Below are 121,896 nucleotides of genomic sequence, written 5' to 3' on the forward strand. Positions count from 1 at the left end.
GCCGGTATACTGGCCCCCTCTTCCTGCTGATGGTGCGGAGTGTCCACCTCCGCCCAGGCACGCCGCCAAGAGCGATGCCGGGTCCAAGGCTCCTTAGGGAAAATAATAATACTTTTACAGCGTTGCAAAGCTGCGGCGCTGTGAGCTCCCTGAGCCTAGCGCATAGCCAGTGGTGGCGTTATCAGTGCGATTGCTCCCCCCACAGACAGCCACGAGCTGGGCTTCTGCAATGAAAGAGGGAGGGTGCGGGGCAGCGCTGGTCCCGGGCCCCTCCAGGAAGTCAGGGCAATTATTATCCCACCCCCCCTCTTGGCGCCCCTGCCTCTGCCTAGAACTATACATGAGGAGGATGAGTTGATGTGTTGCCCTAAGTCGTGGACAGTGATAAAGCACCAACCAGTCAGCTCCTAACTGTCAATTTACAGGTTGTGTTTGAACAAATTATAGTTAGGGGCTGATTGGTTGGTACTTTATCTGTCTCCACTCCCGATCACAGTTTAGCTACTATTTATATGGTACATACTAGACAATGATAGCTAGAACCTTTTTGATTGCTATGGACAAAACCTAAATGTTGCCTTTTTAGACAATGTAGCAAATATTTCCCTAAATTTTGTATCTTTATTTTCCCTTTATTTAATAATGAAAATCTGCAGTAATATCAATCCAAATTAGGAGTGTGTAACGAGATGTGCACTTATCCCCGTGTTTTGGTTTTGGATCTGGATTCATTTTGGTTTTGCTTTGCAAAACCACCCTCAAGTGTTTTGGATCTGGGTTTTTTTTTTTTTTAATTATAAAAAGTTTTTAAAAACAGCTAAAAAAATTTAATTTTTGCAATCCAAAACCAGAAGTTTGGATTTAAAATCCAAATTCCGAACCGCGGGAAGATCCAAAGCGTGATCTCTGGAAAACTGAACTGCTCATCCCTATGTGTAACAATACCTTCAAATGGCGCAACACGCAAAAAGCAGTTTTCCATTAAACATAATTTTTTACTCTATTTACACATATAATGTACAGTATACACACACACAATCTGGTAAACATGCTATACAAAATTCATATTTCATACAAAAGATGTGACTCCTATATGCTAGTTTGCTGTAAAGATCTGGTTATAAATAACTGATGAACGCATATTGTTAGCCTGGTCTATTTGTTTGATGCTGAACATTAAATCCGGAATGTGTTTATATTCCTAACAGTATGTAGCAATCTCAGTTCCTATCCAGATCCGACTTGGCTGCTTGTGAAATTGTGCCACCTACTGTAATGACTCCCCTAATGTAGCCAGCAAAGTGTAACCCTTTTTCTCCTCTAATGCAGAGACATGACTGTTATCACCGATAGATATCACAAGACGTGTCTGGCTTGCTTATTACTGTGCCCTGCAAATGTTCATTGCCTTGTAAATTCCAGAGTGCAATCTGCTCCCAAATATTTGCTTTACAAACCGACTTCACGTTTCAATGTCAACACAATTGTTTTGTCCGTTCTCTAAAAAAACAACAACAACTGGACCTTAGTAATTGTGCTCTCTGATCTATAGCAATAAAATAATGTGTAGTTGCCTGTTTAAAGCGATATTGTGTAGAAGAATTTCTCGATGTGACATTTTTACGCTTTTTTTGCTACTGTATATAAAACAAAATGGTTTCTGGTTTTTAACGACGAATGTTGCATATTTTGTTTTCTCTGAAAATTGTTAATGCTGTCTATGACTGGGGTTCATATTTTAGACAGACCCCCAATGTGGCAGCGTTACCACTTTCAGATGGTATATAAGCTGCAGATCATTTTTGTCGTGGAGAAAGGGTTTTGTCATGGAGAAATGAAATATATGCTATGTATTAATAAAAGTTTGAAATGGAACACAAGTGTCTGGGGTCCCATTTTTGATGCACTAAATAATGCCAGTCCAGATTATATGCCAAAAACAATTAGGGCCTGATCCGGAGGCGCAGGCTGCTCCGACTGCTTTAGTGTCTATTGCCAAAGTCGCATCCGCAAGTTTATGCTAATGACAGTATCATCCCTTCCCCTGGTGTACAACCAGTGCGTCTGACTGTGCAAGAACTGAGGTAGGGCAACTATAGACACTGTATACCGCTTGGTGCGTCTGCAGACGCCATTATTGGCTGCACCATCGCAAATTGCGCCAGCCCTATGGGAGGTGCAGATTTCCCTCTGAGTGTGGCCACCAATATGAGCGTCTGTGTGTACAACCAATCCAGCGGTGCGCCTGCACTACTCCCATGACACGCCCACAAGATGGAGCATCTACGTACATCTGAATATTTACCACTTAGGGCCGTATTCAATTTAGAGCGAAAAGCCGTTCTTTTCGCCAATGACGTCATTATCGACGATTTCACTTATCCCCCCGTATTCCATTTTAGCAACTTTTTGCAGATTGAAAACACACTGTAGTAATATGTGTAAAAGAAAAAGTTTCGCCTATGAATACCCGGTGGAAAAAAAGTGCTGAATTGTGGTTTTGGGGTGCAGAGGTGCGGAAACCACTCTGAACCCTTTGTACACCCCCAGGGGGGGACTGCCGGGCCTCGAGTCCCGGGCCCGGAGAGACCAGAGACAGAGGGGGGCCCGGCTGGCTGCGGTGCTGCACCGGCAGCCATAGACTCAGGAGCGGAACTAACGCCGATGCCAGCAAACCTGTTCCCGGCTCCCCATTACTTAAATGGTTTGAGCCAGAGCGGGCCCGCTTTGGGCGCTCCGGCTCCTACAAGACAGACACCCAGCCCGGCCCCCTGTTATGACACAGCGCACGTGACGTCATCACGTCACGTGCGCTGTGTCATAATAAGGGGCCGGGCTGCTGGAAGGGATCGAGAGGAGCCGAAGAGGAAGTTGCAAATAAGGTAAGTAAGTAGTAGTAGTGGTGGTGGTTTGGGGGGGAGAGAAAGAGGCTGAAACACATGCTGGGGGTGATAGGGGCTGACACACATGCTGGGGGGGGGGAGAGGCTGCCATGCTGACACGCTGGGGCTGGGACACGCTGGGGATGGAGGGAAAGTGAGACAGAGACGCTGGGGCTGGGGGGGGGAAGAAGCAGAGACATGCTGGAGATGGAATGAGAATGAGGCTGATGGGCTACCCTCTCCTCCCCTCTCTGCGCTGAGACTCTCCAGCTAGTTCAGCCAGCCTTCCCTGTCCCTCTCTTAGTCTAGACAGCATTCCCTGCCATGCCCCACTTCCCAGTCCAAACAGCCCCCCTGGCCCTGTGCGTCTCCCCCTAGTCCTGCCAGCCGTCATTGTCCTGCCCCCCCTCTCAGCCCTGAGCCTATCACCCCCACCTCCCCAGTCCAGTCAGACTTTCCTGGGTTTTTTTTATGTGGGTCTAGCTTTTTCAACATATTTTATATGGTTACGGCTTAGTTATATATATATAAATCCATCCCCTCCCTCCCCCCGGGGGGGGGTCCTGTGTACTTTGTCAGTACCGGGCCCCACAATTTCTGATGGCAGCCCTGTACACCCCCCTTGACACTAACTGCGTCAAAAAACGCTGAAAAAAGGACATCCCAAAAAAGCACTTTGAAAAAGTGAGCGAACAATTCCAAAGTGGGGGTACAACTTCAAAAACTAGCGAAATGGCCTTTGGGGGGGTCTGTAAGTATGGGGGAGGTGTTTTTTTGATTGCAGGTGCTTGCTGAAGTTGCATTTTTTGGTGCACTTTAAAGCTCTATTTTAGTGATTTTGAACTATGCTTGCACCCATTTTCATGTACCCCAAATTTGATGGGAATACTTATTTCTCTCTCAAAAAAATTGCAAAAAGCTAATCTTCACCACTTGCTCAAAGATGCTAAATATCACCTATTGAGACCATTTAAAGACCCCAAATACCTTTTGCAGGGCTATTCAGGGGTACCCATAGTGAAACCCCATGTCAGAGCATCTTTTGGGGAGTGTGAGGCTGATTTCCCCATAAATTACATGAGTTCTCGCTGTTTTCGTTTCGCCGGGTCCCGTTTTCGCCGATTTGAAATTGATACGGGGATACACGGGGACGTGCGCGATAAGTTTGACAGCAAAACCTCCGATGGCGAAAAGTCCAGCAACAGACTTTTCACTCCAAGTTGAATACGGCCCTTAGTCACCTCTCAGAGACCCCCAGCACATTTCCAGTACATTTCTTATACCGTGTGTCTCAATTGCAACTGCGTAACGCATGCGCCGTACAAGCTGTAGGAATACTAGCGCACGTGCATTAGCAAAATATCGCTCGACTCGCGAATTTGCCTGCAACTCCGAATCAGGCCCTTAAAGTGAGTCTGCCAACTTTTCAGCTGAACCCATATTCACGAGAATGCATCTTATTAATTCACTAGAAACCAGGGATATCACTGAGGCATGAAACACTATATGCCTCGTGCATTACTAATGTTATTAGGCTCCTAGTGAAGTGATAGGCTGCGCATTTTAACAGTTGGACAGTTATTTTCAACAAGCAACTAATAGAATGGAAAGACATGATGAGCTCTCGATGACGTCATTCGCTGTCAGTCAGTGAGTTCTGTAATCTCACGATTTTCTGACTACGTGCTTTAAAAGCAAAGGAAATGTTATGATAATTCCAGTTATTCGCGTCAGTATTTTATTAAGTGGCATAGTTCTCTCAGCAGCTCACTGTAACCATACAGCACCGCCTGCTGCAGCAGGGAACACATGTCCTCCTCAACAGCTGAACCAGGCACTCCAACAAGTCCAGGTAAACAGGGTAAACAGTAACCACTCCACCCCCCTTTCTATCGGGTGCCACTGGGCAGTAGGTGTGGGTGTTGGGAGAGATGAAATAGAGCAGTAACTAATATAAGAATCTGTGAGCTCTCAGGACAGGTGACATGAAAGGACTGAAAAAATAACAATAAAATAAAGTAAAAACCCTGTTTATATGTAGAAACTGCTATAAATGAATAAAAGTGAGATGTGTGAAAACAAAGAGTAAAAATAATAGAGGTTACAAAAGGTAAGCATGCAGATTAAAGAGCATAGGATGTAAACACATAATAAGGATGTAAACACATAATAAAGATGTAAACACATAATAAGCCAGCTACATGTGAAACGTTTGCCTCCATGACAAAACTTGTGGAGAAATGAATGAACTGCCTACTGTTCATTTAATAACTCCGACACCACTAAATGCATTCAATAAAAATAATATAAATAATATTTTTTTCATGAAGGCTGTAAAATAAAAAGCTTCTTTCGAGGGCTGGAGGAGATACTGAAGGACATAATATCCCCTATCTCTAGTTCTCTCATCTTCACTAGCACAGCAGTTTCCAGGATTAAAGGATCAATATTTTATTGCAGACTAAACCAAGGGCTCTTGTTACTAAGAAACACTAATTAGCCACATAGTGCATTAAAAATTACTTGGATTAGAAGATAGTTAAGAACTGTAATGAATGTATTTTGCCGTAATGAGGGACTGGTGAATAACGAACTCATGCAGGGTGTTATTTCAGGGCAAGGCACCATACAGTTTTCTCTACAGTCTGAATGATGTACAGTCCAAAACAGCCGTACAGTAGTTCTCCAGTTGTGGGACTACAAGTGTCAGCATAGCGTGCTGAGCCTTCTACTTTCTCAACTGCTGAAAAGCCACAGTAGAACTAAGCATGTTCTACAGAACAGCAACCTTCATGCCATAAATATGGATGTAATAGCTCTCTTACATGTAAGTAATGTGAGATAAATGGAACCACTACTGGGGAGAATCATTAGTATAATGTGTAGACTGGAGCATTGGAATAATCACAGGTGTCCTGTGAAAAAAAACTCGGGTTTCAAATCTTGTGTTTCAGTCTAAGGAGCCTACTCATCATCCTAAATAGGCCTGATACACATGTGGAAATGCGAGTGGGCTCGTTTATTATTAGAGCCCGATGGGGCCACCTAGTATTCAGCAAATTCTGAAAACTAAAAAAGGGAGTATATTTACTAAAGATCAGTTTTTAAGTTCATTTTTATGTCGGATTTAAATCGACTGAAATCGACTGTATAAATCACTGGCCAAAATTCTAATTCAAAGTCAAATGTTATGTGGTTAGATTTTCAATAGTGTAAAAATGGTCGATTTGGAATGTGCACTTCAAAATCACCTACAAAATCAACAAACACTTCCTTATGTACTCCTATTGGGCAAAACATACTGTACCACATACACTGTTAACTACGGAAACTCATAATAACACTGGCACACACCCAGGCAAATTGAAAGGGTGTTTTGTGGAGAGAGACATAGGAGGAGTGTTTAGCAAGAAAGTGGTGATTTCATATAGGTGCTTAAAAAGTGATTTGTGAGAGTTTTGTCTGGTTAGGTTCTGTATTGTTGTCATTTTGAAGTTTGTCTTATCTTTTGTCTAATTTTTGTTGGTCTTTGTCAGTGTTTTTGTGTGTTTGCCTGTGGAGTGTGTGTGTGTGTATATATATATATATATATATATATATATACTTTACATTTTCTTCTACTCTTTACTCCCCATTAGGGCACCTAACACGTGACTGCCAACTCCCGGCAGCTTATTGTGAGTGCTTTAATCACTATTTCAGCAATGTATATAAGTCGTGTCCTGGTCCTGCACTGTAATGTACTGTAAGTTACTTGTTTCTTGTTCACCTATTAGTTCTATGTACTATGTAAGGCACTGCGGAACACTTGTGGCACCATATAAATAAAGGATAATAATAATAATTATATATATATATATATATATATATATATATCTTTTTGTGTCAAAATCAAACATTTTAACAATATACTTACATCTGAAATAGTTGGTGGTAAGGGTAAGTATAGCCCTAATCTGCCTCACAGAGTCACTCATTGGTAACGAAACCCCTGCCTGCTCACTGTCTACTGCATAATCTGAGGGGAGCGGTTGATTAAATGCCAGAGCACAAGACAAGACAGTTTGGCTGGGTTATGTAATAATATGGCACCCGATTTATCAATACACCTGAACCTAGATTTTAATAGCCCAAAGGTGCATCCTATCACGGATCCAGTGGCTATTTGTGCCTCATTATACTCAGCAGGAGTCTGCAGATGCATCAATGGAGTCAGAAGCCGGGAACAACAGCCATAGCCTAAATTACCTGTTGCAAAAAGGAAATCACATATATTAGCAAGTGCAATTAGCTGATTAGTTGACCTATCCAGTTGAACCACCCAGCAACCATCCCTCCTTTAGCTGACAGCTGAATTGCTGAAGATGTAGGCATTGTGAAACAAACCAGGATAGCCAGTTACAACACATTATTTTTTGTGTTGCATCACTGACCACCTGCAAATTCACAGCATATGCATGTTGACAATTGATATATATAGATGGGCAGTATTACTGGGTGGTCTCAGCCCTATGTGTGTGCAAACTATAGCTCCCAGAACATTAGGCATGCCTGTGAGACTACAGAAAGCTACCCTAACTTCATACCGCTGTGACTGCTGGCTAGAAAACCTATGTATGTGTTGCAGAGGGGAATCAGTGCAGCCATAACTTGGGTCAGGTGGTGGCTAAAAGCTGACAGATTCCGAACACTCTCCCAGACAACACTCTCCCAGACACTGAATGAATAAAGCCATTGGCAAAAAAATGCAGAGCACACAGCAGCTTGTGCAGGATTGATCCAGCATGTGACTATGCTGTGTCTGCCTCAAGCTGAGTCTGAGGTCTTACAGCATCACAAGGTTTGAACATATGAGGCGGAACATCTGTATGACCTCGCCATCAGCCAATGCATTGAGGTTTAGCCTACATAGGCTCTGGGATACCTCAAGAAGCTGCTGTGGTTCCTCTAATTCTGCCTCCTGGGCCTCTTCATTCATGTGGTGATTTGCATACTGCAGGAAAGTGGACATCATTTCCTGCAGTAAATGAAGAGATCCTGTAGTGGAATTTTGTGAAAGTACCAAAAATTGGTTGATGGTGGATTTTGGTCGGGATTTGATTTTATATTTGATTTTTTTGCCTTTAGCACATCCTTGATTTGCAAAATTCACTTATCCTTAGCCTATGCCCGGTAATACCTAGAGGTTTATTTACTAAAGATGGATTTTGACTTTTTGTGTTTTTATGGGTTATTTTAAGTAAATTTTGCAAATCAAGGATGTACTAAAGGCAAAAAAATCAAATGCAAGTTTGTTTCATAAAACTCATACTCTTCGCACTAATGAGTGCTCCAGAGAAATTGGAGATTTAATTCGAAATGACAATTTGCACTACTCGTAGTAAGTTTGCACAAATTTTGTGCAAAAAGCGAACTAGGAGAAGAGCATGTAAAAGTTGGGAAACCATCCTGGATCCCAAAAATGGGCAACTGAGATAGAAGGCTGTTACCTTAACAAAACTACTGCAGGCTCTTAAATGGTGTCAAATATCTGTTGTATGCACTATTAATAACGGTTGAAAAATGATAGGAAGCAAGTGTTATTGCATCAAATTAAAGCCTAACATCTTGTGGTACGGGAAAATGCTTGTACTGTACAGTGAGTTTCCAGTGTTTTTATAAAAGTTTGTAAAAAAGTCAGAGAAAACACTTTTAGCTCTCATCTGCAAATACAAAAACCCCTCTCCCATCAATGAAACATCTCCACATACCTGTCCCACATAATTTACACATCCACATCATGTACACCACCACATCCCTGTCTCACAACATTTACACCTCCACATCCCTGTCCCACATCATGTACACCACCACCACATCCCTGTCCCAAATCATGTACACCACCTCCACATCCCTGTCCCAAATAATGTACACCACCACCACATCTCTGTCCCGCATAATTTACACCTCTACATCCCCGTCCCACATCATGTACACCTCCACATATCTGTGCCACATCATTTAGACCCCCACGTACCTGTCCCTCATCATTTAGACCACCACTTACCTGTCCCTCATCATTTAGACCACCACGTACCTGTCCCTAATCATTTACACCTCCAGGTACTTGTCCCACATCATGTACACCTCCACAAACCTGTCTCACATCATTTACACCACCACATGTCTATCACACATCATTTACACCACCACATACCTGTCCCACATGATTTAGACCACCATGTACCTGTCCCACATCATGTACACCTCCACGTACCTGTCCCACATCATGTACACCACCACATGCCTAGCACACATAATTTACACCACCACATAACTATCTCACATAATTTACACCTCCACATACCTGTCCCACATCATTTACACCACCACATGCCTATCACACATCATTTACACCTCCACATACCTGTCACACCATTTACACCTCCACATACCTGTCCCTCGTCATTTACACCACCTCATAACTATCGCACATCATTTACACCACCTCATAACTATCACACATCATTTACACCTCCACATACCGGTCACACCATTTACACCTCCACATACCTGTCCCTCATCATTTACACCTCCACATACCTGTCCCTCGTCATTTACACCACCTCATAACTATCGCACATCATTTACACCTCCACATACCTGTCCCACATCATTTACACCTCCATATACCTGTCACACATGATTTACACATCCATATACCTGTCACATATCATTTACACCTCCATATAATTTTCACCAGGGCCGGCTCTAGGGGTGTTTGACCAGTGCAGTCGCACAGGGGCACCACCCATAGAGGGCGCACTCCTCCCCAACATCCCGATTTCAGCTGGACAGTACTGAAGTGGCCCGCCGGTGGTCAAATTGGGAGGTTGGGGACCCCACTGCCGCAGCTGTGTGACGGTGCCGGACCCCGAATGGATGCTGTGCGCATGCTTGTGAAACTTTCCGCCATCACTATTAGTGCAGATTTGGTCCAGCCATATCCTTGGTGCAAGAGATCTGTCTGAAATCACCTCTCGTCCACCATTACACCTACACGCCCATGACTCTCTTATACTACGTGCCCCATTGCTGTCCAGCTACACCCACTCAGGGACAACCCAAGATGACATGTCTACAACTCTGATTTGTCCATAGTTGCTCAAAGCTACATATGCAACAGGTGCATTTCTATGATGGACAACCATCGGATGGCCACACATGCGCATTAGGAATCCTGGGTCAGAAACGCATAAGTCTCTTCTACGCCGGGACTGCTCTTTATCGGATCAACTGTCCCGGCAGGTAAGTATTCATGCGTGCTAACTATAAATAAATGCCAGTATACATGCAAATTTGCAGCCAAATTGTGATACTGGATACATGCAGCCTATAACCAGTTAATGATTGTAATCATTCCAAGGCAAAACCTGTCACAACCATCAGTGATGGAAGCATAGAGCAGAACACAACTGTTAGTAACAGTAACCTGACACTTACCACAAATTATAGCTTTAGAAATTATGCCTTTCAAGTTTATTTAATGTGCATCGTTTCTGGAAATAATGGTGGGATAGAATGGGAGTACTCTGACACTGTCAGGTACCGGTCTACATTAGGTTATGCTTTGAGTCAAAGACATGATGTACACCAACCACTTACTGACCGTATCAACTGAGCACAAACATGGAAGTGTTGCTACAACCACCTCCAACACTAGCACTAGGCGGTATATTTACTAAAGTGCTGGTTTACAAAAGTGGAGGTGTTGCCTATAGCAACCAATCAGATTCTACTTATTATTTATCTAGTACCTTCTAGAAAATGATAGCTAGAAGCTGATTGGTTGCTATGTGTCATTTGCAGTCATTAGATTTTATTGCTAAAGGACCATACCGTTCACAGCTTGGCCTCCTTGTGCGTGGTCAAATAATTCACACGTCTAATTTTTTTTCTTTTAGGTTAACCGGCAAGGATTAATACATTCCATCCAGCATCTGAAATACCGTTAAACTTTTTCCATGGGGGTAAAACAAATGGAAATTAAATCTGCACGTTATACACTGCAATAAGATTTCTGTTTCCGAATAATCTTTTATTTGTGTATTGTGTAAATCTGATATATTTTACACCAACCAATCCAGTTATTATCCGTCACATCCAACGTATAAAACAATGGAATTAAGGTTACTTATGAAACGGTCTGCGACAAATGAGAGGTCAGCCTGCATCAGGTCTGCCAAACAGCTGCTCCAGGCGTAGACAAATGACAGCAAGACTACAATCTGGCTCTTGTTTATGGAGAACAGCCAGAACGTTACCATTTACAAATCTCTGCAAACAAGATGGGAATTCCCAAAGCAGCATCTGTATCAGTTACATATATATATAACCAAAATAAAAAAAACATAAGGTATGGCATCTGTTATCGTTAAAAGTATTACAGACTGCCTCCTAATAGGGACAAAACCTTAAAGCAGTCTTTAGGCAATCCTGTGGCTCTCTAGTTGTTGTGGATTCGCAAGAAGGCATGCTGGGAGTTATAGTTCCACAATAGTTTCAGATCCAGATGACCTTACTCCGCATTATTTAATGTTCAATAAAGAACAAATATATTTTTCTTTATAGATGGAGAAAACACTGCTTTATGCTTTTTAAACAAAAATTTAACTATTAGGAAGTCGTCCTCCAACAAAACTGTTAAAATGAAAATTAGAGTAGGGGCTTTATTTACGAAGCGAGCCTTTCGGTGGGTTGCAGGTGAAAATGTAAAACGGCACCTGCAATCAGTGTAATGTACACCAGGCCTTACACCGACTGTGGGTGCAGTTATATATTTTCAATTGCAACCCGCCGGGAAGCAATGGCTTACAATTCCACTGCTTCTTAAATAAAGCCCTAAATATCAATATTTCTTTATATATTGTGGTTATTACAATTTATTATTTCTAGAAACTCTCTCTAAAAGGAGCCTGTTTATCAAGCTGAATGGAGCAGGGGTACAGTAGTTTTTGCATGTTTTTAGTAACGGACCCATTCAGCATTGCTGTAATGCAAGTGGTATCATTGATATACACAGTGCCAGATTAAGGTCCACATGGGCCTGGAGCTGAAATTTATGAAGGGCCTATTGTGTGCCGCTGCAGGGGAGTATGACAAGCACTGTGGAGATGTGACTAGTGATGTGGGTTCATGCATGCCTAGTGTGTGGGTATCTCCATGGAGGGCATGGGTGACATCTACCTTCAACCACCTTATAATGGAGCTATAACAAGAAAATAAAATTGTGAGTGAGAACTGTATGGTCTGCCTTTCCTTTACATTAGTAAGATCAGAAAAAAATCAAAAACTGTTCACTGATTTTGGCATATTTTTATAAGTGTACAACCCACATCCCTAACCACTGCAGTAAATTAATAAATGAACGGTCTTTTTTGCTGTTGTTTAAAAAAAATAAAAAAATGGCAATGCTGGACCATGACGGCAACAGTTAACTTTTACCGCGCCTGTAGCAAGGTAACAACCTGGTAGATTCGAGGTTGTTACCTTGTTACGGACAGTGTCAAAATATTGGTGATGTGGTGGTCAATGAAAATCTCTCTCCCCGGAAGGTGTTGGAAAATACTAATACTACTAGGATGTGTGAGGTGTCTCGGATGCCAAAAAATATATATCTGTGAGACTGATAGCGCTCAGACTTGATAGATGTATAGTGTGTTATACCACACAATATATACCACCTTGGAATCACACAATAGGTATCTCAATAAACAGGTGTATTTATTAAATAGACATCAAATATAAAAATGGAATAAAAATAGAATAAAAAACAATTACATATAGTGTGCAAAATTAAGCAATAATCCTCCTGGTAGGTTACCGTTTTGGGTGGGTGGTGTGAGAACACGATAGGTATAGTCCTGATGAATCGGGCTGGTATTTCTTCACACCACCAGGTATTAAGCCCAAATCTAAGATTCTCTGAAATTCTCCAAAGTCCTTTCCCAGGAGGTACAGCAAAATTAGCAGCACAGCAGGCACAACGCGTTTCGGATAGTCCTGATCCTTTATCAAGTGCAAGAAGGTGTCTCGGATGAACAACGTGTGGCGCAGCTTTGTAACACGCTCCCATTGTAAGGTTATGTACAAATTCCTCAAATCCCAAAAGAGACTTCAGTGCTGAACAAGAGGAGAGAGAGAGAGAGAGAGAGAAATCTTACAAATATATACACACACATATATACAGTGCATCTGGAAAGTATTCACAGCGCTTCACTTTTTCCACATTTTGTTATGTTACAGCCTTATTCCTAAATGGAATAAATTAATTTTTGTCCTCAAAATTCTACACACAATACCCCATAATGATAACGTGTAAAGTTTTTTTTAGGTTTTTGCAAATTTAATAAAAAAAACTAAGAAATCACATGTACATAAGTATTCACAGCCTTTGCCATGAACCTCAAAATTGAGTTCAGGTGCATCCTGTGTCCACTGATCATCCTTGAGATGTTCCTACAGCTTAATTGGAGTCCACCTGTGGTAAATTCACTAGATTGGAAATGATTTTGAAAGGCATACACCTGCCTATATAAGGTCTCACATTTGACAGTGCATGTCATAGCACAAACCAAGCATGAAGTCCAAGGAATTGTCTGTAGACCTCCAAGACAGGATTGTCTTGAAGCACAAATCTGGGAAGGGTACAGAAAAATATCTGCTGCTTTGAAGATCCCAATGAGCACAGTGGCCTCCATCATCTGTAAATGGAAGAAGTTCGGAACCACCAGGACTCTTCCTAGAGTTGGCCAGCCATCTAAACTGAGCGATTGGGGGAGAAGGGCCCTAGTCAGGGAGGTGACCAAGAACCCGATGGTCACTCTGTCAGAGCTACAGCATTCCTCTGTGGAGAGAGGAGAACCTTCCAGAAGGACAACCATCTCTGCAGCAATCCACCAATCAGGCCTGTATGGTAGACTGGCCAGAAGGAAGCCACTCCTTAGTAAAAAGCACATGGCAGCCAGCCTGGAGGTTGCCAAAATGCACCTGAAGGACTCTCAGACCATGAGAAACAAAATTCTCTGGTCTGATGAGACAAAGATTGAACTCTTTGGCGTGAATGCCAGGCGTTATTTTTGGAGGAAACCAGGCACTGCTCATCCCCAGGCCAATACCATCCCTACAGTGAAGCATGGTGGTGGCAGCATCATGCTGTGGGGATGTTTTTCAGCAGCAGGAACTGGGAGACTAGTCAGGATAGAGGGTTAGATGAATGCAGTAATGTACATAGACATCCTGGATGAAAATCTGCTCCAGAGCACTCTTGACCTCAGACTGGGGTGACGGTTCATCTTTCAGCAGGACAACGACCCTAAGCACACAGCCAAGATATCAAAGGAGTGACTTCAGGACAACTCTGTGAATGTCCTTGAGTGGCCCAGCCAGAGCCCAGACTTGAATACGATTGAACATCTCTGGAGAGATCTGAAAATGGCTGAGCACCAACGCTTCCCATCCAATCTGATGGAACTTGAGAGGTGCTGCAAAGAGGAATGGGCGAAACTTCCCAAAGATAGGTGTGCCAAGCTTGCGGCATCATATTCAAAAAGACTTGAGGTTGTAATTGCTGCCAAAGGTCCATCAACAAAGTATTGAGCAAAGGCTGTGAATTATTATGTACATATGATTTTTTTAGTTTTTTTTTTTTATTATATATTAAATTTGCAAAAATCTCAAACTTTTTACACGTTGTTATTATGGGGTATTGTGTATAGAATTTTGAGAACAAAAATGAATTTGTTCCATTTTGGAATAAGGCTGTAACATAACAAAATGTGGGAAAAGTGAAGCGCTGTGAATACTTTCCAGATGCACTGTATATAGTCAGGTGCATAAATATTGGCACATTGACAGAATTTTCATATTTTGGCCTCTATTCACCACCATAATGGCTTTGAAATGAAACAAACAAGATGTGATTTAACTGCAGACTTTCAGAATTAGATTGCAACCTGCTGGTAGATCTATGGGCCTGATTCATGGTCAGACCGTATTGCACAGCTGCAAGGAAGCGGCTGTGCAATACTGTATAGCAAATATTTAAATACTGCAGGAGGCATCTATAGGAAGCAGACGCCTCCTGACAGCAATAGCATCCGAGTACAGCGTCAGTAGATGCTGCCTCAGATCACCATTGCGACTATAGGTCTTGATGGTGGCAGCACCAGCCAGTAAGCTCCAGCTTATTCAGGCTTGCAGCCTGAGGCCAGAAATCTGCGTCCACAGGCACAGACCCTGGCCTCGGTACTCCCAGAAAATGGGGGCGACACACCTCCGCCTCCGGCAATGTTGCCCAGGCATGCCCACGCTCCACCCATCCAAACACCACAGCATGTCAATCATGCTGCGTCTTGGAGTATCTCAGAGTAATATTGCAGAATCCATTCAGCACATGTATAGCATGGGTCCTGAGAATGCAGTGTTTTCCAATAATTGGGAAACTGTGTGGCATCTCTCACCTGTGTCTGACCATCTATCAGGCCCTATATCTATAATACAGCACAGCCCTGCGCCCTCTTAACTCCCCCACCCTTCACTCCCTCCATAATGTGTGCACCGCAGCCAGCGTGCCAAGAGACACATTGAGACTGCGGTTGTACTTTAGGGAAGTATATATATATATATATATATATATATATATATATACATACATACATACAGCGGGTAAAATAAGTACTGAACATATCAACATTTTTCTCAGTAAATATATTGTAATGGGACTATTGTAATGAAATTTCACCAAATGTCAGCAACAACCCATGCAAATAAATCAAACCATCGATATCCATAAATTAAGTTATGTGTAATAATGTGAAATGACACAGGGAAAAAGTATTGAACACATTAAAAAAAGGGAGGTGCAAAAAGGCATGGAATTCCAAGATACCAGCTCAAATCTATCAGTAATTAGAAAGCAATCCTGCCTCTTTTCAGTGCAAATTAATAGAAGCTGATTCAGTTCCAACTGATGGCCTATAAAAAGGTGTCTCATTACCAAAGTGTCACACAAGAAACATCTCATAATGGGTAAAAATATAGAGCTCTGCAACCTTATTGTTTCCAAACATACTGATGGCATTGGTTACAGAAGGATTTCTAAACTTGTGAATGTTCCAGTGAGCACTGTTGGGGCCATAATCCGGAAGTGGAAAGAACATCATTTCACCATAAACTGGCCACTACCAGGTGCTCCTTGCAAGATTTACAAGGTACAATTGTTTCAAAGAAAACAATAAGTAATGCACTCAACCGCCATGGCCTGTATGCATGCTCACCACGCAAGACTCCATTGCTAAAGAAAAAGCATGTTGAAGCTCGTTTAAAGTTTGCTGCACAACATTTGGACAAGCTGCTGAAATACTGGGAGAATATAGTCTGGTCAGATGAGACCAAAATTTAACTCTTTGGTTGCCATAATACACACCATGTTTGGAGGAGGAATGGCACTGCACATCACCCCAAAAACACCATACCAACAGTGAAGTTTGGAGGTGGGAACATCATGGTGTGGGGCTGTTTTTCAGCATACGGTACTGGCATACTTCATCTGATTGAAGGAAGGATGAATGGAAAAATGTACAGAGACATTCTTGATAAAAAATCTGCTGCCATCTACCAGGATGCTGAAGATGAACTGAGGGTGGACATTTCAGCAAGACAATGACCCCAACACACAGCCAAGGACACTCTCAATTGGTTTCAGAGAAAGAAAATAAAGCTGCTAGAATGGCCCAGCCAATCACCTGACTTGAATTCAATTGAAAATCTGTGGAAAGAACTAAAGATCAGAGTTCATAGAAGAGGCCCACGGGACCTTCAAGACTTGAAGACTGTTTGTGTGGAAGAATGGGCCAAAATCACACCTGAGCAATGCATGCGACTAGTTTCTCCATACAGGAGGTGTCTTGCAGCTGTCATTACCAACAAAGGCTTTTGTACAAAGTAATAAATACATTTCTGTAAGCGTGTTCAATACTTTTTCCCTGAGTCATTTCACATTATTACACACAACTTAATTTATGGACATCTATGGTTTGATCTCTTTGCATGTGTGGATTGCATGGGTTGTTGGTGACATTTGGTTAAAAGTTCATTACAATAACCCCATTACAAATATATTTACAGAGAAAAATGTTGATGTGTTCAATACTAATTTTACCCACTGTACGTATGTATATATATATATATATATACACACATACACACACACACATACTATATATATATACACATCATTAGGCCCCGTTATGGCAAAATGCCATGATTCGCTGGTCCATGAGGAGGGATTGGGCTAAATGACATGATTTGCGTTATTTTAGCCCCGCCCCTCCGTATAAACCAGTGACTACCCCGTATAATCTCCCCATCTTGCCCACTTCACTAGAAGTTGGATGAGATGCACGTGATCTGCTTACTTTTCCGGGGGTATTGAGGTGGGGGGGTTGGGGGAGTCTACCCTAAAAATCGTGAGCCTCCAACAACTTCCAGGACAGTAGGCAAGTATACTTTTGATGGCGATAGTCCTTGAAGCCGCACTTCTCCCTATGAGGAGATCCAGGTTGCAAAGAGGGATCCATCTGTGCTCTGGATTTGAACCCTAGTATGTTAGGGACCTACCGTAAAGAGGTTACCTGGATATGGTTGGTAGGCCCATAACCTTGGCCATGATTATGCTAAAAACCTCTATTGATTGCTACATGTTATTGCATTTATATATTATCAGTAATTTGGAGTTGTGCACCTGAAATCTGTCTGTTCATAGTCTAGATTGTGTTAGCTGGAAATGAAATTGATTCTGACTGCAACTTTTTCAACACAGGTATAATGGATCTCTGTCCTCTTTTTAATATCTATATATCTCTGAGGTCACAGATAACTTCAAATTGTAAGATATCACTAAATGTCTGTACTCCGTAAATAAAAACTTAAGCATTGCTGCATTGTATGAAAGTGTCAGTGACTTGGGAGTCGTTTGATTTATATATACAGTATATATATCAATTTCTGTACATGTCATATGTTGTATCACAAAAGAATATATCAAAGTGTTTTTAAAATTTACACAATGGACAAGATATAAATGTTATATTTTGCATGGTTTCTTTAATACTCAAGTCTGAAGTTGTGCTGGGCCAACCCCTTTTCATAGTATTTTCCCATTGCTTCTAATGCTAAATCAGACTGGTTACAGGAACGGACGTGCTTTGTAGAATGTGGTTTGAATCAGCCGCATAAGCATACAACACCCTCAACGTATTTATACAAAAATACACCAATACCATTATCCATATCATGGGGTACATAGGAATGGACGTCCTTTGTGTATACTTGTACGTTGAGGGTGTTGTATGCTTTTAAGGGTGATTCAATTACTGTACATGCTTTTGCACTGCGCACATTATGGTAAGAAGTTTTGCGCTCATTACCGCTCACACCTCCTTGGGCTGTCAGTAGAAATGAGCGACAGACACATCGCAAATACATTCAAGTGTAATTGCTTCTGTGTGTCTGTGTGATGTGCACTATGTATATGGAACAGTATGGGGTGTATTTTTCCTTTGTATGAGCAGCTTGTGCTTACCTCAGTATTGTCCATGCCCCAGCCCTGCTAGACTCTGTGTCTCTCACCAAACACGTTCCTACACCTGTACCGGTAGCAGGCTGAGAGTAGACGCCAGAGAATACAGCTCACTTATTATGACGCAGGATAGTATAACAGACCCTGCAACATGACCCCTTCCACCAGGTACAAAATACTCTGCTCCTGGACTTCCCACCTAATGTATGATTGCAGACACCTGTGTTGAAACACCTCTCTCTTCAATTACCTAGTTCAACACAGGTGGCTGCAATCTTACATTAGGTGGGAAGTCAAGGAGCAGAGCCTGGTGTACCTGGTGGAAGGGGTCACGTTGCAGGGTCGGGGAATGCTGTGCTGGATGAGGCCAGGGGTGCTATATTGTATAGGTAGGTGGTATTTGTATTGCCGTTTGGTTCCTTTTATATTTATACTGTAGTTGTATAATTTGTGAGTTTAACACGTGTTTCTTTAACAATAAAAAATTGGTCATGAACCAATGTGTTATTTTTTGCCATCCAATTATTAACACAAAGCTTGGTGGTGGGATTATCTGCTAGGGAGCACCAGCCAAAATCTTGCCTAGGGCACCAAACTGGTTATGGCCGGCTCTGGATATCTGCTCCGGTAGTTTGGTATCCACCTACACAACTCTCGTCAAGTCAGATACCAAAGTAACGAGGGCCCATCTGGGTACAATGATGAATATGCTAGTAAATCCTATAAATATTTTTTTTGCACAACAGTAACCTTATTTCTGTTCATATTCACACTCTGCACGGGGCTTGTGCTGTAGCAGAGGGATGCGGTCATCATAACAACAGTCAGAATGGCAGCGCCGGAATCCCAACACCTGTCAGAATCACAGCGCCAGCATCCCAGCGGTAATTGGTGGGGTTTGGGGTTAGTGTTATGCACTTGGGGGAGGGTTGGAGTTAGGCACATGCTGCAGGGGGGATGGTAGGTTTAGGCACAAGGGGAGGGAGGGGTAGGGAGAGATTAGGATACTGACCGATAGGTGTCGGTATCCTAACCCTGTAGCATACCCTCCAACATTTCACAGGTAAAAACCGGTACATGGGCGTGGCCACATATATCAAGGGCGTGGTCACTGAAAAAGGGGCCGTGTCCACGGGTACTGTACACTGGAGGCAGCTGGTGCACTGCTGGCTGTTTTTTTTTTTCTAGTGCCTATGAATATGTATATACACATACATATATAAATATATATTTTTACATGATTGATTTCACTTGGGGTGTTTATAATTAATTTACTATGTAAATAGTGGGCGGACTACCTACCTCTCTAGGGGAATAACTGTACTGTGATTGTGCACTTGTTCCCCTACAGCCGCAGAGGTGTTGCAGCAGCCAAAGCTCTCAGCCTCACAGTGACAGTCATTGTCTTGCGGGATGATGACATCATCATCTCGCGAGACTTTGACTGGAGAAGCTCCGCGGCAGCCTGCTGTAAGTAGCAGCTGAGCTGACTGAGATAACGTAGAGGTAGGAGCCGCCCTGTCACTTAGCAGCGCTGCTATTGATATCGGGTGTTTGTACTAACCACGTACAAACGGTACAGCCAGTTTGCCGGTACAGCCCGTTAAAAAAACAGTACTGTACAGGCTAATTCTGTATAGTTGGAGGGTCTGCTGTAGGGATGCCGGCATCAGGATTGTGACCGCCGGGATCCCAAGAGCCTGCATCCCGCACCCAGGGTTGCCTACCCTCCCAATTCGGCCGGGAGCCTCCCGATAAACGGGTGCAGCTCCCGGCCTCCCAACGGCCGCAGATCCCCCCCCCCAATGAATACCTGTTAAACCCCTGCAGCGGGGGGCGGTGACCCGATTCACGCCGAATCGCGTAATTTTGGCCCAGCCCCGTTTCACAATGACTTATCGGCATTGTGTAGTGGGGGTGTGGCCAAAATTACTCGAATGTGTGCGCCCCCCCACAAATGACATCTGCCCGCCCAGGCACGTCCCCTTTTGCTGGCCATGCCCCCTGCCAATCTGTCTGCTACCTCCCAGAAGGCGCAGCCAGATAGTCGCCCGTAGCAGGTATTTCCTGTATTAGCGTGTGCTTTTTGCCCATGGATTGCAATGAAGATTCAGCCATAAACTCTAATGGAACAGCGTTTTCTAAAAGCCAAATTATTTAAATAAGTTTGTTTGAAAAATAACATTTTATTTTTGTGTTTCCCTGGAGCACTGTTTCTTGTTTTAAATGTATGAATACAGTAACTTGTTTTCCCCATATGCCACCAGCTACTTGTTTTGATTGTGCTTTGATAGATGTGAAAATAACAACTTTGCGGATGAAGTGATAGAATAGAAATGGGGGCCTATTCATCAAAACATAATTATCACTTAAAATATAATTATGGTTTGAACTCTCTGTACGTTCAAACACAGTTTAGGAGGCATTGATCACGCTTCCTGCCCTAAACTAAAACTGCCGATTCTACGAAACAGAAGAGAGACTGAACTAGCTAACAGCAGCCTGTGAAGGTTACCGGGGGCTGTATGCCATCTGAAAGTGACGCTCAAGTAACACCATCAAATTCCGAAAAAAATGCTTTTTCGGAACTTGATGAATAACCCTGACACATTTTTTTTTTTTTACAAAAGTATGAAAATGTTAATTGTCACATGCTTTTGTGAAAAATAAGGGATGATGGATAGGCCCTATAGAACTATGAGAAAGTGATGCTTGGGTTGGGTACAATACAAAAATAGCATGTTTTACTAGAACACACACTTATTGGCCAATTTATTAGCTACACCTCTCTAGTACTGGGCAGGATCACCCTCTGCTCCCAGAACAGCCTGAATTGTTTGTGACATATATACCACAAGGTGCTGGAGAGTTATCTGCTCCATGGTGACATGATAACTTATCATCACTCAGTTGCTGCAGATTCACGCAGCTGATCTCCTGTTTCACCACAACCCATAGGTGCTCTATTGTACTGAGATTTGGAGTACACTGATCTCATTGCATTGTCCATGGAACCAGCTTGAGATGACGTGTGCTCTATCCTGCTGGAGGTAGCCAATAGAAGATGAGTAGACTGTAGCCATAAAAGGTCACACATGGTCAGCGACAATTCTTGGTATGCTGGCATTTAAACATTGCTCAGTTGGTATTAAGAAGATTAATGTGCACCAAGAAAACATTACACCCCCCACTACCAGTCTGAGTCATTGACATAAGGTAAGATTGATCCAGGGATTCATGTTCTTTCCTGCAAATTTTGATACTTGCATGTTGTCAGTGGCAGGTCCAGAGGGAGCTATTTGCCAATCCGTTCCACCAATCTGTGCATTTGCATGCTGCATGCCTCTGGTTTAAAACACAATCTGAGTGGGCAGGCAGAATCCTCTGTCTGACTCTCAGGCACCTGCCCACCCCGGGAACCATCGCTGTACGTCACAGAAGAAAGAGCCTAATGTCAATTTTTGATGCGGTTAGCGGTCAGGTATTTAACCTAAAATGGTTTTCTGTTGCTGAAGCCCATACCCTTCTGCGTTCACAGATACACTCCTGTATATCACTGTACCACATGGCTATTTGGGTCACTTGCCTATCACGTTAAACCAGGCTGGCAGTTTCGCCCACAGAACTACCACTCACTGGATGTTTTTGTTTTGCACTCCATTTTCTGTACACACTAGAGACTGCTGTGTGTGTACCTGGGAGTTTAGCACAGTGGACACACACACGCAAATATGCACCCATACAGATATCTGTACTTCTGTCGCTTATGGTGGAAGAGATGTTCTAACGTGTGCCTAGTATAGTACATTCACATAATTAGGTATAGATTTAGACCACAAAAGAGAGACATAAACGTATAGGAGATCTGTATTTGCCAGTGATCAGCAGCGGGTGCAAATAATGGGTGACAATCACCAGCATTTGTGATTGGCTGTTTGTGTACTCCCCCCCCTGAGAATGATTGGCACATTCTTCATAACTCAGCAATGTATTATGATTTCATGATTGTCTTTACGTATGTATATGCTATATGTTTTTGCGTACATGAGGTGGGAGTGGTTTCTGCAAATCTGACTAAATATAAAACATCTGGTGCCCATTAATAAATGTTTTACAGCATGGGCACAAGTTGGACATTAGTGTCGGTGACGTGTGCCTGGCATAAACCAGAGTCATAACTGCCCTAGAATCTTAACTAGGTGGTACACAAGTGAAGATCTGCATATGGGCAAAAAGACAATCATTTTGCAGTCAACTTTTTCTTTCGAAATGACTTTCATCTTGTGCCCGGCTCTCTATCAGCCGCCAAAAGTAGCAAAAATACTTAAATTACAATTGCTTTTTTCTCTGTTTGAAGTGATATTTTCTTCTATGCATTTTTGGGGGGGATTTCTACAAAGCAGTAGGACACATTTCTCTTAATAGTAGGAAGGTCATGTACAAGCAGGACTCCCTTTTCAATGCTGAAAAATCAGTTGAAAAGCACTTTAAAAAGCATCTTCTCTTTGAAGAGGATTCTCAGGGCTCCACTTATTGGAATAGAATCCTTCTCAACTTAAGAAAGGCGGCCTCCACACACTCATTGCTTTCAAAAGTAGTGACACACAGGTATCAACAGAGAAGAGAATGATGATAATAATAATAGGAACTTACACCTTAGTGCAGAGATTCCTGAACAGCCCGGCCAGGCGTACGTGTGCAACACGGGGAAGCTGGCTTTATCAACTAAAATCTAGCAGACATACAGGAGGTGGAAATATATATATTTTTTTAAAAATGAAAAATATGGAAAATTTAATTGATAAAAAAAAAATATTACTCACTTGGATTCAGATATTTTCGGTTTTATTTACTGTAGCATAATACTTAAAGGGAGAACTCCAGGCAAACAATTAGGGACAAATCCAGAACCATACAAGCCAAATGAAAGAGGCAATTCCTGGTGGCTAAAGCAGACACAGGTTTCTATCCAGTAAATAGTAACTTAGAAAAGTTCATCATGCATCAATAAATCAGGGATTGCATTAGGTTACAAAGATATTGCATAATTTCAATGGTTTGTGTTGGAAGTGTCTTTTCTGTACCAGAACTGCTGGAATGCATGAAGTCACCATTCAAAATAAAGTGGATTTATTTTAAATATGTATCTGTCAGGCAGATAGGTTAATATTGTGCTAACAGCCTTTAAAGCAAGAGTTAAGAGCTGATTGCTTGGTACTTTATCTTATAAGGCTTAGTACATCTCCCTTTAATTGCTAGGAACATTGAAATCTCTTTTTATGTCTGGTGAAGTAGATTCTAAGTCTATAAAGTCAGACAAACCAGACGGAGCCCTTCCCACCCCAACAGTGCCAATGATTATTTGCTTAATAGAAATGCAGGATATTGCCAACTGTATTGAGCAGGTAGTAATGTCACCTTCCCCAACTCTGCCCCTCAACCTCGATTCCAACATCATTGAATGATAAGTTTTTTTGTGTAATGGACTGCTCATCAAACAAAAAATAAATTGAGCTGTTTGGACAACGATATTGCAATAGTCGTCTCCTTCCGTCACCAGGCCTCAGCTGCAACAACACTGGTCAAAAAGTGTCTGGTACAAAATTATAGGTAAGCCCAGATGGAATTGAATAGGTTCATACAATATATAGGTTGCACATTTAAGATATGCCCCTATGGTTTCAGAGATTGATGTTCCAGAATAATTTAAAGTAAGGAGTGATAAGAATTATGGTAGACTTACCTTGATAACTCCTTTTCTTCAAGGTCCATAGGGTCCACAGGGATACCATGGGGTAATGTGGTTGGAGAGATCCAGGCACCAAACAGTTAAAGCTTTCAGCTCCCTGGATGCCTCAGGTCCTCCTCCATATTAACCCCACCCCCAGCCACAGGCCTTCAGTTTTGTAAACAAGCCTCAAGGCAGGAGAAGGAAAGAGAAGGAAGAACACTCGTACACCAGAAACACACTCACATAAGATGAGGGAATCTGTGACCAAAAGAAAAGAAAATGTACCTAATGCAGCTAGTATGTGTCAGGGTGGGTGCCTGTGGACCCTATGTACCTCAAAGAAAAATGAGTTATCAAGGTAACTCTACCATAACTCTAATTTTCATCTGCAGGGTCCACTGGGATACCATGGGGATTTGCTAAAGCAGTTCCCCTAAGGGAGGGGGACGCTCCAGAGCAGAGCACTCATTGCTCAAAGGAAGAATCCTGAGAGGCAAAAGTATCAATGGTGTACATCCTAAGAAAAGTGTGCACAGAAGACCACGTGGCTGCCTTGCACATTTGTTCAGCAGAGGCAACGCGACTAAAAGCCCACAATGGCCCTACAGACCGAGTAGAATGCGCTGTCACCTTGTTTGGGACAGGGCGATCAGCCTGTGTGTACGCCTGAGAGATAGTCATAAGTAACCATTGAGCCAGGGTCTGCTTATTAGCCATTCCACATAGGCTTCTCCTACAGAGAGGTCTGGAGCCTGAAAAGCTGGAACTACAATTATTTCATTTACATGAAAACAGGACACTACCTTAGGAATGTAACCCTCCCTTGTTCGAAGAACAGCTCTATCCTGGCAAAAAAACCAAAAATGGGGAGCGACAAGAGAGCGCTGCCAAATCAGACACTCTGCATGCAGAAGAGATAGCGAGAACAAAAAGTCTCTTTGCTGTCAACCATTTCAAATTCACAGAAAGGATCAAATGGGGGAGCTTGTAGCGCCTTAAGAACCAAAAGACAGATTCCACGGTGCTACCGGTGGGACAAAAGGAGTCTGAACTCGCAGAACTCCCTGAAAAAAAAATTCTAACGTCTGATAATGAAGCACTCTTTCTCTGGAAACAGACTGAAAATGCAGAAACCTGCACTCTTAAAGTGGCCAGGTGGAGACCAGGGTCTAAACCAGCCTGGAGAAAAGCCAGTACCCGGGAAAACCCTAAACACCTTAGGGTCATACTTTCTGCGGCAATACCACTGACCAAAAGAATGCGAAACCCTGTAATGGATACGGGCAGAGGCAGGCTTCCGTGCCTTAAGCATCGTTTGAATCACACAGCTGGAGAAACCTTTGGCTCTTAAGATGAAAGATTCAAGAGCCACGCCATCAAAGCCAGACGAGGGACCCTGCGTTAATAGATCCTGCCATAGAGGAAGAGGATATGTCGGTGAACCAATGACGTCTGGGCCAAGCCGGAGCCACTAGTATTATTGTTCCGCCTTCCTGCTTGAATTTCCAGAGGACTCTTGGGAGGAAAATTGGAGGAAATAGATACATCAGCTTGAAGTCCCATCTTACTGCCAGTGCGTCCATGAATGCTGCTGATGGGTCTTTGGATATGGACCCGTACCTGGGAACCTTGTGGTAGTGACGTGATGCCATGAGCTCTATGTCTGGTAGACCCCATTTGTTCACCAATAGCTGAAAACACTCCCGGGTGGAGAGACCACTGTCCGGTGTGTGTATCCCGACGACTTAGGGAGTCTGCTTCCCAATTGAGGACTCCCGGTAAGAATATTGCCAAGATGGCCGGAAGATGACCTTCTGCCCAAATCAGAACCATTGTCATTTATTTCATTGCTGCATGTCTTCATGTGCCTCCCTGATGATTGAGATAGGCCACTGTAGTCTCGTTATCGGGCTGGATCTGGACCAGCCTGCCCTGGAGCAGGTCCTGTGCCATTAGTGCTTTGTATACTGCTCGCAGTTCCAGAATATTTATTGGCAGATGGTGAGATGACTAGTCACTGCCCCCCATCCGCAAAGACTGGAGTCTGTGGTGAGAAGCACCCAAATTGGAATCCTGAATGATCCTTTCTTAGCCACCACAGGAGGGAGAGACAAACCTTTGGAGTGAGAAGGATCCTCTGGGACTTTATTAAATGATATTGTCGGTTCCACCTGGAGAGAATTTTGCAGAGGCCTGGAATCAAACTGAGCACATCCTTCCATGTTGAAGGTGGATACCATTGATCCCAGGACCTGCATCGCTGATAGAACGGATATCCTTCACTTGCATACTCTCAATGAGACAGCCACAATCTTGTCCTCTGGTAGAAAGACCCTTTGTGCCGGAGAGTCCAGAAGTGCACCCATATGTACCATCTGCTGTGTTGGAGAAAGAGAGGATTTCTTGTAATTGATGATCCAGCCATGCTTCTATAGGCAGGTATGGTGAGCTGAAAATGTTGTTGTAAAACAACTGGAGTTTGTGCCAATATCAGAAGGTCATCCAGATATGGTCGTATTCTGACTGCCTGATGCCTGAGATAGGCCATCATGACTGCCATTATCTTGGTCAATACCCGAGGGGCTATTGCTAGGCCAAAAGGCAGCGCTTGGAATAGATATTGTTGCTGTAGGACAGCAAACCGTAGAAATTGTTGGTGGGATGGCGTAATAGGAACATGCAGATACGAATCCTGAATGTCCAGGGAAACCATAAAATCCCCAGGTTCCATTGCCAAAATAATTGATCGGAGAGTTTCCATACGGAACTTGATTGGAATAATAACCCCTACGTTGTAACACAGAAATCGGACTTACCACCCCTTGCCTGCAGCAGGGAATGAATGGCCTCCTGAAGGGCCAGTTTTACCACACCTGATGGTGAAATTATACAAAAAAAACTCACTGAGCTTATGGAAGAGGCATGGGGTAACTGAATCCTGCCGCACCAAACGATCAACTGAAGGCCTGTGGCTGGGGTATATATGGAGAAGGACCTGGGAGCTAAAAGCTTTAACTGTTTGATGCCTGGATCTCTCCAACCACATTACCCCATGGTATCCTTGTGGATCACTATGGACCCTGAAGAAGAAATTAACAATATAATGCATGTAAAGAATGAAGAGCATTTTTTTTTTTTTTTGCTGGCCTGAATCATTTTGTCAAGATGTAAAAAAAAAAAAAAAAAAAAAAAGACCATTTGTTGGATATGTAAAATTGTCATAATACATCAATTTGCTGTAGGATCTGGTCTGGAAAATCTTTTCTTTTCCAAAGCTGGCTTTAGTGGTAGAGTCTCTTCGGTGATAGAAGCTGACCAGTCAACATCTGAAATAAGAGTGTTACAATTCCAATGCTCTTAAATCAATGCTTACAGGTCATATCTGGCCTCTTTATCAGTCACTTGCTTGCAGCAGTTTTATTGGCTGAAACCACTGTCATATACTTGACAGGAAGCCCAATGCTGAAGATATTGAGTACTGCAGAAGTCATTACAGCCACATACAGGGAATTTTGGACTATGACCGCAGATCACTCAGGTTATTACCTACCCAACTGCATTAGTTTCAGCAGCATGCAGAGAGTACAATGGCCTGGAACGCAGCACACAACGCACCTTGAGAGTTGTGACACTATTATAATTTTTAAGGCCAATGTCATTCAAAGACTAAGGATTGCACATTTTCAGTTTTCTTCCATCATGCACCACATAACAAAAAGGATATTTAGGAACAATTACTATAGTTCATATAGTATGTCAACATGCAGCAATCCAGGTTACTGTGCAGTGTGAAAGGGCCAGGTTAAAATAAGCAGGGTCAAGCCCTGTAAACGAGCAGGGTTGAACCCGGCTTGCGTTGCAGTGTAAACAGGTAACCCTGGTCGATGCGACCCGGGTCCCGTTCACAGCATAGGAAGCGCCAGCTCAGTACGTGATGGTTATGACATCGACCCAGCAATAAGCTGGGTCAGCCACCAGTCTGAAAGGGATCTCAGCCGTGTCGCATCCGGGATCGATGTGTGAACAAAATCCCGGGGGCGACTCGGCCTTCAGATGTGAAAGGGGTATAAATGACCTACATAAAGGATTTCCCTTTCTCCAGAAATAGTAGGCAAACAACTCTCCCTTCTCAGAACTTGGTTTTAATTGTGTCCTCCCATGGAGCTGTTGGTAACAGTAGAGAACCACATGGTGTAAGTATCTATCAGAAATACCACGTCCTGCCAAACTACTTAGTCCTGAGAGAATGGGTTGGAGAAGGCAAAATAAAGAGGGATGAAGATGAAGGCCAACAAACAATATTACAAAAGCTTACATGGGACGTTGTGTTCCTCTGTACCACAAAAACACATCAACATGCTTCAGATGTATAGGATCACTTGCTTAGTGGCCACCGTACTATAGTCAGATAGGGTAAGTCCGTTTTTGGTGATGGAAATGGGGCAAAGCCTATTCCAGAATTCCAAACATGCACTCGTTATGCGGTTTCAGTAGATTAATACATTTTTATTGAAATTTATGTTTCCCCACAAGATGGAATGTGGGACGTACACCATCCTCAGTGATTGAGGAGGACATGACTGGCAGGAAACCAAGGATCCTGATCCAGAAAGTTGTCATTTTAACAATTTAAGCTAAAGAAAATGATCAGACATTTTGAGAACAGAGGCTCAGATTTACCAATGAGTGATATTCTTGTTATCTCTCGTTACTAATCTTAAATGGTGCTCCAACCAATCAGTTCCTGTCATGTGTTTGAATAATGCCAGTTAGGAGCTGATTGATTGGAGCACCATTTAAGATTAGTAACAACTAACAAGTGATAACAAGAATACCAGTCGTTGAATAAATCTGGACCAGAGAGACAAATGCTCCTGGTTTCATCTGACTATCACTTACAGCAAAACTTCTGCTAAATGTAGAGAGGGCCTGATTCTTAGACGCAGCTGCGCTCACTTTTGCATCTGTTGCTGTAATCGCAGCTTTTGATCGTGGTGGCCAATGCTCTAATACAAAGCATCATCAGATATAGTGATCAACCATAGCCTTCTACATCTCACTCCACATTGACAAGGAGAGAGAGAACAGAATTATGAGAACATTGGCAGAGGGAAATTAGCACATCAAACTTGGAGATGATGCCTTGTTCATCTCTGGGGACTCTTCTGGTATTAAACTACTCGTTCTGACTTCAGGCTGGTGCGAGTCTGATAAGGCATGGTGGGAGAAGCCATAGCTTGGCAGAAGCATTGTAGGCAGAAGTGGTTATTGAAGAGGAGACATTGGTCGGAGGCAGATATGAGGGCATGAGGAAGACTACTTTAAGGCAAGATTGGATATGTATGAAGGCGTGTTCTTGTTTAGGGCTTTATAGGTGAATAAAAAATAAATAAATGTAATTTGAGAGAATATTGAAAGTCATTGAACTTGCAGAGTTGTGTGGTGTGGATTGGCAAGAGAGAAAGGACAGACTGAAGTGGTTGCAAATTGGGAAGGGGAGGTTGCAGCAGCCAAAGTGGGAGATGATGAGAGAATGGTTCAGCATTTTGGTTGCATCTTGTGTCAGACAAAGGCATATTCTAGCAATAGTTTGAAGGTGGAGCCAGCAAGATTAATGCACAGGGAAAAAGCCTAAATAAGCAGATGGCTTGGGAGATAAAGGACAGCAGATGAAGGTGAGGGGTATTTGAAGGGTGAAGTTGACTCTGGGAGGGGGAAAGGTGATGATCTTTGCATTGGACATGTTATTTCACATGCTGAGCGATATTATGGAGATAAATGGCTTTGATTGAAACTACTGGATAATGCACCACACAGTAGTGGAGTTTATTGAGAATGTGGTATGTTATTAGTGTTTGTGTATGATCCCCCAGTGGCGAGATGTGTCTTTTGACGGGTTGGGTATGGGATGCCATCGTCCAGGATCCCAATGCCGCCATCCCTACAGGGTTAGGATACTGACACCTGTCGGTAAGTATCCTAACCCTAACACACTCTCCTGGCAGCCTATACATAACACCCCCTCCCCCCCAATACTTAGCCGGGATGCCAGCGTTCGGGATTCTGACTAGTGTCCGGATTCCGGTACCGGTATTCTGACAAACTACATCCCCTTTTGACCAGCACCATAAGAACTGGTACTAACTGGCCAATGTTTTACAGCTGCCCAGTGAATAACCCATATTCCTTAGGTCTGTCTTTAGAGACAGCACATTCTTTTTAGTGACCTATGACCCACTGCTCATAGATCTCAGGCGTAAGGAAATATCTTGCATAATGGTGCTGCTTTAAGCTGGGTACACACTGGCAGATATATTGGCCAATCAACTGATTGGCTAATATATTGGCTGCCCGTCAACCAGGGTGTACCAGCGATATCTCGGTGCTGACCGCCCGTACACTTGCAGCAGAAGCAGCGGGGAGGGGGGCGAGACGCCCCGCAGCCAGCAGTACCCGCGGCAGAATATAGCTGATGGTTGTTCAGTGTATGAACCACCATCATCTGCAGATCACTCTATCTGCAGATATATCTATTCAGTGTGTACCCAGCTTTAGAGATCAGTCGTACAATAAATCTTTTTGTTGCAGATGGGAATGATATATCGTACAGCTCATGCAGTGTGTACGCCCAATCAGTTGTTCTTGATGGTCATTCCCGTCTGCTGTGCTGCGCGATGGCGTGTTGTATCGTTAAATTGCGCATGTAGCAGCATGGTGTCGTTCATTGCATCGTCCTGACTACTGTGCAGAACAGCAGATGGGTTAATGCAATAGACGCCATGCTGCTACATGCACAATGTAACGATACAACACGCCGTCGTACACCGGATCATGCAGTGTGTACGGAGAGCGATGTATCTTTACATCGCGTTGTGGCGTTGCTGGGTACACATTGTATAGTGTGTACCCAGCTTTTGTCTTAGAAGTAGGTGGCAATGTCATGGGTAGTGAAGGAGGGAGGAAGAGGTGATACAAAAGGTGCCAGGGTTAGGTAATTGCTGACTATAAGAGGCTTAGGTGACAAGTGAAAGGACAGTGCTGTAAGAGTACAGAATGAATGAATAGTACAGAAGTTAGCAGTGAGGTAAGATTTCCTTCAGTGGTGGAAGCTATATTGCAGGTAGCAGGTTTGTATGGTATCGTCATCGTTCAGGCCTGGCTCGTCAGAAAACGTGGGCCCGAGTCGCACGCTCTAAAAACTAGTGTGCCGCATGCGTTACACCGTGTGTAGGCTCAGCGGAGCGTTTGCCAGTGAGATGCACGACATCATAACTGTATTGAAAATGTGCCGAGTGTACCTGGTTGATGGCTATTCCGACGCATAAAAATGGTCCACGCGATGGGCGTGTCATGTGTTGTGGGCGTGACGCTGAAGTGTTTGCGTACACAAAAGCTTCATCGTTCATATACTCAGACGGAAAATCTGCAGCATCGTTTGCATAAAGTCGCAAGCCATGCGACCGCCAACAGAAGTAGACGGGCTGCTTCCGGCTGAGAATCAGGCCCTGCATGTGGCTGCTGGAGCCGCTTTATTTAGGCCTAAATGGTGTGTACTGTTATAGAAAGCATCAGACAGAGCAGGAAAAGGCAGCAGTGAATCTGGTCAACTTTTAGGCCCCTTGGTGTGCCGTTTTATTATACTCTCCTCTACCATTCTTTGTCAGATCTTACAGATAAGCTGCTATTTTTTTTTATAAACTGTAAGTTAGAGTTGTATCCCTTGGTGTCTACAGCACCTGTAATGTTTCTATTACTAAGTATTATTAAGCATGATTACATTTGTGTAAAATGACCACTACAGTACCCTCTTCAAATGTTAAAGAGGCAACTGAATTCTGCGCGATGCTCCTGACGATTTTCATGCACACCTCTATGAGGTGAGAGGTAAAGTCAGTCATGTTTACGGTTGCGATGTGCCGTTCCAGAACGCACAAAGCACCCATTGCACAGAATAACCTCTGGGTTTCAAATGCAGGGAGATACTGTATTTTATCAGGTAATATACACACCAAGTTATATTGCAGGAGGCTGCCGGTTGCCAGCCATGTGTGCGATACTAGACAGAACACGAGAGGAGATGCTAACCCTAACTCAAGCCACCTCCTGTTACCACTGTACAAGATGGTAGCAGTTAAGTTTGGTAGACACCTTCCCTTAATAATTCTGATTGCAATAACAAAAGCACCAGCAAACACCTTACTTTATACTACGGAATGAGAAGTAAACCCATTTATAATAACATAATATGACATTTATACAAGTAAAATGGAAAACAGTTTATTTTGGATTCACAAAAACAAAAAAAAATTAAAGAAACCGGTCTTCTGCAGAAGGTTCTGATTCTGGCTCTTTATTTTCCTTCTCTGTGACCTGAGGGAAAGAAAATATAATTGTAATCCGACAGATATGATAATGTTGTAATTACACATTCATGCTGTAAAATACGATCAAACTCTGTGCCAAAGAATTTGTACAGGGGTGAAGAGGACACAAGGGGATGATAGTTATGTAATGGCAACAGAAACAAGTATACATGGAAACGTTACTATAAACACTGCAATTAGGATCTAATAATGTTTCTTGGTTCAGCCAGTCTCTGAATATTCTTTCTGTAAATCGAAAATACGTTTGCTTCTGTACTACATGCAACGTTAGGTGAAAATCCTTATGATGTCTAGGGCAGGGGTTCTCATCTCTAACCCCAAAGTACCCCCAACAGGTCATTATTTAAGGATATCTTTCATCATGCACAGGATGCACAGACGAGAATCTATTTTGCTGGGTCAGTAATTATCCCACCTGCTCCACAGACCTGTTGGGGGTTACTTGAGGATAGTGGTGAAGGAACCCCTGATGTAGGGTAATTTTGAAGCCTGTGAAAAATCACGTTGCCCACCGCCGCAATAACCAATTCACGGTCTTCATCAATAAGAAAGGCTTCATGCCCTTCCACATGTTAAACACATTTGTATCAGGAGACCACACAAACATTGTCATTTGCAGTTACTCTCCTTATGTTTGATAATGAAAATATACGCTGCCGAACACTTTTCCAAGTATAGGTTAGTTATGAACAAAGCTTTTGGGGATGGAGGATGGAAGAAAAAATTTCCTATCATGTGTCTCCTAGGGAACGTAACTTATTCTTGCCCCACTGAGGTTGACCTGTGTGTACTTTTCACTGCATTAAAACAAGAGATATGGTCAGAACTTACCTTTGTTATCTCTGTTTCTACGACGTCCATAGGGTCCACAGGGTTGACCTTGGGGTATAGGTTGGGAACCAAATCCGGGCACCACGCAGTTAAAGCTTTTAGCTCCCAGGATGCACTGGGTCCACTCTCCCTATAACTCTACCCCCAAGCCAGAGGCACCTCAGTTTGTAAGTAGCCAAAGGCCGGAGGAGGAGAGAAAAAGAGAGAGAAAACTGGAACACTCAATAACCATACTCACAGAAATGGGAGACGGAAAACCGGTGACCAGCCACACAGCCCATATGAAGCCAGGTGCGTCAGGGCGGGCGCCCTGTGGACCCTATGGACTTTGTAGAAACAGAGATAACAAAGGTAAGTTCTTACCATATCTCTTGTTTTCTACTTCAGGGTCCATAGGGGGTCCACAGGGTTGACCTTGGGGATGTCCCAAAGCAGTTCAACCAAGGGTTGGGACGCTCTTGTACTGAGAGGAGAATCCGTCGCCAAAAAGGAAGCATCCTGAGAGGCAAAGGAAACCAATGCCTAGAACCTTAAAAAGGTGTGGACAGAAGACCACGTGGTCACCTAGTAAGGCAAAACAGCCGAGGCGCCACAGCGAGCCGCCCACGAGGGTTACATGGCCCGAGAAAAAACAAGCATCAACAACAGAAAGGCCTACCCATGGGTAGGCCCCTGAGGAAAACATACGAGGCCATCCAGCCAACATTTAGTTATAGGCCGGCCATCCTTTCCTGTGAAAACCAGAAATCTCAGACCACCAATAAGGAATCCGATTTCCGTAAGGAACTTGAATGGATCCCATAAATCCAAAGAGGCCGGACCACAGTCAATGAGGCCACACCAGCCAAGAGGACTGGGGACTGAATGGCCGTACCATAAATTCCAGAATAATATGGAACCTAAAAACCACTAAGAAGAAACACAGGGCGAGAGCAACTCACACCCTTACATGATGCCCTCCAGAAGAGGGAGCTACATGAGAACGCTCCCAATTCAGACACTCTCCTGGTTGATATAAACACCCTGAGAGAAAGAGAGCCTAAGCAATAGACCATGTAATGGCTATCACAACCAGCGGTTCCATTGACTGTCCCCGGAGGGAACGAAGAACCACTACTAACTCCCAAGGAGTCCCTAGGGAGGACAAATGGATGCATAATCCAGAAAACACTCCAAAGGATGAACTGGATACCAGAGTGGAGCAATTCCATATCTTAACCATACTGACAGTGTAGAGAGCCGCACTGTCAGGAAGGCCAGGCCGAGGGAAGGAATGCCAGAATATCTGGAAATCCTGGACACTGGAGGATCGTATCGACAGGTACAATACCAAAAGAATTATGGCTGCCACAGTTTGTGGTAGGTCCCAGCAAAAGCTGATCTACGTGCTCTAATCATTCCAACGATGACAAAGCCAGGGAAGCCGTAAGACCACTCTAGGGACGCAGTCAAAGACAAACGACCCAGGTCCTAGGCAAAACCAAGGACCCTGAGACAACAGGTCCGGGCAGTGAAGCATCAGGAATGGAGTATCGATGGAGAGACTCCGAAAATCCAAGTACCCCTGACATCTGGGACAATCAGGAGCCACCAGCAGGAAAGCATCTCCGTCTCGATTGAAACACTTCCAAAGACCTCGAGGAAGAAGGGAGACCGGAGAACACAGCTACACAAAGTGGAAGGACCACTTCACCGACAAAGAGTCACTGAAGGTCGCTTCAGAATCCCCAGAGCTGGACCGTAACCCCATAGTGTGATAAAGTCAGAAGGCCATGAGGGTCACCTCAGGGGAGCCCCCCCTGCTCACCAGGAGATGAAACCACTCTTGGGAAAGAGACTAGTCCCCCCCTGCACGTCGTGACGGCTGAGGACTCCCGCTTCCCAATGGAGAGCTCCTGAAAAGAATGCTGCCGAGATGGTAGGGAGGAAACCCTCCGACTATGTCCGAATGTGTGACATACCTGTCATTGCCACCCAACGAACAGTGTTGCTAAAAAGGAAGCCACTGTCCTGACCCTGTCGGACTGAACCTTTTCAGGTTCACCGGGAAACAAGAGTTATGCCAGAGTAAGTTAATTGACAGGGTGGAATCGACAGACGTCCAACTGCACTGAAATGGATGCGAACCAGACACTGTCCATAGCAAAGAATACCCTGAACGAGATGGCCATAGCCAGCCGGACAGGGACCGACTTGCGTCCAGGGAGAGCATCATCGTTTGAACAGTGATCCGACAGAAAAAACTCGTTCCATCTGGAGATGAGCCAATTATGAAAAGGCCTGGAATGGAACTGACCCCATTCCACCCTTCCAAAGGCAGACACTGAATATTTGACCATGCATCCAAGAGTGTAAAGACATAGGTCGACTGCGTAGACAACCACGTACTCCTAATGGAAGAGTGGAGATTCCATCTTACGCCAGAAGAATTCTCAGATTCTGAGAATCCAGCCGGGCTCCTAGATGAAGAATACCCAGAAAAGGATGCAGGGAGGACTTTTTCCCCGTTGATTAAACGTCTGCACCCTGAAGAAGCCACGGTCATACTGACCTGGCTGTAAAGTACCCCGGTGATCCCGCTAAGAGCAGGAGGCCATCCAGGTACAGGAGCATTGGGATATACTGAACAGGAGAACTGTCAGATTATCCAAAACGCTGGTAAACCCCTGTGGGGCTGAGGACAGTCCCAGCAGGCAGAGCCCGAAAAATTGTAAGAGTTGCTGTGATACAGCAAACCTCAGCCCATGCTGATGAAAGGCCTCTGTAAGTACCCGTAGGCACGCGTCCTGTATATCCAGTGATACCATAAAGTCCCCAGGTTCCAAACATCGTATGATGGAGCATAGGGATTTCCTCCTGAGCCCAGGTAGCTTTAGGAACTGGTTCAGGGAATTGAGACAGAGAATAGGCCAAAGAGGACCATTCAGCCACCGCACCAAAAAGAAAGCAGAACAACCAGTCCCTCGCTGAGATAGTGGGGATGGCCTAATTAGCTCCGCTTACCGCAACAACTGTATAGCTTTCTGGATTTGTAAGGCCCCGTTTGGGTCTGAATAAGGGCCCGCGTACCATCACATTTAAAGAGGCCGCCTGAGCAAAGAGAGGGCGTACCCTCCTACCCACATAGCGGCGGCAACTTGACACTAGTACTGGGTGAACTGAGAAAATCGGTATCTCCCAGTTGTAGGCCTGTCCCGTCAGGCTGAAGATATATCCGTAGGTTCAGAAGCAGGATCGGCTGGCAGTCCAGGCCTGCTCGGTACTGGATATGTCGGCCCTTGTAGAGGCAGACAGTCTACGAAGAAACAGACCTTTAGGCTGACCCAGAGGACAAAAAGACTTGTAGTGGGCATAGCTGAAGGCGGTAAACTTTTCGCTAGTAATACTGCCAATGTTACTACAATCTTGTCAAGGGCAGGACCAAACAAGATCTACCCTATAGATGGAATCTGCACCTCTGCATTCCCAGTATTACGGAGGATACAGTCGCAGCCGGAACTCTGAAAGTTAGGAGACTGGTATCCAATATAGGTATTTCCACCTATGACAACTGCATATAGTACGTGAACGACCAAATACATTTGAACCCCAGACGTGTTGGAGGGGAAAAAACGTTACAAATGCATCAGCCCAGTATGCAATAGTATTAACCAACCATGCTATAGCCATGGTAGGATTGGTAACAATCCCTGAAAGCGAGTATACTGATTTCAGACAGAGTTACCACCTAAGGATCCGAAGAATCCGACCACGCAGGAATGGGAGGCGTAGTAACGTCTGTAATCAGACGAGGAACACGCCCATCCACCCCAGGAGGGGGTCGTGATGACCCTCCGGGAATTTGGGACAGGAGGCCAAATGCTGTTATAATACCTCGTATCTGGCAACGGCCAGAGTCCCGCCATGCGATCCACCCGCTAGTCAGCAACAGGGAACCCGAAGGCATGTAAGACTGAGGGTGTATGATACAGGTGCAGGTCAACATTCACTCTAAGCAGAATGGACCTGCTACCAGCCCTAAAGCAGGGATAATAATACCTGAAATAGGCTTCCCCCCGTGTAAGAGGGAAAGCGCCCAAAACAGTATCCAGTTCACGGCAGAGCCAACTGGGAAGTAACCACAGGGCGTCAACCATGCCAATTTGCGTTTCGTAGAAAACGACATCCACCCAGGGTGGCTGTTGTGGTAATCCCTGTAAGGGGAATGACAGACTATTGTGGCACCAGGGAGAATTCATATACCGCGAAAAACCCCTGCAGGGAGCGGAAGCCTGTGTCACAGGAGAAGAGTGCAAGAAACTGCGAGATACCCTGAGAGGAAAAGGGCAGTATGGTGAAGTAACCCCAAGTGATGTACAACAATGGGGCCCGCCCGGCGATCCGCAATTGAGAGGATCCCGAGAAAACAAACCGCCCAAGGGGGTCGTGAAAGGGGCCGGCACCCGATGACGCCACATACAGAACCCTTTATGAGTCAAATCCTCCGCACTAACACCTGCAGCACTTGACTTGCAGGATAGTAAAAATGGGTGCAGTATAACGCTCCATCTCCTGGTCAGACATATCTGACCAACCCTCTTGGCGGAAATATCAAGCAGCGCTATACTGGTCCTGACTGATGCCAAAAATTAGCTGCAGGGACCCATGTTCAGCGTATGCAACACACAGTTCCATCTAAAATATGGCAACGTGCAGCACGCAACAGTATGTGACAAACCTCACAAATATTAACAAGTATATAAATGTGAGGTCTCAGAACCACCCTAAGTACAGCTGTATTAGGGCAGATAAAGAAAAGGGATAGATATACACTGACAGGTGAGAGGAAAAATACAGTCAGCACTAGCATAAGTCACATACAATGCAGATATATACATATATACATAAACATGTCACATAATATACTGCACTATGTCACTGCATTCAACTTACCCAGATTCAGTGTCTGGGAAGGCTACAGCGCTGTGTACACTGACCTGATGGTAAGGTACGCAGGGGGACTGGACTCACTGCCATCTCCGGAGCTCTGCTGCTGCACATAGAAAATGGCCGCCTGGAGACCTCAGAAGAAGCGTGGCCCGCGGAGGAAGCAGCTCAGCGACGCCAGACTATAATACTGAAAGGTGCGCTGAGCTGAGGGGAGGAGCCGCTGTAACAGGGAAGGCTTGCTCCCCTGGCCGGCTATTAACCCCCAGGACACCGGCTCCCTGCGCCGATCGTTAAGTCCCTGGTGGTCTAGTGGACACACAGGGTATGGGGGGCCCGCTGCCACTGCCGGCGCCTCCGGTCTGTCCCCTGAGACCGGAGGCACAGGACTGCATTTGAAATGCGCGGATCACCGCAAGCGGTGATCCGCGACCTTACCTGCTCCCCGTGGATTCGGCAGCAGTCCTGGGCGCCCACAGAGTCCGGCTAGTACAGACTCTGGGGTCCCGCTGAGATCCCCAGATCTGTACTGGCGTCTCAGAGCCAGCGGGGTGACGGAGCGGCAGCTTAGACGCCCTATGGACAGTCCGACGCTGCCGCTCTGAAGAGTCCAAAGTCCATTGGAAAAAACTTTGTCCCTAAAAAAAATAAAATAAGCTTAGGGGCTGCTAATCAGCTCCCCCTGCGCTAACGGTGACCAGACTCCGGCCGGGCACCAACTTAAACTGAGGTGCCTCTGGCTTGGGGGTGGGGTTATAGGGAGAGTGGACCCAGTGCATCCTGGGAGCTAAAAGCTTTAACTGCGTGGTGCCTGGATTTGGTTCCCAACCCTGTGGACCCCCATGGACCCTGAAGTAGAAAGAGCCTAGTACCAGACCTGCAGGATTTATGCCCAGCAGTGGTGAAGGGGGAGTCTAGCAGGTGGTATCTGCACCGGTCCCCAAAGCTCTATGGGCCTCATTCAGAGGCGGTCGGAGGATGCAAGCGGTCGCTCAAAAACTGGGCGGCCACTTGCATCCTGACCGCCCGCCTCTGTTGCGGTCGTTAGGCTGTGGGTTAACACCCACAGCTCTAACGACCGCTCCAGTGATGGCCGCGATGGTCAGAGACCATCGCGACCATCGGGGCTTACGACGAGACCCTAGGGTAGGGTCTCCCTTGTCGTAAGCCCCGGAGAGCTTCTGGCTCTGTCTGAGCCGGAAGCTCTCCACTGACATCACTAGTGATGTCAGTGGGGCCTCCCCCAAACGGCAGGCGTTCCCATAGGAACGCCTCCGTTTGGGCTGCCACCCCCCCGGCCCGCCTTCCAAACGGGGCGAGCTGTCAATCAACATCGACAGCTCGCCCCCTTTGGATCGAGACCCGCTACGACCGGCGCTGTCGGTCATAGCGGGTCTCACGCATGCGCACGACGGTGCCGTCGTGCGCATGCTCTGTGGGGGGCCATCGACCCGGTCCGAGCGCATCGGTGCTAACGACCGGGTCTGAATGACCCCCTATGTATCTTATAAAGTCTATCTCTGGGGCGGTACTACATCTATCTACAGTCTCACTCTCTGGGGGGTTTCTACATCTATCTACAGTCTCCTACTCTCTGGGGGGTTTCTACATATTCGCCATTTGGAACTTGTTGGATGTTGCCCTATTGTTGCTGGTTGCAAAGGGGCCTCCATAACAGTTCAAGCTACAGGGCCCCAAAAACGTAGATACGCCACTGGCTGTGCCCCCAGAAAGGCAAAAGTGGGTTATGGGAGCTCAGTAAGAGGACTGCCTGTGGATTATAGATCCCCTCTTGGCCTGGTCTGCCACGACAGGATCATTGAGGTACGATAGATATTGGTCCACAGGTCTTTGCACTGGTGTGTTGCCACATTAAGAACAGTGATGCCAGGGCTGGACTGCGGCCACACTGGCCAGTAGGAGTGTGTGCAATTTGGGACGTCAAAGTGGTTTGAGTGCCTGCATAGAGCCCAGTCACCAGTACTGTTCCCTCTCAGTTTGTCAGATGTATAGGCCTTTATGTTTAGAACACCATGTACAGCAGTAACAGGCAAACTAATACACTACATTTAAAGAAAGAGGCCTATGTGAAAAAACTTAGTAGGAGGCATCTTAAACAAGTATTACATGTCATATCAAGCACATGTGAGAAGGAAGCAGGAAGGGCAGGAGAGGTAAAGGCATGGGAGCTTATTCTGAAACTGTCCTGATAGTTTTTGTGCAACAGATGTATAAATTGTGAGGTCAGTATTGTGAGTTAAAGCTTTAAGGTGGGAAAAAAAGATGGGCTGTAGTAACAAACCTGAGGAACATGGGAGGCAGGGGTTTACAATATTACATCTCAACAACTGTCCACAATATGCACCTTTGTTGTTTTGTGAAACGAAGAGTTGCCAGTAGACAGAATTCTCTGACATTGCAGAACTACAAGTCTCAACATGACCTGCCAGCTGGCGGAATGCTGGGACTTGCTTGTATCATGGCAGCTGGAGAGATGCACCGTTTAGAGGCAGTCTGACTAATGGCAGCAAATCATTGCTATGGGTGACAGCACATATCTGCCAATTTTCAGCAAGTTATTTATTATGCTGTATTACATTTATATAGGATGAAATAAATGTAAACGTGTGTAAACACAGAAACTCATATGTACCATGTGCTGATGTCAGACAGTGAAGGCACAGCGTTTACTCTTAGCAGTGATCTGAATGCATTGCCAGCTAGCAAAGTGCAGGCAGACACACTTTATGCACAAGAGCCCGGCTTCTGGCTCAGGTCCACGGAGAAGCAACTGATGTCTCCTGACGGGTCAGCTCAATCAATTGTTGTTTACGGACACGGTGAAATTCAGACACAGTTATTCCTGTCCATTGTGTTCCTGCCTCCTAGCTATCGCTGCTGCTGTCTTAGCTGTAACCATAACGCACTGGGGAGGATAACGGAGATGGCATGAGAAACCGAAGACTGCAAATCCCCACGTACCTTATTGATCTAGCTCCATTATACAATCTAATGTCAGGTTCTCTGATCCGGAATAATATAAAGATGGAAAAACAAATCCTCTGAAAGATGATCAAGATTACATAGCAAACATTCCTCAGTCTGAAAGGATGCATAGGGGGAGATGTATCAAACCTTCTAAGGAGGACAGGTGGGGAAGTTCCCCATAGCAACCAAACCGATTCTAGCTGTCATTTTATACACTATTAGACTGCACCTGTTTCCATGACATTATCCCACTGAATGGGATCATTATTTCAGAATACCACTTTCTTTTTGCCTGATACCTCCCTAACCATCGTCCCCTTTTGTCACCACCAATAACAGTGTCACTGCAGTCTCTGCAGATTATCTCGCTGAACGTGCCTCTGTGTATTATTATACCGTCTGGCATTTTCCCATTACCTCTCTAACCATCCTCCCCTTCTGCCCGCGCCATTCGCAACTTGACCGCTTTCTCCGATACGGCTTATGCATGTTCTGCATTCTGTTATCCATCCACTGTATTACCGAGTGTTCATTCTCCCCTGCTGTAACCAATATCTACATTATTACAGCTGCATTTCTGGTTGTTAGAACTATTTCCCTTCATTTGATTTAAACTAGGCCTCATTTTATTCCACAAGTCTGCACCACCTCTACTACAGTATATAATCAGTATCCCCTGATATTCCCCAACTAACACATTACAGTAACTCCCCATTATAACCAAGGAAAAAAGAACACGGTGATTTCTACAATAACCACCAATATTTCTCAACAATTAAAAAAACTTGCCAAACAAACAAAGAAAACTCCAACCACATTTTCCCATCTTTCTCCCACCCCCACAGGTGCTGCCCACGTTACAGCAACACAGCACAGCTTCAACACACTAAGGAAAGACAGTACAAAACCCAACCCCCTGTTACTGGTATTCCCTAATACCTGCTGCACCAAGCTCCATTTACACAAATACACCCTTTGATGTACAGAGGGCCTGATTCAGAGCCGCTCGTAAGCGGCCGCTCGTTCGCTCCGAGCGATGTTCGAACAACTGCGCCAACCAGTCAGTGCGATCGGAAATCGAGCGCTCGCCAAATAGCGAGTGCCTGCTAATTTGAGTGACAGGATGAGGCGTTTGTGGGTGGTAACAGGGGAAGGTGCTTGAAAACGGGGAGTGGAGATCCGAACGCAGGCGTGCCAAACGGTCAAAACTGGCATTTTAAGGGTGTGCATATTTAACAAAGCAGCGTCATCGACCACGTCACTTGGTTGTCTCTTAGCCTGAACTGTTCGCATGATTGCGGTAGGATAAACCTACCACAAGCACTGCGAGCAGTTCAGATGCCTTTCGATGTACTCGATTAATCTAATAAATAGCGGAGATGACGTAGGATGCGAGCAGCCAGGGGGCGTCCTTACAAAATAGTGAGCGCATGTTTCGTTCGCTCGCTCAGACATAGAGGCGTCAACAGACCGCAAAGAGCGAGCGCTCAATTTAAATAGCCGGACCTTTTTTCTGACCGAGCGAGCGCAAATAGCGTCCGGCTCTGAAACAGGCCCAGAGCCCCCTCTATATCATCCGTCATACTCTCTAAGCCCCACTCCAGAGTACGATAATACAAAGCCCAATGTCTGTTACATTTCCAATCCATACTATCCCCCCAAATGCCAGCTGTACTGTATTCCATAGCTATATAGCTAAAACAAAGCAATACTAAATTTGGAGTAAGAAAAACAAACAAAACATGAAATAAGGGGCTGGGGGAGTCGTCACTATACCGACAAACCTCACATTTGCAGCCTGTGTCAGAATACACACCTCGGAGCCTGTAGCCTGATGTTTCCCTCAGGAGACCATGTACAAATAGCACAGGAATAGAAAATGACATGAGCATTACAGGATAGCAGACACTTATTCTGTGCTATTTATATAAAGACACAGAGATGGCAATCAGTGCTGTGTGTCCTGGAACACTACACGTTTCTCATACAATGACATCCATCGTACAGTGGATAATGCCTGCTCTTTGCGGCGTGCTCTGTATTTATTAGGTGACGCTCAGGCATTTTCCCTGCTCCTAACTGCGGCTCCGGTCTCACCTATACTTAAAATATTACTCCTTAACTGCACACATTTATTTTTAATTCAAATCCCCCAATTGATAATGCAATGTGCAGTTTATTGTTATGAATGTCTCTGCTGCCTTTAGATGGAGCGGAAGCTTATATTACAGTTGCCTCTAAACTAATATCTTACTGTTACTGCTGGAGACTGCACCTGGCATGTTCTGCAGCAAGTCAGTGGCCAATAGTCATACCTATCCTTTTATGTTATATTGGCGCAATGTGGCAGCACTCTGCATATACGACAAGTTGATGGGCCCAGGGGTAGATGCATCAAACCTTCTGGAGAGAACCTGTGGGGAAAGTGCCCATAGCAACCAATCAGATTGTACCTATAATAGAATGTACTTAGTAAATAATAGAACGAAGCTGATAGGTTGCTATGGGTAGCTTCACCTATTCTCTTTGGAAGGTTTGACACAGCTCTCCCATAGTAACATGGGGATATTTATATGTTCCACAGGATCCCGCATGGAGTGCACGCATATCAAACACAGAGATGGTTATACTCTATGCCAGAGGTTCCCAAAGACAAGAAGATTTAGGGCCTGATTCAGAGCCGCTCGTAAGCGGCCGCTCGTTCGTTCTGAGCGATGTTTGCACAACTGCGCATGCGTACGGATCGTAATACGCATGCGCGAACCAGTCAGTGCGGCCGAAAATTGTTTGTTCGCTAAATAGCGAATATGCCTGCTATTTTGAGTGACATGAGGAGGCGTATGTGGGTGGTAACAGGGGAAGGTGCTTGAAAACGGGGAGTGGAGATCAGAACGCAGGCGTGCTTAAAGGTCAAAACAGGGGTTTTATGGGTGTGCATAATTAATACAGCAGCGTCATTGACCACGTCACTGGGTTATTTTATAGTCAGCACTGCTCGCAAGATTGCGGTAGGAAAAACCAACCACAAGAATAGCGAGCAGTTCATACGCTGGTCGATGTACTCGATTAATCTAATAAATAGCGGACATGACGTAGGATGCGAGCGGCCAGAGGGCGTAGTTTTCCAAAAAACAACCGCATGTTTTCTACGCTCGTTCAGACCTAGAGGCGTGAACAGACCGCAAAGTGCGAATGGTTCATTTGAATAGCCACCCCTTTTTTCTGAACGAGCGAGCGCAAATAGCGTCCGGCTCTGAATCAGGCAGCTAGTCCAGATGATGAAATTAATTTGACTGAAGTACTAATTAAGTCACCTGTGCTCAAGCATGGCTATCCTTAAAACATGGAATGTAATCGCGAAGCTTGGGAACCTCTGCCCTATGCACACATAGTGTCCATCAAAGCCCACCAGCCCCCTCACACTTACCTCATGCCCTCTGTCCTCCCGCCATATCTCTTTACAGTTCACCTCCCAGATATATCCCCCCCCTCATGAGATGTGTAAGTCCTAAGCAGGGCCCTCCACCCTTTTGGTTTTCATCCTGCACTATCGTCGTCTCCAGTACGCCTTCACTCACACTTAGCGGCTCTGATGCTCTGCCCTTCCCAGGGCACAGAGTCACTGGTTGCAGATGTTATTTGCAGTCACTCACTTACTGGTATTGAAATCTGTTTGAATTTATTGCATTATTTGTGCAATTTTATTGTCATTTTACCTGTAGGGCGCTCCAGACACTTTTTGGGTAACATAACAATAATAATATGCAAAGTGCATTAGGAAACGGATCGCAGTATTCTCACATCACGGACTTGAAAAAAATGGGGGTTTTTTTGAGCTTGGGATCCAAAATAACCGAAAATGTTATCGCTTTCTCCCATTACTGCCCATACATTGTAAGCCTGCATATTAGGTATTAAATGCATTATATAGGAAATTAGAAAAATAATGTTATCATATTAATCATTTCTTTATTAGGTCACCATTATCAGCAAAGAGAGGAACAGGAACCAGTTTCATCTATTGAAAAACAGGAACACTGGGATACATTTCCATGCTACGAGTAACTGAAATTGAAGGGACACAGTATTTCTTTACAGACCTACTTTCCTGCACATGTCATAGATCAGTGTTTCCCAACCTCGGTCTTCAAGGCACACCAACAGTCCAGGTTTTAGTGCTATCCATGATTGAGCACAGATGGTTAAATCAAAATAATTAAGGTACTAATTAACACACATGTGCTCAAGTATGGTTATCCTTAAAATCTGGACTGTTACTGTGCCTTGAGGAACTTGGTTGCGAACCCCTGTCATAGATAAAAGAAAAATTAGATTAGTGTCTCTTTAAATGTCACTGTGAGAAATGATTATCATCATTATGGCAATTCCTAACCAGCAAAGGCCAATATTTTCCAATGTATTGTCACTAACTATTTCTCATTCATCAGAAATAGCTGCAGGATTAGATCGGTGTCACTAAAATAAAACTGTTATTGTGAAGTGCTTCTAATTCCATTCTAAAATTATAACACCCCGACAGACGGTCTCTGCTGGAAGATTATCTGCTCCGCGAAGTTTTATCAGAACAAATGCCAAAAACCTACGTAAAACATATGCCCCATTCCATTCTACCCCCTTTTTTATAAGGTACTGATGGACTTGAAATTATACCTGAACATGGTAAAAGGCAGCCAATATTCATGTCATATTAATAGCAACTTAAGGTGCCCACACACAGAGCGATCATTTACCCGATCTGGCCGATTCCAACGCATTGGAACGACAGATCGTGTAAAATATGCCAAAATCGTGAGGAAATCGTGAGTCTCCATTCACGATCACGATGCGATGCGCGTCCCTGCAGGTCGCACATCGCATCTTCAGATCTGCCGTGCTGTATGGCAGATCTGACAATCTCAAGTCAGGATGCACTGGAGTAGTTAGGAGGCACGATAATTGTGTCACATAGGCAGCATTTTCATACCAAATCGTGTGCAGGACTGCCAGGGAGCTCCCGGGGAAATCGTACACATCGGCTGATCGGGAACACATCGCTGTGGGGGCACCTTAAGTAGGAACCAGTGCCATGAATGATACAATGCAGAGGCAGCCATTTTGTGATCTGAACCAATGGGCACACCAGCATTTGTGAGCTATAATTCACAAAGATCTAGTGACACTGCTAAGGCATAGGGGTACATGGTCTCTCATGCCTCAGCAACTGTTTGCGAGTGAATGGTCATAAGTACTGGTACAACTCACAAACCGGCTGCCTTCAAAACGGAGTAGGGTCCCCTTCAAATGTCATAATGTAAAAAAAAAAAACCCATAAGCGAACAATAATTTGTTGCTAAGAATGAGTGAGAATAAACAAATCCTACAATTATAGCCCGTACTGTTATTTTTGGTAGCAGAAGAGATTTTATATTTTGCTTTATTGCAAAGTGTCTAATTTTACATACCACGGGCAATAAACATGAGGTATTATCCTTTTACCGCAGTCTGCTTATGCCTATAACAAAATGCACTAAAAAGACATGTTATCTAGTCGGCCATTTTATGACTTGTTTCTTTTTTTTATTCTAATTTCTATCTGTGGTAATTTTTTTTTCCCCTCGTTAGAGCGTTTCATTAATCATAGTACAGCAGACATGTAACAGGTTTCTATTGCAAATGATTTGTGTGTATTATTGCGAATTATATCATCTTACCAGTTTCTGGGCTCTCGATCGTAATTTTTTCCAGACTGTGTGATGAGCCTGCAGCAAAAAAAAAAAAAAAACAGTATGGTAACTTTCGGTCAATGGAAATGATGATAATAATAATTGTGTGTATCTTTTATATAAAAGGAGTTCTTGAGTATGGGTTGGGCACGGGATTCTGGAGGTTAGAATCTCGACAGGGTTAGGATACCGGCACTAAGAATCCTAGTCCTACCCCTAAACCTATCCCCCCCCACCCCGCCCCGCAGCCTATCCCTAACCCTCCCCCTAGTGCCTAACGGGGCCCATCCACTTACAGACATAGAAACGAGTGCATGATTACCACATTGTAGTCGTGCAGTCGTTTATCAGTATGTGATGTGCCTACACTGAACGTTCAGTCGTTCAGTGTAGGCACTTCAATCATACCTTAACATGGGCAACCTGACGTCGTCGTCAGGTTGACCAGCATGTTCGGGCGATGATAGATGTCAAAAACGACCAGCGGGCGCGCGCATCGCTGGCAGTTTTCGACATTTACATGGCCGATTTGCGAACGGCTAACAAGCGATTGAACGATGACGATGTCGTTATCGATCAATCGGCCTGTTTAATCGCCAAGTGGATGAGCACCTTCACCCTAACCCTCCCCCTAACCACAATACTTACCATTGGGATGCCGGCGTCAGGATTCTGACTGGTGTCGGGATTTCGGTGCAGGCATTCTAAGCACCAGGATATAAACCACATTCTCTCTCTCCCCCCCCTCCCCCCCCACCCTCGAGTAATGCGGACCATAACTAGCACTGCCGGACTGAAATTTTTCTCACTATGCATCAAACATTGCAGAGAAATAACGTGAAGAGATATAAAGGGGTTTATGCATCAAGCAGTGAAAAGCATGGAATAGTGAATCAGTGGAGAAGTTGACCACAGCAACCAATCACCTTTGAAGTAGCTTTATCAAGTACAGTCTCTAAAATAATAGGTAGGAGCTGATTGGTTGCTATGGGCAATTTATCCACTTTTTTCACTGCTTGATACATAAACCCCAAATTACCAACCAATCAGCTACTAACTTTACAGACTGTGGATGAAAAATTAGTTTGGAGCTGATTGGTTGGTACTTTATCTCTCTCCAAGGTTTGACACATCTCCCCCAAAGAAGAAAATGTATCAAACCTTCTAAACAGTAGAGAAGTGGACAAGTTAACCAAAGCAACCCATCAGCTTATAGCTAGCATTTATCAAGTACATTCTATAAAGTGGATGGGTAGAATCTAATTGGTTGCTATGGGCAACTTCTCCACTTTCCCACTCTTTACATCTCCCCCCATAAGCAGGAAGAGCTAGGGAGAAGGGGACAGTTTCCTAGTACGAGAGTGAGGCTGTCAGTGCCGCACCTGATTGGATAGGAGCAGCGGTCATCCAATCAGGAGCCATATTCCGCACACACCACCTCATATAGTTGATCAATTGTTTAGAATGGCCGCAGACATCCACAGATGACAGTGATCCATCTTTCATAGTGTAAAACCCCAACGTGGTGGTGGTGGTAGTTGGGATGGTGCAGGGGGCGCTAGTGAGGGTCTTATTTACCCAAAACAAACTCCTTTACATAAGACAATAAGTTCACTTCAGTGCTCCTAACAATTACTGAGATCCTTGGTACAAGTAATACTTTAAAGCAGGGGTCTTCAAACTTGGCCCTCCAGATGCTGTGGAACTACACATCCCAGCATGCACTGCACATAGTTTTAGCATGCTGTTATATCAAAAAGGTGGCAGTGCATGCTGGGATGTGTAGTTCCACAGCAGCTGGAGGGCCAAGTTTGAAGACCCCTGCTTTAAAGCATAAGTGCCTTTACCCTTTGTTTCAGCACTCTATAAACCCTAAATACTGCAGCGGTTTATAGGAACGCTTTTGGTTATAGACGGTTTCTACATAAAACTCGCCGGTCTTGATCCCTGAATAGAGTATTGATAAGGACGACGATCGATAATACAGTAAATGGAACCCACTTGCAGCATGCTCAGAAGACAGCCCGGCACATTTGCACTCACTACAAGCCCTCCTCCCTTGCCCTGACAACAATGTGCCAGCTCAGCATGATCCTACAAAAAGGGACACTGAACAGAACGGCCTTTCAAATCCAACGCACAATTGAATAATTCAGTAGCTCCAGCACCTTATTAGAGAGGGGAGAAATAAAAGCACGCCGTTCTAGTTCAGTATAAAGATGTCATTTTTACTTAACACTCAGCAAGAATGAAGAAGCCAGTGCCCGACCACTTGGGGTTATCAGGAACATTCGTAAAACAATCATCCTTCATAATTCTGCCGACATGACAAAAGAATCCAACAACGCACAACTACTCATACAATAGAAACCTGATCTTGAACCGCAGGACTTCAATGTGATGCCACAAAACTGTATAGACATGGTTAAAAAAGGTATCCGGGTAAGATGGTCACAACGTAGACATCTGAAATGTCACCATGGGAAATGTCGACATTCTGAGGATGCTGATGGTTAGGGGCTGCCAGGAGGGTCAGGTTTAGGCACTAGGATGCAGGCTAGGGATTTGGATTGTACAGCGGGATAGGGGTCAGAATACTTCCCGAGATGCCTCTACTTAGACGTCGCCACCAAAAACTGCTCCTTATGTGACAACTGTGACCCGGAAGACGACGCTGGAACCGCCGGATAAGCAAGACACCACTAGACCACCTGGGACGGTTTGTTGACAGTTTATGATGTCGACATATCATCTGTGCAGGCATGATGACTCTAGACATGGTCATGTTGACCTGACACATGTCGACATACAGATGTGTCCTCATACATCTAGCCTCCTTGCGCGTTAAACCCTTCTAGTAGAGCCATGCCGTAGAGTGACTCGGAAGCTCCGATCGTCTTTTCGTGTGACTTGTTCTCTTGAAATGAGTCTTATTTGCACAGTGATGCGAATGGGACGCACAGGCAGCTTCTGCTGATTAAAATGATATACAGCATGCCTGTATTCTGTGTGCGAATGCGGCTGTATCTACATGTGTAATGCTACGTTACAGTGTCACGGCCGCTGACACTGTAGCATAGCGTTTCTCCTGCGGTAAGTGTAGCGCACGGAGGACAGATGTATGTGGACACACCTGTAACTGTGGACCAAACATACCACACTCGTCAAAAAAACATTCACATAACACAAGTATCTCCTATATAAAATATTATATTGCACAGTCTCCATAAAATACGTATAAGTTTTCTGTGTCATTTTCGCAATCATTCCTCTTATTTGGAACACTTGTCTGCGTGTCCACGGCTGGAAAAACAGTGACCTAAATAATGATAAAATGTCAGCAGCACACAGAAAACACAGGGAAATGCTAAGGGCACAGCTTAGTGATAGGAACATTGCCAAATTGCAATGCAGTATGATGGCTGAAGTCTAAGCAAGTCCTAACGCAACATTTCCTAACTTACACTGTACTCGCCAAGTCCTACAGAAGTGGTGTCAGACTCGGGCCCTCCAGCTGCTGTGGGACTACATAGCCCAGCATTCCCTACTACAGTTTTAGCATGCCCTAATAGCAAAACTGTGGCAGTGCATGCTGGGATGTGTAGTTCCACTGCAGTTGGAGCGCCAGAGTTTGACACCACTGTCCATGTTTCCATATACCTGTATCACCACTAGGGGAGCAGAGGAGATAGAAAAGCTTATTCCTATCTCTGTATGGAATTCATACGATTTACCGCCGGCCGCATGGCCGAGGTTTAAATCCCGACACAGGTGGATATCCCGATCGTCTATTAAGGTAAGTATGCTAACCTAATACCCCCCTCTAACCCTAACCCTCCCTTAGGGGTGCCTAGCCCTAACCTCGCCCCAAGTGCCTAAACCTAAACCCCCCCCTTCCCCTAGCCTAAACCTAAGTCCCCCGGGGTGGTGCCTAACCCTAACCCCCCCCCCCTTCCCCTATCCTAAACCTAACCTCCCGGGGGGTGCCTATCCCTAAGTCCTCCCCGGGAACCCTAAACCTAACCCTCTCCCTGCGGCTGTCCGCGCCCGTCACCCGGCTTACCATCGCTCGATAAGACGGGTGTCGGGCTCCCGACGTAGGTGTAATGACCGGCGGTCATTAGACACCTGCTGGGATTAAACAGTCATGATGCCGGTGGTCGGCATTTAGGCCATCGGCATCCCCTCTGTATCCATGAATGACGCAGAAAATGGGATGAACAACATTAGGAAACTCGTTTCAATCCTGGACATTTATTACAGCAGTTAAGGTGGAATAAATGAGCAAGTAAGCAGAAATTTGCATCTCACCACTCCAGAAAAAGATTCTATATAAAGCTTATTATTCCTATCGGTGACCGTCATCCCCACAGTCACTTATCCAGACATAACAGCCTGCAGGAGTTTCACCATACAGCAGAGTGGCTCCAGTGAGTGGCTGTATCTGACGTCTCCAACCACGACAGTCGTCCAACCCAGCTGCTCCATATGAACATCTGAGTGTACAAGTGCATGTATATGTTTACAAGAAGACCGTGGCTTACCATTAACTGCCCGGGCAAGGAAACCCCCTGGAACCGTCTAACATGTTCAGAGGGGATAGGCAGGGAGTGTGCGGCTGTGACCTCATACTGCGAACAAAAGCTAGTCCTGGGAATGTGAGGTCCTTCCGAGAGATCCACAAACTCACCAAACCTGCAGAAATAACGGCAGGGGAGGTTATAGCTGGCACAGGTCACTCGAATGATCACACAGATTAAAAGCAGCCCACGACTAATATGTTGTACTATAGATATATAGCACAATATGGGCCGTCTTAGTAGTGGTTGTACCAGAAAAGCAAATTGAGCACAACACCTACAGCATGATAATCTGCAATTTGTTGGTGGCATTTCCTCAACCCGTGACCGTGGTATGCAGCCAATCAGGGATGTATCTGTGTGAACACACACTATGGGGAGGATTCTGAGTTGCAGAGATATAGATCTGAGAGAGGAGTGTCCTAGCTCAAATCTAAATTACAGTGTAAAAGTAAAGCTGCGCAGTATTTGTGGGCTACATGCAAAAGCAGCCAGTATTTACACCGCACACAAAAATAACAACTGTATTTGCACCCCTTGCATTGCAGCATGGTTTGTTCCAGATACAAAGTTACCTGCTTTTTTGGCTTTGCTACCAACTCAGAATCAGCTCCTATGACTCTTAAGCTGGGTACACAACACACAACTGGCCGATGTAATCTTACGGTCAGTACTTGCCGAATGCCTTAAGTGATACCCTTAGACTGCTCAGCAGGATACGGGCACGAGTACCAGGAAACACCCCCTGCCTGCCGAACAGTGGCGTAGCGCCGTCGGTTTCAGTAAGTGTAGTGTGGACTGCAGTGAGTACACTCTTACTACCCGGCGGCGGCGGTGTTCGTATTAACAGCCAATGAGAATCAGACAGACTCTCATTGGCTGCTGCATCCACAGAGGGAGCCGGGCTGGAGTTCACTCGTGAGCTCCGCCTTCCGGCTCCCGCAGTGGGTGATGGTACAGATGTCATGATGTCTCTCCCATAGTGGCGAGCGGGAAGACATAGGAGCGGACAGTGGCGGGCACAGGAGCGGGGATTCAGGTAAGTATATTGAGTGTGTCTTGTGTTATATATGTAAGGGACATTGCATAGGGCGGACCACTACTAGGGCCACTGTATAAGGGGCACTGCATAGGGGGACAATTACTAGGGGGGAGGGGGGACACAACTGGGGGCACTACATAGGGCAGACCACTACTGGGGGCACTACATAGGGCAGACCACTACTGGGGGCACTGTATAAGAGGCACTACTGGGAGCACTGCATAAGGGGCACTATATAAAGGGATCACTACTTGGGGCACTGCATAGAGGGACCGCTACTAGGGGCACTACTGGAGGGAGGGGGGGCTTTAATAAATCATGCTGGCTGTATTTATTTGCCTCCTGCATTCATGTTTTTTAATGATAGAGGTGTGTGTGTGTGTGTGTGTCTGTGTGTCTGTAAGTCAGTGTGTGGATACCCCGTCATAGGCTGAGTGATATAATTTACGGTAGTGGTCCTAAATCCTGTGTAAGCTGTTTCTATGTATAATATATATTTATCTATTTGTGGCTAGTTGTTTTTTTCATTGGGAACCCCCCTTTCAAAAGCCTGCGTTTGCCACTGCAGCAGTATATTTCATCTGCTACAGAGCAACCCCCACCTACTGCAATGTGATCTAGGAATGGAAGGACAGCAAAGGCCGGTTTACTAACAGAGGGCCAAGTCACAGTAGTGCTGTCTATTAAACAGTAGGCAGCTCCGTTATCATTAACCAGCTAATACTGTTCTCCGGAGCCTAGATCATTGCGGTAAAATCAGTTCGGACTCTGCTGGTCTTCCTCCATGTAGAATGGATCCGACTAACCTAGTATTCACATAAACACTGACCTGTGTACAGTCACCATTCCTTGGGGATGTTGTGCTGCCTTTTCTTCCAGCATGATCAATTTGTACCTGAGAAAGCAATAAATCAGTCATCACTATGTGGTTGATTAAACATGCATCGTAATAAATGGAAGATGCAGAGGAATATTAGAACAAACTCTCAAACCGTTTATCAGCTCTGCATTGATGTAATGTGGACCAATCAACAGCTACGAAGACTAACATCCCGTCATGTTTCACTTTTAAACTGCTATAAAATGATCCCCTGATAATTTTTTTTATTTCAATACTTGTTAAAAGAGAAGTTAAAGTGTCAGCAGATGCAATTTTTAGAATAAATTGTGGTTAGTGTAGAAAGTACCCTTTCTGTATTACCTTATAGATGCTGCGCTGCATTAATAAAAAACAGGTGGGGGCCAAACTATTTTTACTCCTTCAAAAACACTGCTGTAACCCTGATTAAACGGATTCCCACATGTTTTAGAGGTCCATGGGGGAAGTTTACTTTTTAGAACAACTTCATTTACCCATCTCCACCAATGTAGCAAATAGCAAACCCGCTTCTTCCTTCCCAGTTACCTGAAACCTCTGCTAGATTGTGCTGCTTGCACTACACAAGAGAGGTCTTGTTACCTTACTTATTGAACCACCCTCATATAAAGTTGATCAGCCTTGTAAATAGGTCAGGACCTCTCTATATATAACCTTTATCCAGTACAATACACAACCAGAGATGAAATACAATGAATACATGTACTTTACATATGAAAAATATATTAGCAAGCTATGAACATATTTAAAATCCAGCACAATCATGAGCTTGTAATAGAAGGTAAAAGCAACAGGACCACTGTCTAAAAAGGAAAACATAGTAAGGGCATGCATGAAAAAACCCGAACTTTTTTCCTTAGTAAATTAGATATCACCAGTTTAACATATCAGCTGTTTTCACGTGACTGCTCAGTGCTATTCCAGTGATTAGTAAAGCTGTTGATGCTGTGTATCCCACACAGCCATGATAGACAAGAGAAGAGCTAAATGAAATCACAATATTGTGCAATATGCCACAGAGACGCCAGCTTTATCTGCTAGCACTGGGCACAGGAATGCACTGTGTGAATCCGTGAAACAACATTCAGCCAGCAAATACAGACCAGTGTCACGGCTTTCAAACCAATAATCTGATTGCTCCATCCCCTACAACAGCTTTACAAACAGAAGACAGATCTCCTACCCAGGCCAATATGGTTCTTCAGAGACAAACTCACGGACTGGTTCATTAGTAAGTGGCTACAGTGAGCTGTGAAATATAAGCATTTTAAGCGGTCAATTCAATAAGTTGCAAACTTGCATACATCTTGGCAATGTGCGCACCCGCAAACTGTAAGGCTCAATTAGAAATGCCGATTTGCGGGACTCACAAAGAAGTCCCGTAACTTTTCTACGGGTGTGGGAGAAGTGCATGCAAAAGTGGGAAAATCATCCTGGACTCCCAAAAAGTGACACATGAGATAACAGCCTTCTATATTGTCCTGCTATCGGCCATAAGGAAAGTACTGGAGCTTTTTAAAGGTGTCAAATGGCTGATTTTTGATGATGGAAATATGATAGCAAGCAAGTGCTATCATATTTCCACATCATTGTACACCTCCACATACCTGTCCCACATCATGTACACCTCCGTCCGTACATGCCCCACATCATGTACACCTCCGTCCGTACATGCCCCACATCATGTACACCTCCGTCCGTACATGCCCCACATCATGTACACCTCCACACGTACACGCCCCACATCATGTACACCTCCACACGTACATGCACCACATCATTTACACCTCCACATGCCTGCCCCACATCATTTACACCTCCGCATGCCTGTCCCACATCATTTACACCTCCGCATGCCTGTCCCACATCATTTACACCTCCGCATGCCTGTCCCACATCATTTACACCTCCACATGCCTGTCCCACATCATTTACACCTCCGCATGCCTGTCCCACATCATGCACACCGCCGCATACCTGTCCCACATCATGCACACCTCTGCATACCTGTCCCACATCATGCACACCTCCGCATACCTGTCCCACATCATGCACACCTCCACATACCTGTCCTACGTCATTGACACCACTACATTACTGTCCCACATCATGCACACCTCCACATACCTGTCCCACATCATGTACACCTACACACACCTGTTCCACATCATGTACACCTCCGTCCGTACATGCCCCACATCATGTACACCTCCGTCCGTACATGCCCCACATCATGTACACCTCCGTCCGTACATGCCCCACATCATGTACACCTCCGTCCGTACATGCCCCACATCATGTACACCTCCACACGTACACGCCCCACATCATGTACACCTCCACACGTACATGCACCACATCATTTACACCTCCACATGCCTGCCCCACATCATTTACACCTCCGCATGCCTGCCCCACATCATTTACACCTCCGCATCCCCGCCCCACATCATTTACACCTCCGCATCCCCGCCCCACATCATTTACACCTCCGCATGCCTGTCCCACATCATTTACACCTCCGCATGCCTGTCCCACATCATTTACACCTCCGCATGCCTGTCCCACATCATTTACACCTCCGCATGCCTGTCCCACATCATTTACACCTCCACATGCCTGTCCCACATCATTTACACCTCCGCATGCCTGTCCCACATCATGCACACCGCCGCATACCTGTCCCACATCATGCACACCTCCGCATACCTGTCCCACATCATGCACACCTCCACATACCTGTCCTACGTCATTGACACCACTACATTACTGTCCCACATCATGCACACCTCCGCATACCTGTCCCACATCATGTACACCTACACACACCTGTTCCACATCATGTACACCACCTGGCAAATACGTTTAGGAATCTCTTGCTAAATATATGGCAAGTAAAAAACACCCACTGGGTAATTCAGGTATACCTGTATCCACTTACAAAGTGACTAGCATTCAATATATAACTGGGACACAGAAGTTGTACTATTACATCCTATAGGGGCTGGTCCTGCAGGGATAATGGTACCATAGAGATCTCAGTATTCGCACTGGCTTCACAGGAGGAAAAAAAACAAACGGGCAGCATGTATCCCCAACCTTCCCGCCATAAATGATAACTGGCCTCAAAATGGATAGCACAGAGTAAGTGTGTCTATGAGGTGTGCATCACTCCAGTGATCTGAGGATCTTTCCAACCCCTCCTGACCCCAGCTGTGAAGAGGAGGGTGAATTAAAAAGTTTGGAACACTGGAAGAGCAATTCAATTAGCAGCTGCGCACGTCACCGCCTATGGTGGTACCCCACATTGCACCACTGTGGGTGTGAGGAACATTTGAGATGTTGCTGCTCACGAAATTCCAGCGAAAAAGCTGAAACAGGGCACCTCGCTTGCGGCCATCACAGCTAACTGAATTGCCCCCCTAGAGAGGAAAATGTACTGCCCCACTAGTCCCAGTATAATGTACAGGGGTCCCCAAGACTCTTGTCTTTTATACCACACAGCAGCCAACCCCAACAGTTTTGTCAAGCTGGCCAGTAGAGATTTGTTCCTGGAATTGGGGAATCTGGGGGCAGCTGACCCTGATATCAGGTCGGTCAGGACTAGCCTGCTGGGGGGTATTTTTGTTCCCATGGACAGTGTTTTTCATCCAATTAAAGTTTACATTTGTGTACGTGGTTTTTAAAGGAGATTTATGCGCTAACCTGTTAAATCCTTTTCTTCGATTCCATAGGGGACACAAACTACGCTCGGTATAGGTTGGTGAGTCTGGACACCACATAGTTAAACTTGTCCAACACAGCCCAGGCTCCCCCTTCCCCCTATACCCCGGCCCCAGGTACTTCAGTTTAGTTAACAAGCCTAATGCAAGGAACGAGGAGTAGGAGGAGAAGGAAGACCGGCACGCACTCAGAGCCAAACACACAGGAAATGTGAGCAGGAGAACCAGAAGCAGAGCAAAGTCCCGCAAGCCAGATGATACAGGATGGGAGTACTTTGTCCCCTATGGAATCGAAGAAAAGGATTTAACAGGTAAGCACATAAATATTTTCTTCTTCCTCCATAGGGGACACAGGCTAATCCTAAGGGAGGGGACACTCTTGGGCTGCGCTGAGAACTCTTCGCCCAAAAGACGCATCAGGAAAGGCGAAGGTGTCAAAGTAATAGAACTTAAACGTATTGGCATAGGACCACGTGGCCGCCTTACACAGCTGCGCCGCAGAAGCACCACGTCGCACTGCCCACGCAGTTCCCACCGACCGAGTTGAATGAGCAGTCACCACGGACGGTGCTGGAAAATCCGCTGCAACGTGAGCATGGCGAATAGTCAAACTGATCCATCTGGCCAGCGACTGCTTAATAGTCGGCCAGCCCAGTTTGTGAAAGTCATAAAGGACAAAGAGAGCAACTGTCCTATGCAAGTACTTTGTCCTGTCCACATAAATCCAAAGAGGCCTTCTCCGGTGAAGAATCCGGAACCTGGAAAGAAAGAACTACAAGCTCCTGATTGATGTGGTACCTGGAAACAACTTTAGGAAGGAAGTCTAGTCGTGTTTGAAGGACAGCTCTGTCCTGGTGAAAGCGGAGAGCGTCAGGACAATGTGCTGCAGTCCAACACCCGCTGGGCAGAAGCAATGGCAAGAAGGAAGACAGTCTTCCAGGTAAGCCAACGAATGTCCACCGTGTCTAAAGGCGATGACTGAAGGGCCCTAAGGAACCAAGGACAAATTCCAAGGAGCTACCAGCATTACAATGGAGGCTGTACGTGAAATACACCCTAACAAAAGTCAGAACATCAGGTAACAGCGCAATCTGTCTCTGAAAGAGAACAGAAATGGCTGAAACCTGCACTTTCAGTGAAGCAAGGCGGAGGCCCAAATCCAGCCCCACCTGCAAAGAGGAGAGGACTTGAGAGTGAGTCAGAATGACCTGGGGTTAAGATTCCTAGCTGAACACTAGTCAAAGTAAGTCCTCCAAACCTGATGGTAAATTCTAGCTGAAGAGGGCTTACGGGCATTGAGCATAGTGTTAATGACTGACCTGGAGAATCCCTTAGCTCATAAGACTGATGTCTCAAGAGCCACCCATCAAGGTGAGATGGGCCAGATCCGGATGAAAACATGGGCCCTGAGACAGACTATTTGGCCTCAGTGTAAGACGCAGAGGAGCGTTGACAGAGGACCTGAAGTTCCGCATACCCAATCGCAGCCAATTGGGAGCCACTAGGATCACCATGCCACCCTCCGACTTCAATTTGCAGATGATCTGCGGAATCAGAGAGATTGGAGAGAAGATGTACAAGAGCGGGATGGTCAAGACGCCATCATATTCATGTCCGGCAAGCCCCAGCGAAGAACTAAAAGTTGAAAGATGTCCGAATGTAGGGCCCATTTGCCCGAATGAACGTCCTGACAGCTTAGAAAGTCAGCTTCCCAATTTTGCACTCCGGGAATGTAAACAGCTGACAGGGATGGAAGATGCCTCACGCCCACAGGAGAATGTGACTGACCTCCCTCATGGTGGCACAACTGCGAGTGCCACCTTGATGGTTTATGTAGGCTACAGCAGTCGCGTTGTTGGATTGTACCTGCACAGGGCGACTCCGGAGGAGAGGTAAAGCCAGACAAATAGCTAGGTATACAGCACGGAGTTCCAGAATGTTAAATCGGCAATTGGCTCTCCTGAGCCGACCACTTATCCTGAAAAATCTGCTGACAGGACACCTGTGGAGGATCCAGTCCTGAACCCAGAAGGGACTTCCCCGGTCAGATAGGACCCCCCCTGGAGCCACCACAAGAGGGAGTGACACACTACTTGAGAGAAAGAATTTGTTCCACTGGGCTAGAATCTCCAACTGGAAAGGTCATGAATGAAACTGGGCATACTCCACCATGTCGAAGGTGGAGACCAGAGAGCCCATAATCTGCATGCAAGAGTGAATTGACACCTGACGGTGATTCAGAAACAAATGAATCCTGGACTGCAAGTCCTGAACCTTATTTGCCCCGAGGAACACCCGCTAAAGTTTAGCAAAGCCCCCAAATGCAGTATTTCTTGAGAGGGAGTCCGAGAGGATTTCTTCCACTTCATGAGCCATCCATAAACCTGAAGATCCACCAGGACCCAGAGGTGCGCTTTGAGAACCGCCGGAGGATGGGCCAGGATAAGCAGGTCGTCCAGAAAGAGAAATAATTGGATTCCCCTGCTCCAAAGATGAGCCGCCATGACCTTCGTGAAAACACGAGAAGCCGTGGAAAGACCAAATGGCAAAGCCCGAAACTCGAAAAAATCCTCCAGGACCGCAAACCTGAGGAATCGCTGGTGACTGACACCCCGGATCCCCGCTGCCCTGGTGATCTAGTGGGGATGCGGAGAGGACCTAGGTCCCTACTGCCAGCACCGCCGGTGTCTCCCTGACCGGCGGTGAAAAGCAGGGAGCCGCTATATCTGTCCCCTGCTGCAGTTTCCTGCTGTGTACGGGAGCTCCGGCCGACGATGCTGACCCACTCGCCAGCGCCACGGCTGCCAGGGTGATGCTTACCCAAGAAATATAAAAGTATAAAAAATAAAATAAAGAAGAAAAAACTTATACAGTGTGCCTCATGCTGCAGGCGCCAACATAAAACGGATTCCATAGGGGACAAAGGGCTCCCACCCTGACGCATCTGGCTTGCGGGGTTTTGCTCTGCTTCCGGTTCTCCTGTTTCACATTTCCTGTGTGTTTGGATCTGAGTGTGTGCCGGTCTTACTTCTCCTCCCTCTCGCTCCTTGCATTAGGACGTTAACTTAACTGAAGTGCCTGTGGCTGGGGTATAGAGGGAGAGGGGAGAGTTGGCTGTGTTGGACAAGTTTAACTATGTGGTGCCCAGACTCCAACTCACCAATCTATACCCAGCGTAGAGCCTGTCCCCACTATGGAGGAAGAAGAAAGGATGTTTTTTGATAAGTGTTTCTTTTTTTAGACTGTAACAGTTTATGATTTTTGAAGAGAACATTAATTTATTAAAATGGAATAAAGTAACTCACGGATTATGCTGAAATATTTCCCTTGCAACCTTTTCGTATACTTCCAGAGACTCAAATGGTAGATCTTTGCTTATTAGTCTAAGTGCGTCCTTGGTGAATGAATGAAGATTCTCCTTTAGAAAAGAAACCAAAAACCGTTGAACAGTGAAAGATTTGTATAATTTACTGGTCGCACTTCGAGCCGTATTGAAAGCACTGGTACAGTATTCACATTAACAGCCAGACAAGGGGTGACTGAGTGCTACTCAGAAATGACATAACCAGACGAAAGTACACTTTTTCTTCTTCAAAACATTAAGGGGGCAATTCAATTCTCATTCGCACACACAGCCAACAATTACAGTAGAGTTACAATCACAGATTGTAGAGTTACAATCACAGATTGTCCTGCTGTGGGCTGTAAAGGAAAATCTGACGTTTGTGGTCGCAAGTTGCCAAGGAACGATTTGAAAAAAACAGTAAAGGTGCGTACACACTGGGCGATATTACTGTGGGATTGCAGGATTACGACATCGTAATAGTGCAATCGCTCAGTAATCGTGCACTTTAATAACGGAAACGACCAGCGATGTGCGCTCCTGCTGGTCGTTCCTACCATTGTCCATCACCTGAACATGCAGGTCAGTCTGTCGATAACGACAAATTGGCCATGTTCAGGAATGATGGAGGGTGCCTGCACTGAATGGCACATCATTCGGTGCAGGCACTACAGGGGATCAGGAACGACGGTACGATTACGCTGTCGTAATCGTACTGTCTTTCCTAATCGCCCAGTGTGTACGCACCATAACTTGCGGATATTGCTTTTGAATAAATTAAATTTTAGGATATTGTACAGGTTGAGTCTCCCATATCCAAAATGCTTGGGACCAGGGGTATTTTGGATATCGGAATATTCCGTAATTTGGAATATTTGCATACTATAATGAAATATCTTGGGTATGGGACCCAAATCGAAACACAGGATGCATTTATGTGTTATATACACCTTATACACACAGCCTGTAGGTAATTTTATACAATATTTGTAATAATTTTGAGCATCAAAAAAAGTTTGTGTACATACATGAAATTCATTTATGTTTCATATACACCTTATACACACAGCCTGAAGGTTATTGTATACTGTATTTTAACAATTTTGTGCTTTAAAAAAAGTTTGTGTACATTGAACCATCAGAAAGCAAAGGTTTTACTTTCTCGGTCATACTAAAAATATTCCGTATTTCGGAATATTTGGATATGGGAGACTCAACCTGTAATTACACTTTGTCATGCCTCTTAAAAAGCCATCTGTCTTTTTATGCTACTGGAATTGCTGCGGAGTTGGACTACTTCATATTTGCATCAGGGAAGCCAGTGGCATTCGGGTGGGGGCTGCCGTCAGAAGCATTTTGTTTTGTACTTACATCCTCTCTTGAAAAGCATTGGATGACCGAGAGACCATAAAATATAGTTTAGGGCGGGAGGTGGAAATAACGAATGGGATTAATGTATTTTTTGTTTCTTTGCTAATATTCATGTTTCAAAAATAGCAGCTCAATCAATATAATTTTCTTATGAAAATAGAAAACAATTGCCTATTATCACTCTGTAAATATATTGCTTTCTTAAAACATTGATGATTTGAGTGATTATAGTACTGGTTGCAGTTGATTCTGTACCTAAACAGCAGGTACAGGAGGGGCCCCGCACATTCTGTCGGGATAAGTTCTGGGCTCTCGCCGAAAGAGCGAAAACTACCGAAAACTGACTTTCAATCGTAAATGCAGATACATTCAATACTACTGTAAGTGTAAGCATGTTAAGTGGCTTGTGCCTCCTTTTTCCCTCGCCACTAGATGCCACTGCAATTCTGTACAGTGCTCTACTGGCACCCTTCTCTGACATTCTGCCGTTGGACTGATAGGAACATGTGCCGAAAATAATAAACAAAGCTCGCTGTGTTAACAGAATTCCCGAAAAGCAGCCCCACCCCTCCCCCCCATATATTTTATTTCATTGATATTTTTGTAAGCTTTGTAAAATAAAAAATTATAAAATGTACTTTAAGAGGATCTGTCATGTTTCATTCAAAAGGGCAGCTATGCGCTGCCTTGTGTGTAACACGTTGCATAAAAAAAAAATCAGTTCCCCGATGCTCGATCTGGGTCAGCTCACTCCTTTACCCTGCGACTAGGGAGGAAGCTGCCCGGAAGCAGCGGATATAAATCAGCCACCACACTCTACATTCATTATTTGCATACAAGTGCAAGAGAGCTACTTCATGATCTATACCACATATATACATACATCATGCAGGAGTACATTAAACTTGCTTTACATGTAACCAAAAATGGGAAGAGTTATTATATTTACCAAACAGTTAGGATGCCTTTTCGGCACAGAGACAGATATTGCTGTTACAATGGTATTAAATAGAACACATTTATTGTGTGCTAGGATTGAAAGCGCAATAGCGCCACCCACTGGATACAATAAATCAATATAAATATATTTTCAATTCAATTGCAAACGCTCCAGATATCACCTTACAATATGCATTCAGGGGTGTGGGGCTTTTCTCTCTAGCGTCACTTTGGAGACCAGTAATGCCACGTACCCATGGGTGATGGCACAGAACGTAAGTAGCATGCTGCGACGTGCATGTTACTGTCAGGTTTTGCAAATGAATATTTTACCTTTGGTGGGTCTGAGCTGCCTTTCAAGCTGGTCTTGGAAGTGGATAAATAAAGCAATTACCATTTAAAGCCCGGTCTGTGAATGCATTAACAGGAATATAAGGTGATTATTGAAATGAACTTGTGTTGATGGCATCGGCACCCATCACTGCAGCTGTGATCACAGATAAGTCTCTTTGTGAGCTGTGAAGACTGAGCGCTGGAGCAGAATCCTACACGGCAATGATGGAGAAAAATTCACATCCAATTTAAACTCACCTTTGTCGGCTTCCAGTCATCTAACCTGTTGTCCAAGACCACGTCGTAGCAGAAGGCTCCAGAGATCACTGTACGTGCAGAACACATTGAAATGTAGGATGTTAGAGGGATAACAGCTCAATGTAAGCCGCCAGTGCGACGGGATTAACTAAAGCTTTGGCATGCAGCAATGCGCTGGAACATGTAATATACGTGTAGGACATTTCTAAGTCATGCCAAACTAAGCGTGTCAATATTCTGACTATCCAATGATGAAATCAAGTTCCTGCTGGACTCTAGGCTGGTGGTACTCAGCCTTTTTACACATGGGCGCCCCAAGGTAGCCCAATTGCATTATTGGTACCCCTAACATTTACAAGCAACACATTTGTACAGAACAGATTTCCCCTCTATCCCCCCCTAACCCTCCCTTAGGGGTGCCTAACCCTAACCTCCCCCCATGGGTGCCTAACCCCCACTCCCCACACCCCCTAAACCTAACCCTCCCGGTGGGTGCCTAACCCTAACCTGCCCCTCTAGTGCCTAACTGAATGGGCGCAGGAACTGAGCCGCTGGAGCAGTTTTGACGGTGTACGGGCTCGCAGAGACACGCCCAAGAAACTGTCAAACAAGACACCTGCGTTTGAGTCGCCAACCAGCTCGTTGCCGCCCGCTGTCCCCGTCTGCCAATGAATCCTCACTGCGAATGACAAAAATTGACGCATTCGCAGATTACTGATAACCGCTCAAACTGTGTAAACATCAGCTTTGCGCCCATCTCCGAATCACTCCCCGTCTCTAGAAGAATCTATCCAGAAGAAAGTGGCATTCTTGAGGGTTGAGGAACTTTGTTAAAATAGTCCTCACTTTGCACCTCATGCCTCAATGATGCGGCCATTTCATTGTGAATTGGATGACGTGCAGCCATTACATAAGATGGCTCTAGAATTGCCAAAAGAGAAGAAAGAAAACTGAAAGCAGTCTGATATTTTGGTTTATACACCTCACTAACAAAAGACTAGATAGCTCTGGTTCTCCTGGCTCTATATTTAGGTGAGCACCAGCGTCCTTTACACATCACCTATTAAACCATAGATTAAAACCACAAGAGGGGATATAGAGTCCTTTTTATCGGGTCCAAAAACAATGGCACGCTGGCAACTTGGGGTTCCAGCCAAACAGAACTAGAGAGCCCCGACATAAAACTCACTTCTCGTCATTCACAGACCCCGCACTAAGTAAGCAATAAAACAACGGAATAACGTCACCTACCGTGCACAAAACATAAAATGATGATAAAAGCCACAAGGGACTCTGCAAATATGTTTTATGGCAGATTTACAAGAATGTGCTATTAGGATTACTGCCACCTAATCACCACTGTCACTAAATCTAATTGAGCCCAAATTACTTTTATTCATGCACTAATCTAAATGAGCAGTTCTTAAAAAAAAAATTGGAAATGACTAAATGCAAAATGATATTATTACATTGAAAGGTCTTTCCCGTTGACAAAGGGTGAACTAAGCGACACTGAGGAGTTTAGTTAGAAGTGTAAGCGTTTCCTATCTGAAAAAGCATCCTGTTATAAGTACGGAATCTGTGTAATCCCGGATACTTTAGGTTGTACAGTTGTGATGCAGATGCTATCCAGTGTTTCTGTGTATTTTCAATGTTATTTCAAGAGACAACTGGCTGCTGCGCAGATGTATGTGAGCTTGCCATACGGGCACCATAATCCGGCTCTGATGTATTGAACTTGGTCACAATGTAATTGCTTAGTAGAGCCAATTCTAGGGTGGGCAGAAGACAGGGCGGCTCTCACTGAAGGGCACAACTTGCGGCAAAGGTAATAAAAAAAGGGGCGACCTCAGTAGAAAAGGGGGCATGTCCTTTTCATCACTATGACGGCGTGCCCTGCCCAGCACTCACGGAGACGCTGGGCTGCCCCCAAGCTCCCCCCGTCAGTGTGAATAGATGACATGCGCATGGCATCTATTCACTTGCCGGTGATAGTTTCACCGGTACTTTTCCACCCGCGGGACACTGCGGCCCGCTGGTGTGGACGGCTGTTTCAGCGGGGCGCCGCCATAAGGACAGGGCCCATTTTCAGCTACTTAAAATCAGGCAAGGCTCGGCGCCCCGCTAAAACAACCTACTGGATACACTACTTAGCATTATACATCGTCATGTTGCGTGCTGTAAATATTAACTGAGTAAGTCTAAGTGAGAATTGCATCCAGTATGCAGAATAACAGGAATTGTACTGTGCAGCTGGTCAACACTAAGCAGAAAAGATAAGATCAGGGGTAAATCTAAAACCTGCAACTGTCCCTGGAAACATGGAGAGCGTGTACGTGTATACTGTACAGGTCATTCATCTTCATAGATGATGGTTCAAATATATTTACTAAATGATTTAAAAAGCACTCTTCACCGTAAGGGTAACTTATTAATAATATATCAGGATATACAACGCGGTTTAGTTTTGCACAGATGGGTCCATATGGCCACGTGCTACACATTTAGGTGCCATCCAGGAATTGCACCATTGTTTGTCCACATGTACAAATCTCAAACATATCACTTCCAAGTTCGGTCTACTTCCACTTTAGTATGGCGGCCTCCATTCACAATTATTCTATGTAATCCATTTTATTCTCTTAAAATCCTGCTCGCATTTATGTCTTATTTTACTCAGAAAGAGGGGACATTGAGGCGGTCTCTAAGACGTGCGTCACATATGTGCATTGTACGCATATAAATGCAGTACACACAGTAAAATAACTATGATGGTGTAAAGGAATATATCCTTTTAAAAGATGCTCTGTAACCACACACAAGAGAGTCTGGTTGGCACTGTAACTTTGCACCCACCACCCCTTGCATTTTGTACTGTGGTACAATATGAGGTGCATCAGTGCACAGAACCGCATATAGCTAGAACGCGTAACATTACATTGCTAACATTACCTCCATCCACTGATGCCCCCATGTTGGTACATTGATCCATGCAATATTCCTACAACAGTTGTATTTGCATGTAAAGTAAATGTCCTCACAAATCAGCATATTTTTCTTTTTTCTAGAAATGACCCTTTACATAAATATAAAATGTTTCCATCATTAATAATATTTATTTTTATTATTGTAGTTATTATTATTCTTCTTATTATTATTAATAATAATAAAAATATTATTATTATTAAAATACACCCTTCTGTATGGTTAGCCCCTTTCTACATGCAAAGGATTGGAAGAAGACATTCAGCATTCCAGTACAGTAACAATAAAGTCCCTGTTAATGTGTTTTGGAGTGGTGACATGAAGGTAATTTATATAATCCATTCCTGTAAGTAACATTAGAAGGTGCTGGAACCTATTACAGGAATGACTGATTTTTTATATAGGCGTACTCTATCCTTGCTTACCATTAGATCACCATTAGTAGATTCTTAAACAGAGACAAATATAAGTGGTGTTAATTACCCACCACAAGGCCCTGTAGCAATCACTCATGTCTCATCACCACTTTATACTATAAATGCTTGGAAATAGCTTAGCTCCAAATGTTGTATAGGACATTGTTGGGAGGACAGGGGGACATCAAGTCACTCTCCCTAAACCTTGGCTCACTAGTTGACCGTCTAAGCTCGACTAATGTTGGCGAAGGGTCTGTCCCTGCAGGAACCAGGATTGCAAACCTGGTTGGGCAGATTCTGAAAGGTGCAAGGGCATTTCTCCGCTCCCCTGAAATCCATGCTGGCTGAAGACAAGTGGGACTCATGGGTAATATCTCCAGGATGAGTCTCACTCGTCTTTGGCATTGAAGAAGTTAAAATAAACTATTACCACCACACACACCAATAAAGAAAGCCAACAGTTCTTCATCTATATGACAAATGTCCCAATGACATCAAAAGTTGAAACACTTGTTTTTTTTTAAGCAATTGTACCACCACTGGACCTGTCCCTGACTATTATTCAGCCATCTCCCATCTAGCATTTCTGCTAGACAAGCCTGTCACTCACTCTCTTGTCAGCTGTGTAAGAAAAGCATCTCCCTCAAAACATAGCAACCTGCTTCAGGGAGATTCCAAAGGGGGAATGGTCTTAAAAAGGAGAGAAAAATAGTAGGAGTACTGTGCCCAGGCACCATAGCGACCTGTCCATAAATCATGTCCATGCCACATATGGGCAGTACCGTCATGGCTATTGGTGCAAACTGCAAAATGGCTGCCATCTACTGGGCCTCCTTTACACAGAGCAGAATGACAGGTTCACAGAGCAAAACTGCGGCATTTACCCAGAAGCACACATTTGCATGTGTAATGACCAGTGCCAGGAGATGGGTGAGGTCAGGGTGTTAGCAGAAAATTAGTAAATGCTCCTACCAGTGCAAAAATGAGATTTGCTTTTATGGGGCATGAATACAGAAGATACAGGGGGATAGATGTTAATTTTTAGGGGTGACCTGCACTGTGAAAGGGAACCAGGTTCACGTAATGCTCACAGTTTTTCACAGTACGCACCTTCTGACCTGTCGGTCTATTCGCACGCTTAAGGTGCGTACACACTGGGCGATTAAAGTGGACGACTGAACGATAACGATATCGTTATCGTTCAGTCGTCCACTTTATCGTCCATGTTTAACACAAAAAAGATGAACGATGACGACGACGCGCGTTCCCGCGGGTCGTTCGTCATCCTCGTTCATCGGGCTGACATGCAGGCCAACCTGACGACCTCGTCAGGTTGCTGCATGTCAGGGAATGGGTGAGAGAGCCCGGCGCTGAACGATATCGCTAATGATATCGTTCAGCGGCTGTGCTCAATGTCATGAACGACATTGAGCACAGCCTGCCGGGGACACACTAGACGATATCGCTCAGGGAGCATATCGTCTAGTGTGTATGCACCTTTAGTCCCGTGAGTACTGCGGACAATCCAGGCACACTGCTGCGGAACCAAGGTGATTTGCGCTGCTCATCATTAATGAGGTCCCGTGCATATATACGATACGAGCAGCACACCTAAAACTGTACGGCATTATCAACCTTTCTTGATTAATAGCAGAACTGAAAGGACACAGATACCAAACATAATAATAGAACACACCAACCTAAATTACTGGTGACTTCCGCTTTAATCTCCAAGATTTTCTGTGAAGTTTATTTACAGAAGGGCAATTTGATTAGGGAGTGAAGAATTTGTGCACATTAAATGATTTGAAGCGCCTTGATCATTTCTCACATGTACTTCTACGCCCCAAAGAAAAGAAGAAAAAAAAAGATTCATCTAATTTTCAAAGTACAAGCTTGGGGATGGCAGATGATGTTGGCACTGTCGCATGTTTCTTCTTGTGCTTGTAAATCTGCCATTAATTAATAATGGATGGCATTTCATTCCATAATTCTGCCTTCACGTCGGAGGCTTCATCAATTCTTAATGACATGCTGTTTATTGTTTTCATTATAAAAATACAAAACAGACATGACGGCAACAAGCATCAAAGATTAAACGTGTTCTTGTGTAGACTAAACTAACTTCCTAGGAGGCCCATGTACCTATAAGAGTATATGTTCTCGACTCGTTCATTTAATTTGAGGCAAGCTAACCTATGGTAGTCATCCGGAGCTGAACTACATCTCCCAGCAGTTCTCGCTCAGTAGGAATTATACTTATTGCTTAAAAGGATTAAAGTTACCTTTAAGCGTAAATTCACTAAGCGACGGCTTTTGAAAGCTGCTGCTTCTCGGCGTGATTGACCCAGAAAGAGACACAGCTTAGTACAGGGCTTGACAAAATTTCTAAAATCTAGGAGCCAGGATGACAGTGTAGGAGCCAGACCACCGTCCCCCCCAAAAAAAATTACAGAAGTGAGTGAGGAGCACAGCTGTGTGTGTGTTATGCAACTGTTATACACACTATACTAGTCCACAAAATGGTCACAGTTTAATGGATACAGTAAAATGGTCCTCAGTGCTCTGCACAGCTCCCCTGCTCCACCCCCCACCCTCCAGTAATAACGGACCACGTTTCACATAAAAAATGGTGCCAGAAAGTACAAAACCCCCCTCCCCTCATGGTCACACCATAGACCCTACTACCGGAGAGCTCTGTGCAGCTGGATAGGAGACAGTAGACAGCCAGGACGTACAGGAGGATCAGCGTAGACTGGGACAGACAGCAGGAATCAGAGCAGGTCAGGATGGAGAGAAGTCGTCGGTGCAGACTGGGACGGACAGAGGCACAGCAGTCACCACAGGCGACACTCAGCACATGCACTCTTGTGCATGATAGGAACACCGCAATAATATAGGCATGAATCTCTGCCGGAGCTGATGAGGGTCTGCTTCCTCCCTCGCTGCAAAATCTAGTAGCCAGGCAGCAAAATCTGGTAGCCATGGCAACCTGGCCCCCGGGATTTGTCGAGCGCTGGCTTAGTAAATGTACCCCTTGTAAATGTATAAAATATCCCAGTTAAAGTTTTATTCTATACTGCAGCTAATAAGTAGTGTTTGCGGAGCTCAATCATTAGAGGTACCATTGTTTACCTTCTTCTGGCTCTAATCTGTTTCACTCCCCAAAGGCCACCTGTCTCTTTTACAGAGTTATCTTCCACGCCTGTGAGGCCAGGTTTTCCTCAGTTCTGTGCAGCTCTTTGTCTCACAGGCCTAACCAATAATATAGGACTGCGTGACGCTATGGAGGGGGGCGGGATGGGGTCATGTGAGGGGAAAGACCAAGCAGGAGCCTCATCAAAGTTCACCTACTTTAGGTCAATTTAATGCTGTACTAACTGATCTTAATAAAATGGCAAAATGTTTTGCTATGGGGCGAAAAGATCTAACATCCATTCAAAGGTGCTGTAACATCACCGGCTAGGTCTGGGATCACAGTTTGAAGAGTTTACTCCCGTTACCTAGGAGACCGCAAAGCCAATCCCTCACAACTATAAAGCCCTAGGTTCCAGAGCACTCTTCTCCTGCTGCGTATCCCCATTACAAAGCAATGTAAGAGAGAATGTCATAGATATGTATGGTATAGGACTTTCTAGTACAATAATAATTGGACTATGATGTCTGTTAGAAATGTTCCCTTTTTTTTTTTTTTTAAATAAATGACACTCAGAAATGATGCTGTACTGTGGTGATATCACCTACAGTATATTAGCCAATGTGGTATGAACTAGGCAGCTGCGGCTTTAAAAGTAGGCAGAACAGAGGGACATTGGTAGCATTTAGTTGAGACTCCCATCATCCTTGGCACAGGGCAATATAACATAGGAGCCATCATCTCACCAGCTCGTTCACACAGGCTTCAACTGCTTTCTGCTTGTTCCTGCCTTGCTATCCCCCACCACCCATCAAATAAGTCTTGATTTAGCCCTTAACAGTCAAAGCCATGCCAAGTTAGTATTACCCCACTTTTACTGCCTGCCAGACGATGCTAACATCCAGCAGGCCAGAGAGGGAGCAATTAAATTCAGTTCTGTACATTTTGTTGAAACGCGCTATTTGCAGCCGTACAATGGAAACCCGTCCAACTTTGATTCAGCCCCTTAGGCTGGAGTTGCACAGGTTTAGGGGAAGCTTACCGGTATATAGGCATTAACATAATTCTGGTCTGCACTGCTGGGCATGCTTCTTTATGATAACGAACCTGTACTTGCACTATAAATGCTACTTTTGCCCTTCATGACGTCTAGAAGCAGCATAAGACGAGGCTCGTTGAATATAAGGAGCTTGGTAGGAATGGGGCTTAGCTGGAATATTACCACAGCGCAGGCAATAAAATATAAGCTATTCCTACAGCACTGACTATTGGGACCGATATACAGCTCCTTCCATTCCCCCGGGCTCATCCTGCGCTGAGAAAACCGGTAAAAGCACACGCAATCTAACGCACATTTACTGACTATTGTGTGTTCCATGCGCTTCTCACGTGTTATGCTTCTACCAAAACATTTGCAGCATATTAAATGCAGTGGGAACAATTTATAACACAACAGTGTGAACAGCAAAATTTACTTGTTTGAACGGTTTTTAATAAACACTTTAGATTCCTATTAAGGCGTGAAAAGCACAGACTACACCGATGCATTAAGGGTGATCTCAAACCCTCGCTCTATCTGCCTGATACTTTGTAACCAATATCTTCTTACAGACAGAAACCAGTCATTTTACAGCAAATAGCAGCTCATGTTCCACAAACAATACCACCTATTATTTTGCTTTACGGTACCTTGCGAGATAGGATCCATGTAAGTTGTACATGCCTCTAAGTCTAAATAAAGGGCAGGCTGGCTCGGACGGAAGCAGGACAAGTGTTCCTGTGAGTTCCGTTTCACCAGGAAGTACCGCAGCAAACATTGAGGGGCATATGTATCACAGCTTGATGCGAGATAAAATTGTGAAATATATAATCACCAACCAATCAGCTTTAAACTATCATTTCTTAAACACAGCCTGCAAAATGTAAGTTAGAAGCTGATTGGTTGGCGATGGATATCTCATAATTTTATCTCACATCAAGCTTTGATACATATGCCCCTAAATGCGCTGGATATTTCCTAGCTGCACTCCATGTCCACTGACTAAACAGTTATACGAGTCTTTAGAAATATTCATGAAAAAAAACCCAGCTTATTATGGAAACGGAAAGAATGAGCCGACGACCCCTTTGATCTTATCAACAATATAAAAAGTGACAATTACCGAGAGAGATATCACAACACTGCAAACACACAAAACAACTGGTACGTTTAATTATAAAGCGAGACAGGCCGAGATCTCATTACCACAGATGCTGGGTATAGGCTGTGCCATGAGATCGCAATATGTAATTTCCATTCTCTGGCACTGCCCACCTTACGCTACCCCTCTAATTACCAAGTCATTACATTCCTTATTTTTTCGTTAACGTGCTGTTATAACTACACTAATTACCGCAACGCAAGATCCTCGCATATCACCTCGTGCTCACATCCATTTATTTGTTTTCATCTATTTTTTTTTTCATAGAGTTGTAATTAATATAGTCTAAGACTTTTTAAATATTAAGAAAAATTTTGACATTTTATTATATAACGATCTAAATTAGGATTATAATTTGTGATGCCAACTGCGCTTTAACCAGTCCTGGATGGACACTAACACATTAGAGGGGGGTAACACCAATCAGTCAAGGATCCCTTGGGGGAGGGGGTAGATTACAGAAGCGGAGGAATGTTAAGCATTGACTGATGGACTTCTGGTTATGGTATGTAGCTCTGCTGATCGCACAGGGGGAATCGCTAAACTACAATAAAAATTGTTACTTCGAAACAAATTAGAGTTGTCTGCATCTCAATGCGTGAAAAAAAAATAAAATAATAATAATTAGGTAATACTCCTGCCTTCAAGCAGGCAAGGCTCAATGCAACATGACTTGTAGAAAGCTGCAATGGGGGTAACCCAGGTGGTGCACTACAAATCCCAGTGCCAGCATCCTCTTAAGAAGAAGTCATAGCAAGAGCCATTAAAACAAACAGTGAAGAGTCTCATGCCAGCTCGGGCAGCCACATTTGCTTCCACTGTATACAAGTTAAGGTAACATTTCACTTTAACCTCCATCAAGTTATAGCGAATGAGTGCAGAGTTGGGGAAGCTCTTCTAGGGAATACCTCCCTGTAGAGAAATACGTATTCACTGCAAGATTGGCGGAAACAGACAGACAAAGCCGAGGGCCTCGAAGATGGATCCCGGCGTGATAACCGGAGGCTGGTGAATCTCCATGAGAAATGTAATACGCCCCTCACTTACCAGCTTTAAAAAACTTCCTATTCCGTGTGATCATACTCCGATCCCAATAGAGCACTCATATAGTCTGCAGAAGACATCAGCGATAATAGGGGAGGTTTTTATTCAGATGCCTAAACCAGAGGTTCCCAAATGCTGTCCTCAAGGCAGCCCAACAGTTCAGGTTTTAGAGATATCATGGTTGAGTGAAGGTGGTTAAATCAAATTCACTGTTGTACTAATTATGTCACCTGTGTCAAACATGGATATCTGGAAAACCTGAACTGTTGCCTTGAGGACAGAGTTTGGCAACCTCTGGCCTAAACTATACCCAGACAGTGGCTTTGCCATCAGCATTGAATAAACGGAACACAATCCTTTCAGAGGGTAATAGACTACAGGGTAAATGTAAATCAGCTACGAGTTGCAGGCTTCGGCAATTTACCCACTAGATTAAAAGATGAAGGGTTTTTTTTTTTTTTTAAAAAGGCAAAAACAAGCGTAAATCTAGCGGCTAAATTGCAGAAATCTCACTGCTGGCTATTATATTTACTCCCATTTGTTTCAGGACTTTTGAAATAATAAAAGCAAGGAAAGAACGCTCGCCGATAGGGACAAAGTTTCATTTTAAAATCGGCTGCACATTTACTCTATAGACCTCATGAAGCTTAGGGGCTTCACTACGCGTAGAGATAGGGATTTGTATACAGTCAGATTCAAAACTTCCAGCAACAACATCCGGCGAATACAAGTTCTACTCCTAATTGGGTTCCCAGAGTCTATCTTAAAAAAAATAAAAAAAATAAGGGAATGGCTGGTTATTAACTCGCGATACTATAATATTGACGACTAAGCCTGGCACCATCCTCTCCGTGACGCATAAGAAAGTGTAATAAGGTTTTTTGATTTCATACATTTTAATCATGCTTAAAAATAGGATAGTCGCTAACTTGTACGGGTAACTCATCGGTTAAATATTGTTCATTATGTGCCTGTCTCTCCAAAGAGATACTAAAATTTATACTCCTGATGTCTCTCCATCCTGTTTCCAGAAGGTCTTTTAACAAGCTTGTCTGCTCTACCCTGATGCTCCTTGCCGCATTGCTGCACACAATGTAATTGTAGGGAGAGGATTTTACATTGGATGCGTCACCAACTCCTGACAGAAAAAAAAATATTTTTCTTTAACGTGGGAAAACCTATAGCAGAAGTCACATAGATCTCTAAACCGCTTCATGTAATTAACACACAGAACTAGACACTAATGACCTACAATATACTTATAAATCCTATGCACAACAAGCAATGTCAAGTATAGATTAGTTTCTTACATCTTCAATCAAGGCAGGGAAAGTGGATTGAACATATAGCCCTCTGTGATAAGGCAATTTCACAAATATACAACTTCTCATTCCATAAAGAAGTTAATATATGCTTGGAAGAATGAAACGCCTGTTAGTCAAGCTCACCTTGATTTCCTTTTTTTTTTTTTTTTGGACAGGTGACAAATGTTGCTATGCAGGGTGGGGGGGGATATCTATAATTCCTCTATAACCCGAAATACAGCTTACTTGGCACCGCAATAAGAATTATTGGATACCTTTTCCAAATTTAAACTTTAGATGTCACTGTTATCAGGTTTGTAAGGATTCTGCACTTAGCTGGAACCATCAGCTGGAGCCTTCCAATACAGTAAGAATGTCTCAGTTATTTAAAGTCAGTCAGGTACACATGTTAGCCCTATTACATGATCAGTTGGGACGTAGTTAGGAGACCGGCGGCCGCGATGTCGCCGGTCTAAATCCTGACAGGGGAAGCCCGACAAAGGATCGAAAATAGGCGTAGAAATACCAACACCTATCTTTATCCCGACGCCATAATCCAGAAGGATGTCATCCCAAACGAGGTAAGTCCGGTGCGCCCTTAGCTTTTAGTCACGGGAGGGAGGTAGCATAGCGGGGTTAGCATTCGTTTTTTTTTTTTGGGGGGGGGGAATAGGGTTAGGCACTAAAGGGGGAGGGCTAAGTTTATGCACGAAGGAGGGAGGGATCGGTTTACGCAGAAGCAGGGAGGTTAGGGTGCGGGGTGGGGTTGGATACAAGTAGGTAGGGTTGGGGGGGAGAAGGGCAAGTATAAGTATCCCTGTAGGGATACCAACCATCGGGATGCTGCTGTCGGTATTTTGACAGTAGGCATCCCGACAGCCAGCATTACATACCGATTCCGATCAGTTACTATTTTTCTCACATAGAAATATCTAACAAAAATAGGGCATCCGATTTACTTCCTTTAAAAAAAAAAAAAAAAAAAAAGTTATTTATTATTTTTTTTTTTTTTTTTAAAAGAGAATGGATCTATTACTCCATCACCCCACTACATCTGGCTGTAAATTAGTGCCCAGAGATAGAGTAGGTAGCTATGCACCGGTAAATAAGATGTATAGATTCAACTATGCTCTAAAATTAAATTATATTTACAAAGCACTTTAAAATTTTAAATTCTTGAATTAAAATTTATAATTAGGGCACAATGCAGCCTTTGAAAAAAATTTCCAAGACCAACCAGCCTTGTACAGACGTTAACTATGTGTATATCTATATTAGACATACAAGAGTGCACAAATCAATTATTGCAATTTGTCTTTAAAGAAAAAGTAGAATCGCCTTTTCTACGTGCCAAGGAGAGCGGGGGTCATTGGTTTTCCTAATAGTGCACCCGTCTCCCATAACACTTTATTGAAAGCGGTTATAAATGGATTGCAAAATCAGGAGATTTTTACAAAAGACCCATTTATCTGTAAATATAACATTTGTGTAAACCCTCATTTTGCTCCAGGTTTATGCATTAAACAATTTACTCCATGGTATGCTAATGGTATTGCAGTTATCTTTAGACCAGGAGGCAGTAGAATTTAGAGTTTACACCAACTGAAGGAGAAATACTAACTTTAACTAAATGTTTCATGTGCCTTCCAGCCAAGCACCGCTGATTTCTTCATTTGGGCTAGGCTAGATATGATCGTTCTCCACACATTAGAAAATACAGTACATTTGCAGACTCTACCACTATAAATTTTCACTTCAACAATATTATGAAGATACTGTACCACTTGCTACATGTATCAAGATCAAAGGAGATACTGGAGAGATTTGCTTTTGTTTGAACCGTAAACTACCAAATACTATCGTCCAGATGTTCCCTAACGTCGCCATTAAGGTGCCTACACACGGTACGATTATTTTAAACGATATTGCCGTTTTGGACCAATTGGAACGTCAAATCGTTTAAAAAGTGCCGCATGTAGGCACGATAACGAAGCTGATTCGCGTTCCCGCTGGTCATGGTCTGTAAGCTCTTCAACATAGAGAACGATTACGACCTGTCTTTCACGATTTGCCACACATCGTTCTGCGTGTACGCACGACGAACGATTTGTCGTCACTTTTCCTGTACCCTCCCCTCCACCATTTTGTGCCAGCCGACGGGGAGACAGAAGATGCATCGTGAGTTGGCTTGCTGCCAAACGATATATCGTTAATGATTTGCAGACGTTAACGACCCATCTATATCGTTTGAACAAGCAATCCATGTGTATGCACAATATCATTTGTCCGGGACACTTCAGGAGTTCAAGGGAAATCGTTAACGAGATCAGATTGTTACCTACATCATGTGTAGGGGCCATTACACTCTAGGTTTTAAGGATGTCCATGCTTGAGCCAAGATGGTTAATCAAATTGACTGAGGTGCTAATTAAGTCACTTATGCTCAAGCATAGTAATCCCTATGACGTGTAAAGTCACAGTATGAGAACCTCAGCTATAGTCAGTCATTTTGAAATTGTAGAAAAATAAATTACGTTCCGGGATAGAGCTATTAATCTCACAAATTATTCCTTTAAGACTCATGCGCCGATGAGCTAGGCCGATCTGTTATTCTATGACTGCGCTCATTGGAAATCAAATCTAATATTAAATGATAGTCTTCCATTAAAACAGTCTTGTGGCCAAAAAAATGTGTGTGACAAAAATGGAATCATCCCCCCCCATTTGACTGAATAGAGAAATATACTTGAGAAATTATCCAAACTGACAAAACATTGGCCATTGAATATTTAGAAAAATTTTAGATTTTCTTTAAAAGGGGAAAAATACATGATGCATTGGATGAAGTTCTACTCATTTCTTTAACACATATTTTGAAACACAGCTTGGTATTTAGACAGCTATAAATTATTTACACATAATGTAGTAAATGAATACTTCCCATAACGGTTTGTATTAAATAAATGTATGCATGCAGTAATACTTCTCTGAGACCTATGTGAATTGTAAAGTGCAGGTGTATTCTATTTTTTTTTTTATTCCTTAGTAGTATCGTCTTTATTGTGAACACTAGTAAAGAAGAAATATTTCCTAAATCCAGCAAAATTTTTTCCTTTTTCCCTTAATGGCATCTATATGCTTATATTTGCTTCGTATTTGTATCCTATTCAAAATCCTTTCAAAAAATAAAATCAACTGAATACGGTCATTGGTAGAAACACCATACACACATTTCATTATTATTATTATTATTATTTTTAAATAATAAAATATCTTGGATGCAAAAATGTACATTTTTTTTTAGTGGCTTAAAGTTTATTTCTGTATTATTTTTTTTTTTTTTTTTTTTTTAAGAAAACAATATAATAATCATTTAAAAAAATGCAGAATTCAGGAGCCATATGGAGAAATCCACAAATTTTAAAAATTCAGAATGCTGATCATCTTTAGACCCCAATAAAAATTATTTTCAGGGGATGGGTACCAGCTCCATCTGTGGGCTACGCTAAATGGCACCAAGCAGCCTCTTGAGAAATGGCACCCACCTTTTGAGCATTGTGACCTCAACCCCACTGCTTACTGTACCTAGCAGATGGGAGTGGCATCCTCTGATCCTCAGAGTAGGAGTGTAGTGCGTATGACATCATAGCCAGATGCCACACTCAAAGCCATCGTGGTGCAGCAGCGAACAACTTCACATTTAAGCTGCTGCTGTCCTCTTCTCCTCTATGCCAGCAAAACGAATGGCGATGCCGACATAATGCCACTCATCAGTCAGTATTGTAGGCACCCTAGGCAACCAAGTACGCTTAATGGTAGTGCCAGCCATAGGCAACAGCCGTTGTTTATATATAGGCTACCAGGCACCTGTGATTTAACCAATTTTGAAGTAAAGAAAATAATTTCAACTGTACGTTCCAAAGTGGAAGGCCTTTTCATCCCGTTTTATTATTTTATGTTCTCCTATTGATAAGGTTGTTTTTAGTTTATCTCCTTATTTTTTATAGCACTGTCAATATTTTTGTCCTAAAAACCATATTACAGACATTCCCAGAAAAAAACATAAAAGCACTAGGCGTTTTCTATTTTAAATAAGCAGGTAAATATTAAATTTGTGATCAGAAAAATTAGTACACAATATTCGCTATGTCTCCAATAATTTGTGTAATTTTGTAGGAAAAATGTGACAAAGAGTTATTTCTGACCTGGTATCTCAGGAGCTCTGACGAGATTCACCACATAATCATCTTTGAATGCTTGTTCCAACACATGTCCCAGCATTGCTGCACAGGAACGCCAGTACGCCTGAAACCCAGAAACCCATTAAAAATGCACATACAACATCTATGCAGGTTCTTAATAAAACATTTACGGACAGAAGGCGACTACTGGCAAACATTTGCAGACAGAAAGAGGTGCTTCTTAAACATATAGAATGTTGAAAGAAACCATTGTGGAGAGACCACATTTTATTCCATGACAGGGGGCAATATTTGCTAACCATTATACTCCATGGAAAGCATTTCACAATGACTTGCAGTATCCTAGGTAACAGGGTTACTTTCATTCGCCGTAAATATCTTGTGTTTCTCTAAGATCTTTGCTTCCATGGTTGTCCCAACATACTTAGCACTGAGCGAGTTAAATATATTCAAGGTACAGCTTTATGTCAGACAGGGACCATTTACCAGCATTGTCGTCTAAACCACACTTATTACAAAAATGCAACTGGCGCCAGTGGAAATTATCAGAACGATGATTGGAATTGCTTTAGCTAGTAGCAACTACAAATAGGTTTGTGGTCTATTTTTATTCAAATTTTATAAAGGGATATTGCTCATTAGCTCATTAAAACTTCTCTCTAAAAGTTACTATTTTGGGTGGGGGGGGGGGGGGGGTCTCCAACCGGTATGCAGTCGGGAAGCCGGCGGATCTAATCCCGACAGCCGGCTGCCCGACTGCTTTATCCCAGCGAGGGTTAAATGACAGGTGTCTAAATCTAGACGCCTGTCATTTTAACGACGCCGGGAGACCGGCGTCCGGCATCCCGATCGAAGTGATGCCGAGCGCTGCTGCGGACAGCCGCGGGGGGAAGGGAGGGTTACGTTTAGGGCTCCCAGGGGGGGACTTAGAGTTAGGCACCCCCTGGGAGGTTAGGGGGAGGGAGGGTTAGGCACCCCTGGGGGGGGACTTAGGTATAGGCGGCGGGGAAGGGGGATTAGGGTTAGGCACTGGGGGGGAAGGTTAGGGTTAGGCACCCTAAAGGAGGGTTAGGGGGTTAGAAATAGGCTAGCTAATACTTACATTCGACGATCGGGATTTCCTCCTCTGCCGGCCTCCTGGTGTCGGGATTCCAAATTTAATTTGAAAACATATAGAATACTATACGAAATATCAGATGCACTACTCATACTGAAAAATGACTGATCATTACAATACAAAGAAACATCCGAGGTTTTGTATACAGTCTGACGACCATTTAAACCACAGATAGAGGCTCTGACATCAATGAGTTTGAAGCCAAGCAGCCATAGTTGTCAGTATGTATTAGGATGTTATTCAGCAGCTGTTTCCCCCTTTCATCCTTTAATATGCTCTGACAAACACCTCTTGGGCGTTCATATTCGCTATTCTAGTGCGTCACCAATTTTTTACAAGCCTAGATTGTATCTCTGTAATTAAGCAGCGCACTTGCATTCAAGCACAATTAGTTTAGTGGTAATTGGAAAATAAGGACTATGGGCAAATGGAAGCTTGAGCATTTATTGGAAGCATGAGATTGGCACGGCAATCTCACAACTGATCTGTCGATTTCCCTGTTGTATTGATCATACTAAGGAGTGAAAAGGTTGTGTGTCTTCTTGTATGGATCAGACAATAGTTAGCTGTATTGATGCGGTTAGAATCTTTGTGACTCTAGACCACAAGTAGGTAACATTTTTGCTCTAGAGCGATCAGGACAGGGTGGGACAAAGTTCAAACACCTCTACATATGTTTAAAAATACTGGCAAATGGGGGTTATTTACAGGGAATAAAGAGCTAAACGGCAGTAGCTCACAGCAACCGGATCCATACTCTAATTTTCTAACTTGAACTACAACAGCGCTAACTGATCTTTAGTTGCTGTGGTTTCCTGTGATTGTGTCCTAAGCTCAGCAACAAAACTGAATAAATAAGCAGAGGTATCACAGATGTCATAACTATCATTGGTCGTGATTCAATTCAATGTGGGCTCCTGGAGCAATTCAATTCAGCGCAATGTTTGGTCCAACTAAAGTGCCGGTCGCATGGCTGTTTGCCGGTTTAGCGCGGCGTTAACCGCCTTGTGGCCCAGCACTTTAGTCAGAGAATGCCGGTTCTCGCGACTAAACACCCAGGTTAAGTTGCGAAAACCAGCATTCTCCGACTTAACAGCACGCTGAATTAAATAACTCCGGGAGCTCCCCCCCGGGGCTATTCAGCATCGCATTGAATTGAATTGCGGCCATGGTTTGTCCAAGGACAAAGTTGCCATTTGTTTGGTTTCTTTTTTGTTGCTTGGCTCCTAACCATGAATCAAACCCTGTATTTCTCGTAAAACAATTCATGGAAGGTTTGTTCAAAATGAAAGCTCCCAAAAATTAATTTTCTTTGCACATATTGTTTTTTGGGCTCCCGGAGCAGCTACTGAATTGCTGTACGAGTGCCACGGGCGCCCATTATTTCTATGTACAACCTCCGGAGGTGGCAAGCAGAAACGTTAGAAAAGTCCAGCTATTGGGCGCTCAAATTTGCCCCGTCACTTTAGGATGGAGATCGGGCGTGAGAGGGTGCGAAAAAAACGACTCAACCCCTCTCACTGAGTTTTAGAAGAAGAAATCGCATGTATAGAGTATGCAGTCTGCATTTTGTCATTCATCATGCCGACACGCAGAAGATTGGCGCCAGTTTACCGACACAGGTCAAATGCAGCTTAAAGCATTTTAACAATATTGCTGGTAAAGCAGCATGTTTACAGTTATACCGGCGACACAATTAAAATGCTTTAAGCTGCATATGAACTGTGTCGGTACCCTGTTGCGATATACTACTTGTCGGCATTCTGATTGTCAAACAAATGTATGTATCCCATGTATAGTATAAATGCTTGAGTCCTTCTTCAAATGGATTAAGCACTTCTGTCTCCAATCCTAAGTGATTGCAGCAATATAGTAGGCTTGACTTATATTCCCAGAAACCTCACACTTCAGTGATGTTGGTACTGCATTGCATTCCGCTGTGTTTAAGTAATGGGAGCACTTTAATTTCAAGGCCTATGCCTATAGTACTCCAAAACTGCTTTTAAATTTATATACTAGTTACTGTAACAGCCTTGTTATGGGAAGGTAAGGGTAAGCCAGGCGATCAGTACACCAGCTAGGTAAAGTGTAAATAAATGCACAGTATAGAAGTGTACTGACCTTATTAACCTCCTCTGGATCTTCGTCTTTAAACGCAAGAAACTGTATATTACAGGATTTAGCCAGAGGTTTGTACATGTCCCAAAGCTCCCCATCCACAAGGGCCAGCACGGATTTTGTGCAGTACCACTCACTGAGATCTGGAAACAAAATAATCACAAACGGAAAAAAAAAAATTAAAAATTAAAATCATAAAAATGTCCATCTGCGTTTCATATACTCTCTCATGTACCGAAGCTGCCAATGATCTAATAGAGCAGGGGTCTTCAAACTTGGCCCTCCAGATGCTGTGGAACTACACATCCCAGCATGCACTGCACATAGTTTTAGCATGCTATTATATCAAAAAGGTGGCAGTGCATGCTGGGATGTGTAGTTCCACAGCAGCTGGAGGGCCAAGTTTGAAGACCCCTGTAATAGAGGCTCAATATCAGCAAAGGGTGATTCCTACTTATCCAAAGAAGTCACTGTTTTCATTGGCCTGTTTGTTTGTCCGTCCAGTTGTGCATTGGGACACCCCTGCACCGATTGGGATGAAACAAACACGAGGTGATCTAGTTGGATCCTGGCCAGGTTTTAAAGGGGTCAGGGTCCCGGTCAAACGTTGACTAGGAGATCCTGTCCTGGGCCTTCCACTGGATGGATTTGGAAGAAAACTTCACAGAGTGGTAACACTGGATCCCAGAAGACATACTAGGGGGTTGAGGTCCTGCAACCCACCACGAAGCATAGCATACAAAAGCCGCAGCTTTGTAAATGAAGCCCTGAAGCTGGGTACACACTAGACGATATATGGGACGATTTGTTGCTTTGGGACGAATCAGAAAGAGAAATCGTCTACATCATCCAGTGTGTACGCACTATTGCACGCTCCTGTGCGTCGTATCTTCAGATCTGCCTGCTGGTAGATCTGAAGATTCAAGGAACGACACCTTTTTTCTGGATGCATTGGGGGAACATCATATTGGGTAGTCGTACACCAGATGGTGCAGTGTCTACGGACCAACCGATACATTGTACCATCGCTAGGTACACACATCGTCTAGTGTGTACCCAGCTTTAGGGTCAGATCCAAATAAGCTGCAGTCCTGTAGGAGTTCTTGCAGGACATAGCTGGTATAAAACCTATTTTTTATTTATATTTAAAAAAAAAAAGGGAACAATGTTTTCTGTACCGTAATACCCGGAAGTGTGCGCTAAGGACCTCACAATTATTTCATACAGTACTTCATGTCAAAATATTCTCTGACAATAGAAAATTATTAAAACAGGAAAAATGTATACAGCTAATCTAATCAAAAGTAAAGAGGTAAGGGATACAAACATTAAACAACATATTTTGAAAGCATATTAAAATATTCCAAGGGATCCAATAGTGGAACTGTAGGGATCTTTTCATTTCTATCACTGTTGCCTCTGAAGGTTTATTTAAGTTTATATGTGCAAACTCGATCAACTGCATATTACAGACGTTCAACAAGCCATAAACTCCAGCTTGCATTACGAATGTATTCTGCAGGCCTTTTCCTAATTTATGTTTTTAATTCAAAATAATTATATATATATATATATATATTTATTAGTTATTTCTACACATTCTATATTTAACAAATAAAACAAAAAACAGCTCACTTAAAGTCTTCACAGCTCTACAGCTTAGTCTGCTCCGATGAGAGCTTGCACAAGGTCAGCACCTATGAACCAAGAAGTGCCACGTAGACAGGTATGGAACAATAGGAAATCTGTACATTAACAACGAAACAATCAATTCTAATTATGTTTGGAGACTTGGTTAAACAAGATTAATTGTATCCATCAATATGCAGGCTGGCCCACCTGGGGCCCCTTCTAGGACACAAATGTAGATTTTAAATAACTGCACAGTATCCTGTTAATCACTCATCGGAGCTCGCTGCTTCTCAATAAGCTCCCCGTTACGTGACACAAGCCCCTTATACTGCAATACTGGGTCAAAAGACAACAAAACGCTAAAAAATAAAAATAAAAAAAGGTAAAGAAATACTGGGGTCTGGTTCTGAATCCGAATTTGGCCATAGCTAGCGATTCTTTAGCAAACTGCAAATGCATAGCAGTGATGCATATACATCTTTAACTAAGTCGTGCGCATCTCAGCCTTTTCCCTGTGACCGTTCAATGGATGTTACTGGGTGGTTGCGCCATACAGAACACCCGGAAAGTATTCACAGCGCTTCACATTTTGTTATGTTACAGCCTTATTCCAAAATGGAATAAATTAATTTTTGTCCTCGAAATTCTACACACAATAACGAGTAAAAAGTTTAGATTTTTGAAAATTTTATAAAAAATAAAAAAAAGAGAAGAAATCACATGTACATGAGTATTCACAGCCTTTGCTCAATACTTTGTTGATGCACCTTTGGCAGCAATTACAGCCTCAAGTCTTTTTGAATATGATGCCACATAACTCTGGCTGGGCCACTCAAGGACATTCCCAGAGTTGTCCTGAAGCCATTCCTTTGATATCTTGGCTGAGTGCTTAGGGTCGTTGTCCTGCTGAAAGATGAACTGTCACCCCAGCCTGAGGCAGGAGCAAGTTTTCATCCAGGATGTCTCTGTACATTGCTGCATTAATCTTTCCCTCTATCCTGACTAGTCTCCCAGTTCCTGCCGCTGAAAAACATCCCCACAGCATGATGCTGCCACCACCATGCTTCACTGTAGGGATGGTATTGGCATGTTGATGAGCTGTGCCTGGTTTCCTTCAAACATAACGCCTGGCATTCACACCAAAGAGTTCAATCCTTGTCTCATTAGACCAGATAATTTTGTTTCTCATGGTCAGAGTCCTTCAGGTGCATTTTGGTAAACTCCAGGCAGACTGCCATGCGCTTTTTATTAAGGAGTGGCTTCCGTCTGGCCACTCTACCATACAGGCCTGATTGGTGGATTGCTGCAGAGATGGTTCTCCTTCTGGAAGGTTCTCCTCTCTCCACAGAGGAATGCTGTAGCTCTGACAGAGTGACCATCGGGTTCTTGGTCACCTCCCTGACTAGGGGCCTTCTCCCCCGATCGCTCAGTTTAGACGGCCGGCCAACTCTAGGAAGAGTCCTGGTGGTTCCAAACTTCTTCCATTTAAGGATGATGGAGGTCACGGTGCTCATTGAGGCCTTCAAAGCAGCAAATATTTTTCTGTACCCTTCCTCAGATTTGTGCCTCGAGACAATCCTGTCTCGGAGGTCTACAGACAATTCCTTGGACTTCATGCTTGGTTTGTGCTCTGACATGAACTTTCAAGTGTGAGACCTTATATAGACAGGTGTATGCCTTTCAAAATCATGTCCAATCAACTGAATTTACCACAGGTGGACTCCAATTAAGTTGTAGGAACATCTCAAGGATGATCTGTGGAAACAGGATGCACCTGAGCTGGATTTTGAACATCATGGCAAAGACTGTGAATACTTATGTACATGTGATTTCTTTGGGGTTTTTTTTTTTAGTTCAATTTGCAAAAATCTCAAAAAAAAACTTTTTACACGTTGTCATTATGGGGTATTGTGTGTAGAATTTTGAGGACAAAAATGAATTTATTCCATTTTGGCATAAGGCTGTAACATAACAAATTATGGAAAAAGTGAAGCGCTAAGAATACTTTCTGGATGCACTGTACATGCCATTTTCAGCTGCATCTTCAGCACCTAGCATGGTTTGTCGATAGTGACGACAGCAACTCTCGCCGACGGAGTACTGAGGGAGCTGCGATCGCACAGAGGCGTACGACTCAGAATACGAGTGTATAGGCGCATTAGCATCCATTCTTGGTAGTAGTCCAGAAATGTGCTCACATTACATACGATGCAAAACCAGGCCTCTCAAAGTTGACCCCTCCTCACACAGTGAAGGCAGCATGTCATGTGCTGAACAAGTTTTATAAGAATGGAACCTCTCTTTTCAATTCTTTCATATAGTCATTGATGTACGTGATCGCAAACATAAAAAATTCTGCAGAAAAATTTTCTACATTGCGCAAAGCAAATAAGCTTCTAATGTGTTACATAGCATTGGAAACGTTGATAGGAACAGTACACACTAGACGATTTCAAGGACGATATGGCGAATTGGACATCGTATAGTGTGAATATTATACGCGCTCCCGCTTATCGACATCGGGGCGTTCCATCTGCCATGCAATCGCAGCTGATGAAACTACCCAGTTGCTGACACCAGGAAGTTGAATGGTGCAGGTGAACGATGTATCGGGAAGTCAGACACCGGATCGTGTATTGTGTACAGCCCGCTCGGGCGTCAGATTGGCGAATCATCATGTGTGTACCCATCTTAAACCTCCCGATTCATGGTGGTGTAATGTTTTTATATCACGGCTGTACAAATGCAGGTCTGTAACAGTCGTTCCTGCAGAGTGAAAGCATTTAATAGTTTTTTTTTTTTATATCAAATCCTCCCATCACAAAACCCCCAAGGGGCAAGATGATTTTAGACAAACATAATTGATTGAAGTGATTTCATTAAAAAGAAATAATAAAATACAATGGAAAAAGAATTAGGAAAGAACAGGAAATTGTAAAGCAGGTTTGGGTATAACAACTGCTAACAAAACTTAAATTAGAAATTGAATTGCATTTTTTCTGCTACTGTTCATTTAATTAACTGCTGCTATCTAATTAATTTGGAATTATTAACAAAAAGGCCAGCTCATTGAAGTATGATAATTTAAAAAGGAGTCGACATCCATATGTGATATATTCGGCTGCTCCTAGGTCACTGAAAGCGGTATTAACACACTAACTGTATTACACTTTTCTCCTCCGTTTTATGAATATACGCCGAGACTACATATTATTCAATGCATTGCAATAAAAAGGGGATTTTATTCAAAAAAATTTTAAAAAGCTTTTTTTCACCAAGTAGGTCAAATACATTGAGCAGAAAAGTACCTAATCACCAGGCTATTGATTTTATACTACAGGATACTTAAAATACAATACTCTCTGGAGTATTTGCATAGAACTCATTTGTACAAAAAAAAATAAAAAATGGTGTTTACACAATGAATGCTTAACTTTCGTTAAATAGGGGTTCTCTGTAAATGAATGAAAGAGCAGCGGTGGTAGTTAGAAGAAAAGTGCATAATGCTTTAAAAATAAAATACTATAGATATCCATGGTCTGTAAAATACCAGTAGACACTCAAGTTCTCTGAGCCTCGCTACACCATAGCATTACAAAGGCGTTCTGTTTTCAGGAGAAAAATATCAAAAAGGATCTATAGTAGATGCCTTTTTATTGGCAGAATTAGGAAGAGATGAGAACCTAAAATCAGACAATAGAACATGGCATAACTCAAGAGTTGTATGCATAAAATTGGATTTAAAAAAAAACAAAAAAAAAAACACTAATTTGATTTAAATAGGTTTATTAAAAAAATAATTAAATAAAAAATCCTATTTAAATCCCAAAAATCTGATTAAAATCAACTAAATCAGTTATTTTAAAAAAATTAAATTTTTATGCAAACCTGACGCAAACCCAATAGTTTGTGTACAACTCCGATGGTTTGTGGGCTGCGCATGTGCAGAACAAGTCCAGCAACATCGCACACGGTGCCCCAAAGCCCCTCCATGATAGATATGCTGCTGCCGTTTGTCGGTACCGTTTCCTGGGAGTTCAGAGGCCAGTGTCAGTCTTCCGACTGCTTGTCGCAATGTTGTTCCGATTCTGGGTCTACGGACGGAGGCATTGGATCAGAGATGCTGGCAGGAGGCGTCTGAAGGAGAAAAAGACGCCTCCTGCCGCCATCTCAGCTACGATGCCCGCGCCTGAAGACGCATGATTGCAACCAGGTATTAGCACACTTTTGCACCGCACTGCGTCCAAAGACGCAGAGTAGTAAGGTAGTGAGGAACGAATCGCAGAGATAATTTTCCTGATGTAGAAAACAAAAATAGTGGTGATCTTGTTGGTAGGTAGGTGTATTAATTATGAAAGTGATCATCCTGAATTGCACTGTAAATTAAGGAATACTTACAGTGGTTAAAATTTTCATATGTGGAGTAATTCTGTAATTCTTACCACAGACAAAAATATAAAATTGAAAAAAAAAAAAACTCTTAAGGGGCGATTCAATTGTTTTATCGCGCACTCCTGTTTAAAGTAAAGAGAGATTGGGGAGCGATAGTTTTGGGCGCCGATGCTTTTTAACGCATGTCGCTCTGAAATAGTATAGGTTTAACCGCGTAAAAATGCTAAACCCGTCTAAAATCCTGGTTAGTGCACCCCCATATAGCAGTCTGGATGTCCCAAACCAGGGCTTTTTGCACATTTCTGCTCACCACTTTAGGAGGGTGTGAGTAAAATTGCCAACGTCGGCGGCTCTCGTGCCCGAACGAAGCAAAATTTGAATTGCTCTGTTGGGTGCCCATTATTTTGACTGGGTCATTCCATAACAAAATATTATTTTTATTTATGTAGTCCCGGTATTTAATGCACTGTAATGTGCCATTTGCTCCTTGCTTTGAGTCATTACTCTCCTGGAATATTAATCTTCCTTCAAATTCTAGGTGCAAAGCTTCCTCCTGCACTATAGCCCATATCCTTCCCCTTATTGTACAGCGTCTTACTGTGAATATAGCGCTACACTCCTAACCCCACCAAATTGTTTGGCCACATTGATCGTGACATGGAGAACTCTATATAATCAATAATCCAGACTACCACTCCCCAACCTCTGTTCCTTCAAACCCTCCCTCAAAATTCACCTATTTCCTTAAGTTTATCAGACCATCCCATGTGATCCCTACACACCCCTACTATTCATCTCACTTGTACCACTGCCCCCCCTCCTGTCCACCTACTATGCATCTCACTAGTACCACTGCTTCCACCGCTTCTCCTGCCCACCTACTGTGCATCTCACTAGTACCACTGCTTCCACAGCTTCTCCTGCCCACCTACTATGCATTTCACTAGTACCACCGCTTCCCCCGCTCCTCCTGTCCACCTACTATGCATCTCACTAGTACCACCGCTTCCCCCACTCCTCCTGCCCACCTACTATGCATCTCACCAGTACCACTGCTTCCCCCGCTCCTCCTGCCCACCTACTATGCATCTCACTAGTACCACCGCTTCCCCCACTCCTCCTGCCCACCTACTGTGCATCTCACTAGTACCACTGCTTCCCCAGCTTCTCCTGCCCACCTACTATGCATCTCACTAGTACCACTGCTTCCACCACTCCTCCTGCCCACCTACTAAGCATCTCACTAGTACCACTGATTCCCCAGCTTCTCCTGCCCACCTACTATGTGTCTCACTAGTACCACTGCTTCCCCCGATTCTGCCCTTAGAATGTAAACTACCCCTAGTGGGGCCTTCCCTCCTTGACAAATCCCTCCCACTATAGTTCAGGTAACCATGTCATTACATACAATGCATGTAGTAATGAATTATGTCTACCCTGTTTGTATCACCGCTCTGTACATCACTGCAGAAGTTTGTGGCGTCCTATTAATAATTGCTAATTCCTTCACATTGTATGTGGGTCTCCCACTTTATTATCTATACTAATATAAGAATGTTGTGTCTTTCATCCAAGTTGGCGCACAAACTACTGAACCGATTTTCCTGAAAGCTGCATCATTTTGTAGTGGAAATGCCTAGAAATAACCTGCACTTTGTTTCATCTCGATACATCAAGTTAAAGTTCAGCAATAACAAAAACACAATTGATTGACACCATAAATGCAAGAGATAGGTGTGGCACCATGCGCGCAGCCGGTAAGGGTTAGGGGGAGAGATGCTTTGGGCCTACGTTCACTTGAATAGGATAGGCTACATAGCAGTCTGTGCGCAGGGCACACAGTGACATTGGTGTGAGTGGTGGGTGAATAGGATAGGCTACATAGCAGTCTGTGCGCAGGGCACACAGTGACATTGGTGTGAGTGGTGGGTGAATAGGATAGGCTACATAGCAGTCTGTGCACAGGGCACACAGTGACATTGGTGTGAGTGGTGGGTGAATAGGATAGGCTACATAGTAGTCTGTGCGCAGGGCACACAGTGACATTGGTGTGAGTGGTGGGTGAATAGGATAGGCTACATAGCAGTCTGTGCACAGGGCACACAGTGACATTGGTGTGAGTGGTGGGTGAATAGGATAGGCTACATAGCAGTCTGTGCACAGGGCACACAGTGACATTGGTGTGAGTGGTGGGTGAATAGGATAGGCTACATAGTAGTCTGTGCGCAGGGCACACAGTGACATTGGTGTGAGTGATGGGTGAATAGGAGAGGTTACATAGCAGTCTGTGCACAAGACACACAGTCACATTGGTGTGAGTGGTGGGTGAATAGGATAGGCTACATAGTAGTCTGTGCGCAGGGCACACAGTGACATTGGTGTGAGTGGTGGGTGAATAGGATAGGCTACATAGTAGTCTGTGCGCAGGGCACACAGTGACATTGGTGTGAGTGATGGGTGAATAGGATAGGCACCATTTAGTCCAGAGAATTATTACAAAAACAATAAACTTTACAAAAAAAAAAATATACAGTAACTGACAACACCACTACTTCTGAAGATGCCAACGTAAAACTCAAATAAAGAAAGTCCAATACAAATGGCAGTCTAGCTGAATGACCTTGTGTGATTCCCTAAAGATGCGCACACACAGTGATATTTTACCCGATCTGGCCGATTCCGACACATTGGAACGACAGATCATGTAAAATATGGCCAAATCGTGAGGAAATCGTGAGTCTCCACTCACGATCACGATGCGATGTGCGTCCCCGCTGGTCGCACATCGCATCTTCAGATCTGCCGTGCAGTAGGGCAGATCTGACAATCTAGGACACGATGCACTGTGAAAGTCTGACTGCAGGAGAGATCGTTTGAAGATTGGACACCAAATTGTGTGCAGATCGTGTGGAGATCGTGTGTATGGCTGCCAGGGGAGCGTTTCAAGGGAAATCGTACACATCGGCTGATCGTGGGCAGATCGGTATGTGTGTGGGCACCTTGCTATTTGCATTCTCTTCAGCACATCTTTCCCCTCTCTGGTTTTAGTTTAATAGAGGACAGATGTAGCATTCATGTAACCACAGTTCTGCAGTAAAACCTGACAAGTCATTAGGGTGGTAAGGCAGCGAGAATCTTATTAGTCCAGAGCGGAGGAAACTTAGGCAGCTACTGCAGCTAAGATATCACTATCAATAAAGACATGAGGCCGGTCTTTCATGTGCTCGTTGGTGCTCAACTGACACCTCAAATTCCTGCCCTCTACATATCCTCCCCAGAGTCTCACATAATCTGCACCCCGCAAAACCAATACATGCTGCTACACACACAAATGGCTCATATGTAAGGTTCCAATCCCGAAATCATTTTGCAATCCCAGGATTACCAGGCACCAATCTCTGGATCTCAGGATCATCCTCAGGATTGGGATTAAGGGAACAAAAGGGTTATAACATATTTTTTTTATTCTTTATTCCTTCTACACCAGTCTTCCCTGCCATCCAACTCCCCTCAACTATCCTCTCCGTCATCCATCTCCCCCTCCTGCCCTCCATGCGATCCTTCCCCCTCTGTGCCACTTTAAATCCTTCCCCCCTAGTGCTATCCTTGTCTCTCTTCACCTTCTGCTCTCCTTCTCCCTTGTCGTCCCCCCTAGAATCCCTCTCCCTCCTCCACTATCACTTACCCTAGTCACATTATGGCACTCAGAAGGGCGCTCTCTTGTCGGCGGGCGCGTTGTCAGTCCTCTCTTAGGCCAAGCTGCAGTATAATAGCTGGTCCCATTACGCAGCTGTTCTCAGTCACTGATTGGCTGGGAACATGCCACGCAGTGATGATGTCAGCACGCTCCCAGCCTATTAGTGACTGAGAGCAGCTGCATAATGAGACTCCATCTATTATTCTACAGGAGCTGGAGAATCGGATGTTGTGACCGAATCTGAGAAGGCAAGTATTATCCCACTGCCCCCTGCCCAATCCACAGTCTCTTTTGAATCCCGTAATACCCAGGAAATAAAGATTATAATCCTGGGTATTTTTGGGACTCAAAAACGTCCAGGAATCGCAGAATTGGAATCCCTATTCATAATACACACTGTGTAAACACCACTAAAACACGCAACAATAAATGGCCTGATTCAGCGTGGAGCTAAATGCTAATACACACGCCATCGGCCTATGGTTGCGTTCTGCAAATGCACCGCAGTGCGCGAGCTAGCTATTGCAGAACCTTTGCAGAGTGATTGACAGAAAGCACACAGTTTGTGGGTGGTGACGGGGGATGGTCGGGGAAATGCAGGCGTGCCAGTGTTTTCACACGGCGTTGCATAAATTAGCCGCTGCGATGCCGTCCGCAGCCTGAGGTCTCATAGCGTGCGATTGTTAGCAATCTCTGGGTGAGGTCAGGGCTTGTGCAAAGTGTGCGTGAGGCTGCGATGGTACCGATGGTTCCACTACTCTACTAAGCATTACGGATGTGTGCAAGGTAAAGTGGGCGTCCTTATGTTGTGCTGAGTTTGCATTGCGATCGCAGCGGTTTGGCTTGCCATCGCAGTTGATCTGCGTGCGTATGCAATATTGCGATCTGTAGTGAATCAGGCCCAAAGTGCACATTACACAAAGGTTACACAGACTAGTGAACGTGTTAAATAACATTAGCATATTAAATGTTCCACTGACAATAAGTTTGGCCCTGCGAGGAGGAAAGAGAAATTAGGCCTGCTGGCATTACTTCACATCTTGTATAAAATACAATCTCTAAAAGCAACCAGCACAAAAACACTGCAGGACATCTCCCAACTTCATGAAGTCTCCAATGATACGGTATGAACAAATCAATGCATGACATTGTTGAAACAAAATGACACCAGACATACCAATAAAGATTTATAATTTGTACTTCGGTCAATTTGGTTGAAAATAGGGGCAGAATACAAAGCTTTGTCCGTTCTGCAAAATACTAATGCAAAGAGCCCCAACCGACCCAAATCACTGGAGTCGTCTCCGATGATTGTTTCACGTATAAGATTCCTTATGCTATTTGTACAATGGACCTGTGATGGAAAGATGGCTGTTGAATAGTGCAGACCCATACAACATAAATGCAGCATATTTTCTCAATCAATGACAGGAATCTATCTCAAGGACAAATGCTGTATGAAAAGACATCTGCTAATGGAATGACCGACCCAGCTGGAGACAACTAGTTACTTCCCATCTTTCCGACGCAAAGATATATATAAATAGGATAATAAAAGCGCTCTTAGAGCTAAATAAATATCATATAAATATATCTTGTATAAATCAGCCAAAAAAAAAATTACATTTAAAGTATATCTGTCATTACGGGCGAAATATTTCTTTGTGTACTATGCGCCTCAGACTCTTTCCATAAAGGAATATTTTCTACCTACAGTTACATTTGGGCCGGTATCCAATTAGCAGCAGTAAATTACCAAGGCTAATGATCCTCTGGGGGCTATCCAATTAGCACCGAAGTCCGGCCCCACGCCGGCATTTATCAGGGATTTTTTTGGGTGGGGGACTTGATGCGCCCCAAAAAATTAATGCCAGAAAAGTGCTGTATTTGCACCGCCACAGAAATTTCCTGCGGAAGGCTAATTAGCGCTGCAGAATGCAGTCTCCATCATCATCAATGGGGACTACGGCCAGAGCCCTATGTACCAAACTCATTTGGCCCCAATGGCTTACGCCATCCTCAGATGGTAAAAAAACGCTTTATGCCTAGGCAGGCATTCTCACAGGAGTGGGATAGAATGATCTCTCTACCACAGTCTGTATCCTGGCCTGGAAACAGACAGTGTGCACATGCGTGGTGTCAGATTATAAGGTGGTAGCGTTCGCAAAATAGGCGCTATAGCGCGTTTTTACACGCTGTAGGGAGTTGCGGACCCGATTTTAAGAACTCAGGGGGTCCTCAGTCACCGCCGTGTGGCGCCCCCTCTCCCAATCTGACCAGTCAGTCACCGGCCGGCCCACCACGCTCTGACCCAAGACTGTCTGGCCACGCCCACGAGCAGCAGCAGCGAGCCAGCGTCTCATTCCTGCATTCCCCCTGTAACCAGGTCTGACTCACAGAGCGGCTGCACAAAAGTGCAATAGCGGGTGCTGCGTGGCGGCGGCCGCCGGGAGACGCACCCAGGGCCGCCAAGTGTGTTTGGGCAGCCTGCACCTGGGGAGGGGGAGTGCCGGGCGGCTGTCCATACACGCCGGCCCGGCAGCATGGAGTGTCTTCTGTGACAGGCAGCCTGTGACCATCAGATTGGCTGCCTGTCACTACAGTGCCCCAGCCCCTCAATGTGTGCCTCTGCCTCAGCCTCAATGTGTGCCTCTGTCCAGTGCCCCAGTCCCCAAAGTGTATCTGTACAGTTACCCAGTCCCCATGTGTGCCTCTGCATCATCCTCCAATGCGCGTCTCTCTCCAGTGCCCCAGCCCCCATGTGCGCCTCTGTCCAGTGCCCCAGCCCCCATGTGCGCCTCTGTCCAGTGCCCCAGCCCCCATGTGCGCCTCTGCCCAGTGCCCCAGTCCCCATGTGCGCCTCTGCCCAGTGCCCCAGCCCCCATGTGCGCCTCTGCCCCAGCCCCCATGTGCGCCTCTGCCCCAGCCCCCATGTGCGCCTCTGCCCCAGCCCCCATGTGCGCCTCTGCCCCAGCCCCCATGTGCGCCTCTGCCCCAGCCCCCATGTGCGCCTCTGCCCCAGCCCCCATGTGCGCCTCTGCCCCAGCCCCCATGTGCGCCTCTGCCCCAGCCCCCATGTGCGCCTCTGCCCCAGTCCCCATGTGCGCCTCTGCCCCAGTCCCCATGTGCGCCTCTGCCCCAGTCCCCATGTGCGCCTCTGCCCCAGTCCCCATGTGCGCCTCTGCCCCAGTCCCCATGTGCGCCTCTGCCAGCTTCCCCCTATCTGTGTGCCTCCGATTGGGGAGCCCTACTTGTTTAATTTATACTGGTCCCACATATTCTGATGTAAGCCTGTGTGCACCCACAGTGCTGCATCCTTTGTAGTTTGGCAGTGCTGGACTTTTCCATGTGATTCGGATGCAGCCCGATCCTGGCATGACCCAGAGACGGTGATGAGGTGACATGACGTCGTGTACCTGCATTCCGCCTCCAGCTACAGTGATGCAGTGACACAGCACTACAGGCGGCAGTGCAATGAAGTTGAATCAATGTGTTTATATTTTTCCTGTGGGGGCCAATGTGTTTGTGGTTTTTTAATCCTATCGGGGCCAATGTGTGTGTTTTTTCTTCATGTCGGGCCAATGTGTGTGTTTTTTCTTCATGTCGGGCAAATGTGTTGTTTTTTTCCTACCGGGGCCAATGTCATCTGCTACATGCTTCATGGGATTTAGATGGGACCCAGAAAATGTCAGGTTGGACTCCGATTTTAGAAAGTGAGGTTATTTTTTTTAAAGATGCCTTAAGAAATCATTTGGTGCAGACTGGGCAGCTCTGACCTACAGGGGCATCCGGCAGAAAGCATTTGATGAAAGATTTTTATTTTTTTTTTTAATAAATTGAGGAAAAGTAATTTTGATTAAAACAGAATTTCTTAGCAGCCTCCTGTGGTTATAACATAAGTTAACATGTATATTGGCTATCAAATACAATTTCCTTCCCTGCCCTGTGCTACGTTTCCCAATGCTCGGCAACCCTGTTCATAAACTGAGGCATTACATTGCGCTGGACACAGGTCTCTACAATGTTAATAACTTGTTACTAAAGGCATCAGGCGGATCCAGCGATTGGATCAGAAACGCCGATCCGCCAGTCGTGGACATCGATGTTCCGCCATCAATCGCAGGATCGGTGAAGTTCTACATAATAAATTTCACCAATGTGCCAATCACGATCATTTTTTGATCGTGATCGGCATCTCTGTGAAATCTAACATGTTGGATTTCACCAATCCTGTGATGACGGGTTGCAGGAACACAGCAAACCGTCGCTGAAGTATGGGGGCCTTAAAGCAGGATACCTGATAAAGGGCTCTGCGTGCAATTTAATGAACACAATGGAACCATAACCTATCATAATAGTAGTTTGCAGACTTAAAAGGCCCAAATACATCAGCGAAGGATCGCTGAGTTCCTGCCATCCTGCATCGCAGAAAAGTGTGGATTTCACAGATATGCCGATCATGATAAAAAGAAATTATCGTGATTGGCACATCGGTGTAATTTCACAGGTAAAGTTTCACCGATTGCGGAACATCGATGTACGCCGGTCTGCATTTATATATATATTTATTATAATAGGGATGTGCAGGCTCGGTTCTACTCGGTTCCGTTCGTTTTTTTTTACCGAATCTTATTGGCTATCCAAAACTCGTGACAGCTGAAACCCGATAAGATTCGAGGAAAAAAACCGAACAGAACCGAGTAGAACCGAGCCTGCACATCCCTAATTATAAATGATCCATATATTATCACTCCAATCCGGATAATACATGGGGAAAAGAAAGTCACATGCCTTGTTGTGGGGTCAGCTCTGAGATAAAAAGCCTAGTGCACAGCGGAGGTTATGGTACTGAGGACACACTCCATTAACAGGTTATAGCAATTCCAGCAGATGGAACCTTAAGGCGGCTGTAATGGTACCTGGCGAATAAATGGAATTCTGTCCTGTGAACTGACCATGACTGCAATCACTTAATATCCTGTAAAAGCTTAAGGTTATTTTCTTCTTGTGTGTTTAGGTTGTGAAAATAAAATATACCTTGGAGAATAGCATATAACATAAGTCATTGTACATTAATCAATGAGCTTCAACTCAAAAGCTGTTTAAATAGCTTTTCTGAGGATACACTGTATTTGCTTTGCGCAGAACAAAATAATGCAATGTTGCACGGTAACACATACGGAGCATAATAGTCTAAACACTAAGCAACAGATTATTATGGTGCATACACACGTAGAGCTTTAAATGATCGATTTGAACAAAACCGATATCGTTAAAATCAGTCATTTAAATGGTCCCTACCAACTTACCATCGACCAGCGATGTGCGGCCACGTATAGACAATAGCGATATCGTCCATCGGCCGTGCATGCCAGTCAACTCGCTCAAAATCAAGCAGATTACTATAGGGCGGGTCGCTATAGTTGTCGGTAAGTATGTGGTGTGCTGGTTGATCGATATCGATCATCCAGCACACCAGGGAGGGTGCATGACGATCAGCCAGCGATATCGTATGCATTATATTTCTCTTTTATCTATAGACAGTCATGGCTGTCCCAAAATCCATTTCAAATGGGGCTATTAACATGGGTGGCCAAACTGGGGGTCCAGTCTACCCATTCATAGCATGCACAAGCAAAATGATCACAACAGGGTCCAATCTGACAGTAATTACTGCAAAAATTACAGTATGTACAGGCTCAGTCAGTTTTACATTGCATATCGGGGTTAATCCTAGGTATGACAATGGAAAGCTGCAGAAGTATTCAGACCCATAGCAAATGCTTTTAATTTTACAGATTAACAAATGCTTTCTGAGAAGTAAACTAATTATACTCACTAGGGTAGGCCTGGCAAACCTGCGTCTCTCCAGCTGTTGTGCAACTACAAGTCCCAGCATGCCCTGCTACAGTTTTGCTATTACAGAATGCTAATACTTTGGCAAGGCATGCTGGGACATGTAGTTTCAAAACAGCTGGACAGCCGCACCTGCATTAAGGGTTACAAACGCCAAGATATTGTCTTATTCCCTTTTCTGCACCCTACTTTTCAGTTACTTTGCAATTATGAAAGACTTGTGGTACAGCACAAGGTCGTATTGCTCTTTTTGTTTTGTTTTTTGCTAAAATGAGCTTATTGTACTTCAGCTTCCCTACCCAGCCAACTTGTGTCAGCGACTCTACCCAGCCAACTTGTGTCAGCGACTCTACCCAGCCAACTTGTGTCAGCGACTCTACCCAGCCAACTTGTGTCAGCGACTCTACCCAGCCAACTTGTGTCAGCGACTCTACCCAGCCAACTTGTGTCAGCGACTCTACCCAGCCAACTTGTGTCAGCGACTCTACCCAGCCAACTTGTGTCAGCGACTCTACCCAGCCAACTTGTGTCAGCGACTCTACCCAGCCAACTTGTGTCAGCGACTCTACCCAGCCAACTTGTGTCAGCGACTCTACCCAGCCAACTTGTGTCAGCGACTCTACCCAGCCAACTTGTGTCAGCGACTCTACCCAGCCAACTTGTGTCAGCGACTCTACCCAGCCAACTTGTGTCAGCGACTCTACCCAGCCAACTTGTGTCAGCGACTCTACCCAGCCAACTTGTGTCAGCGACTATTGCTTGGGAAACTCTTACCTTTGAAAGCTGTGAGAGAGCATCGCATAAGGCCCCCACACATCAGAGATGGACCGCCGTGATGCAGAGATGCCGGATCGGTGAAATCAAACATGTTGGATTTCAGAGATTTGCAGGCCACGATCAAAAAATTATCATGATTGGCAGATGGGTGAAATTTAACATGTAGAATTTCACCGATCCTGCGACGGATAGCGGAACATCGATGTCGGCCCATCGTGGTTTCCGATCCGATCGCAGTGATCCAATCTCTGATATATGGGGGCCTATAGCCTAGTTAAAAAGAACAGCAATGATCCTGTTAGAAATGTAGAGTGAATTCATTTTTATGTTTAGAGTGTAGGGCTGGTCATAAGAGGGTTTGCGTTGCTCAGCACAACGTGTATTGGAATATGTGGGGTACACATTGTAGCATCTGGAATTGCATTAAATGTCTTTAAAGAGTGTAGAGGTTCCAGTGACTGATTACAACATTTGGTCCCTAGTTTTATTATTACCAGTTATTTATATAGCGCACACATATTCCACAGCGCTTTACAGAGCATATTTTGCCCATTCACATCAGTCCCTGCCCCAGTGGAGCTTGTACTCTATATTCCCTACCACATGCGTACAAACATACACACTATGGTTCATTTTAGTTGGGAGCCAATTAACCTACCTGTATATTTTTGGAGTGTGGGAGGAAACCAGGGAACCCAGAGGAAACCCACGCAGCACAGGGAGAATATACAAACTCCACACAGTTAGGGCGGTGTTGGGAAACGAACCCACAACGTGAGGCAGTAATGCTAACCATTACACCGTCTGTGCTGCCCCACAGCACAAAGTTTTAAAGTCTTTGCATGTATTAAATAGATGTGGTAGAGCAGAACACTTTATAGCCCATCTTCCAAAAACTACAACAGGTTATAAAAAGAACTGATCTCGAGTCAAAGATAAACAAACACAAGCAAAGTGCCAACCTCAGATAATACATGTTTTGGTGCTCAGTAATAAGCAATGGCTTGCAGCTACATCAAAGTGTGGGAGACATACACCATCTAGTGGCGACTTTCTATTTTTACCTATACAGGGCTAGACAACTTCTTAAAACGAACTAAAGATTGATCTAAATGGCTTTAAAAAAAAAAAAATAAAAAAAATGGGGACTGGTTACAGACCATGGACCCAATTCTGCGTCGGCCTTATCCGCAGGTAGCGATGCATCTCGCGGATTTCGGCATACTGCACATGTGCCTAAGAAAGAAATAGGCAATTGCTCGTGCGCATACGCTTACTGGCGGACATCGCTACCGCAAATGGATTGACCGGACCACACTATACGAAAAATGGACATTTCTGGTTTGTAAACCAGGGGGCGACTTAGTGAACGCACGGAACTGCTCCATCTCATGGGAGGGTCCTGGGCATTTAGGCAAGCATGGGATGGGCGCAAGCCGAGATACGGAGTAATTCCACGGCGACTGGACCAGGGATCCCACCTGACCATCTTCAATTTTGATAAAATATTACATGATGGTTGGCATACAGTATATGTCGGACTAACTTTGGGAAAGTTATAGTTCATGATATGCAATAGTAGCAAAATTATAGCCCTCAAAGTAGGGGTGGAGGATGAAACTATCCCCGACTCCGCAGTGCACAATTGGCAGGTGGGGTCGTTCTTCAAAATTGGTCCACCTGGCATGGAATGACCCTAATGATGAGGGCAGCGGACATAAATAGTGTGCGGGACCAGCTTCCACATGCAGTCGTACGAATTTTCAGTGTACATGGGCAGATTCTTGAGAATGGTATTGAAATACCGACTGCCGATGCTTAGCAGGATGAAGATCCCGAATGGGGCAGTTAAGTACTATTCCCCTACCCACCCCCCTTAACCATCCCTTAGTGGTGCCTAACCCTAACCCCCCTTCCCGCACCCTAAACCTCCTGGGTGCGGGGCTAAGCCTAAGTCCCCCCAGGGGTACCTAAAGCATCTTAAGAGCATGTGCTGTCCACACGCACGATTAACATTGTCCCCTATGGACAGTGGGGAGTGGTCACTCCCCTGTGCCTGAGCCCACCTTGTGTTTTAGTCGCCGCCCAGGAGTCTGCTCGGCTAGGGCTTGGGGGGGTGGGGGGTTTCCCTCCAACACGTACTTCCAGGAATCTGCTAAGGGACCAAGCCTGCCACCTCTGCAACAATCTGGACAAGTAAGGTGGACAAGTAAGGTCCCTGGGCAGGGTTTCCTGGCCATGGAAGGGAAGCTCTATGGAGTTACATAAAAATATTTAGCTGGCTGCCTTATGCAGCCTTACCTCTACCTTCCCATGCCACTTTCAGGCATGAGGCCATAGAGGAGGGCATTTAATTAATTCCCCTAGGAGAGGTAGTGGGGCCCAGCAGCCCACAGAGAGCTCCGGATCCCCATGGAATGCCACAGACCAAAGGTAAGTGGAGTGCATTTTACTTTCAAATTATACATTTAAAACACATACAATCCCATTTTAAATACGTTGATGCTTATACATAGCAGCACTGCAGCTCAGGACTGCTCTCCCGGCTCAGTGCTGCACACACCTTTTATAATACATTTAATAAATACACTAACTGTTATTACACCGTGCCCAGCGCTGGGCTCTATCTATTCCAGGGATGGGGGTGCTGGGAGCTAGACTCCCTGTCCCCAGTGTTCAACACTTAGCCCGGCAGTGTGGATCTGCTGGGGCTCTCTCCTGATGCAGTGCAGCACATCAGGGGGTTTACGGCTCGGATTGCTGCAGCCGCTGGTCCCGGCTGCAGTGTCCAGCCAAGGTTAACTCTCAGTGTGAGGGTCCTTGCTGCACCGGGAGCCGGCTTTCCCGACATCGCAGCACATGGCCACTCAACCCTGCCGCCCCTTGCCTTGCCGCATCGGGAGCTCCCAGCCCGACATAGCCCTGCAGTACAGGACAAGTGCCCCTGCTGCAGAGTCTCCCGGTCCCCCAGTGAATGGGCCACATACAGTCCTACTGCCCCGGGTCCTGGCTGCAGTGACTGCTTGCACACAGCCCCGCAGCCCGCTGTGTAGCTGGGGCGCCGGGAGCTAAGCTCCCGATCTCCAGCAAGGAGCACTCAGTGGTTCCTTGCAACCCGTCCCCCGAGGGGATTATCACATTGCTGTGGCCGCTGAAGAGGGTCCAGGCCGCGGAAGTATTCAAATAAAAAAAAAATAATAAAAAAAAATACTTTTAACACCCGGCGCCTAGCACCGTTAATACATTTTAAACCAGGGCGCCTAGCGCCTCTTTAAAAATGCCACCGCAGCACGGGGGGGGTTAACCCCTTCAGTGCCTCCGCCGCCATTAGCCACGTTTGGCCGGCATCTAGCCACAGTAGAAAAAAGAAAAGCTGTCTGCATCTTTATTTAATAGAGGACATATACATATCCTCTACAAATCAGAGGGGTTGTGTTGCCATATAAAACGAGTCAATTATTCTACCACTAAGCCTGTTCAAGAACAAGGTGAGTAGGTCCAATCTTCGCCCTTCGTTATAACAGATAGGTCTCTTGGGTTATAGATAGTGGGGAAGGCAGGGACAACAAATCAGGGAGGTCTGATGTCTGCTGTGCGATTGAGTGGGACTGTTTTGTGAAGGCCTTATATAACTTGTGCACTTTGCAGTAGTAACAGGATGATTTTCTGGGAGAATTCAGTGTCTCTCAAACCTAAAGCTCTAGAGAGGCCAAGGATACAATGACAACATCAATAAAAATTCATAGGCATGTCCACAGGGCGACCTCTCAGTGGAAACCTAGCATGACTTTCACATAACCATCCATGGCCACTGTATACATTCTGTATGCTAGAATCAAAACACCAACCCTGCAGCAATCCAGAGGCAGAAAGACAATTATTCTGCTAAGGTCAGGTGGTAAATGAGAATTCTAATCAGAGAGATCCTGTGAATATCCAATCAGACGCTGGTAGGAGAGAACTCTAATTTTACAGATCCTACGGACATCCAATCAGCTGCTGCTAACACCTCACAAACCCACCAGTGGTAAAGTCTTATGCTGGCCACACACAGCGATATTTTACCCGATCTGGGCGATTCCGACACATTGGAACGACAGATCGTGTAAAATATGGCTAAATCCTGAGTAAATCGTGAGTCTCCACTCACGATGCGATGCGCGTCCCCGCTGGTCGCACATCGCATCGTCAGATCTGCCATGACAATCTAGGACACAATGCACTGTGAAAGTCTGGATGAAGGAGAGATCGTATGAAGATTGGACACCAAATCGTGCGCAGACCGTGTGGAGATCGTGTGCAGAGCTGCCGGGGAGAGTTTCAAGGAAAATCGTACACATCAGCTCATCGTGTGCAGATCGCCATGTGTGCGGCCAGCTTTACTGCATCTGTTACACTTTATAACCAGTACCTAAAGCATTTCTGTGCGGGAAGCATTCATTTTCATTACAAGGTAAGCAAAAATACAGAGAACAACTCATCTGGCCCATGGCGACATCGATTACAAGTGAAAGATGTGACTTGTAGAGGGCTCTGGAGATGGGGCATGTGAGCGGGGCCATGTAGGGGAATAAACAACCAAGTTTATTCCCCACAAGCACGGATAGTGTAAAATACTGAACAAACATAAAAGTGCTGAGGTTATCCTAGAGTATATATGGCAACCCCCCAAATCATGGTCTCCACAAGCTGGTTCTATACACCATCAGGACCAGGCAAAATGATGTCACTCTTGTACAGGCTTCAGGATATTCTTCAGATACCACTGTGGAATCGACTGCCCCACCCAACTAATTGCAATTAGTAGTTTTCCTGTCAATGATTAACAACTGCCAGGTGATCTCCCCCTTTCAAAATGTGCAGGGGGGAATTTGCAAAGATAGAGCATGAAATTCTTAAGTTCAGAGACTGCACTACTGAAGCTAGAAGGCGCATTGCTGCACCTCTCCAGTGAAAGAGATAGCAATGCTTAAACCTGTTGACATAAGAAGTGATGGAACAGGCACAGAAGGCGTCCTTGGGAGTATAGCTGACCCACTACATATGGAGCAGACATATTTCATGCTGTAGAAAGTGCGGAGAGTCACACAAACTAACCATACACCTGTACATTTCTTTGGACAAAAATGCAAAGTCAAATAATTATTCAGGGAAAGAACAGACTCGAGCTTCAAATAGCCTCAAAGTCAACATTAACTATGACACATTATACCCTGTAAAACTTATCTGACACACAATGTCGTCTCCTGGCACCAGATGTCATTGCAGGGCTGTTTGCCTGGGCTAATCCAGAAGTGGATTCCCGACGAGAAAGAAGCTGCCAGAGCATCCTGATGATCAGAGCCCGTACCACAGATCATAGTGAAGAGGACAGACACCACAGGGGGCTACATATTAGTTCGTAATCTAACCCCATTTCTAGACCCGATGGAGGGGGGGGGGGGGGTAGTAAAGCCCCATACTCTTGTGAGTGTATATGTATATGGTACAGGATACTTGTATTTTAGATTGTGGGAGAACCAGGGTATGGGAGGAGGGGACTGGTTAAGGTCAACGTTTTTGGTTTAATTTAATTCACACCCATTAATGCAGTGGTTCTCAAACTCGGTCCTCAGGACCCCAAACAGTTCACGTTTTTCTGGTCACGGTGCTGGGCACAGGTGTATTCATTACTCACTTACACATTTTAAAACATCCAGTGAGGAGGTAATTATTTTGGTTGTGATTCTGAGAAGAGACCTGGAAAACATGGACTGTTTGGGGTCCAGGTTTGAGAACCTGTGCACTAATGTAACAGCTACTGCCGTTACATCATACAGTACTGTAATATGGAGGGTGAGAATGTTCCTACCTAAGGGTACGCCGAGTTTATCTAAATCATTCCATCTATGTCCTCAAATATTTTCAGCCATGATAAACTCCTGCAGATTTGACATATATGCGAGTTATTTATTATCAAGCAATCGCATATGTCAGTGCTCCTTTATTATGTTTGTAGGTAACATCTTCCATGCCCCAAATGAACAGAACCATATGGGTTCCATGTCACAGTTCCTAGCAGTGTGAAGTCAGGTTATAACACAGGAGCTGATTGACCAGCTACGAAGGTCTCCGGGAAGGGTCCCCAGTAGGGGAATTTTACTTAAAAACCTTTATTAGTCAAAATTATCTGTTAAGGCAAACAAGACGGAAGGTTGGTTTTTATGTTTTGTTCTTTTTAAACCATAAAATAACATACATAAAATTAGGAATGCTGGCGCAAAGAACATTTTTGCTAATGAGATGAAATTTAAAACTGATGCAGCTCTACCTTGTTTAATTTTTGGCATTTTATGGACATAATAATGAGAAAAAAAAAATCAAATATAACTTGGGTGCATGCAAGGGATCACCACCAGGGACCTTCATAGGAGCCCAGACCCATCAGCTATCTGTGCAATAACAATGATTGAAACTGTATCGGTCAAAAATGAAAGCCTCCAAGTGTACCACCAAGTTGCAGCACGCATTCTACACTTGAAGTGAGAACATAGTGGTCTACAATAAATTGACCTCACTATATATTAGAGCAGTTAAATGCATTATTGACTTACTTCAGACTGCGAATTGCAGAGCTGGATAATATACATCAAATAACTGCATTACACATTATGGAACTACATAACCCAGCATGCACTGCTACAGTTTTGCTATTAGGGCATGCTAAAACTGTGGCAGGGCATGCTGGGATATATAGTTCCACAACAGCTGGAGTGTCAAGGTTAGCCAACACTGTTCTAGAAGGTGCTAGATAAATGTTAAGTAGAATCTGATTGGTTGCTATGGGCAACATCTCCAATTCTAAAAACTCTCACTTTAGTAAATATATCCCTAAAGGTGCGTATCCATTAGGCGATTAAAATGAGCGATTGCGACATCGTTATCGTTCAATCGCTCATTATTCGTTCACAAATCGTGCATTAAAATGTTGAAAATGACCAGCGATGCGCGCTCCTGCTGCCCGTTTTTGACATTTATCATCGTCTGAACATGCAGGACAATCTCCCGATAACGACAGGTTGTGCATGTTCGGGGATGAGGGAGGGTGCCTGCACTGAACGACATATCGTTCAGTGTGGGTACATTATCCACTGCACAGGATGATGAACGATTGCAATGTTGTAATCGTGCAGTCGTTCCACACTAGTGCAGTGGATACACGCCTTTAGTCTCTGTGGTGTCACAAGTGTCATGGTGGATGAGCCAAAAAAAAAGCAATTGAAAAAAAGTTAACCCTAATATCTTTCCCATTATTGAATAACTTCTGACTGTTCAAGTATCTTCAGCTAGTGTAGAAACAATTTTTTTCTTCTTTCGGTCTAGTGCACAGGTTCTCAAACTCGGTCCTCAGGACCCCTAAAACAGTGCATGTTTTTCTTGTCTCCTCACAGAACCACAAGTAAAATTATTAGCTCCATCTGTGGATCTTTTAAAATGTGTCAGTGAGTAATGAATACACCTGTGCACCTGCTGGGTGACCTAGAAAATGTGACCTGTGTGGGGTCCTGAGAACAGAGTTTGAGGACCACTGGTCTAGTTCAATCGAAGCTTCGAACTGGGAACTGAAAAAGCCTCTAACCTAGTGTTTTTATTTAAAATGTTTAATGCCAGTGATATTTCCAGTTCTAATGCTTAACTCCTTTTTTAGTGTTGGTGTGTTTCTCTGAAAAGTGCTTTTGCATGTATTAATTATGTTTAAGATTGGTTTTATGGAAAGATGTCAAATAAATCATATCAAACAGTAAAAACTTTGGATTGTTATGTTAGAAAGTATTAACACGTAACTGATCAAGGTTTCTAATACATAGCAATGTTTCACAATATTAATATAACAAGCAGGATTCAGTTCTCATTCATTTAAACATTGATGCAAAAAAAAATGGCTTAAACAAAAAAAAAAAGAAATAATAATAATTTTTTTTTAAAACCTGTTTTTTTTCCCATTCCTGATGACTTGCTTTGTGTGGATTACCGTATATACTCGAGTATAATTCGACCCGAATATAAGCCGAGGTACCTAATTTTACCCCAAAAAATGGAAAAACTTATTGACTCGAGTATAAGCCTAGGGTGGGAAATGTAGCAGCTGGTAGGGCCCCCAGAACTAATCCCCCCCCCCCCGGTAGGGCCCCCAGAACTAATCCCCCCCCCCCGGTAGGGCCCCCAGAACTAATCCCCCCCCCCCCCGGTAGGGCCCCCAGAACTAATCCCCCCCCCCCTGGTAGGGCCCCCAGAACTAATCCCCCCCCCCCTGGTAGGGCCCCCAGAACTAATCCCCCCCCCCCTGGTAGGGCCCCCAGAACTAATCCCCCCCCCCCTGGTAGGGCCCCCAGAACTAATCCCCCCCCCCCCTGGTAGGGCCCCCAGAACTAATCCCCCCCCCCTGGTAGGGCCCCCAGAACTAATCCCCCCCCCCTGGTAGGGCCCCCAGAACTAATCCCCCCCCCCCCCTGGTAGGGCCCCCAGAACTAATCCCCCCCCCCCCTGGTAGGGCCCCCAGAACTAATCCCCCCCCCCCTGTAGGGCCCCCAGAACTAATCCCCCCCCCCCCTGTAGGGCCCCCAGAACTAATCCCCCCCCCCCCCTGTAGGGCCCCCAGAACTAATCCCCCCCCCCCCCTGTAGGGCCCCCAGAACTAATCCCCCCCCCCCCCCTGTAGGGCCCCCAGAACTAATCCCCCCCCCCCCTGTAGGGCCCCCAGAACTAATCCCCCCCCCCCCCTGTAGGGCCCCCAGAACTAATCCCCCCCCCCCCTGTAGGGCCCCCAGAACTAATCCCCCCCCCCCCTGTAGGGCCCCCAGAACTAATCCCCCCCCCCCTGTAGGGCCCCCAGAACTAATCCCCCCCCCCCCTGTAGGGCCCCCAGAACTAATCCCCCCCCCCCCCTGTAGGGCCCCCAGAACTAATCCCCCCCCCCCCCTGTAGGGCCCCCAGAACTAATCCCCCCCCCCCCCCTGGTAGGGCCCCCAGAACTAACCCCCCCCCCCTGGTAGGGCCCCCAGAACTAATCCCCCCCCCCCGGTAGGGCCCCCAGAACTAATCCCCCCCCCCTGGTAGTGCCCCCAGAACTAATCCCCCCCTGGTAGTGCCCCCAGTAGTCCTAATAAAAATAAAAAAAACACTTACCTGAAACCCCGCTACTGGTCCCACCGCTGCTATCAGCTCCTCCGGCCGCTTTGCATTATGGGAGAGACATCGTCATGACGTCTCTCCCATTACCCACTGCGGGAGCCGGAAGATGGCTCCCGCAGTGGGAGCAGCAGCAGCCGATGAGAGTCTGACAGACTCATCGGCTGCTGATTACAACAAACAGACAGCTGCCGGCTACGGCGGCTGTGTGTTTGGTAGTGTGTAGTGCTGACCGAACTCCGTCCGGTCAGCGCTACACACGCGGTGCAGCTGTGTCACAGAGACACAGTCTGCACCGCGGCCCGCATGGTACGCTACTCAGCTGCGTACCATGCGGGCATGACTCGAGTATAAGCTGAGGGGGTGCTTTTTCAGCACAAAAAATGTGCTGTAAAACTCGGCTTATACTCGAGTATATACGGTATCTGATTTATGCCCAGGGAATGTGTGTCAGTGATATCACAGCAGCTGAAATGACTGCAGTCTCCTCATACACCTGGCCTCATTACACCATACACCGGCTACGTCGTGCGCATGCGCTCTGGGCCACCATCGACCCTGTTGCGAGCGCTCAGCGCTTGCGACCGGGTCTGAATCAAGCCCATAGTTTGAAGGAGCTTCAGCTACCTAATGGATTAGGGAGCCGTTACCACCAAGGGTTCAAGGATCCTTTAATAAGATAATGAAGCCTATGAGCAGAGGATGATTTTAAAACAATTTACACACTATACAATTATAGGGACGATTTTTTTTTTTGTAGTGGTGTGGAAATGATAGTTATGACCAAAAGCTGATAAAACAGACCAAAATCGCTTGGTTTCGATTATCCAATAGGTCAAACTTTCCAAAAGAGACCAACCAAAAAGTCCCTATATCGTTTAGTGCAGTGGTTCTCAAGCTTGGTCCTCAGGACCCACATAGGTCACTTTTTCCAGGTCTCCTGGCAGGTGCACAGGTGTATTAATTACTCACGGACACATTTTAAAAGGTTCACAAGTGGATCTAATTATTTCACTTGTGATTCTGTGAAGGGACCTGGAAAACATGCACTGATTGGGGTCCTGAGGACCAAGTTTGAGAACCTGTGGTTTAGCCTGTGGGCATTCCCAATAATCTGGCCTCATTTCCTCTGATTTTTAATGTTTACCTAGTCATCGTTGTGAGCGGTCATATACAAATTACTGATCCACGCGCCTGAATATCGCCAGGTTTTAAACAAAAAATGTGTAGTGAGAACCGCCGATATCAGGACCTTCTACTGGCAAAAAAAATTGTAGTGTTTGTCGATTCAAAAAAAAAAAAAACTCCTCCAATCGTTAGAGATCCCAGCGCATGTTTTACAGGTCTTCTCAGTATCGCAATTCAAATAATAAAGCTGCATACACACACACACAACAATTTTGTTACCAACAATTTTATGAACGATTTTCTGTCATATTATCGTTCAGTTTTTTTAAAGTGTAATGAACGATTTTTTTGAACTACAAACGAGTTTTGCATATTCCCTTAATGAAAATCATTGAGTTGACAAGTCTGACTGAAATACAAACTACAAACGTGAACGCGCATGAACGATAATCGTTCATAGTTTGACTCAGAAAGTGAACGATTTTGTTAAACGATATCGTTTAACGATAATCGTTCGAAAAATCAGTGTGTGTATATGCAGCTTTAGTCTTTTAAAACGTGTCAGCCAGTAATAAATACTCTGTGCACCCAAGGCCGTCTAGAGCAGTGACAGGCCCGGGTAAGGGGAGGGGGCGTGGTCAGAGGATGGGTGGCCACGCCCATCCCCCTATTTATTTATTTTTTTTCATGTACAGTGCCGGTTGCTGGAATGGGGAACAGATTTTTCCCCCTCAGCCAAGGGGCAGATCTGTAGGAGGTGGGGGTGATCACCCACATGTCGCAACACTTACAAGGAAAGAGAGCTGTGCTGGGGAGAGAGACTTGCCACTGAGCAGCAGCAGTCTCCTCTCTCTCCCTGCCAATGTGCTACAGACCCAGGTCCTCCAGCCAGCCTGGGTAAGTAGTACCCACTTCTTTCCCCAACCCCTCTCTCTGCATCCATGTGTCCACCCACTATGGTTTATGATTTCTGTTCAACTGACTGCAGTTGGGAAACACTGCAATAGACAATCAAAATGCATCCCTACTGGTATGGGGGAAATGCACGTGGAATGAGTGTGTGATGCCATCACCTGACCTAGGAGTGCAGTACGGAAAGCATTAAGTGTTAGTAGATTTTGCAATGTAGTTATCCATGTGAAGCAACAGATTGCACAATGACACGGTCAGGTTGCATAGTAAGCGTGAGCAAACAATGCCAATTTGACAACTTCTATGATCAATTCAAAATGCTTTATAGCAACAGACCCACTAAAAAGCTTTAGAACGTGTTACTCACGCATGGCGCAGTTGAATGGCGTGGACAGTCCTTTGTTCATCACAAACACAGTCCCCGGATCGGTCTTCCCAACATGTTTCACCTCAATCTTCTCAGTGCGCGGATACAAAGATAACTGTCTCTCCTTCTCTTTCTCGTACAGATCCGAGCGCCTTCGGGAAATCTCGGCATTGGAAAGTTTAGCAGCTGTGGCAACAGAGTACAGACCTAGGGCATGATAACAGAGAGACGCTCATGTACCACAAGCATAATGTTTCACTGTACAAAGCTCTATATGCTTCCAATTGACAACTGTGCTAAGGCAGTGGTCATCAGGTCTGGGAACCATTAGACAGGTAACAAAGCAGTTATATTGTGCTACCAATATTCTGTCGCATGTCTGTGTTCAGCCCTGTGTTGATAACCAATTAGGTTCATGTTCTTGTATCTGCGTCACTCTCAGCCGACTTGCAAACGCATATGAGGAAACACTGAAATATGGGGATTACCCAATCAATTTGCCCGAATTTACCAAGTACAGTATATCAGTGCACATATAATAGGGACTTGTAGCTTATACTGGTTATTATTATTATCTTTTATGTATACGGCACCAGAAATAGTATAAAAACACACAGGGGGGAGATCAAACAGCACAGTAATAAACCCGCTCACAGCTTTACATACAAAACATAATTACAACACGCAGAGAATATATTATGTAGAGACCACAGAAGGAGAGACAGCACTGTTCCCAAGAGCTTACACTCTAGATATCCACAGGTGGCGTTATGCGTAACTGGACAAGCAATGAAAAGCTGAACTTATTTGTTGCTTAGAAAGCAGCCATAGCGCTTCGCCACGGAGTCAGTAAGAGCAGCCGATGGCGCTGCTTGTCCGCCTTTTAGTATATGTGGGAGCAGTAATGACCCCTATTCTCTGCGAAAATGCAGAAAGGGGGTTATCCCAGCTTATAATGCATCTGCCCCCTGTATCACACTATTGCCGGATGGATATAGTATAAGTGGGAAAAGCAGAAGCAAGCTCTGTCTCACACAGTGGGAAGGATAAAGATGGGTGCACATGCAGCAGGACGAGACCAGGCTCAGGCTACAGCTACCAGGCACTGACCCAGACTGACAGCACATGGTACGGGTACACTGGCAGCCAAATACAGTAATAAGAGCAGAGGGTTGTAAGAGAGTCAGGGCCCCACTCACTTCCCCGGCCGGCCCGCAGTGCGCAGCTCCCCGCCATCCTGGCTCCACTCCACATCCCGAGCCCGGTGCTGCAGCCAATGTGACATTCACAACCGGCACATGAGTCTCTGCTGCTAGGGCAGCATAGGGCATGGGTCCGCCAACAAATCCTTCCCCCACACGCAGAAAGACCCGTCACTAAGGTTCCGGCCCCTGCCTGCCGCCGCCAGGGGGCGCTCCGTGACAGGCAATGCACATGGTTGTGGGACTCGTTATACAGGCAGCTTGCACGGCATGCTGGAAGTTGTCCCACCAAGGCTGCGATTGTACTCGATGTTACCGATGGTTTCGCAGTCTTGCTAAACATGACGGATGTGTGGATGTAGTGCTGCGATCGCAATGGTTGAGCAAACTATTGCGGTTGAACTGCGTGCGATCGCAATAGCGATCCTTGCTGAATCACCAGTGCTATTTTTCAGCAGGAACTACCTACAGCATACCTCCAAACTGTCCCGCATTCAACGGAACAGTCCCGTTTTTCTGGGACTGTCCCGCTGTCCTGCCCGCAGGCCGCAGAGTCCCACGGTGGGGGGGAAGTTGGGGAAAGCACATACCGCTGCTCTGCATAGGTGTGCAGGAGGAGAACAGATGCCGTATGCAAGCGCCCGGCATCTGTTCTCATGTGAACGGACTGCCTGGGGGCTGCCCAGCATCTCGGTGAGTGCTGGGCATGCCCCCAATGTGACGAAAATGGGGGAAGCCGCGAGGCTCCGCCCTCTTTTCAATAGGCCCCATCTATTTTTCCTTAGGCCATACCCCCTTTTCGGTCGCGCACGTGCCTTCGGCGCACGACCTGTCCCTCCTTCCAACATTGAAATGTTGGGAGGTATGCTACAGTAACAGTATCTTATATTGCCAGAGAACAGATCTTTATCCTGAGCCCTTCCTTCTTCCACCCTAAGTTACATTGCTAATTTATGTATTGTTATTATATAATGTTCCCCTCAATTTATTATTTCCACATCAGAAACTGCAGTAGGAAAATATAATTTATGGCGCTTACAGCGGCACAGAGATCACATATTTATTATGCAGCCCTGCGGGGCTGCGATATATAGGCAAGAAATCGGGGAGATTTGGTGTGCGGGCGTTCCAACGCCACTGCAAGTGCACATCACATGCAGCAACCGCAATTGAATCTACCAATTTTAGCTTTAAGCTGGGTACACACAAGACGATTTCTCGGACGAGATGGCGAATTGGACTGACATCTATGCGCACTCCGACATGGGGGTCATTCCGTCGGTCATGCATGCACAGCAGATGGAGCGAACCAGCTGCCGACGCCAGGAAGGAGAATGGAGCAGGTGAACGATATAGCGGGCGGTCATTCACCAGATTGTGCAGTGTATACCGCCCACCCGATATATACCCTCCAACTATACCGATTTAGCCGGTACAGTACCATTTTAATGAACTGTACTGGCAAAAAGGGGCTGCACTGTTATGTACCGGGTGAGTACAATCTCCCTATTCTATAGCAGCGCTGCGGGGACACAGACTCCCGCAGCGCTGGTGAGTGACACGTGGCTCCGTCCTCTGTGGTTCTGGCACTGACGCTGGTGTATACAGTATGAAGTTTTAAGCCAGCAAGTGTAGATTCTCGGAGAGTGGATGAACCTGCCCGTGCGCAGCCAGTGTACAGAAGGAACATAAGGAAGAGTCCAACTACGCGCCAGCAGCACTAGCAGGTAAGAGAAAGCGCAGCTTGTTCGTAGGCAGGTTTAGAAACAAAGTAACTTTTCATGTGACTGTTGCAATTGAAATGAATCATGTTCAGTAGCCAGAGCCAGAGGAGATGTAGGAAAAAAAAAAAAAGTGAGAAATCAGGATCATCTCATTACAACAGAAACGCCTGCAGACTCAGGGGGCATATCCATTACGCGACCTGAAAAACTGAACGTCTAACGTTCAGTCCTTCAGGTCGCCGGGTGCGGTGCCCTCACTGAACGGCGTTCACTGAACGTCATTCAGTGCAGGAGACCGACCTCCCTATCTGCTAACATGTGGAACCTGACGAACCTGCTCTTATCTATCTTACACTTCGCCTTCTCTCATTAGAGTGATGCCCTGGGGTGGCTCAGCTGGGCCTGTTTGGGGGTGTCCTGTGCTCTGGATTTCAACCCCAGAAGGTTAGGGACCTAACCCTCAGAAGTTACCTGGGCGTGGTGGGTAGGCCCATAACCATGGCCATGATTATGCTAAAACCTCTATGTATTGCAAAATTCTATTGCATAATGTATTATATATAATTAGTAATGTTGGAGTTGTGCACTTGTACATGCACGCACATTGCTGGTCCTTTCCCCTTTACTCTGCATGAAAGACAAAGGGATTTTACCAGTTACAGCTTAGAAAATAAATAAGGCTAGGAGTACAGCAGGAGTTTGGGTATGTAAATAATGTGTATGTTTCACTAGTATGCAGAGTCTTGTGTAGTCTCTGCATGCACTAATTAGAATTCTGTCTGCAGAGGATCACTGTGTGAAAGGCTACAACATAATGGGAGGAAGGATGGATTGTGTATAAGAGAATTTTATTTCTATCTTGTAAGTTTTGCATTCTGTGTGTCAATGAAATTTTTGAATACTAAGGGCCTGATTCAGAAATGGACGGAATTGCAGTGCCACATACAAGCGGCTGTGCAATGACGTCCACCTCGAATGCTAATGCAGAAGGAGGTGTCTGTAGGAATCTTTCACACCTTGCTGCATCTGCGATCCCAGCACTGCAACCATCAGTCGCGGGCCAGGCTGTGGTAGCTAAAACTTACAGCAGCCTGACCTAGTCCTGGCGGCTTGCAAGGCCAGGAAGTCTGCGTTCATAGGTGCAGACCCTGGCCTCAGCACTCCCAGAAAAGGAGGGTGGCTTGGAAAAACTCCATGCGATATCACAAAAGACCCATTCTGCACATGCGCAGAATAGGCCCTGTGCACGCGCAGAGTAGAAAACATTGGAGATGTGCGCTAACCATCGGGTTAGTGTACATCTCTGAATCAGGGCCGGTTCTAGACAAAGTGGAGCTCAGGGCAAAAATTGCCTTTGGTGACCCCTCATCCATACAAAAAATGTAACATATCTCAGTTTAAGCATATCGATGTGTGTGTAGGGCATGGCGTTGGTCACTCATGTCAGACCTCTGACCTTTCCCTTTATTTTAACTAGATTGCATACCTTTTTCTGTATTCTCGGGGTCTTAAGATAATAGTGTACTTGGGATTAATATTTTACTGACCCTCTATTCCCTACACTACATCACTGACCCCTCTGTACCCTACACTACATCACTGACCCCTCTATACCCTTACACTACATCACTGACCCCTCTGTACCCTACACTACATCACTGACCCCTCTGTACCCTACACTACATCACTGACCCCTCTGCACCCTACACTACATCACTGACCCCTCTATACCCTACACTACAGATCACAGACTCCTCTGTACCCTATACTACATCACTGACCCCTCTGTACCCTACACTACATCACTGACCCCTCTATACCCCACACTACATCACTGACCCCTCTGTACCCTACACTACATCACTGACCCCTCTACACCCCACACTACATCACTGACCCCTCTGTATCCTACACTACATCACTGACCCCTCTGTACCCTACATTACATTACTGACCCCTCTGTACTCTACACTACAGATTACAGACTCCTATGTACCCCACACTACAGATCACAGACTCCTCTGTACCCTACACTACATCACTGACCCCTCTGTACCCTACACTACATCACTGACCCCTCTGTACCCTACATTACATTACTAACCCCTCTGTACCCTACACTACATCACTGACCCCTCTGTACCCTACACTACATCACTGACCCCTCTATACCCTTACACTACATCACTGACCCCTCTGTACCCTACACTACAGATCACAGACTCCTCTGTACCCTACACTACGTCACTGTCCCCTCTGTACCCTACATTACATTACTGACCCCTCTGTACCCTAAACTACTTCACTGGCCCCCTCTGTACTCTACACACTACATCACTGACCCTCTGCACCCTACACTACATCACTGACCCCTCTGTACCCTACACTACAGATCACAGACCCCTCTGTACAGTACACTACATCACTGACCCCTCTGTACCCTACATTATATTACTGACCCCTCTGTACCCTACACTACAGATCACAGACTCCTCTCTACCCTACACTACATCACTGACCCCTCTGTACTAGGGGTGAGCGGGTTCGGATTTCTGAAATCCGAACCCCCCCAAGCCCCCCCGATCCGAGGCCGATCCGAGTCAGACTCGACTTTTCCCGCCTGACTCGGATCTGAAATCGAGGCAAAAAGTCATCATCCCGCCTTCCGGGTCTCGCGGGTTTTGGATCCAATATAAGGTACCCGCGTCGGCGCCATTTTCTCACTCGGCTGTGGACAGTGAAGAGGGAGGGTGGGAGTTAGGGCTGGCTGGGCTGTGTAGTGTAGTGTAGTGTAGTGCAGAGTAGTGTTGTGCTGTGCTGTGCTGTGCTGTGCTGTGCTGTGCTGCTGTTTTCCATAGGGACTGTGTCCACTACTTCAAAGTCCATAGGGGCTGGCTGTGTTGTGATGTGCTGCTGTTGTTAATAGGGGCTGTGTCCACTACTTCAAAGTCCATAGGGGCTGGCTGGTCTGTGTTGTGCAGTCAGTTGTCCATAGGGGCTGTGTCCACTCCAAAGTCCTGTGCAGTGTCCCAGTCCTAAAGGGGTGCTGTAGTGTTGTCCAGGGGATGCTCTGTCCGTCAGGGGTGCTCCCCAAAATTGCTAAAAAAAATAATATTTTTTCTGTGTTTGTGAATTGTGTGCGCAGTAGCCGCACGTGCATCAACAAAGTAGTGTCAAGCGTGCGCCTGTGTCATAAGTAAAGGGCCGGCTGGCTTGACCGTTAAAGGGTGCTGTAACCCCCAAAGTACACTCCAAACCAAATAAAAAAATATTTTCTGTGTTTGTGAATTGTGTGCGCAGTAGCCGCACGTGCATCAACAAAGTAGTGCCAAGCGTGCGCCTGTGTCATAAGTAAAGGGCCGGCTGGCTTGACAGTTAAAGGGTGCTGTAACCCCCAAAGTACACTCCAGTCCAAACCAAATAAAAAAATATTTTCTGTTTGTGAATTGTGTGCGCAGTAGCCGCACGTGCATCAACAAAGTAGTGCCAAGCGTGCGCCTGTGTCATAAGTAAAGGGCCGGCTGGCTTGACCGTTAAAGGGTGCTGTAACCCCCAAAGTACACTCCAGTCCAAACCAAATAAAAAAATATTTTCTGTGTTTGTGAATTGTGTGCGCAGTAGCCGCACGTGCATCAACAAAGTAGTGCCAAGCGTGCGCCTGTGTCATAAGTAAAGGGCCGGCTAGCTTGACCGTTAAAGGGTGCTGTAACCCCCAAAGTACACTCCAAACCAAATAAAAAAATATTTTCTGTGTTTGTGAATTGTGTGCGCAGTAGCCGCATGTGCATCAACAAAGTAGTGCCAAGCGTGCGCCTGTGTCATAAGTAAAGGGCCGCCTGGCTTGACCGTTAAAGGGTGCTGTAACCCCCAAAGTACACTCCAAACCAAATAAAAAAATATTTTCTGTGTTTGTGAATTGTGTGCGCAGTAGCCGCACGTGCATCAACAAAGTAGTGCCAAGCGTGCGCCTGTGTCATAAGTAAAGGGCCGGCTGGCTTGACCGTTAAAGGGTGCTGTAACCCCCAAAGTACACTCCAAACCAAATTAAAAAAAAATTTCTGCGTTTGTGAATTGTGTGCGCAGTAGCCACACGTGCATCAACAAAGGAGCAGCGCCAAGCGTGCGCCTGTGTCCCATAAGTAAAGAGGCGGCTGGCTCATTTCTTAAAGGGTGGTGTAACCCACAAAGTGCACTACTCTCCAGCAAAAATAAAAAAATATTTTCTGTGTTTGTGTGCGCCTTAGCCGCACGTATATATCAAATCGATATAACATAAATGGAGGACCAAACTTTCTCTGATAAAAATAAAATAGAGAAAGATCAAGAACCACTTCCTCCTAGTGCTGAAGCTGCTGCCACTAGTCATGACATAGACGATAACATACCATCAACGTCGTCTGCCAAGGCCGATGCCCAATGTCATAGTAGAGGGCACATACAATCCCAAATGGCAAAGTTCAGGAAAATGACCTTGAAAAAAACATTTAAATCATCTGAAGAGAAACGTAAACTTGCCAATATGCCATTTTGGCAAGGAATGGCTAAGGTCTTTCCCTATGTTCATGACTAGTGGTTCAGCTTCACATGACGATGGAAGCCCTCCTCCCACAAAAAAAATCAAAAGAGTTAAGCTGGCAAAAGCACAGCGAAGAACTGTGCGTTCTAAGAAGATATCACAAATCCCCAAGGAGAGTCCAAGTGTGGTGGTGGTTGCGATGCCTGACCTTCCCAGCACTGGACGGGAAGAGGTGGCTCTTTCCACCATTTGCACGCCCCCTGCAAGTGCTGAAAGGAGCACCCACAGTCCACTTGCTGATATGCAAATTGAAGATGTCACTGTTGAAGTACAACAGAATGAGGATACTGGTGTAGCTGGCGCTGAGGAGGAAGTTGGCGAGGAGGATTCTGATGGTGATGTGGTTTGTTTAAATCAGGCTCCGGGGGAGACAGTTGTTGTCCGTGGGATGAAAAAGCCCATCACGGTCATGCCTGGGCAGAAGACCAAACATTCCACCTCTTTGGTCTGGCAATATTTCTATCCAAATCCGGACAACAACTGTCTTGCCATATGTACCATATGTAAAGGTGAAATAAGTACGGGTAGGGACGTTAACCACCTAGGAACATCCTCCCTTATACGTCACCTGCAGCGCATTCATAAAAAGTTACTGTCAAGTTCAGAAACTTTGGGTAAGACTGTAAGCAGTCCAGGGACACCTAAATCCCTTTTTCCTGTTTTATTCAAGGAATCGGTGGATGAGGAGGATGAGGATGACATCTTGCCTCCGTAGAGCCAGTTTGTGCAGGGACACATTAATTGCCAGCTTGTTTTGTGGTGCCCAAACGAACCAATCATTTCAGCCACAGTCATGTGGCAGACCCTGGCGCTGAAATGATTGGTTTGTTAAAGTGTGCATGTCCTATTTATACAACATAAGGGTGGGTGGGAGGACCCAAGGACAATTCCATCTTGTACCTCTTTTTTTTTCTTTGCAGTATGTACTGTTTGGGGCCTAGTTTTTCAAACTGCCATCCTCTCTGCCACTGCAGTGTCACTCCTAGATGGGCCATGTGTTTGTGCCGCCCACTCGTGTCGCTTAGCATAGTCATCCAGCTACCTCGGTGCAACCTTTTGGCCATAAAAACACTATTGTGAGGTGTGAGGTGTTCAGAATAGACTGGAAATGAGTGGAAATGAAGGTTATTGAGGTTAATAATTGAATAGGAGCATAAAAACCCACAAATTCTGTGATTTTAGCTGTTTTTATGCTTTTTTAAAAAAAAAATACAGATCCAAAACACAAAACCCAGAACCCAAAACATGGAAGGGTGGTTTTGGCAAAACCAATTCCAGATCCAAAACACGAAGAAAGATCCAGATCCAAAACCAAAACACAAAACACGAAAAGTGGCCGGTGCACAACCCTACTCTGTACCCTATACTACATCACGGACCCCTCTGTACCCTACACTACATCACTGACCCCTCTATACCCTTACACTACATCACTGACCCCTCTGTACCCTACACTACAGATCACAGACTCCTCTGTACCCTACACTACGTCACTGTCCCCTCTGTACCCTACATTACATCACTGACCCCTCTGTACCCTACACTACATCACTGACCCCTCATACCCTACACTACATCACTAACCCCTCTGTACCCTAAACTACATCACTGACCCCCTCTGTACTCTACACACTACATCACTGACCCTCTGCACCCTACACTACATCACTGACCCCTCTGTACCCTACACTACAGATCACAGACTCCTCTGTAACCTACACTACGTCACTGTCCCCTCTGTACCCTACATTACATCACTGACCCCTCTGTACCCTACAATACATCACTGACCCCTCGTACCCTACACTACATCACTAACCCCTCTGTACCCTAAACTACATCACTGACCCCTCTGTACCCTACACTACAGATCACAGACTCCTCTGTACCCTACACTACATCACTGACCCCTCTGTACCCTACATTACATTACTGACCCCTCTGTACCCTACACTACATCACTGACCCCTCTGTACCCTACACTACATCACTGACCCCTCTGTACCCTACATTACATTACTGACCCCTCTGTACTCTACATTACAGATCACAGACTCCTCTGTACCCTACACTACATCACTGACCCCTCTGTACCCTACACTACATCACTGACCCCCTCTGTACCCTACACACTACATCACTGACCCTCTGTACCCTACATTACATCACTGATCCCTCTGTACCCTACACTACAGATCACAGACCCCTCTGTACCCTACACTACATCACTGACCCCTCTGTACCCTACACTACATCACTGACCCCTCTGTACCCTACACTACAGATCACAGACTCCTCTATACCCTACACTACAGATCACAGACCCCTCTGTAACCTACACTACATCACTGACCCCTCAGTACCCTACACTACAAATCACAGACTCCTCTATACCCTACACTACAGATCACAGACCCCTCTATACCCTACACTACATCACTGACCCCTCAGTACCCTACACTACAGATCACAGACTCCTCTGTTCCCTACACTACATCACTGACCCCTCTGTACCCTACACTACAGACCACAGACTCCTCTATACCCTACACTACAGATCACAGACCCCTCTATACCCTACACTACATCACTGACCCCTCAGTACCCTACACTACAGATCACAGACCCCTCTGTACCATACACTACATCACTGACCCCTCTGTACCCTACATTACATTACTGACCCCTCTGTACCCTACACTACAGATCACAGACTCCTCTGTACCCTACACTACATCACTGACCCCTCTGTACCCTATACTACATCACTGACCCCTCTGTACCCTACACTACATCACTGACCCCCTCTGTACTCTACACTACAGAGCACAGACTCCTCTATACCCTACACTACAGATCACAGACCCCTCTATACCCTACACTACATCACTGACCCCTCAGTACCCTACACTACAGATCACAGACCCCTCTGTACCGTACACTACATCACTGACCCCTCTGTGCCCTACATTACATTACTGACCCCTCTGTACCCTACACTACAGATCACAGACTCCTCTGTACCCTACTCTACATCTCTGACCCCTCTCTACCCTATCACTGACCCCTCTGTACCCTACACAACATCACTGACCCCCTCTGTACTCTACACTACATCACTGACCCCCTCTGTACTCTACACACTACATCACTGACCCTCTGTACCCTACATTACATCACTGACCCCTCTGTACCCTACACTACATCACTGTCCCCTCTGTACCCTACATTACATCACTGACCCCTCTGTACCCTACACTACATCACTGACTCCTCGTACCCTACACTACATCACTAACCCCTCTGTACCCTAAACTACATCACTGACCCCCTCTGTACTCTACACACTACATCACTGACCCTCTGCACCCTACACTACATCACTGACCCCTCAGTACCCTACACTACAGTTCACAGACCCCTCTGTACCGTACACTACATCACTGACCCCTCTGTACCCTACATTACATTACTGACCCCTCTGTACCCTACACTACAGATCACAGACTCCTCTGTACCCTACACTCCATCGCTGACCCCTCTGTACCCTATACTACATCACTGACCCCTCTGTACCCTACACTACATCACTGACCCCCTCTGTACTCTACACTACAGAGCACAGACTCCTCTATACTCTACACTACAGATCACAGACCCCTCTATACCCTACACTACATCACTGACCCCTCAGTACCCTAGACTACAGATCACAGACCCCTCTGTACCGTACACTACATCACTGACCCCTCTGTGCCCTACATTACATTACTGACCCCTCTGTACCCTACACTACAGATCACAGACTCCTCTGTACCCTACACTACATCTCTGACCCCTCTGTACCCTATCACTGACCCCTCTGTACCCTACACTACATCACTGACCCCCTCTGTACTCTACACTACATCACTGACCCCCTCTGTACTCTACACACTACATCACTGACCCTCTGCACCCTACACTACATCACTGACCCCTCAGTACCCTACACTACGTCACTATCCCCTCTGTACCCTACATTACATCACTGACCCCTCTGTACCCTACATTACATCACTGACCCCTCGTACCCTACACTACATCACTAACCCCTCTGTACCCTAAACTACATCACTGACCCCCTCTGTACTCTACACACTACATCACTGACCCTCTGCACCCTACACTACATCACTGACCCCTCAGTACCCTACACTACAGTTCACAGACCCCTCTGTACCGTACACTACATCACTGACCCCTCTGTACCCTACATTACATTACTGACCCCTCTGTACCCTACACTACAGATCAGACTCCTCTGTACCCTACACTACATCGCTGACCCCTCTGTACCCTACACTACATCACTGACCCCTCTGTACCCTACACTACATCACTGACCCCCTCT

General features: G+C 45.0%; 1 protein-coding gene across 1 annotated transcript; it reads right to left on the reverse strand.

Annotated features, from left to right (window-relative positions):
• Positions 1-32,493: 32,493 nt before the first annotated feature.
• MRPL39 (mitochondrial ribosomal protein L39) lies at positions 32,494-111,407 on the reverse strand. Its single transcript, XM_088481628.1, has 10 exons — positions 111,201-111,407; positions 110,002-110,208; positions 82,076-82,215; positions 78,841-78,940; positions 63,550-63,617; positions 60,611-60,723; positions 53,536-53,601; positions 51,629-51,779; positions 47,073-47,120; positions 32,494-32,602 (listed from the first exon to the last, which is right to left on the reverse strand). The coding sequence occupies exons 1-10, from the start codon at positions 111,253-111,255 to the stop codon at positions 32,540-32,542; spliced, it is 1,011 nt and encodes a 336-aa protein (XP_088337754.1). The 5' UTR covers positions 111,256-111,407; the 3' UTR covers positions 32,494-32,539.
• Positions 111,408-121,896: the final 10,489 nt, after the last annotated feature.

Source organism: Taudactylus pleione, unplaced genomic scaffold, assembly GCF_031769625.1.
Source record: "Taudactylus pleione unplaced genomic scaffold, aTauple2 ptg000276l, whole genome shotgun sequence".
Classification (NCBI taxonomy): domain Eukaryota; kingdom Metazoa; phylum Chordata; class Amphibia; order Anura; family Myobatrachidae; genus Taudactylus; species Taudactylus pleione.

Excerpts from the sequence above, each read along its gene's own strand:
- MRPL39 (XM_088481628.1), bottom strand. The coding sequence starts at position 111,255 with ATGTGGAGTGGAGCCAGGATGGCGGGGAGCTGCGCACTGCGGGCCGGC. Across the intron at positions 82,216-110,001 it reads GCCATTCAACTGCGCCATGC|ATCTCAGTGAGTGGTACTGC; the intron begins GTGAGTAACACG and ends TTTTGTTTCCAG. Across the intron at positions 51,780-53,535 it reads GGAATGGTGACTGTACACAG|GTTTGGTGAGTTTGTGGATC; the intron begins GTCAGTGTTTAT and ends TTATTTCTGCAG.